Source organism: Calliphora vicina, chromosome 2, assembly GCF_958450345.1.
Source record: "Calliphora vicina chromosome 2, idCalVici1.1, whole genome shotgun sequence".
Taxonomy (NCBI): domain Eukaryota; kingdom Metazoa; phylum Arthropoda; class Insecta; order Diptera; family Calliphoridae; genus Calliphora; species Calliphora vicina.
Window position 1 is genome coordinate 69,226,668 of NC_088781.1, and position 144,179 is coordinate 69,370,846.

Here is a 144,179-nt window from a genome sequence, read left to right on the forward strand (position 1 = left end):
CATGAATTTACATATTTTGGTTTCCCTTATAATAACATTTTATTGAGCCCTTTAAGAAACTTGACTATGTTTGGGCTTTTTCAAAAGGAAAGAAAGGCAAAAAAGATGAATCTTTACAAATGGAGAAGACTAACAATAAACTTCACCAGAGGATGGTTACAAAATCTCATATTGTGGTTGTGCGAGAACCTAAAACCGATCTTTTGGGTCACAGTGGGGGAAATGCAAAATAAAAAGGTGCAAATAAATTTGAAAGTTACAAACCAATAATCCGATTTTAATAAAATTTCTCACGACTATAGAGGAGTTGTTACTGAGCTTAAGTTTTAAATTCGGACTTTCAACACTAAGGCCCCAAATTGGGGTATCTCGGGTATATTCAAAATTAAAAATGATGTCAAATTTTTGTTCTCTATCCGATTTGAAAGATTTGTACACATATATATTACCATAACATTATTTTATCTTTTATAGTTTACGAAATATTCACCATTGAAAATTAAAATTTTATGTTTTTTACCTACCTTGGTCTGTATTTTTGCAAATAGCGGATCCAAATCTCTCCCGATTTTTTTCAAATATATATTTTTAATTAACAACTAATTTATTAGTATTATAAGGCAAAAATTATTTCAAAATCGATACCAAGTCAAAAGTTATGTGCACTTAAATTAAAACAATTTGAAAAAGAATTTTTTTCCCAATTTTTTTTTTTCGAAAAAAAGTACTTACATACATTAATCTTTAGTTATACAGAAAATAAAAACAAAATAAATAATGCGATTATATTTTTCTCAACGGTAAGATTTTGGGAAGTACTATAGAAGAAAATAATTTCAATATTTGTATAAATACGTGGTCAAGAGCTTTCCGATGTAGACCTATTTTTTATCTAAATTTTAAATTTATGCCAAATTTTCTCTATACAAATCGGATAGAGAACAAACATTTTGCATCATTTTTAATTTGTAATATACCCGAGACACCCCAATTTGGGTTCTTGAGACTCCGCCCCACCTTAGTGTTGAAAGTCCAAATTCAAAACATAAGCCTTCTCTATAGTCGTGGAAAATCGTCATTTTCGAGAAAGAAATCGTCAAATTGCTATTTTTGAAACCAAAAATCGTCAAAATGACATTAAATCGTCAAATCTGGCAGCTATGGGTACCAGCGTTGCCAAAAAAATTTTGAAAAACAGAGTTGCATTAGCAAAAACTCGTTGTTTGTTATTAGTTTATCTCAAAAGCTAGTTACAAACCTGTTTTTATTTTGTATGGATAAACAAGTTTCTCAAACTAGTTTATCACCATAAACAACTTATAACAAGTTTATGTAGGTGTAAATGCACTATTCGTTTCAATGTGTTTACTATTGAATGGCATTAAAATTTTTGAAATCGAAGTTAACAAAAAGTTGGACTTTTTGAAATTGAGATATGAGCCACCGTGCGACGCCTACTTTCGAGTAGGCGTGACTTTAAATTTGCAATACTCGAGAAATTCGAATATGATAATGGCCACTGTGTCATCCAAATATTTCACTAACCGATCAAGATCACACAACAAGTGAGAAGGATTAGCTATATTTTCGGACCAGCTGAATCTGCTACCGTCCCTTAGTCTACCAGATTACGGTAGCAAAATTCAAGATGCAGTAAAAGCGGCCGCAAAACAAATTCAATATCAAAGGATATATTTACTGATAGTAAAGCGGTTATTAGACCCCTTTCACATTAAGCAATTTAGTTGCGCAACTCTCGTGTTTTTGTAGATGTTAGAGAAGAAAACTAAACTAAATTGCATAATGTGAAAGGGGTCTTAGATTCCTAGAGAGTGTGTACCTCAAATCGAAAATTGTCTGAGAATGCCGGGTGACTCTGTAAGAGGTAGCGAGACTTTCAGTGGTTACCCGTGTATGAGTTGCAGGACACGGAGACATAGAAATTAATAACACCCAGCAAAAAATAATGGAAGTGCATCTTTACATATGACATTTTAATCACATCTAAAGTTGCAAATGAATCTTTTCTACCACTGAAGATGTGATTTTAAATATGGGTATTTGACACTGAATTATAAATATTTCGTTGATGTAATTGTTTCCTACATTTTTTGAATTTTTTAAAATTTATTAAAACCTGTAAAAATTGGTATACAAACAATTTTTACATTTTTTAATCATTAAAATTAATCAACCATTGTTTCATAAATTTTATAACTACATTAAAATCAATTCATAAATGCTCAATTACATCACTTTTTTTCTATTATTTATATTTCCATCCAACATTAAAATAACACCTTAAAATTTAAATTTAATCGCATCGAAAACATCGAATTTATTAAGTAACAAGTTGTCAAAAATGAACAACATCCCTCCAATGACAAGCTAATGTAAAATTCATAGCTTTTTCACCAAAATTGGAAGTACATCAAGCATGCTATTTGTTGTGAAAATTCTGCATCTTCTTCCTCACTTTTTTTGCTGGGCACAGCCGATGTACGGCACAACCATAAATCCGAACAAACACTAACGTAATATTGGCATTACTCTCTTGAGGGGAAAACACCTGATTTCACACAAACTTAATTTTATTTCCAAATAAAGATGTGAGAAAAAACTAACTTGCCAGCAGACCAGAAAAATCTAGGCCAAAAAGGATGTACAGACGACATGATTTGCGATATATCTGTATAGAATCCATCTAGCGGTCATTACTAACATCTAGGTGAATATGCTCAAAAATTGAGCATTTGGGTATTCGTAGAATTCTAGGCCAAAAAATACTTATTGACAAAATCTGTCTATCCAGAGGTGATTAGAAACATGGACGTATGATGCGATGGGCACAAGATATCACAGCGGGACCTATGATTGGGCCTAAGTGAGCTATGCTTCGGAGGTTGCCAATATCTCAGATACTAAGTTCTGTAGATAGACAGTCTTAAACTGAAGGACGAAAAGGTTTTCTGAAGTATTTCAAAACATAACTGCAGTAAATGAGGTCTTTACTGGGCAAAGCCGGTTATCATATACCCCAGAGGTGAAAACCTTTTCCGTTTTTGTAAGCATTACTAGATAATGGTAGAGTAAAGCCATGATGGTACACAGAAAAAACTATATTTCAATTCAAACATTTATCCCATATTGAACTGGTTTCAATTATTTCATAATTAAATCAAGTATTCATTTGCTCAAAAACAAAAAACGTTATTGGTTGAATTTCAAATACAAAAATTATTGAATAGATAATTTTCGTAATTGAAAACACAAAAAGTAACAAAAATGTGTTTTCAATTACGAAAATTATCTATTCAACAATTTTTGTATTTGAAATTCAACCAATAACGAAAATTGTATATTCAATTGTAAAAATAATCAAATTCAAAACTCAAAATTCAATAGAAAATATCAAGAAATTTTGTTTTTGAGCAAATGAATACTTGATTTAATTATGAAATAATTGAAACCAGTTCAATATGTGACAAATATTTGAATTGAAACGGTTTAAGAAATAGTTTTTTTTTTGTGTAAAAGACGAAATGCGCAAGATAGGATTTGATTTTAGACCTATGGCTTCATGGGGAAAATTTCTTAGAATTTTCAATAGAATGCGAAATAAAGATAGTTTTGACTATGGAATGTCCCATACATGTTTTATCAAAAATATTTTCCGCGGCACCAAACCAAAATGTCAATTTCGTACCTCTGTGCTATCAGTATAAGTTTTGGTTAAAAAATAACTAGATATTGTAAAAATGGGGGTAAGTCTGACCGAAATTACCTTTACCGCTAATCTACAGTTACCGAAATAACAACAAATACTGTTACCGTTTGTGAAATAAGCCAAATAGCGTTACCTTTTAACCATTTAAGAATTCCGCTAACAAAGAAGCGGGTTAAATTCTGGCTTTCCTATATTTAAGAAGTTTTTCAATTAACTCTTTAAAGCTCGCTTCGAAATTTGTGAATTATAACCAACTTCTGGCTAGAAACTTCCAAATTCATTGCAGAGCATTTTATTTACTAATGTTGGATGAAGTGAATGGAACGTATATCCGCCTACAATCATTGCAGGGTAAGAAACATTGTTTTATTTTACTTTTTCTTAATGACAATACAAAACTTTTCATGCTCGTACATACACGCAGATACAAACTGTTTCTGCAAAATATAAAAATACAGGTGGACGGACATGGTTGAGAAAATGTTTTAAATATATTTGCGATAGACCAACAAGCACAAGTTAGTAGTTGCTTTTGCCGTTACTTTTATTGTTGTTGCAATTGTTAGGCCACATTTTATTATTATTTTTTACTCTATTGACTAAAATCTATCAGTTAATTTTCTTCTTTATTTCGTTCAGTCAACAAATTTGCTTTGGAGCAACCAACGTTAGTCTTTAAACACGATTCAACACTCAAAGACGTGGTCGCGTAGTAAAACGAAAAATAGTTAAAACATGTTGTTGGCGTATTTAAATTAAAAAAATAACAAAAAACAACAACAAAAGTCCACTACATAATGTTTTGTAAAAGTTTATAAAAACGTCTATTGAAAACTGGGCAAAAACTTAATTAATCGTTAAATTTATATGAAAAAATAAAAAATACATTTCTTTACACGAATCCAAACTATACGGTGGAGTTTTAACTTTAAAATTATTTGATCGTAATTTAAATTACAGTGATTTGATAATTTGATTACAGTGGTTTCTCTTTTGATGCCGGTCATAAAACAAAAATTTAACTGAAATAGAAATTATTTAAAAAAAAAAAATAAAAACATCATGGCCAATATGAAAACTCAACTATTGCACATGGACAATCCGGTGCGAGCTGTTTTACAATTTCTTTTGGATCTATTAATATTTTCATTGAAATCAATTTTTTATATATTGGAATCATTGTATTACACCATACTACCCGACCGTTTTCGTAAACTTAAGGTAATATAAACAAACACATTCTAAAACTTGAATGTCTGTCTACAGAATATACATAATTTCAAATTGTAATCACGAAATTTAAGAATTTCTGAAAATCTTCAAAAATTTCTAAAATGAATGTGACATAACCCCAAAGTGAATAAATAAAACTAACGTGAAGTGCGCTATTTTAAATACATAATTTTAAAAACATTTATTTGCTAACTCTAAAATTTCTATAACTTCCGTATTAATCAAAATTTTACATTACAATTGTTTCTACAATGTATACATTAGAGTGACAGCCGATTTTATTTTTTTAGATTTCAAAGAGTGCCGGGTGGAATATTGTGACACTAGGCCTAAATGTTAAGTGCTGAAAATTTGAGACAAATCGGGCAACGATTTTTTGCACTAATGGCTTCAATTATGTTGTGTAAAAATTCCAAATTGGATTTTCAATGTGTTTTGATGTTATGGTAGCTTTTCTATAACTACTTAAATTGCTTTAGGTATTTTAGTACATTTTTAATGCGGAATTGAATGCAGATTCTATTCCTCTTTACTATTCATTTCACGCACAGGAAGATACATATGTATTAGAGTGACAATCAGTTGTATGGAAAAATTTTTTTGTTAAAATTTTGAAGAGTGCCGGGTGGAATATTGTGATACTAGGCCTAAAAGTTAAGTGCTGAAAATTTGAGCCAAAACGGTCAAGGATTTCTGGACGCGCATCGAGGTCAAAGTTCAGCTATATGTAAAATTTTACTATTTATATGGAATAAATAGGTGAAACTCGTTAAATTTCTGCATTGTTTTCCAGAAATGTATAGATTTATTTATATTAATGAATATTACATTAAAAAATTTTTTTTTGGAAGTTAACCCTGCATCTCCTTTGGGTCAAAATGACCCAAAAACTGTATTATTGCCAAAATTCGGAAAAAATGCAAATTTTTCAGATATTTTAAAAATGTTGCTACTAAATAAATACTTTTGCAATTGAATGCAAAAGAATCGAAATATGTACGTAATTATCGTTGTAATGAGATATAAATGACAAAATTTGGTTAAAAAATGTTAAAGTTATTACAAATTCGCCAGACCATTAACGTGTTTCAGGCCCCTTGAACAAAAAATTTAGGAAAAAAATTAACATATTTCGAGAAAAATTAAAATAAAAGCTAATTTTTATTTAAAATATATCCGTATTTACTTGTGTATGAGTTTTTGTCTCCGTAGGATACCGTTAACCTATTCGCAGGTATGGCCAAAAAAAATAATTTTTTTTAACGGCTGTTTCAAATTTCCATTTTCAAATTTTTAAAAAGTTTGTTAAACAAATTTCAGAATTTTTTGATCATCACATTTGGATTTATTGAGAACAAAATAGGGAATAAAAATATGAAAAAATTATGTCAATACCTCTTACAGTTTTTCCGTTCCTGCGATTTAAATTTTGCGATTTTCAAGAAAAACAAATTTTTTGCCCATATTTAGGCGAATGAGCCCAATTTCCTTACTATTATAAATTTTAAGTAAAACTTATTCATAATATTATAATCCTGGTAATTTTAATTATGGTCTGAAAGTTTTACTAAAATCGGAAAACGATAACCTTAAAATCGTGAAGGTCAAAGGTCAAATTTTTCAAAATCTGGAATTTCTAATGAAACACGTTAATGGTCTGGCGAATTTGTAATAACTTTAAAATTTTTTAACCAAATTTTGTCATTTATATCTCATTACAACGATAATTACGTACATATTTCGATTCTTTTGCATTCAATTGCAAAAGTATTTATTTAGTAGCAAAATTTTTTCAAAAACTGAAAAATTTGCATTTTTCTCTAATTTTGGCGATAATACAGTTTTTGGGTCATTTTGAACCAAAGGAGATACAGGGTTAATTTCCAAAAAAAATTTTTAATGTAATATTCATTAATATAAATAAATCTACACATTTCTAGAAAACAATGCAGAAAGTTAACGAGTTTCACCTATTTATTCCATATTAACAGTAAAATTTTGCATATATCTGAACTTTGACCTCGATGCGCGTCCAGAAATCGTTGCCCGATTTGGCTCAAATTTTCAGCACTTAACATTTAGGCCTAGTGTCACAATATTCCACCCGCCACTCTTTAAAATTTTAACAAAAATTTTTTTCCATACAACTGATTGTCACTCTAGTATACATATATAATCGGCCATAGAGTAACATAGAGTTGAGACGTCATTGCCAACAACATAACTTTTGCAACAACAAAATACATGTTAGTCAATGTATTTTGTTGTTGTATCAGACATATGATTTGTTGTATTTTTGTTTGACAATATGAAGTGTCACGTCTATATGCATAATTCTCTATGAACACGGCCTTAACCTATTGTAAAAGGAGAAATTTTATTTTTGCTCCAGCTAAAAATCTTACAATTTCAAGCAGTATTTATTTGAATTACATAGTTACATTTCCGTTAATCAAATTATTTGTTGTAGCTATTTTTTGTGATGCAACAACTAGTTTCTATAAAAAAAATAGTTGCAACACACTCCTACTTATGTATGTATGTATGTATGTATGTATATACTCGTACATTACAGCTTCGGTAACAATACACATACTAGGGTGGGTAAATTTGTTTGGTCAAAAGGCGTATAGCAAAAACGTATTCTACGAAAAATTCTAAGAAAATTTTCCCAAGAAACTATGGGTCTAATATTAAAACCTAGCTCCCGCTGAGAGGCTTCAAAATACACAGTTCAGAAATTTGGATTTTAGTCGCTTTTCATTGCTTATTTCGATATGAAAGTTTATAAAAATGTATACCAATGTATAAAGCAAATTAAGTTCTTAACAAAAAATAGTTCTAATTATTTAAATCGGATGAAAATTTTAAAAGTTATTCAACTTTTCATTAACACCTTTTTTAGTATTTTCTACACCAATGCATATGAATAAAAAAAATATATTAGTACAATTTTTTATTTACAAGGTAAATTTTTTCGAACTTTTTTCGAAAAAGTTTAATAGCTTTTGCAAATATAAACCGCTTTTAACAAGTAATGTCTCATTTTTGTCTACATAAAATTGACTTTAAAACACTGTGCAAAAGAAATAGGGTTTCATCTAAAAAAGTGTTATTTTGTCGGCAGGAGCTAGGTTTTAATTTTAGACCCATACTTTCTTTTGGAAATTTTCTTAGAATTTTATGTAGATTCCAATTTTGCTATACGCCTGTTACATTTTTTCTCATCCGAACAAATTGACCCACCCTAATACATACATACATAACATATATTTTTATTTGGCTTGGATTATTCTTTAATATCTAAAACTGGAAAGGATGTCGATTAAAACTTGTAATATTGACGTATAGTTTTATTTTAATTTACACAAGTTTAACAATTTAAATAAATCTTAATAAAAATTTAAGAACACAGCTAATTACACTGTCCAACAGCATTTTTGGAACAGAATGACGACCGTATAATTCTGAAAGGGCATGTTGAATAGATCATCTTTGTAGAATAAACATATAGTCCGGCTGGTCTGATTTTTTTTTACAATGGTTCAAAGTTTTAATTTTTTGATCGAAGGTAGCATTATAATAACTGAACAAATTTTGTAAGTTAACATCTGAGAGAATTCTTATTGTCAGAGTTATATTGTGGAATTTTATGGGGATCATTTTTGTGGAAGATCTTAACCCTCTATCTCCTCTCTTTAGGGGTCAATTTGACCCTTTTTTCATGAAGATCAAAAAAAGAAAATTTCAGTGGAGGTCACCAAAGATACAAAAGTTGTAAATATAGCCCTTTACGTTTAATTAGTATAATTACACGCCATCTCGGGTCTCACATTTTCCAAAAATCCATGTATGATCCGAATGAGCTGAAATTTAAAATATAAATAGTCCTTAAGGAGACCTACAAAAAACATGCATACATATGTAAGTTATCTCTTTTAGTTCAAGAGATATTTAGGTTTATTTATTTATGTTTTTTTAATTCTGCTCGATCTTTTATTCGATTTTTAGATATAGCGGGCCTACGGAGGTCCGAATTTTTTTTTAAAATATCATCCATATTTGCGATACAATTTCGAATATAATAAAAGTAACTTGCTAACAGTTATCTCGTCCATATAAAAAGTTACACGCATCCAAAGTTGGAACATGAAAAAATGGCCGTATTATTTACGTTTTTTCCATAACACATTTTGCATGGAATGTATAAAAAAAATTTAAAATTTTTCAAAAGGGAGCAAGGTTTGTGGAGATCCTGATGTATAAATATTAGCTTTTTGAATAAGTAGTTGGTATTGGTGAAAACTTTAGGAATTGAAGCTTAACAGGTTAGTCAAGTGAAATATTTTTATGAATTTTTCGGACTTCATTTACCATAGAAACTAAAAAATTATAATATAGAGATTTTTCATGAACAAAAATATAAAATTTGAATTAATAGAAAGAAGAATTTTTGATTCTATAATTTTTACATTTAAAAAAATAAAAAATATATCATATTTTATTCAACAAAGGAGCTACCAAATTATTAAATTTTACCATCCGGCATCTCATAAAACAAGAATTTTCCGTAACCAATATGACATATAAACAGTGAGTTAGTTAATTGCAAATAATTTTTATTTGCGAATAGGCTACGTATAAACGTAGTAACTGTGACGTTATTTACATTGCGATAGTAAAATAACTTTGTAAGTATTTAAACATGATATAGGGCTATACAAACAAACGTGGAGCTTTTTTGAGGATCTGTGCTTTGCCTTTGCCTTAGAATTTTTTACTCAAACCTATTTTTTTTTAATTGGCAAAGTTTAGGTTCTCTTTTCGGATCATATACAAATTTTATACGGTCCCTAAGAAATTTTTTTTCTACAAAAGAAAAAATGTAGGGTCTTTTTTAAAAAAAACTTAAAAAATACGGTCAATTTTTTTTTTGATTTTCTCGAAAAAAGCGTCAAATTGACCTCTAAAGACAGGAGATAGAGGGTTAAGATCTTCCACAAAAATGATCCACAATATAACTCTGACAATAAGAATTCTCTTAGACATTAACTTACATTTTTTTCAGTTAGTATACTGCTCCCTTGAATGAAAACTTTGACTCACTGAAAAAAAATTCCGACCAGGTGGACTATAAGTTTATTGTACAAAAATGATCTACTCAACATGCCCTTTCAGAATTATAGGGTCGCTATTCTGTTCCAATCAAAAAGTCTCAATTTATTGGACAGTGTTATTATTTGTTTTTTTATGTTGTACTTTTGACTGTTAAATTTTCAGTATATTTTTTTAAAAATTCATCAAATAGTGTATTCCATAAATCAGGTAGTAGTGTAGTAGTGAGATTAAATCCTCAAAAATCCAATGCATGACCAAAATAACTTATTTTTTTTTTGTATTTAAAAATTTAATGTGCCACAACTAGAGTGTAAAAAAAACCGTCAAATTTAAGAAACCGGTTTTCGGTTTAACCGAAATAGTGCGTTTTTAAAAAAAACGGTGAACTGGTTTCGGTTTTTATTAAAAAAAAGGTTAACCGGTTTATAATAAATCTTTATTTAATATTTTTGGACGCTAATTGGAAAGAAAAAAATAATCAAAACATGGTTCCAAGATTTTTTGTGGAGTGAAGTGGTTAGTTTACTAACCATTTTTTTGAATTTGAATATTTTTGACTAAATTTTCTGACCAAACAACCGAAATATCAAAGTAACACTGAATTCGATGAACAATAATCACTCCGTGCTTTTTTTTAATGAATGAGTGAAAGTCTCTTAAAAAAACTGATTTTTACAATAATTTAAAATTAATATATATGTATTTATCTAACCAGAGCACCCTGATGGCAAAGTTTTGCCAAAAATCATAAACGATGACTTCATAAATATATATTTGTTTAGTAAAATGGCAATAGATGACAATGAATTATATTTTAAAGACTATAGAAAATGTGGTTAGTAAACTAACCACCAAACCGCAAAGAGTTAAAACCGGTTAACCATCTTACAAAAACCGGTTTGTCAAAAAACCGAAAACTTAATAAAACCGAAACCGGTGGAGTTTACAAATATGAAAAAGCCGGTTGACCGGTTTTCGTTTTCGGTTTTGGATATTCTAGCCACAACATATTTTGACATTGTCAGCCATTTGACAATTTAAAAATATTGCCAATGCCGAGACGCTCTAATCTGATTATACGCCTTGATTATAAATATATACTATGTATACTCTTTTTGATTCGCTGCCTTAGAGAGTTTTGCGTTTCACTCTCGCATTGGTTAAGGTTTGGCGTCGCAAACGTTACGAGAAATCGTAACGTTTGCATTGACCACATGCATTTTTGGTTATAATTTATAACCTATGATTTGTCGTGGTGGAGTTCCAAATAAAACTCAATTTGCAAATTGGTGGAGACCATACTTCTTGTATAAAGATATAAGTCGACGATAGTTCTTTGACGGGACTCTTTCTAGGCACAAACCGTAATTAGTAATGGCGTTATGATTATATTGCGACCAAATAATTCATCCTTAGTGGTTTTTTCAAACAGCTATGGGGGTAACTTAAATAAACAAACTTAAAAATCAATAAATCTGTAATTTATAATTTTTAATTGATTTTTGGCATTATTCGATTGACACCAGATTTCAAAACAAAACAAATTTTTGTAGAAATTGTGGATTTTATGATTACAATAAAAAATGTTAGATGCTATCTGGAATATTACTTTTTAATTAATAGAGATCCTGAGGTATATTTTGATCTAACACGATAAAAAATACCATATTTAATATATAGAAATACCCAAAAATTACTTTGAAGTAAGAAAAGTCGCACTTATACCCCTTGTGCTTTAATTTTTTTTAAAAAATTTCTAAATTACCTATAATAATAAATAACATTTTATTAAGAAAATATTTTTGGTTCTTTGTTACATTTTTTAGTCGTCATAATCAGATTCCATGTGAAAAATTAATTGTAATATTTGTTTAGAGCTCAAGGGGTTTAAATGCTCATGTACCCCTTGTGCTCCAAGCAAAACAGGTATTTTAATTACAAGTGCTAGAATGTGTCGCCATATCGCGCGGATGAGAATCCCACAGTCAACTCTTGTGCTATGAACTTCTCTGAACTTCATATACTAACTCCATATGTTACCTCAATTTTAGAAAAAAAAGGCACTTGAACCCCTTGCGATCTAAGCTCCTCATATATGGGATTTCATGTCAAGGAACCAACTTTTGAAATCGATGTCGTCGATCGGGATGAAATTTACAACAAGTTTTGTCCTATTGAATAATAATTCAGACACAATCGGTCAAGAACTCTCTGAGTTACAGAGGGTCAAAAAAGGTTTTGATTATGGAAAAAAAATTTAAAAAATTATTTATTTTTGTTTTGAATTTTTTTTTCGAAAGATTGAAGAAATAGCTGTCTAAAGTATTGGGGACACATTTTGCTAATAATAAGAAAATACCACCTCCTCTAATACAGATAGTTCTTGACCGATCTTGTTGAAAAATTGTCTCTGAATTACTATCCAATTGCAAGACATCGATTTCAAAAGTAGGTTCACTTGACATCAAATCACCTATATACATATTCTGTTCACTTTGCATATGACCAAAATGTGATAAGTGTGTTAAGAAATCTTAAAGAAAAAGCTTTGTTAAAGATGGTCTAACAAAAAACCAATTTTTGACCAATTTTTTTCCTTTAAAATTTGCTTTACCTTATAAGCTCGTTAGTAGAACTTAGGGTTAACGACTTCCTAGTGAGTTGGATAATCTTAATGCTGGAATGCAGGATTATCAACTCAACCCTAGGGGACGATGTGATCAGAAGATCACATCGTCCACAAGGTGGAGTGCTTTCTCCACTTCTGTGGTTACTGGCGGTTAATTCTATTCTTAGGACCTTCGAATCTAAGGGTAGGAAGATGGTCGCCTATGCGGATGACGTTGTGATCCTGATCAAGGGAAAATTTCTCTCAACTATCAGTGACATCATGCAGGAATCGCTTGGCGATCTCACGTCCTGGGCGAAAACTAACGGGCTGGGTGTAAACCCATCAAAGACAGAATTGATGTTATTTACTAGGAAGTACAAAATAGAGAGCTTCAATATGCCGAAATTAGACGGTGTTGAGCTGAGTTTATCAGGGGGAGCCAAGTATTTATGAACCTTTCTTGACAATAAACTGTCATGGAAAATAAATACGCAGGAAAGATTAAAAAATGGCCTCAATGTCTACTATACATACAGGAACTCAATTGTTAGACCTATTATTACGTATGGTTGCACAGTGAGGTGGGAGGCAATGAGGAAACGTAGCTACAGGGCTATACTCAATAAAGCTCAAAGGTGTGCATGTCTGGGCATCACAGGTGCCTTAGGTAGCACCCGACAGGCGGCCTTGGATATAATCCTAAACCTACCACCCATTGAGAACTATGTTTAGAGTGTGGCAGCAAGGAACTTACTCAGACTATCAGAGTCTTCTTTGGTAAAACCCTTGCGGATAGGTCACACTATGATACTGTATGAGGCAGGTCTTATTGGTCAGGACATTATTCCATCTGGAAACTCTGACTATAAGGTCGCGACCTTTAGCTTCGGTGCATCACCTCCAGTAGAGTTCCCCACTAGGGATAAGTGGGTTGGATCCGATCAACTGTTTGATGGGTGCGCAGTTTTCACTGACGGTTCCAAGATGGACTCTGGTACAGGGGCCGGGGTTTATTTGGTGGACTATGATATTAGGCGCTCATATAGACTCTCTAACGAGTGTAGCGTCTTCCAGGCAGAGATCTTTGTGATCTGGAAAGCCACAGAGTTGATAAAGGCACACGTCAATAGAGGGGCTGCAGTGACGATATACGTAGACAGTCAGGCGGCACTAAAGGCTCTGGAGTGTCATCTAATACACTCCAGATTGCAAAGTGTCCAGGGCCATATGGCCAAAACTGAATGCAAACGCGACTGGAACACTGATAGAGTTGGATAGGTATAATCTCAGGATTCTAGTAGGAGTGATAACCGGTCATTGCTCAATTGGAGCCTTTAAGGGTAAATGGGATAATGGCGCACAAGACTTCTGTAGAGCGTGTGGAGATACAGAGGAGCTAGAGACAGTAGAGCACATTATGTGCAACTGCCCTTACAGGGTCACAGACTTAGATGGCTAGGAAATAGATTTCTGGACGAACTTGGTAGTGTTGCTGGCTGCAAACTAAGCAACACACTAGGTTCCATTAAGGGAATAGGGTGGTTATTTAAGGGACGTTATACAGCGATTCCAAATCCGTAAAAAGATCTCTCTTTCTTTTTTTCGCTCTTTCTTTCTCTTTTTAACAGTCGGTACTTTGGTCTCTTCTATTACTCTAAGGCTATCCTCCTTGTCTCAGAACGGCTGGAGCGATTTGGCTTATTTTTTTTATTCGATTCGAAATTTTCAGGAGATGTTTTGTAAAGAAAAAAAATGAAAAAATTCCGGGTAAAACATGGAAATCCTTTTTTTTTGTGAGTCCAGTCAACTGTAATAAAAAATCTCCCTAAAATATGCAGTTCAAATTTAGATATTTTATTTGCAAATAAGTAAGAACAGGCTGATGTGCGTGGGTTGGAGAAACTTGAAGAACTAACATTAGTAAATGCTACCGGGCGAATGCACAAAAAAAATTATCAAAAACTAATTGAAAAGCTTTTTCTTTAAGATTTCTTAACACACTTATTACATTTTGGTCGACCATCGCATTTTCAGAAAATATTAAAGCCTTATTAAGAGCTTCTACAGCTTCCTTTGGGATAATTTTAATTTGAGGCTTGTATATAATTAAGTCTTCATAATCGATCTATAATAAAATTAATTTAGTTAATTTAAATTCTCTAAAAATACTGAAAGCGATAATAAAACAAACCTGATAATTCAGCGACTGAAGAAGTCTAATGGAAGTTTCTTCTTGCTTTCTTATTTCTAGAGGAGAAATCCTCTCTCTTAAAACACATAACGGAATATTTTCATCTGGGTCATCTTGGCCCGAAACTAAATTTAAAATGTTTTTCCAGCATTTGTATAAAATTGTTTGTGAAATAGATATAAATATGTTTGTTTTCCAGCGATTAATGTCAAGAGGCTGTTTCTGTAATGCGATTTTGATATTTTAAAAAAATATTTTGGTACATCGGCTAAATTAAAGACGTGACTTTGGGTGGCATTGCGCAAACGTATCCTTCCTCAGAAATCAGTTGCGATTCAGGGCGATGTGAAGGGCATTGTGTATTAACAGAAGGGATTTTACGGTAGCGTCTTTGTAGTCAAAAATCCAGTAACCTAATGGAAAAAATTATTAATTATTCAGTTTTTAATCAAAAAAATTGTAGATGTCATCCATGCTGACTTCCAGAATTTATAATGCTTCAAGAATTTATAAATTTTGAAGCCTAACTCTTGCAACAACAAAATACATGCTAGTCAATGTCATAGAGAATAGACATAGAGCGGAAACTCTCCTTTCAAAGACCTAACTCAGTTGTCAGAAACCTATTTGGTGAGAATGTATTAGTAGAAAAAACTATGTGAAAACAAAAACAACACTTGTATGTGTGATTATTTTGAGTTAATTTTATGTTTGAGTTTTTTTCTAGTTTCCGCTCTATGTTTCTCTATGGTCAATGTATTTTGTTGTTGTATCAAACATTTGATTTGTTGTATTTTTGTTTGACAAATTGGAGTGTCTCGTCTCTATGTATAATTATCTATGTTTTCATTATTATTCTTATATTGTTGTTCGTTCATGGTTGTGTTCATAAAAAAGTATATAAACTACAGTCCATTTTAACGTATTTAATTATTTAACACATCTAAATGATAGGTTTTTCAAACATTGTAAATGTATGAAAAAACGTGTCAGATGTCAAGACACGCATTAGATCGAAAATACCTTTATCGTATAACCAAAGAAGTGGTAACTTAAAATCGTCACGGATTAAAGAGACCATAACTTTTAAATGAAACAACGTATGTTATCATTTTATACATGAAATTAAAGATAATTTATTAAGCTTTAACAAAATTTTCTGGCTTTTCTTTTTATGCCTCCCATTAATAGCTGCACAACTTTTCTACCAACTTCTACCACTGTTTTCTCTCCAAAATCTGGTTTTTTACTATACCTGCACTCTTTTTCAATTTACGTATATATCTCGATTTGACGAAGATTTGGGCAATTTGTTTAATTGATGTGTTTTGGTATAACATCAATATTATTCTCATTATACCACTTCGTAGTTGTATTTGAGTTATGACAACTTGTCATTGAGTAATGACAACTTGGCTAAAACTTTGTATCAGATGTGTGATATCTTATAAATGACAGCAATCGCTTTTCCAAACTCTCTTTTTATATATAATTCTGAAAGTTCTTAAAAACATGTCTGAAAAGCTTGACTCTTTAAACCGCAGCTGCGGATTGCCTGCAAAATTAATATTTTTGTTCAATTATACGTATTTATGTATATTTAAAGGCCACACAACCTCGAGCTGCCGAGACGTAAAATTTTTGATCTGATATCTGCCGAAAATCCGATTTTGGCTATCTTATAACCCGACAAAATCGGATTTTCTAGATATTTGTGCACAATTTTTTCTCTAGCTTCTTTTTCCATTGTGTCTACACTTTTTAAAACTAAACATGATGACTTGCAATTCATTGTAGAATAACGGTAGATTTGTTGTTAAAGACGTACAGTCAGCGTCAAAAGAAAGTGTACAACTTGTTATACCCTTCAGCTTCGTGAGAAGGGTATATATAAGTTTGTCATTCCGTTTGTAATTTCTACATTTTTCATTTCCGACCCTATAAAGTATATATATTCTGGATCCTTATAGATAGCGGAGTCGATTAAGCCATGTCCGTCTGTCTGTCTGTCTGTCTGTCTGTCTGTCTGTCTGTCTGTCTGTCTGTCTGTCCGTCTGTCTGTCTGTCTGTTGAAATCAATTTTCTGAAGGCCCCAGATATCTCCGGGATCCAAATCTTCAACAATTCTGTCAGACATACTTTCGAGAATTTTGCTATTTAAAATCAGCAAAATCCGTCCATAAATAACGGAGATATGAGCAAAAATCCGAGACAACCTCTGAAAATTTCATCAAAAAACACAATGTATTTCATGCTTTGACAAAAAAACAACAAAACGTATGTTTGGATGTGCAAGTTTTGTGTATTTTGTTTTTTTTTTGTGTTTTGTTTCTTTTGGCATTGTTGTTGTTTTTTATACAACTAAACGTTTGTTTGGTTGTGTGTTGGTTTTTTTTACAAAAAAGCAACAAAGCGTATGCTTGGTTGTGCATGCTTTGCGTATTTTTTTTTTTTTTTGTGTTTTGTTTCTTTTGGCGTTGTTGTTGTTTTTTATACAACTAAACGTTTGTTTGGTTGTGTGTTGGTTTTTTTGACAAAAAGCAACAAATCGTATGTGTGTTTTGTTTCTTTTGGCGTTGTTGTTTTTTATACAATTAAACGTATGTTTGGACGTGTGTTGGTTTCATTGGCTTGCGTATTTTGTTTTTTCTTTTGGTGTTTTGTTTCGTTTGGCGTTGTTGTTGTTTTTTGTGTTCTTGATAAATTTAGGATGCTGTACGCTGAAAGTGGGCAATGTACATACATATATACTAATTATAAAAAATAATAATGCATCCACAACAAAGGTGAAGGGTATATAAGATTCGGCATAGCCGAATATAGCACTCTTACTTGTTTTTACATTTAAAACGTTTTATTTACATATTAAAAAACAATTTTTTCTCCAGTTCTAGTATATTTAACAAAACATTTAATTGTTCTCTTGCAATATATAAACAAAAAACTAAACTATTTCAACTGCAACAAAAACAGTAACAACAAAACCAAAAATACTCCATTTTTAACGCGTCAGAAAAAAGTGTACACATTTAGAATTGCAATACGATTTTTCTAGCTACATAAAAAAATATATTGTTATTCTTTATTTTTGCCTAGATTATAATTTTTTGTGGATCTTGCTGCTAGTCTCATGAGATTTTAAGATAGTAGCTTTTCTTGTTTGATCGCGAGGACTTTAAAACCAAAATGGGAAAACAAACTGCAATTGAAACAAGAAAGTAAGTCATAAAATTTAAAAATGAAGGCAAATCGTCACGTGAAATCTCCTCTATAATAGGAAGAAGCCATAATACTGTAAAAAAAATTATAGACAAACAAAAAAATTTAGAATTTTAGAAGATCAGCAACGTGCCGGAACACCAAAACGCCTTAACAACCTTGAAATACGATCGATTGTGAGAGCAGTGAAGAAAGTATTCACAGTAAGTGCAGTAAAATTATGCGAAGAATTAACAGATTCGTCTGGAGTGAGAGTTAGTAACAGTACGGTTCGCCGAGCGCTACACCCAAATGCTCTATATGGTGAGTTCCGAGAGAATAACCCCACATTTCCAAACGAAATAAAGAGCGACTTCGAGAATTCGCAAACAGGTATAAAAACCAAGAAAATTGTTTTGGAATAATGTGCTGTTTACGGACGAAAGTAAGTTTGAGACTTTCGGATGTAAAAAAAGGAGTAAAATTTGGAGAAGCAAAAATCAAGAGTTCGACCAAAAAATGTACTATCCACCGTAAAGCATGGTGGTGGTTAGGTGATGGTGTGGGGGTGTATGGCGGCAAGTGACATGGGAAAACTCATATTTATTGATAGTTTGATGAGCAAAACCGATTACCTAAACATTCTTATAGAAAATATGGAACCCATCATTAGAAAATTAAATCTAGACCGAACCTGGATCTTCCAACAGGACAACTATCCGAAGCATACTTATTAACTTGTTAAAGAATGGTTGTTGTATCATACACCGAAACAACTGGAACAACCCCCACAGTTACCGAACATTAATCCCATTGAACATCTGTGGTAGCATTTGGACAGACAGATCAGAAAATGAAATATTACCAGCAATGACTCTCTATACGAAATCCTGCAGGAAGAGTGGTTCAACATCCCAACATCGGTGTCATCAAAATTGGTAGAAACAATGCCAAGGAGGCTTGAAACTGTTTTAAAACCCAAAAGATGTCAAATAAAATACTAAACACGTCTTTTCTTCTAATTTCCCTAAACTGTACACTTTCTTTTGACGCGTTAAAAATGGAGTATTTTTGGTTTGTTGTTACTGTTTTTGTTGCAGTTGAACTAGTTTAGTTTTTTGTTTATATGTATATTGCAAGAGAACAATTAAATGTTTTGTTAAATATACTAGAACTGGAGAACAAATAGTTTTTTAATATGTAAATAAAATGTTTTAAATGTAAAAACAAGTTGTACACTTTCTTTAGACGCTGACTGTATGTATGTAGTAAATCTTTTTCCATTTTGATAACAGGGCGTTGTTATGATTACTACAGTGCGTACGGATTTTAAGTGGCCACTTCTTTAAATTACCTTTAAAATAAGACTCATCATATACATATGTATGAATGAACATTTTTATAAAGATTTGCTTTAAATCATTGGTCGGCATAAAGAGAACATGGAACCATCATTTAAATAACATGTTATGCACTTTCTCTATTTGTTGGAATTGATTGTGATTTCTGTTTCTTATTAGACAATTTGTTATAATATTCGTTGACATTCATGTTGTTTACATGTAAATAACCGATTATGTTAGAGCCCCTGGTGGTTATGAGTGCCGACTACTGTTTTAAATACTATTATTTGAGTAACTTATAACTTTGATTTTATATTCTTATATTGCAGGATGTTTCAGGTCAAGTTGTTTTAATCACTGGAGGTGGAGGAGGAGTAGGACGTCTAATAGCCCTAAATTTTGCTAAATTAAATGCCCGCATTGTGATATGGGACATAAATCAAGAAGGTAAATAACAATAAATGATTAAATTCATATTCGAGTGTGTATTTTGCTCTCATAGCTTATGGCAGTATCTACTTATCACCACACAATCCGACTAAAATGTATTTAAATTATGTAAATATTTTAGACAATTAATATTCATACGTTTATACAAACCTATACAAAGAAAGTATTTATGTTATATGAATCAAAATTAAAAGAAATCGAGCCACAAAAAAATAGTTGAACATAAAATTTGTTAAAATTAAAAGTCAATCAACTCATTTAGCCAATTTTATATTTACAGTTTGAATACAATACACTACAATAGGTGTGGAGTGTATTAAGAGTTTATAGAGTTTTTTGTAACTCTAAAAAATAATGGTTACTCACTTTCCACTTAGTATTCCAATGTCCCTGTTACTGTCTGCCTGGTTGTGAACCTGGTGCTTAATGAACAGTAGCCCGTTTCTGTATTTCTCGAATCGAAAAACTTTCCGCATGAAACGATTGAATTGCAACATAAACAGTGTAAAATGAAACAAAATATGTTTTTTCTCGCACAAGTGTTTCTATTCCTACGTTAATACGTAGCCTATTCGCAAATAAAAATAATTTGCAAGTAACTAACTCTCTGTTTATATGTCACTTTGGTTACGGAAAATTCTTATTTTTTAAATGCAAAAATTAAAGAATTAAAAATCCTTGTTTGTCTTGCAATCCAATTAATGCAAAAACGCAATGAAATATTTAAAAAACGAAAGAAAAACTTAAAACGTTTAAAAATATGTCAAATAGTGTCGTTAATCAGGAATTGTTTTCGTGAGTTAGCTATTTGCAAATAAAAAATTAATTCACTGTTTATACGGCTAATTTTTCTACTTTCAATATATTTATTTGCGAATAAGTCGAGCATATAAACGTACGGCCGTATATATAACGACAAATTAGCCACTGTGTATACATCGCACACAACGTTCTGCTAACTAGCAGACCGATTAAGCTTAGAATACAGTTAGCAAAGAGTTTATTTATAATGTACTTTTGTGTGTCAATAATTTATATGAAAAACAACTCTGAAAAGTGTGATGTATTGCCAACTATTTAAAAAAACTTAAAAAAATCCACTCTGATGCCTTTCTTGACATTTCTATTAAACTCTTTTCCCACAAATTTTTAAAAGTTTCAAGAACTACTATTGTAAAAAGATCCGCAAATTGGGGTCAGGATTAAAAAGTAAGTATATTGTAATTTTCTATTAAAGGTTCTATCAAAACGTATTTGTTTTCAGGACATACTTTCAAATCTAGTTTTGAATAAACTAGATATTATCGAAAACGCCAAAATCGATACAAACACAAATAGGACGAAAAAAGAAGCTTGGAACACAATACTCGACCTATTCAACAGAGTATCCAAAACTAACAGAAGTTTGGAGCAAATACAAAATCAGTGGCGCAAAACGAAGTCAACTGCCAAGTCCAAAAATTCAGCTTATAAAAAACAAATGAAGCAGACTGGTGGTGGTCCACCACCTGAACCACTTAATGATATTGAGGAACAGTTGGTCACCAGATTGCCTAGCCATTTCGAAATAGATTCTAATATGTATGACAGCAATTGTGTAGAAATTGTATCTCCCATACGAAATATATCTGACTGTTCAAAAATGAGAAATTCATTGAACAAATCAACCAATGAAAATCCAGCAACCAGTGTTCCCATTAAAATTTCGAAAATTCAAAAAGAATAGAATTTTTGGATATCAGTGTAAAACAAAAGGATTTGGAAATGAAATATGCAAAAGAAGAATTTGAAGAAAAAAAAGGTTTTGGAGCTAAATATCTCACAAATGAAAGAAGAACATCAACTAAAAATGGAAAAATAGAAAATTTGAAGAAAAGTGGTTATTTTAATTAAATAAGCTATTTATATTTTTTGAAAGATTCATTTGAGATCTATCCTTTTGGATTTATAACAAGTGTATTTTAATTTACTAGCTAGTCAACTTTAAGTATTTTGTTTACATAGTACAACAAAAATCCAAAGCATACAGTTTTATCTGTATTTATAAAAATTTTGTTTGTTAATTTATATTTTTTTTATTAATGAAATTAAAAATGGATTGTTTTCTTTAAAAAAATTAAATAAAAATTAATTTTGTTTAAATTATAATTATTTGTTCATATTTTTTAAATCAGTCGTAAAGAACGCGAAACATATTTTTATTTTGTGAAATTCTGCAGGTACATATATTTTAAAAATTTTGTTGAATATATAGTGCACGATGAATATTTTCATCTGGTAAATTATATTCCAAAGTTTCGGATGCATTACTTTCGGGAATTAAACCGTCGAAATGTTCATCAGAAATATCACAGATAAATTGTGTAGAACTGCTAAAGCTACTATTAAAATCTTGGCATTCTTTCTAGAAAGTCGCATTTTTTCCAATAGAATACGAAATCGGCTTTTCCATACACCAAATAGTATTTTCATATCTCTAGGATTTTGTACTGGGGTATATAAGTAGTTTGTACACTTATACCCGCCATCCCCAAGCAATCGACCTATAAAATTGCAATTTTCAAATTTTTCCTTAATTTTGTTTTCATTAAATATTCTCGAATCATGGGTACTTCCTCTCCAGCAAGCAACGAGATCTGTAATTTTTAGAGTTGCATCTAGTTATGTTGGAATTTAAAACAATATTATATTATAGTTTTCAATACATCTTATGCACGTTAAATGAAAAATATCCTTTCCGGTTCACAAATAGTTGCGCATCATCGAATCCTACAGCTTGGATGTGGATATGGGTGCAATCGATTGCTCCTATTACGTTTTTGAATCCAGCAATTTTTTGGAATTTTTCCATGACTAAAACTTGATCCGCGGCAGCTGAAGCCATTTTAATGTATGTACTGGACCTTTTCACAAAAGCCTTTACAACATTCTGACAAATTTTATTCATAGTGGGTTGGCTAAACCCATGAAACTCTCCACAATCTTCCTGAGCCTTGTTATGGCCCCAACACCTAAATGCTGCTAAAACTTGCAGAAATGGCGGGATTTTTCCTCCATTCCTTGTTCCCCTTCCTTTGAGGTTAACATTTTGGTGTTTTCTTTCGTAAATCTGTACTTTTTACTAAACTCTTTGTTGGTATATTCGAAATATGAAGTTTTTCTCTATTTGTCAATTTTTTTTGACCGACGTTGGGTTCAACCTCTTAAGAACTCTCAATTGTCAATTGTTCAAGAGTTTGCATCATTTTTAAATAGTTTATTTAAATTTTTTCCCACACAAAACTTTTACAATGTCTATTTACAAATTTACTTTGACACAAAACAGCTGTTATTTAATAACTAGCCTTTGATCGTTCGTTAACATGCTTTTAGCGAGTGGATAAGAAATAAATAAATCGTATGTTAAATCCATGCTAAATTTTGGTTATAAATACGGCTGGTAGTATATATCTTGAGTATGCGAGAATTATCTGTCATTTAAATAATTTTCCAGCGATTATTGGAAGGATGTGAGAAAAAGTGTTTCTGTAACAATATTTTGCGAAAAGTTTCTCACAAGAACTGTCAAAACAACTCACATTTGAAATTGGTGTGAGAAAAATTAAATTTTAAAAAATATACAAAGATATTTTTATTTACGTATGTATGTATAAATATGGAACCCAAATCAGCCGAAAATGTAAGTAGCACAGAGTTTGAATAAAATAATTATATATACACATTAGAGTTCCTACTTTCCCGGACTTTTTTCTTTCCCGGGAGGAAATTAAAAAATCGTTTTAACACTAAATTAAACCAAAAAAAACCCGAACAAAATTTTCGAATAAATTGACTTATAATTTTACCAGGGTTTTAAAAGAAGTATGAAATCAGTGTATTTGTTTGTTGGTCCAGCCTTTATAAGGGTTTCTGATTTAATAGTGGCATTTGATCGGTATTGTCACAGTCGTAGTTTTAATCAGTATGAAATCAATAAATTCATTGTTTAATTAAAAAACTTAAGAATTTAGTTTAGATTGTAAACTTCTACTTTATAACATGATCATAAAACCGATATGGTGTTATGGCATACAGTTATGGGGCACAGCCTCAGCGTCAAATGTAGAAAAGATCCAAAGACGCCAAAACAAGTTTCTAAGAATGATTACAGTTGTCCCCTGGTATATCAAAAACGCGAATATACACAAAGATCTAAACGTGCCCATTGTAAAAACTGAAAACTCGAAAAATGTACAAAAATATTTAAAAAAAACTTAAAGTTCACCCAAACCCGCTGGCCCGCAACATATTAGATAACCGTGGCCACAATCGATTAAGAAAGAGGGACACAGCAGACCTAATCTAGAAGGAAGAATGCCAATTTAACCAAAACGACCATGAATACAAAATTTTTTCGTCCGGCACTGGCTGGACTAATTAAATAATAATTATTAGATATAAGATTTGAACCACTTATTGTTAGTTCATTAAATAATGAAGATACAATAAATAAATGATAAATGAAAAAAAAAAAAATTTCGACCATGTTAAATCTACAAAACATGCGTAGTTAGTCCCGGTCCACACTGTGAAACATTTGCTGCAAAACATTTTTAAATTCTCTTTTGAAACTGCATTCGTGTCCACACAGTGAAGTTTTTGCTTTTCAGTTTTTGACATTTCTGTACAGTACGAATACGAACGAATAAATGTGGATGACATACTCAACAAAAACTTCATGTACATGAAACAAAGTTCCCTTTTTCATTCCTATTTCCCCTTTCATAAACAAACTCAAATGTTTTGCAGCAAATGTTCCACAGTGTGGACCGGGACTTAGGGACATTTTTCAAATCTGATTGTAGATAAACAAATTTGAACCAATATTATTGTTAATATTTTCTCTAAATATGAATAATGATCATTGAATATCCCTAAAAGATGTAATGTTAGGCATCTTAATAATTCGTTTAAGAGCATAAACTTTAAATTTGATTTATTCTTAATAACAAAATTTTTCTGCTGTGGCTTGAGTTGAGTTAAAAAAATTCGGTTATTTCAATAGTAATACTTCTTTACCAACTAACTGACTATCTTTCTTCTCGCACATCCAGAAACAATGGATTTTTTGTTTCACTCTTCATGTGAGAAATTTTCCGATGCCAGAAATACAGAAACGAGCTATAGGACGCAAGTTTGTAGATAATTTGATCAAATTGGAAATCTCTTTGAAATGTTGACGTCGAAATATTGTTCATGGTCATAAATAAGTTTTGTGACAATTGGCCAATTGACAATTTTAATTTATTTATTTCTTTTTAAAATTTTGAAAATGGTCATACCTGCAAATAGGTTAACGTTATTCTACGATGACAAAAACTCATATTCAAGTAAATATGGATATATTTTAAATAAAAATTGGCTTTTATTTTAATATTTCTCAAAATATTGTTACGTTTTAACCTTTTCAAAACGTTTGTTTATTTCCTTTAAATAAACCGGATACTTTTGATTGCAAATAAAAGCCGTTTAGTAGTTTAAAAATTGTAACAACTCTTTATTTATTTAAAATATACAACAATTACAGAATTGAATAGTCACTCAATGTTTTTTTATACACGTTTATAAATTCGCAGAAATACAGACACACTTTACAATGTACACGAATTCACTTGAAAAGCACAGCAATCAGTTGATGTTTGTTCGAAAAGCGTCTCTGATAAACTCACTCACGACTGCAACCTCTGCCACTATTTATAACACTGCCATCTGCATTCTAGATTGCTCTTTAACTGTCTAGAGCTTTCTAATACATACGCCATCTGTGGTGAACTTTCTACAATGTTCTTTAACTGAATATTCGAATATACGGTCGCAGCAAACAGCGTTGCAAACTTACGATCAATGGTCAACTGAAAGCTTTTATTCAATGTTAATAATGCCCACAGATATGTTACAGTTTGCTATTACAGCATTGTTATTTGAAAGCATTAGGCTACTTTTAAATCAGCCGTTAAAATCGTTATATTTGAATTCAAGTACAATTTCGTAACAATATGTTAATTTTGTTCATACATTTCTTGTTCCAGTGGCTTGAGATACACACGTTAATGGCCTGGGGAATTTTTAACAATTTTTGTCATTTATATCTCATTACAACGACAATTACGTACACTTTTCGATTCTTTTACATTAAATTGCAAAAGTAATTATTTAATGGCAAAACTTAAAAAAAAAAAACTGAAAAAATTGAATTTTTCCCCTTGTAAATGTTCTCACGAACTTTAACCCTCGTGCGGCACGCTAATTTTTAACCGATCGAGCTCAAACTTTTGTCAAAATTTTTTTTATCCTAACCTAACACAAAACTGCCCTTTGTTTTTGAAAAATCGAAAATAAGAAAATGAGGTCCGCCTTAATGAACACTATGCATTGCAGTGTTGCTCTGCAAACTGCGCGCTGCGTTTATGAAGTCAGCCATAATTGGAAATTTCTGAAATATACAGTGAAGGCTCCATTAGTCTTTGCGTTCTGTAACGTTTCTGTTCTGTGTCATTCTGAATGCTGTTATATTGTAGTTAGATTTTCCGTAAGATCGTATCAGCTGTTTTTAAAATAATAACCAAAAAACCATCTTGGTGATTTTGTTACTATTTTTAGTGTTTTTTATATTTAGACCTTCAACATATTATTGTGAACATTTTTATAAATACATACATATATTTTTTGTTAATGATTTAATTTAAACTAATTTTTTTACATACATAGTACATACATTAAAAGAAATTTATATTTATTTTATTAAATTTCCATGTTATATTTTTTATTCTTTTGTTAATAATAAATATTTTCCTTTCAAAAATGTTGGCACCATTGCTTTCACATTGTTAGCATTTTTGTGTGTATATGATATCAACTGTTTTAGCAGTCACTTAACGTTGCGGACAAAATTCAGTTTTCAACAGATTCATCCGCAACAGAACGGCAACGTTACAGAAAAACTAACGACATACACAAATTTCCCTATGCTAAAAACAAAACAGCTGAATCGGAACGGAACGTACAAACTAATTAGGCCTTGAGTCTCATTAATATTCGTTTTTATACCCTTCAGCTTCGTGAGAAGGGTATATATAAGTTTGTCATTCCGTTTGTAATTTCTACATTTTTCATTTCCGACCCTATAAAGTATATATATTCTGGATCCTTATAGATAGCGGAGTCGATTAAGCCATGTCCGTCCGTCTGTCTGTCTGTCTGTCTGTCTGTCTGTCTGTCTGTCTGTCTGTCTGTCTGTCTGTCTGTCTGTCTGTCTGTCTGTCTGTCTGTCTGTCTGTCTGTCTGTCTGTCTGTCTGTCTGTCTGTCTGTCTGTCTGTCTGTCTGTCTGTCTGTCTGTCTGTCTGTCTGTCTGTCTGTCTGTCTGTCTGTCTGTCTGTCTGTCTGTCTGTCTGTCTGTCTGTCTGTCTGTCTGTCTGTCTGTCTGTCTGTCTGTCTGTCTGTCTGTCTGTCTGTCTGTCTGTCTGTCTGTCTGTCTGTCTGTCTGTCTGTCTGTCTGTCTGTCTGTCTGTCTGTCTGTCTGTCTGTCTGTCTGTCTGTCTGTCTGTCTGTCTGTCTGTCTGTCTGTCTGTCTGTCTGTCTGTCTGTCTGTCTGTCCGTCTGTCTGTCTGTCTGTTGAAATCAGTTTTCTGAAGACCCCAGATATCTTCGGGATCCAAATCTTCAATAATTCTGTCAGACATTCTTTCGAGAATTTTGCTATTTAAAATCAGCAAAATCGGTCCACAAATGGCTGAGATATGAGGAAAAAACCAAGACAACCTCGATTTTTGACCAATTTTTTACCTATATCTGGATTACTAAGACATTAATATAGACAATATGGATATCTAATGATAGATATTTCAAAGACATTTGCAACGACGTATATAAGACCATATTAAGTTGAACCTACAATGGGTCAAAATCGGGAAAAAAAAATTTTAACCCGAATTTTTTTTTTTTTCAAAAAAAAAAAATTTAAAAAACCAAAAAAAAATTTTTAAAATTTAAAAAAAAAATTTTAAATTTAAAAAAAAAAAATTTAATTTAAAAAAAAAAAAATTTAAAATAAATTTTTTTCCAAAAAATGAAAAAAAACAACTAAAAAAAATTAAATTTTGTTTACCTAAAAATATTTAAAATTTTGAAGTATAATTTGGTGAAGGGTATATAAGATTCGGCACAGCCGAATATAGCACTCTTACTTGTTTTTATTCGAGTTATTAAAAGTCAACAAAATTAATAGAAAATAATAAAAAAACCGATATTATTTTTTTTCTTATTCATAAGACATATTAAAAGATCAAAAAAATCGTATTTCAGAATTCTGAATATTGAACAAACAACATAAATAAAAACAAAAACAAAAAAAACTTATGTAATTCACACTTGTTTTATGCTTAGGGTCGTTGTCCTGATACAATTCAAAAGTTCTTGCAATTCCCATTTTTTCAGCAGATTGTTTCAAATTATCTCTCAAAATGTTCAATAAACATCCTTGTTCATAATGCCTTCGAACCCCTTTCGTTGATATGCAGCTCCAAACCATTACACTTCCTCCTCCATGCTTAACTACAATAAATACAATTAGAAACTTCTGAAATACCATATCCAATTATGGTGTAGTTCTATTATTGTTATCAAAGAATCGGAAGTGTCTTTCTACAGCTAGTGATTTTGGAACAAGTTCTAAAAATTTTTTCGAGGTTCTAATCAAAAATGTTCTTGTAGCTACATCATTTAACGAAAATTGGTCTGTTCAATAAACAAAAAACTATTACGAATTATTACAAATTTTCACACAAAAAATTTAAATTTGTATTGAAAAACTGGAAAATTTATAAACAATTTGTGATAATTCGTAATAGTTTTTTGTTATTGAATAGGTCAAATGTTTGTTCGCTTTTATTAAACATTCATACATTTTCGAAAGTTTGGTCAGGTGTGCTAAATCTGTACAAATTTAAAATATAATTTCAACTGATAATTGGTTTTGAAAACAAAATTAATATTTTTAAATACATACATATGTACATTTATATATGTACATTAGGGCTCTCCTGATTAATGGAACAAAAACCATTAGTCGATATTCTCAGCCAAAATTAATGTTTACTTCATTTAAAAATAGCATTTTTCAAAGCTCCAGCCAATATTCAACTTTTACTAGAAAACTTTTGTAAATTTTATAGAAACAAATCATACACGTAAAATAGAAGGAGCTATGAGAGGTAAACAATGTGTAATCATAATCGTTCTTTTTACTGATTGGTCGTTTTTGTTCAGAACAAATAAATGAACAAGTTCGTTCTTTTTGTTCAGTTGTTCATTTCTATTCTGTGGTGTTTATTTAACTGCACTAAGTGAAAGAACAATTGCTATCTTAACCCATTCCCAGCCATTGTACCTGCTTGAGTACAGAAAAAAGGTAATATTCAAATATTCATAAATTTTTTAACAAGATAAATTTGATAACTTTTTTTGTGATTTTGCATTCAACACACTGTGCTTTTAAACATCACACATAAAAATTTTAAAAAAATAATACCCTTAGGTATATTTTGTCCTGTTTTTATAACGCTATATCATTTTTTGGAATATTACCGAGGTTAGTAGCAATTGAGCTGCGGAGAGCAAACACAGTTTTACGAAAGGAAGAGTTTTTTATAATTTTGTGAAGTAGAGTGATTATGTGTACATTTTATAAAAATGTATAAGAAAAATAATTTTTTGGGGCAAAGTTGTGAGATTAGGAAAATCGGTGTACCCAATTGGGTACAGTGGCTTGATATGTATTATTTTTTTTAAGATTTTTCTTACGCTAAAATAGAATTTCAGACCATCAAAACGTGAAGTTTTTAATGCAAATGTTTTAAAAACTAGATTTTTTGGAAAAATATGAGCACCACAATTTTGATAGCTATTATTTTATCAGATCCGGATTGTAATATGGATGAAGATGAAAGTGTTGCTGACGACTTTGTTAGAGATCGCATGTACCAAGTGAAATATAAGTATTTTGTGACAGTGATAGCGACGATGATGTTCCACTTGAGATGTTCTGACAGAAAATAATGCCCTCAAGATCAAGCAAAACAAATTCTATTTGGATAATAATACCATGCGATGTTCAAATGTCTCAAACTATTTTTTTGGACAATGAGTTCAATATTATTTCATACTTGAATGGGAAAAGGTTATTAGTTTAACCATTTAGCAGACTTGCATTTATGCATCGCAAGCTAATAAACACAATTTATCCTTTAACACAGAAGATTTGAATATATTCTTGAGTATTTTGCTTTACAGTGGATTTCGCTCTATGCGAAAAGAAGATATGTATTGGGTGCTCGCGAGGATACTCGCACTCCAAAATTTCCGAAATTATATCACGGAACAGATTCAATGAAATAAAACGTTTTGTTAATTTGGCTGATAACACTAATTTAGATGCTACTGACAAGGTGAGACCCATATACAAATTACACTGGCTTCTGGTGTCGCAACTACTCCTGGAAACCAATTTCCTTAAAGGATAAAAAATCCCCTACGATGGGGTGAATGTCATAACAGAATAAGATGGTTGTCTGAACAATGCGATATTGCGTTGTGTTGAAAAAGTAATGTTTTAAAAATGTTCACACATTATAAAAATAGCATACACTTTACGCCATTGTACCCATTCAGGTACAGCCCCAAAAACACGTTTCCTAAAATTTTTTTTAATTTTTTTTTAATTTTCTATGTTCTTTGACCGTATTTTAGTTTAAATAAATAAATGAATTTAAAAATTTTTCATTTTAAATGGTCTTGGTTTTTAATGGGTTAATGTTTTTACAGTGAACAAAACGTACGGGTCATTTCTGATTTTGGAAAAAGAATTTGGCATATTATAACATTTTTTTAATAATAATGAAAAGAAAAAGGAATTATATACATATATAAAATTCAAACAACATAAATCAAAATATACATTAGTTTCGAACATCTACAGTAACGTCAGACGACCAAAAGGATTAAAGTGAATAAAAACAACAATAAAGAACAAGATGATTGAACAACTTCACATTGTTCATATGACTGAATTGTTCAATTGAACTAGTTCGTTCATGAACAACCCAACTCTATTAATTTGGTGACTTCTATTCACAATACCTGTTTAGTTGTTTAAAAATATTGTAACGAAATTGCACTATCAATTTGAATTTAACGGTTTTAACCGATAAATTCTTCTACTTATCACCACTGTGCTGGCAACATTAACTGTTAAAGCTGCTAACATTAACACTGAGGCTGCTGAAGGCTCTAAAAGTAGAACATTCTAGTTTTATCTGTTAAATAATTCATGAAACTTCTAGAAGATGGCACGTGTATATAAACAGTAACGCGGGTAACAGGTAGTCAGTTTATCATAGGAGCTATTAGAATTAACATTAACTGTATTACCAGTGGACATTATAAAGTTTGTAAGATAAGTGTGTGTGAATTAAAAGAGAGTGACTATTTAAATTTTTGTAAAAATTTAAACACATAAAGAGTTGTTCCAAATTTTTAAACTTCTGATCGCCTTTATTTGCAATTAAATGAATACGGTTTATTTAAAATAAATAAACCACCGTTTTTATACCCTTCACCTTCGTGAGAAGGGTATATATAAGTTTGTCATTCCATTTGTAATTTCCACAATACAATTTTCCGACCCTATAAAGTATATATATTCTGGATCCTTATAGATAGCGGAGTCGATTAAGCCTCTGTCCGTCTGTTTGTTGAAATCAATTTTCTGAAGACCCCAGATATCTTCGGGATCCAAATCTTTAATAATTCTGTCAGACATGCTTTCAAGAAGTTTCCTATTTAAAATCAGCAAAATCGATCCACAAATGGCTGAGATATGACCTACATCTGGATTACTAAGTCATTAATATAGACAATATGGATCTAATGATAGATATTTCAAAGACCTTTGCAACGACGTATATATGACCATAGTAAGTTGGACCTATAATGGGTGAAAATCGGAAAAAATATTTTTTAACCCGAATTTTTTTTTTCTCACCAAAAAAAATTAAAAAACAAAAATATTTTTTTTTAAAATTGGAAAAAAATATTTTAAATTTAAAAAAAATTAAAAAATTTATTATTCGAAAAAAATGTTTGCCAAAAAATTAAAAAAACAACTGGAAAAAAAAGTAAATTTTGTTTACCTAAAAATATTTAAAATTTTGCATTTAGTATAATTTGGTGAAGGGTATATAAGATTCGGCACAGCCGAATATAGCTCTCTTAATTGTTAAAAGGTAAAAACGTAACAGCTAAAATTCGCACTAGACCTGTGGGAATCCAAAAAATCTTGATATGATCGGATGCCATTTGATATGCCGTTCAAAGTCTTATAAATTTTAAGAAGTGATATTTTAAAATTAATTAAAATGGCATTTTTGTTTTTTGGAACCACCCTAATATACATATGTATGTACATTAGAGTGCTCCAAAAAAATAAAATTGCGAATTTTGACCGTCCCCCCCTCTAGAATTGTTCTATGTATTGTAGAAACACACTGCTATTAAGGGTTAATTTCCATTTTTGTACTCTTATTGTGAATACTAGACTTCATTTTATACTTTTCTTAAGTTTCATCAAAATCGGCCCAAAAATATATAATATTTCGCTATCTTTCCATGAGAAATTCCAAATATTGAAAAAATTGACCTTTGACCTTCACGATTTAAGGGTTAAAGTTTTCCGATTTTAGTAAAACTTTCAGACTATATTTAAAATTACCTGGACTATATTATTCTGAATAGCTTTTACTTAAAAATCATTACAGTAATGAAATTCTGGTCATTCCCCAAAATATGGCCAAAAAATTAGTTTTTCTCGAAAATCGCAAAATTTATATCGCAGGTACGGAAAAACTATAGGAGGTATTAACATACTTTTTTCACATTTTTATTCCCTATTATGTTGTCAATAAATCCCCATGTGATGATCAAAAAATTCTGAAATTTGTTAAACAAAATTTTTAAAAATTTGAAATTGGAGTTTTGAAACTGCCGTTAAAAAAATTTAATTTTTTTGGTCATACCTGCGAATAGGTTAACGGTATCCTACGAGGACAAAAACTCATATACAAGTAAATATGGATATATTTTAAGTAAAAATAAGCTTTTATTTTAATTTTTCTCAAAATATGTTAATTTCGTTCATAAATTTCTTGTTCTAGTGGCCTGAGAGACGGTAATGGCCTGGCGATTTTTTAATAACTTTAACATTTTTTCACCAATTTTTGTCTTTTATATCTTATTATAACGACAATTACGTACACATTTCGATTCTTTTAAATTAACTTGTAAAAGTCATTATTTAATGGCAAAATTTTTACAAAAACTGAAAAATAGCATTTTTCCCCTTGTAAATGCACCTCAAAACTTCAGCGTCGTTGCGCCACCAGTTAACGTTATCCTATCATCCTAATATTTTACACAACGTGTTTCTACAATACATAGAACAATTCTAGAGGGGGGGACGGCCTGTACCTAGAAAGTTTTTTTCGTCCATACAATCTTGGAGCACTCTAATGTACATATACATATTCGTTATACCGAAACGGTAAACATAATTATCACCTAGGTAGTTTATTTATTTATTTATTTGTTTTTCATTTTACAGTTAGTTTACAGTTATTGCTTAACACATAAACAAATTGATACTGATTGGTAATTTATCTATTTTTCAGCTATAAAAACAACCATCAATCTGTTGGCCCAGAATGGTCATCACAATTGCAAGGGCTATGTTGTTGACATTTCAAATCGTGACGAAGTATACGAGAGGGCAGCTCAAACAGTCAACGAAGTAGGCCACGTCGACATTCTGGTCAATAACGCCGGTATTGTGTGTTGTAAGCCATTTTGGGATCTTCCAGATCGTGTCATTCAAAGTACATACAACATAAATATTATATCACACTATTGGACTGTTAAGGCATTCCTGCCACACATGATGCAACACAATCGTGGCCACATTGTTACCGTTGGCTCGGTGACCGGAATGTTGGGCACCTATGGCTGCTCTGATTATAGTGCAACAAAATATGCCTGCATTGGTTTTCACGAGAGTCTTCTGACTGATCTCAAGACCCATGGTTACGACAGTATCCATATGACATTGATATGTCCGTATTACATAAATACAGGTATGTTTTCGGGTGTGCAACCACGTATGTTTCCCATGCTGGAGCCCCAATATGTGGCTGATCAAATAACGTCAGCCGTCCGTAAGAACGAAACGTGGTGTGTATTGCCAAATTCAATACGTACATTTACACCTCTGAAATGGTAATTATTATTTTACATATTTTTTTTTTGAACAAAAAAAATGGTAATTCTGTCTACATACTTTCCATTGAAATTTCATTTTAGTCTATTACCGGCAAAAATGTGTTGGGAACTGATGTCTCGGGTTATACGTGGACCCGAATCGATGATGATGTTTCAGGGTCGTGGTCGTGTAGCTGCTGGCTAAAAGCTAACTAATTGAAAATATTTCTAGCTTTTAATTACTTATATAGGTACTATATTTAACATAAATTTATTTTTTATGATTACATATTTAATAAATTATTTCGATGCAAAAATTGGAAATTATTCTAAAAACTGATCTGCCATATTTTACTATTCCATTTTAAAAGTTATCAAGTTTGTTTATTGTCTTACAACTTTTTTTTGTGAGAAAATATTGATCTTTTTCGAAAAATACCATTCAAATTACATTAGACTTGCCAACCGTCCAGTTTTCGTAGGGACAGACCAGTTTTAGAGGCGAACGTCCCGTGTCCCGGCGATACTCTGAACGGGACGCCATTTGCCCCGTTTTGAGAAAAAACCTAACTTTTTCCTTAATTACCACAAAAAATATAAAAAAATTGGAAATACCTACAGTGAGTGTCACTCAAAATCGTACAACATATTTTTTTTTTAAATATTATGAAATTATACAGGCAATAATAGGTGATTATATAAAACATTAAAAATCATTTTATTAATTGGAACAAAAAATATGTATTTCAACAAAAAAGTTAACAAAACCTCAATTCGTTAAAAAATATTGATGAAAATTAAAGAACATCACAAAATTCATATTTCACTTAAATTCTTACAATTATATTAAATTATAATTAAATCTTTAAAAATTAAAAAAAATTTTAATATTAAATAATCCTAATACTTTGTAGGGTATCATTTGCTATTTTTTAGTGCCTTTACGATTTTAAATGAAGCGTTGATATTCTGGGCACTGACAGTCTTACCCAATTTTTTTATTTGTGGATAAGGGCAATTAAAATTATACCCAATTTTCTGATAGGTAATAGCACACACAATATAAAAATAGCATTTTAAAATATTTCCAAAACGTCAACTTTCTAAAACTAATGAATAAAATTTGACTACGATGGTGTACGATTTTAAGTGACATTCACTGTATATCAAGGATGCATTATTTTCTGAAATATAGTATTTTCTCACTTAATGCATTAACTTCCATGAGTCCGAAAAATCTCATTCAATTATATATCAAAAATTTTTTGAACTGTAAACATTTTTTAACGTTCATGAAAAATAAATGGCACCATACTCGCTCTAGGTCCACTTCAATTTCAGCTTAAGATGTGCTGAGTTTGTTGAATTTATTACTTCAAATAAAGCTTTAATAAAAGCTGATGAAAGTGATTAAAAATATAAATTTAAAATTAAGAAGGTTACACTAATATTAACCTGCTCATTTTGAAACAAATTAGGAAAAATTATAAAAAATAAATTTTCAGACAAAGTTTGAGAATCTCGCAATCTTAATTATATGTACTTTGTATGGAAAGTACCAGACCCACTGTTAAGATCTAGACCATTTTTAGCTAAACTCCGTACAGTGATAAGAATTTGATTCATACATTACAATTATAGTTCTCCAGATATTCGAAATTAACTATATACTTTGTATGGGAGGTGCCACGTCCACTAATCCAATCCCGATCATTTTCAGCCAAACTATGTGAAATGATAAGAGAATTATTCGGACAAATTTTGAAGAATATTGCAATTATAGTTCTGACGATATTTATTTTACTTTGTGTGGTAGGTGACTCACCCCCTGTTCCGATCCTTCCCATATTTTGTTATACTTCATGCCGTGATATGAAATTGATTCATATAAAGTTTGAAGAATTTCACAATTATAGTACTCTAGATATTTGAAAATAACTATTTACTTTCGAAAAATCCAATCCCGCCCATTTTCAGCCAAATTCATTCATAAAAAGTTTAAATAATTTTACGATTATAGTTCTTTAGATATTCGAAATTAAAAAGTTTACATTGTATGAGAGGTGCCACGCCCAATAACACAATGCCATTTTCAACCAAACTATAAATAGTAAGGGTGATATTAGAGCAAAATTCGAATATCTCCAGATATTCGAAAATAACTATTTACTCTCTATGGAAGGTGCCACACCCCCTATTCCGATCAGTCCCAATTTTGGTCAGCTAAGAAATTGGCTCGTATAAAGTTCGAAGACTTTCACAGTGATAGTTCTCCAAATATTCGAAAATAACTACTTTGTATATCGACCCCTTTGCGAGAAATTATCGAATGTTAAATTTTTACATAGTAAAATAGAACGAAATTCGCTTTATTTATGGAAATATTACTAAGATAATTTTATCGTATATGAAATTTAATTTACTAAATCGGTTGTTGTATCGAATTTACCAGCCAATGCACTATAGGTTAAATGACAACTTTTTCTGTGCGAAATTAATAACTACTACTAAATCATGGTATTCAAACCAGAACCTTAAAGAATTTCACAATTAAGAACAATTCTATTAAAAAAAATGGAATTTAACCCACTAACGACCAAAAATTAACCCTTTTGCAATCATTAATACATACTTAATACATTAATTTATTTTAATTATACTTAAACTTTTAGTAATTCATTCATTCATTTCATAATTCATTTTGTAAATTTAAATCAAAAAGGTCCTCTTAACTTTCATTAATTTCATCGTCTTGGTGGGTATAGTGAATTACTTCAGGTGGAAGTGTGGAACTTTTCCGCTTTTGTAAGCGCCTATATAAAAATGATGGGGAAATTAATGGATCCGAGGTACATCTTAATATTAATATTAAATCGGAGCTTAAAAAATCTGTCTTCTTCGCTTCCATTACAGCGTCTTTTTGCATCTTTCAGCAATATACAGTAAAATAGATTGCAACGAAACTTTGGTAAGAGTCTCATTGCTTTTATAATTTTTCTTTTAAAATTTCAATAATTTATATTCGTGAGTGATTTTCGGAAGTGGGTTATATGGGAGCTATGACCAATTATGGGCCGATCGTCATGAAATTAGGTCGTTTGATTAATTTCTTTATGAGAGTTGAATTTTATGTGTATACCAACAATTTTAAGAGATTTATGCACGTCACCATAAAATTAGGTGAAATGAATTCCGTATATATAAAACTTATTTGCAAATTTGTGTAGATACCTAAATAAATTAAACATTTATGACCGATAAAGTCCAATTACGGGAGGACATTTGTATGGGGGCTAGGTGATATAATGGACCGATTTCAGACAGTTTCAATAGGCTTCGTCCTTGGGCCGAAAAAATTATATGTACCATATTAAGGTGGGTCTTAGACTAATATTCTTGGACATTACAAACATCTGCACAAACGCGTAATACCCTCACCACTATGGTGGTGTAGGATATAAAAAATGCATTGTTTGCGTTATATGCTTCTCCACTTCATGTGAAAATATGCTAACTTCAATTTTGTCCACTACATGTTTGAAAACGATATAAAACTTACCTTTTTTTGAATTTTCGTTAAGCCAAATTTCAAACAATAACCTAAAAAATATAGTATTATTCGAAAACGGCTAAAAATGGCTATTGAATGTAAATGAAAATTGGTTCATAACATTTCAATATATTCATTTCTGTTTGCATTTAATCTGCCGAACTTTGCCGAAATTTTAAAAGCTTCCACGAAGTTACATTTTGAAAACAGTCGAAGCACTTTTAAGGTTATGTTAAAAAAGTGGCTTTATTTCAAGCAAGTTAAACATTTTTATCACATTTTTTAACAAAAAACCTTACTCACTTACTTAATTTATTGTTCCCCATTTTCAGTTTCTTCTTTATAACTCGCGAAATTATTTATATATGCAATTGAAAGTTTGAAAGCAATACAGGCTTTTCAACAAAATTTATTAAGTGATTACAATGCAATGTCTTTGACTGAAATTTTGTCAAACGGAATTTAATATTTACCAAAAACAAAAAGCTGACTTAGTTAATTTGGAGTATTGGTTACAAAATGACATTAAAAAAGTGCAATATTTGCATTTGAAAAATTGGACTTTAGCACAGCTTTGGTAGTCGTTTAACCTATAGTGCAATGCAAAGAAATTTAATAATAATAACGCTCTCCTGTAAAATTTGGTTTTTATAACATACAATAATTTCGCGCAAAGGGGTCTATAAGTCACGTCCATTTTTAGCCAAGATGAGCACAATGATACCGAAGTCAATTTTGCGAAGTTTTACGGCTTTCACAGTTATAGTTCACCAGATATTCCATATGAAATTTCAAAATAGCATATTTGTCCTTTCAGCAGTGTTTTATTCTGCTATAAGTCACAAACAAATATTCCTATTTTATTAATGTGTTAGTTGATTTTAAAAAATAAAATAGTATAAAAACGAATGTTTGAGTTTTTCTCGGACCATTTAGCGGTGTCTCGTTTTGGAAATTTCAAAAGGTGGCAAGTCTAAATCTATATATATAAAATACAAAAAATGTTTCTACCTGAGACCATCAAACCGATTATCATTGGAAAGGAAATTTGCTGAATATGGTTTTGGACACCTAAAATACTACATTAGGTCCATTCGGTGATTTCGTAAAGAAGATTTTCGAATTTTCTCATGCAAACATTGTTCATCTAAATATATAAAAATGGATGTATGTTCCGAATGAACTCAAAAACGGTTGGACCGATTTTAATAAAATTTTCAGGGAATCTTCAGATTCAGAAAATCAGATTTTTGATTTTCGGTCTGTGGGCGGAGGGGTGTGGCAAAATCAAATTTTTACATTATACCGCTAATGACATCTATATATATAAAACCGCTGGACCGATTTTGATGAAATTTTCAGGGAATTTTCAGAATAGCCCAGCGGGCAACACTGTATAGTCAGATTTTTAGCGGTATAATGTAAAAATCCAATTTTTACATTATACCGCTAATGCCCTATATTCTTCTATATATGTATATGTATATAAATGGATGTTTGTATGTGGGTATGTATGTATGTTCCGAATGAACTCAAAAACGGCTGGATCGATTTTGATGAAATTTTCAGGGAATCTTCAGAATAGTACAGCGGGTAACACTGTATAGTCAGATGTATTGTATTCGGTCAGTGTGAGGGGGGGCGTGTAAAAATCCAATTTTTACATTATACCGCTACTGCCCTATATTTCATAAAAATGGATGTGTGTATGTATGTTCCGTATGGACTCAAAAATGGCTGGACCGATTTTGATGAAATTTTCACGGACTCTTCAGAAAAGCATTTTGGGTAACAGTGTAAGGTCAGATTTTTGATTTTCGGTCTGTGATAAACAATTTTGTTTACTCTTGCATATTAGGTGCATGAATAAGAAATTTCCATATGAAATCTACTTTTAATCAAAAAATTATGATGTTAACAAGCTCGATGACCAAATACAATTGAAAGTGTCTGGCGAAACAATAAAATACAAATAGATTGGCACAGTAATGAACGAAGAACAAGTCGTCAATTGTCCTACTGAATTTTTGAATTCATTGGAACCAGCCGAAATGCCACTACATGTATTAACATTGAAGGTTGGATTACCGACTTTTTCCGACATTGTATATTAAAATCGAGATCGAGATGCAAAATAAAACAGATGTTTTCTAAAGGCCAGCAACGCGGACCGGGTTCAGCTAGTTACATATATGTATATAACATTTTTTTTCATGTTCGCCGATTTGGATAATTTATTGGTATTTTGTTGTCAGACATCGGAATATTATGATTCCGTAATATTAGGCTGATATATTTATTATTTGTTTGGACAGACACGCTCGAAGTTCATACATATATGTTAGCTTGTTTATAATGGCATTCAAATTTACTGTATATTCAATCTTTTGGTACAATCACAGTAAACTTATCATTTGAATTCGTTGTATATTTTCGTAAATGCCAACTTTCATAGATGAGATTTGCATTAAAAAAAGTTGAAAAAAGTGCCATATAAAAAATTTCGTGGAACAAAATATAAACAACATCAAAATTTCAATGTTCATCAACTTCAGTGGACTGCTTCTTTTCAGCGCTGTCGAGCGCTGTTTAACGAAAGATGTAAAATTATAGCTTGAAGTCTCAGCTAATAGCTAAAAAAAATTCAGCTGCTCCTACTAAAGGCCCTTATTCAATGACTTCATTTTTATTTTTTACACATTAATTGATTATTTGTATCAGGTATTGTGTCCGAGAAAGCTCAGGAAGCGAGGAATAAAGACTATAGAGCCTATAGATTACATTATTCGCGAAGAATTGGACGTGTAGCAACTAATGAAGACGCAATGCATAATCTTTTATTGTCTTCAGACCCATTTATAAATAGATTTCGATCAATGCTGCAAATCAAAAAATTGGATTACGATAATAGGTGTGTTCGCGTACTTTCCAGTAAAAAATATCCAGTAACATTATTTTAGAGAGTAAAAATAAATTACTCTCAATCTGAAAAGTAACAAAAAAAGTACGCGAACAACAATTTGTAAAAATAAGTTGTATTTTATTATAAATTAATTTAAAACGTTTGTTTTGGGCTATTTTACTTCTTTTCTTTGCAAAACTTGTAAATTGTATTAATTTTCATCTTTTTAGTTTGCATTTGCAACCATATGTTTTAAACGTTTTTTATGTTGATATTTTTTACTGGACAAAAAATGTCCAGTAAAAAATATCATGTTCTCTATCTACGAACTGTCAGTTTTAACACTCTCTTGCTCTCTCGTTACAAGTTTTTAAAAGTAAACGAACGAATTTGTACAAATTATTACAAATTATCAAGTACGCGAACACAACTAATGATGTTAAAAAATTATTTACGCCCATCTCTCATAGAAAAAACACGAATAAGTAATTTAAACACAGTCTTTTAAAAAATGCCTATGTGCCTTCGACAACTTCTTCTATTTTTAGCCGCTCGTTCTATGAACTTCAACCAATGTGCGCCATCACTCGCACGAATTAAAACATTCTGCGCATGTTGGAAATCTGACGTCACCCAACCTGTGTTCCAATTGGCTAATAGTCAATTACTTTAATTCTATGAACTACTGGAAAAAAAATTGTGTCGGTTGAGATATAATTTTCTGCAATTTAATTTTCGATTCACTACTCAAGCTCTTGAGACTTCATCTTTCTTAAGGTATTTATAGACTGCAATGCTGAGTATTAATATTTGTCAAAAACTGAAGTATAATAATACAATTTAATCGTTGCACAGACCTTATTAATAGACCTTGTCTATACGTATATATAAAAATGGTGTAAAAAATGTATAGTAATTCATAAAATGAGAAGGGCTGGGCCGATTTCTGTAAATTTTTTTGTCAGTTGTTCGTATTTTCGAGGAAATTGCAAAAATCGAAAATCGAGTTTTTGTAGACAAAATATAGTAGACAAAAAAAGACACGTGTATCGGCGTTTTGAAAGTTTCATTTGAGGGGAGGTTAAAGTTTCCCAACTCTGGCATATTCTTAAGGCTCCATTAGTCTTTGCGTTCTGTAACGTTTCTGTTCTGTGCCGTTCTGAATGCTGTTATATTGTAGTTAGTTTTTCCGTAAGATCGTATCAGCTGTTTTTAAAATAATAACCAAAAAACCATCTTGGTGATTTTGTTACTATTTTTAGTGTTTTTTATATTTAGACCTTCAACATATTATTGTGAACATTTTTATAAATACATACATATATTTTTTGTTAATGATTTAATTTAAACTATTTTTTTACATACATAGTACATACATTAAAAGAAATTTATATTTATTTTATTAAATTTCCAGGTTTTTTTTAAAATATATTTTTTATTCTTTTGTTAATAATAAATATTTCCCTTTCAAAAATGTTGGCACCACTGCTTTCATATTGGTGGCATTTTTGTGTATATATGATATCAGCTGTTTTAGCTGTCACTTAACGTTGCGGACACAATTCAGTTTTCAACAGATTGATCCGCAACAGAACGGCAACGTTACAGAAAAACTAACGACATACACAACTTTCCCTATGCTAAAAACAAAACAGCTGATTCGGAACGGAACGTACAAACTAACTAGGCCTTTATTGTTAATCGGCATAAGAAACCATGTGATCTTTACATTTTAGGTATAAACTGTCTATTCTCTATGACTATAACTATTAGTTAGCACCTAACCAGACTTCGTTTTAATGGGGGTAAATGTTTTTTCGAAACGATTTTTTGACATACCGAATGATTTCAATAATATTTTAAATTTAAAAAGTGTTAAGACTCAGTATTGCCGTCTATAAATACCTTTAGACATATTAAAATAATGTTATAGTTTATCAATTATTAGACTTGGGTAGTTCATGAACGAATTCATTATTGAACGATTCCATTATTTGAACTAAATGAACTAGTTCAAATCGTTTGGTCACTTAGTTAAGTATTGAACTATGAACTAAAATGTTTCAAATGTGCTCTCTTAGCTAAATGCGTGTTTTTGTTGTTTTTCCTACTTCTTTTTATACGAATTTTGACATAATGCCGAAAAAATAAGGGTCACAATGGATAGAATCTGTTCTCAGAATTATACGGCAACTGACAGCAAACTAAAAACCCGAGGAGCATTATGGCTCCAGTATCATATCTGTTGTTTTAGTTCAGAACAGAGAGACAAATTTTATATTAGAAATATATCACTCGTTTCTGTGTTTACAAATATGTAGTTCAAAATTCAAAGAGCGATTGAACTAGAAGAGCTACCTAGTTAATTTTTGAACTATGAACTAAAATGAGCGGTCATTGAAATGAACTATTAAGCACAAGTTTTTTTTCAGTTTTTTTATTAAGAAATTTTAGCTTAAGCGACACTTAAGATAAAATTGTTTTTGTTATAAATTCATAACGATACACAGTGTGACCGTCAAATTTTTATAGATGATGCCATGAATTCATTTATTAAAAAAGGCTTAACTTAACTTAATTTATACAATTCTTAAATTTACAAAATTAGATAATACCGAAAACCGGTTTTTAGAAATAAACCGGTTTTTTGTAGACATATTTCGAATATTTGATAACTCTAGTACCAACCTTATAACAATAATACAAATTGGTAATACGGACATTGTAACTTCGTCCAACTATCGATACCATAAATAAAAAACAAATAATTTATGTACATATACGAATTCATTGTATTTTATTCATATTATATAAAACTTTTTAAAATAACTCGCCATGTTTGGTTTTTGAAAGGCACTATAGTAAAAATGCCATGTAAATATAAACTTAAGCGGATCATAAATCCATACATAATAGTTTCAGCGTCATAAACTGCAAGTAAAAAATAAAAAATGTATTAGTTCATCTGCCATTAATTAAATAATTTTACAAGTCTTGTAATACGTATCAGTAATTATTGGAAACAATTGATAAATCATTCATTATAATTCAGATGTCCCTATCAAAAACTATCATCATATAAAATTTGTTCTAAGCATATAAAACCCAGCAGACACTTACCAATTTGTTCAAGTTTTAGATGAGATTCCAATATAAATTTTCAAAATTCTAAAATATAAAATAAAAAAAAATTAATTATTAAATTGTTTCAACAAGGACTTTATAAAAAATCTGAATATTTTTTCAGCAATTTTGGAAACATTTGATAAATCTTTCATTATAGTTCAGATGTCCCTATCAAATTTTTCATCATAAAACTGCAATCTTAACATATTAATTAGAAAATACTTGCCATTTTAGCTAATCACTTCTCTCCGACTAAATCCATAATAACATTGTGCCAATCTACATCTGGAAATAAAAAATACAGAAGTTATAATCTCATAATCTTTATAAATGAAATATTAAAATTTTTAACGAAAATCAGGATTTTTGGAAACATTTGATAAATCAGTCATTTTAATTCAGATGTCCCTATCAAAGTTATCATCATATTGAAAACTACTATATAAAAAAAGATATCATAAAATGGGTACTTACTTGCCTTTGCGTATAACACTATCGTTAATGGTTTACAGGCCGCAGTGTGTTGAGCCTAAATATAAAAAAAATAATAATTAATATATTTGTGAGTAAATTTAGTTATTAAAGATTATCAAAAACCAAATTCAGTTATTATGAAAACATTTGATAAATCAATCATTTCTTTTTCAGATGTCCCTATCAATAGAATCATCAATAAAACATTTTTAATTGCTATATACTATATTTATATGAAAATTACTTACATTTCAATTTATTATGAATATATTCACATTCCGAAAATGGCCTTAAAAATAAAAGAAAATTATATTACTGTTCATTCATATACTATTTTTAATTAAATTAAATATTTTTACATACAATATCAGTATTTTTGGAAACAATTGATAAATCATTCATTATAATTCAGATGTCCCTATCAAATTTATCATCATATAAAATTATGTTTTTAACGTAGGAAAAACAATAGACACTTACCAATTTTGTTAAGTTTTATGTAGGAACTACATACATATTCCAATAAAAGTTAGCAAAAATCTAAAATAAAAAATACAAAATATTAGCAAATTGTTTAAACAAGGAGGACTTATAGAAAATGTCAGTATTTGTTCAGCAATTTTGAAAACATTTGATAAATCATTCATTATAGTTCAGATGTCCCTATCAAAGTTATCATCATAAAACTCTAATGGAACAAATCTAGTTTATGGGCGCCAAGGAAAAGGTCCCTATTTCCCGAGTAATGGGCCTCTGAAGTTGAAACAGAAATCTTTGATAATTGTTATCGGATTGAAACATTTTGCATGTCATTTGATAGCTTTTTGAATTAACTTTAAAATGAGATAGGTATTAAGCATCCCAATTTATTAAAACATTTGAAACCAATCCTGCATTTTAGAATTTTGAACTGGTTTTTTTTAAATGTATGTTTTAAAAGTAAGTATTATAGACTAAATTGAAGCCAATATTCATAGTTTTTTCTTAAGCTATTATGTAAAAGCATAAATTTAAAAAAAAACTTAGTTTTATTGTCTCGTAAAATAGTTTTCTTTGCGGAAGGCTTTTGGTACGTCGAATAGTTTTCTGATTGCACGCCTACGGCTTCGCATAAAATATATAGATTGATATATATCTGTATATTATGAAAAGTGTCATTTAAAAATATGTACATTAGAAAATAGATTTGCTTTGGATGGGCCTTATTTTGTTCATTGGTAGCTAAAACTTATACTGTAAAATTTAAGGCAATCGGATAACTAGAAGGTAAAAAACAATAATTTCGAATGAAAAATAGCAAAGTTATACAAGTTTTCTCTGACCATATATTGAGCAAAAAGTACTAGTTTACGCATATTTTACTCGCATTTATGTGTAGAACATAGTTGTTTACATTACTATTGCATGCAAAACAGTGAGTAAATAATACAAAAATGTCCTTTTTCTTGAAAATTTTATTTAAATAGGGATATTTTTAAGATACCGAAAGAAGTACCATTATTTACCTAATTTTACAACTTTCTATCGACTTCCAGCACGGGTTATATTTATCCGATTGCACTTAAATTTTGCAGTATAAGTTTTAGATACTAATGAACAAAATAAGTCCCATCCATAGAAAATATATTTTTAAAGTGTACATATGGGCAATTCCACGAGAATCGCTACCACGACTGAAAACACAAAAACCCTTGAAACTTTTTTTCAAGATAATTTGAATAGAAGAAAATAATAAAATGTTACTATGTGAAAGTATTTAGATTATATTACATTTTAAAGACAAAAATAATAGCTTAAACTGATTATATTTAATTTTTTAATGTTTTAGGCTAAAATTAGCTTATAGTATGAAATGAATTTGACTCTGATTGTTTTTTTTGCTATTGTCAAATTGTTGATTGAAACCGAATGTATATTTTCTATTCACTTTTTTAGTTTTTGTATACATATACTTACAGAATATAGTTTTATTATAAGAGAAAAATCTGTTACGTACGGTATGTCACGTACGATATTAAATTTTATTTATTATAAAATCATCCAAAGATTGTTTTAATTTAAATATGACGGTTTGTAAAGTAAAATATTTCGTTTAGTGTAAGAAATTAAAAGAAAACATAATGCCTCTCACGATTCGAATATTTTCGCCTATTTCTACATCTACCTCAAAATGAGTTCCGATTTATGTCACGTACGATATACCCTTATTTCGCTCAATATTTTGGACAATATTTCGAAAGAACTTTTTTTTATTTTAAAATATAGTACCCCTCTGAATGGAACATAAGACCAAATTCTTTTTCAGATACGTACAAATGTCTCGTACGATATTAAAGTAAATATGGTCGTATGATACTTTAATATTATGAAAACATACATACATATTTTGAGTAAACAGAAATTGTTACCGGACTAAAAACACAAACATTTTTAGATTTATATCTCACATGAGAGTTACAATACCTCTCATATGAGATAGCTATCTAATGACGTAAATTGGATTAAAACAACAAAAATACAACATATCCAATATTTAAACTTTGAAGGCCCATATCTCAGGAAAAAAACTATAACGTCATATTCAATATAAAAATATATAACCCGTTGTGGTGCACATAAACTAGAATTTATTCACTCTAATTTTAACATATTAATAAGAAAATACTTGCCATTTCACAGAATTCCAAAAAGAAACCAGATCTAGCTAATAACCTCCATCTGCCTAAAACCATAAAAGTATTATATCAACCAACATCTGGAAATAATAAATATATACATTATAATCGAATCATCTTTTTAAATGAAATATTAAAATTTTTCACAAAATCAGTATTTTTGGAAACATTAGATAAATCAGTCATTTTAATTCAGATGTCCCTATCATGATTATCATCATGAAATTATGTACCCAAGTTAATACGTTTTGAAAATAATATGCTTACCTTAGTTTGTAATCACATCAAATTTGTTAAAATTTAATGAAATAAGAAATTTATTTAATATATAAAATGTAGCGCTCCATTTTGACTGTGTGTAATTGAAAAGTTTTCAATCAAGAATTTTAAAAAAAATAATTCCACGTGCAATACGAGCTACTAGTGATGATAAAGTGTTGAGTTTTTGGGTATTGAATACTCATTCTATGAGTATTCACAGCGTTGTCAATTTAGCGCTTTTCTATGGCCCAAAAGTCGCATTTTTGCCACATTGACGCGTTCTCATTAACCCTATGTCATATGTAGCAATCCATTTATTTCAGTTACAGTTTTTCATAGAACTTCTGGCGTTTTCTCGTTTTACGCTCATTTTGTAAATGTTAGAGAAGAAGAATGATGTCTTAAAAAATCCGCCAACATAAGAAAATTACAGCTAATTTGATAAATAAACCTTTTATATATCAGCATTTTTTATTTTTAAACCTCTTTGCAAAGAATAATAATAAGAAGTGAAACGCTGTCAAAAAAAAACCTAAGTCGGTTGTCAAAAAAAAACCTAACTATTAGAATGTATTGGTATCATTTTATTTATATGTATTGGTTTTCAAACCACTTTCACCACACTCCTCAAACACACAGAGTTGTAAAAAAGCGACCTTAAAAATTATAACAAAATTTTATTACAAAAATTCAAACGATTTTCACATTATTTGAATGATATTTAATCTGGAGAGGTTTTATAAAAAGATTTTTCCGCTTTTTATTCCATAATTTCTGCAAAAATTAAGTTTATTTAAATTTAGTTATTAATTTCCAATACGAAATTTTACAAATGTGTTTATTTTAGTTTTTATTTCAACCAAAGTATACCAAGTAGTCCAACTCTCTATTTTATAAATTTACTCTCTCACATATACGGGTACTGTGTAAATTCAACACCCTTGTGAGAGAATTATACACATCAAAAGTCTCGAAATTTTAACTATAAATTGTCCAATAAATATAGTTTGATACGCGTAAATTCACTAACACACATTATTTTATAATTTTTTTCAACACATTTAGCACTTTTTCTTTTCCGAAGCAAGTCCATTTCGCACAAACTAAAAAATATTTTTTTTATTAATTTTGACGTTTTATTTTGTTTGTGGTAGGTTTTAAAATATAGAACAGAGTTTCAATTTTTGGTATTGAAAATAGAACAAAATTTAAATAAATTAAAATTTAAAAATTTTTTTAGAACTCTGTGTGTATGGTGAAAATTCAAAAGGAACCAACACATATACATTTTTGTAACTAACACATATTTAGACTTAGGTACTTTTTCACTAACACATGTATAGAGTTAGGTACTGCTGTCAAAGAGTTGGACTACTTGTTATACTTTGATTTCAACCCCCAAAAAATTAATGTCAAAAAAATTAAAAAAATATTTTTTTCGTTTGTGCAAAATATACGCGTTTCGGTTATTTAAATGGTTCAAATGTGTGGAAAAAAATAATAAAAATATTATTTGATGGTGAAAGTGTGTGTTAGAATTGCAATTTTCAAGAAAAAGTTTTGAAGTTAAATCTCTCTCTCAAGTGTGTTGAATTTACATACTACAAGGCAAATTTACTTACAGGTATACCCAATTCTACAACAAATACAACTTTACCAAAAACAACATGTACTTTGTTTTTGTAAAATTATTTGCTAACTGTCAAACAGCTAAACAACAGCAGACTGCAAAAATCAAAAACAGGGGTGAAAATAAATAAATACGTGAAATTTACTTTCAATAAGTACTCCATTCACTTTTATATTATGAATTATTCACTTTTCTTCTATTTTATATTTTTTATTAAAAGAAACAAAAACGTTAATTTAAATTAATAACGAAATGTAAACAAACTTTGACAGATAGAAGTGAAAAAACATATCGAGCAAAAAATAGTCAGCTGGCTTTTCGACGTCACCTTATTAGATACGCCTTGACATACTACTTGTATGCGAGAAGAGAGAGAAGTTGTTGTTGTAGAAAAAATGAGAGGCTTCCCTTCTTGTTATTCATTGCCGCCAATGTAAATTAATCAGGGCACACTTAGAAAGGTGACTGCATCACTACAACAATACAAAAACAAGGCACTTTGTTTTTGTTAAAAAGTAGGTGAACTGTCATAGTTGCCTGTTGTTGTTTTTGCTTTTGGGTTTGTTGTATTTTTCGCCACAACAACCACAAGTGAATTGACAATTCAAACTGAATAAAAAAAATAAGTAGCTGTTTCATCGCAGTAACCAAAGTAAATTAATAAAGTAGCGACAGTACTACAACAAATACAACATTTACAAAAACCACATGCAATTTTGTTTTTGGTTTAAGGTCTGAGCTGTCAAAGTTGCCTGTTGTTGTTTTTGCTTTTGGGCTTGTTGTATTTTTCGCCACAACAACCAGAAGTGAATTGACAGATTAGACCAAAGTAAAAAAAATAGTCAGCCGTTCTACTGAGTCTACTTTATTAATTTACTTTGGCAGTAACCTTTCTGTGCCCTGTAAATTAATAAAGTAGACTCAGTAGAACAGCTGACTATTTTTTTTACTTTGGTCTGAACTGTCAATTCACTTGTGGTTGTTGTGGCGAAAAATACAACAAGCCCAAAAGCAAAAACAACAACAGGCAACTTTGACAGCTCAGACCTTAAACAAAAAACAAAATTGCTTGTGGTTTTTGTAAATTTTGTATTTGTTGTAGTACTGTCGCTACTTTATTAATTTACTTTGATTGCCTCTTTGTGGCATGAAACCAATTTTTATTATTTTTAATAATAATAATAAAGTGTTACCATGATCTTCAAATACAAACATTTCTGGGGAAAATGTTAGTGTTAATAATTGCTATAGTTATTAGTAACAATTTTATTTATAAAAACTAATGAAATTGGTATTTTTACGAAAACGATAAGCATTAGTGGGCATTTGTACTATTGTCTTTTACAAAAATACATAAAATAAGCTAAAAATATAATTATTATTTTACAGCCACCTATTAAATTTTTCTAAAACTATTTATTGGCAACTCTGTTTGTCTTCACTTGTATGAAAGCGTGGAAAATCATGATTTCATAGCATTTTCAATCGTCGAAGAGTCCACTGGGAATCTCATGAAGTGCGTTTTTGATAGTCGACGAGCGCATTTTTTAATCACAGAAGATCCTTGCACGGGGGTAACTGTTTCAGCAGCTGATTCTTCCGCAACACAGCGAAAGACGCTAACATTAATCGTAGAGAGATTTGTGGAGAGATTATCTAAAGAGTCTTTAATAAAGCAAGTCCAGAATCATATCTGTGGACATTTGACAAAACGACTTCTCTCGAGATAAGACAATTTTACAGGATTTTTGTAGTAAATATAAAATTTGAATGCGCTTCTTTTGGTCTTATCGCCGTCTTTATATGACTTTTAGAACATAAGATACGCAGTCGAAAAAACCTCTTTCAGGTTTTTCCCCAATTTCAATTTGACAAAACAACTTCTCTCATAGAATTCAAATCATTGCCTTTTGACAAAACAGCCTATCTCTATTTAGTTTTAGCACATTATTAACAATTATTTTTTGATAAAACAGCTTCTTTCGAAAGAAGTCGTTTTGTCGAAAGCAAAGATTGAAAAACCTACCACTTGTCTGAGACAAGTAGATTTTTAAATCAGTTGATCGCGAGTTTTCGTTTTGACAAAACGTCTTGTATCGACAGAGGTTCTTTTACAAAAACGAAAATTTAAAAAAGTTAAGTCTTATCTTAACATAAGTGCTTTTAAAAATGGAAAACAGAAGAAAATAAGCTGTTTTGCTACTTAATACTAGAATAAATAAAAATAAATTAAAATTCGTATAAATGAATGAAGTAAAAAACTTGAGGCTATGGCCAATAATGTGAAAAAAAGAACACGTAAATACAGTGGTGGCCAGGAATTTAAGACAAAAATTGTTTGCTAAATTCCACGTGATTGTCAATTATTTTTTCAAATATTTCCACAAATATGTATGCATGAGGACTGTTTTAACACACAAGTGTGTTTTATTCGACTGTGTCAATTCATACATATTCACCACGAACACATAAAATTTTTCTACAACTTGACCAAAAAATTTTTTTTTTTAAATAAACATATTTTCTCACATTTATATCATTATATTTTTATTATTATAAAATATTCGGACCAAATTTCGTATTTTAAGTTCCATTAGTTTCGGTCATATCATGTTATTAACAGCGGGTGTTCGCTGAGGTGGGTCAACGTATTTCCACATATCTTTGTCCATATATGTTTTACCGATTTTTCCAAACATTTTTCAGAAACTAGAAACATTAATAATAAATTTCACACCCTTAGAGGTCTTTTTATTTTGGCTCTATCGCACTTAAAATTCAGTTGATGAAAAAAATTCAAGTATTTGTCTTAAATTGGTGGCCACCACTGTATGTCTTTGTTTTCGACCAAAGACCATAAACTAGAAAAATCTTTGGCTAAATATATGGTTCAAGTAATGAAAATACTTTGATTGCCAAAAATTTCGATGATGTGAATGGATTGACTATACATTTCTAGTTGTGTTGCATCTTGAGTTTGATACAGTGCATGACCAAATTTAAAAAAAATTAAGAAAAATTCATCCTTTTCAATATACCATACACACGACTGGGTAAATTTAATAACGGCTACAAATCGTTCATGAATTAAACAAAAACAATTTTTTAGATTTTATTGGTCTGATGAAAGATAGATACACATGGAGGAAATGCAACATTTCAGGTATTTATAAAAATAATTTTATTTATAGGCTACATTATATATTAACTTTTTATTACTTACATACATATATCTTTTTCAGGTAAAAAATTTGAGTGAAAATAGGTTCGATGAATGCAGTACGAGTAAAGTAAAGTTTTGCAGTACAAATCATCACTAGACCCAGGATAGGCTTTTAAGCTGCTAGACATCAACTCTCGTCGTCTAAAGAAGCCGATTCCACAATTGGTCGAAGTTACATGTCTCCATTAGTCGTATCACATAACAAAAAATGCGATTTGATGGATATGCTGCCACTGATAAATATCCATCTACACATTTTTTAAAGCATAAAGATCGTTTAAAATCTATCTGGATTTTGACGAAGAAGAAGCCACTACGGCAGAACCGAACGCCCCCATTCGCAAAGAACCATCCAGGAGGGCTTTCGTGCAAAGGCGTGCCGCCATGCGCATTATCGACCGGCTTGGATCCAAGTCGGCCGATGCGCTTAACATCGACGAATTGTCGAAACTAAGTTGGGCTAAGGCTCAACTGGCTGAGCTGGACAGCTCAAACACTCCTCCAAGCGCAGATGCAGCGAACCAAGGCGCATCTGCTGGGCCCAAACGGCAACGCTCAGAGGAGGAGCTGCTCCAGCAGCAGAACACACAGCCGAAGACTAAACGTCCGAAGCAAGAGGCTCGTGTGATAAGAAGGCCTTACAGTGAAGTTGCTCGCAATCCACTTGTAAGGGCTATTATCGACAGGAGTGTTGATGACGGAGCTATCTCCCAGGAGAAATGGCTGAAAATCCGTCAGGGTATGCTGGGGGTATACTGGAAGATTCTCAAGGAGAATCCCGGTCCATCCCCGCAAAACGACGATGCTGGCTGGTATCAAGGCCATGTAAAACTGCTAGCGTGTACCAATGACCGCTCAGCTCTACTGCTAAAATTAGCAATTGCGTCCCTAGGGGAATTGTGGCCTGGCGCGAAACTGGACGTGATCCCGGTAAACGAGATACCTCGTAGACCGAGATCAGTCACAGTTATTCCGGCGGAGCCACATGAACCTGAGGAGATTCTGGCATACATTCAGAGCGGTAATCCCGATCTACCAACCCATAACTGGAAGGTGGTTAAGGTTTCCGCTCCTGAAGGTGCGCATAGAAAGGTGGTCGTAGTCCTTAACAAGGAATCCTTGGCGCCACTACGTGAGAGGCAAAGCAAGATTTACTATGGTTTCGATAGTATCAAGCTGCGCATCTACCGTGGTGACGACAAGCTCGACCCCGAAACTTCTGGTGTTAAACTGGAAGCTCCGCAGGATATGGACTGCAAAATTAAACTGGACGACCCCGCAAGCTCTGAGGACAAAATGGAGACCCAATCACACTCCAGTATGGTTGGGGACCTATTCTGCGCTCTGGGTGATGTGGAGGATGAAGATGTTCTTCTGGAATCAGACCCAGAAGACATCGACGTTACGGTCATATATGATCCAGACCATGGTGAAGGCGATCCAAGTGAACCTTCACCACTCTAAGGCAGCTTCGGCTGCCCTGCTCCTCCACATTGCTAAATATGGGGAGGACATTGCGTTGGTCCAGGAGCCGTGGATACACAATGGCGAAATTCGTGGACTCAACGCCAAAAAGTACAAACTTTTGTACATAAGACGCACAGGTAAAATAAGATCTTGCATTTTGGTTAAGAACCATCTTAATATCTTCATTCTTCCTGATTACAGCGATGAAGATACAGTAGCTGCTGCTTGGGAGACAGGTGCAGGTAAGGTGTGGCTGCTCTCGAGCTATATGGCGCACGACCAGGTTGAACCACCACCGAATAACCTGGTATCTAATATGATGCGTGCCGCAAATAGGGCCAGAACTCCTGTAATTATCGGAGCTGATGCAAATGCTCACCACACAATCTGGGGTAGCTCAGATAGAAACGAACGAGGTGAGTACATTCTAGACTTCATATTAGACTTTAATCTGGTAGTTGTCAATCGAGGTTCAGAACCTACTTTTGTGGTAGCAAATAGGCAAGAAGTTCTGGACATTACGCTTGTCAGTGCAAGCCACTCGCAACTCATAAGGAATTGGAAGGTTTCAGATGATTGCTCTCTGTCTGATCACAGGTATCTGACATTCTTAATAGAATTGGAAGTTGAGAAGGAAAAGCCTTTTCTAAATAGGAGGAAAACCAATTGGGATGATCACAGGCGGATCCTTGATGGTTTACTTCCCTCACCCCCTCTCATAGGTGACACTAGGGACATTGAAAGCGCTGTGGAAAAGCTCACACTTTCTCTCAGTGAGGCCACAAGACGTACATGCACTCCCTCTGCTCGCAGAGGAAAGGTAAGACCTCCATGGTGGTCTTTAGACATAGCGAACACTAGGCGTAATTGTCGTAAACTATTCAACGAGGCGAAAAGATCAGGCAACTGGTCAATGTATAAGTCTATGTTGAACAAATTTAAGAATATGGTCAGGAGCGCGAAACGTAAGTCCTGGAGGAATTTCTGCAGCGGCGTCGAAAGTTCCTCTGAGACAAATCGTCTGCGCAAGATCTTATCGAAAACACCAACTGTTCAAGGTTATATTCAGAAACAGGATGGTAGGTGGACTACTGATGGACGTGAGACACTAGAAGTACTCATGGACACTCATTTTCCGGGGAACTTGCCTCCGGATATTGCTAGTGCATCCCAACCGAACAATCGGACAACTTCGTCAATTATACTTGACGAACATTTAATAAAATGGGCCATACGGAGTTTTGACTCTTACAAGTCTCCGGGCCCAGATGGTATAATACCCGCTGATCTACAGAATAATATAGATCTAGTCACTCCTTGGCTGATAACTATCTATCATGCCTGTCTTGCATGGTCCTACATACCAAAACGGTGGACCGAATGCACTGTGACATTCATCCCGAAAGGGGGGAAAGCGTCACACACCAAAGCAAAAGATTTCAGACCGATAAGTCTATCATCATTCTTGCTGAAAACCCTTGAAAGAATCATCGACATCCACATACGAGTGTCTTTGAAACAAGGATCAGTATCTCCCTCTCAACACGCCTACATGAAAGGCAAATCCGTTGAGACAGCACTTCACTCCTTAGTGGGATATATTGAGAAATCCCTTGAATTTGGTAATTTCTCGTTAGTGGCCTTTCTGGATATAGAAGGAGCCTTCAATAACGTAGAATCTGCAACTATCGTTTCAGCTCTACAGGATCTTGGTTTAGACCAATCAACTGTAAGGTTCATCACAAACCTTCTACGATACAGGATCATTCGCTCCGAAAAGGGAACGGCAGTGATCACGAGAATGGCCACTAGGGGTACACCTCAGGGAGGTGTCTTATCGCCACTTCTGTGGAATTTGGCCATAAATTGTCTGCTCAGGAAATTGGATCTCTTAGGTTATAAAACTGTCGCCTACGCGGATGACGTCGCGGTGGCAGTCTCTGGGATCCACTTGGACACGATATCACAACGCCTGGAACATGCACTCAGTATACTGAGTCGGTGGAGTACGGACAGTGGATTGAGTGTAAAAGTTACATATGTATATATATTTATATGTATGTATAAGTATATTAATTTATCCAGTATAAATACCCCCACTATATTGTTAGTACGTAAGTCTATATAATATTCATACTCACTTAAATATATATACATACGTACATACATATATAAAATAAGTACTCATGATTCTGCATGCCCAATTTTGTTTTGTTTTCTTGTTACTAGCTGATGCAATAATAGATCAAACATGCACAATCTTGCCTACCTATTTATATACACATAATGCGTATATTAAATAAGTAATCATGATTCTGCATGCTCAATTTTATTTTGTTCTCTTCTATAATTAACTGATATACATATATCACTACTTACTTACATACGCACAGCATATCTAAAATTAAGTAAACATGATCGTGCATGTTCATTCTTGGTTTGCATATATGTCTACTTACTTACATATGCACAGCATATATAATTTTAAGTAAACATGATTGTGCATGCTCATTATTGTTTTGCCTATTTGTCTATGCAATATTTTTGTTACTATGCACTTGTTTATCACTAAAGAAATAATTAAACATGCATGATCATGATCGGTATTTATTACCGTTTTCTATTCTTGTAAAAGCTTATTATAAAACACTTAATTATAAGAATTGATGTGTAGTTGGATTTGAGGATTGATCTTGAACACATCTTTAACACAAATTTAAAATAAAAATATAAATTAATAAAATAATAAAATAAATAACTTTGTTTTTTTATATAATATAAAAATCCTACGATAAAACTGGCGCAGTCGGTAGGATTGCCCAAATAATCCTTGCTATAAGTGCAAATTATATGCAAAGGATATTTGACATTTTAATGTCCTTGTGGGCAATCATAAAAAAATTTTAATTGAAAACTAAAAAAAAAATATTCTTACATAAGTGCAAATTATGTTTGTGTAATAAAACATTAAAAAACTATAAACATAAAAAATAGTATATTTTTAGTGAGAATTTCGAAAAATAGTAAACTTAAACAACAAAATTAAAAAAAAAAAAAAAATATTTTTATAAACTATAAATTTTATTTTTGTAATCTCTAATTTTTTGAAAATATCGTATCAAAAGAAAATTTACTGTAAAAAAAAAAAATAATAAATAAACTTAAAAATAAAATATTTTGAAGTTCAAAAGAAAAAACTTTACGCAACAAAAAACAACATAAGTGCAAATTATGTTGGTATAATAAAACATTAAAAAAAATAATAAACATAAAAACAGTATATTTTTTTAGTGAGAATTTTTTCAAGTAAATGTTGAAAAATAATAAACTTAAACATTAAAAATAAAATTAAAAAAAAAATAAATTTTTGTTGTAATCTCTAATTTTTTATGAAAATTGACCGTTATAAAAAAAAATAAATAAATTAAATTCATAAATAAACTTAAAAATAAAACATTTTGAAATTGAAAAAAAAAATTTACGCAACAAAAAAAAATAAACAACATAATAAATTATACAAATTCAGAAGCTGCATAATACTACCAAGAAACCGTATACAGATTTAAATTGTACAGTAAAATAAAGGCCATCGTTGCAGAAGAAATATCATCATTTAAAATTGTTTATTGTTAAGTATTGTATTATATTGTATATTTCGTATATATGTATGTATATTATTAAAGTCTTAAAATAATTATTGAAAAAAAATTTTTTCTTTTTACCAAATTTGTAATTTCAAATAATTCGTAAAACTTAAATATAATTAAGTTCAATATATAGTATATAATAATACAGTTTCTTCCTAAAAATATATATTTTTTTTATTATATACAAAATGGCTCAGGAAAACGTTGCATTTGTTCCAATTACCCTTAACCCTCTTACATTAATTGAACGATTACCGGAATTTTCAGGCGAAAAACAAGATTTGTACACATTTATTTCTCTCGTTGATAGAATCAACCCGCTTTTCCTTCAATATGATAATCCTTCTCAATTATTATTCATAGATTTAATTAAAAGCAAATTCAGAGGTAAAGCCAAAGAGGCTCTTGAGATAAATTTTCATGCTCAATCGTGGTCTGAAATTAAAACAGTTTTAATTAATTACTTCGGTGAACATCAGAGTGTGGAAATACTGTACGATAAGCTTCGATCCACAATTTTCAGAACAAATACTGTGGATTTTTATAACGAAATTAAAGACAGGCTTCGAAGCCTTAATAATAAAACTGTATCGGATTTGGGAATAAATTTGAATAGCGAGCAAATTGCTTGCAATAATATGAGAACTGCTCTCAATATTTTTAGACAAAAAATTCCAGAACCGATGAGAACAATATTGGCGTGTAGAAATCCCCAGACTCTAGAGGAGGCCATGAATATTATTTTTGCATCAGGATACGGTAATTATAGGGTTGCTAATGAACCTCGTAATTTAGAAAATAGGAATATAAATCGGTCTAATACGGATAATAGGGGCAAACGCGCTAATCCAAATTCTAGCTTTTATAGGAATGAAATCCGTTATGATAATGGTCCACATAACAGGAATAATTTTACCAGATCTAATGATAGTTACGGCTTCAAACCCCGGAATACTAATTTTGATTATAATAACCGAAATGGCTTCGGCAATAATAATAATAATGGTCAAATCTATGGCAACAATTTTTCTAACCCTAATAACAATGGGCAGAACTTTTCGAAACCTTTTCAGGACAGGAATTCATACTTTCGACAACAGATCCCTGAACCAATGGATATTAATATGGTTCATAATTTTAACCCTTTAGTTAATACACCACAGTTTTGTCCCAATTTTTCAAATCCAATTTCTAAAGACCGTTATTGCGAACGTCCTTTAGAGAATTTAAGACAATCTGGTGGAATTCAAAGTTCTTGGAATAATGCATCTTTGATGCCACGGGAAACCCTGAATTTTTCAGGCCAATTTCATAACACAGAACAACTAAATTCAAACTTAAATACGGATGAGAACCATACGGCACAAAATTTTCATTTTCCGGCCTCTCCGGAGAGCTACCGTATATAATACTGAAGAATAAACTTAAATTTTTAGTGGACACAGGAGCCTCTCACTCAATTGTGAATCCTGGGCTATGTGATCCAAAATGGAAAATAAGGTCAAAGACCTTAACACTAAGGACCTTGCAGAATACGATATTGTCGGACACCATATATCGAGTACCGTTGTTCTCGGAATTGGGAGATAGTACTGAGAGAATGTGTTTGATAGAGTGCAAATTTCATGAGGAGTATGACGGAATTATAGGTAACGACATTTTACGGACTTACAACGCAATTGTAGATTATGATAAAAATCTATTGATAATAAACAATAGAATAGTACCTTTGATATTTCCAAAATTTAACCACGTAAAACTCGTTACTCATGTTGAGTGCGGATTAATACACATTAAGCAACATTGCAACAGTGCTGGGGAAGTTATTGCAAACGAGGGTGTTTATAATGCGCAAAATTTTAAGGTCGATATAAAGACACTTGCCAAATGCCCGGATATAATCTACCTAACTAAGGAAAATTCTTGGCCAGTTACTCCCGACAATTATTATTTAGTGAACGACAATGTAATGCAAGAAGATAATCGTGAAATTCCATTATTTGACAAAATTAAAACGGATCATTTAAATTTCGAAGAAAAGCATAATTTGAGAAATATTTTAAATAATTTTAGCGAACTGTTTTATGAACCTAATTCGAATTTATCATTCACGAATGCTATTAAACACCGGATTATTACCAAGGACGAACTACCAGTTTTTTCGAGAGCTTATAGATACCCTTATATACACAAGGATGAGGTGAAAAGACAAATTCAGGAGATGTTAGAATCCGGAATAATAAGATCTTCAAAATCCCCGTATTCCGCTCCTATATGGATTGTGCCAAAAAAGGATGACGCCAGTGGCTTGAAAAAATGGCGATTAGTAGTGGATTACAGGAAACTAAATGAGAACACTGTGGATGATCGTTTCCCTATTCCAAACATAGAGGAAATTTTAGACAAACTTGGTAGATGTATGTACTTTACGACTTTAGATCTAGCTAAGGGTTTTCACCAAGTAGAAATCGATGAAAGGGATGTCCACAAGACCGCGTTCTCAGTTGAAGGGGGCCACTATGAATTCCTCAGAATGCCTTTCGGACTTAAAACTGCACCGGCTACATTTCAGAGGCTTATGAATAGCATTTTAGGTGATCTTGTAAATAAGGTTTGTCTGGTTTACCTGGATGACATAATCGTCTATTCCACGTCCCTTCAGGAACATATTAATGCACTACGACAAGTACTTGGAAGACTTAAGGAAGCAAATTTGAAAATTCAGATAGATAAGTGCGAGTTTTTAAAGCAAGAGACTGAATTTCTAGGTCACGTTGTCACCCGAAATGGTATAAAACCGAACCCTAAGAAGGTCGAGTGTGTAGTAAATTATCCATTACCTAAAACACAGAAGCAAATTAAACAATTTTTAGGACTCAGTGGGTATTATCGGAAATTTATAAAGGATTACTCTAAGATAGCAAGGCCAATGACAAAATATTTAAAGAAGGATGCTAAAATTAATTTAGATGATACAGAGTACGTGGAATGCTTTAGAACTTTGAAAATGCTTTTGGTTAACGACCCCATATTAGCACATCCCGATTTTAAAAAACAATTTGTTTTAAACACGGATGCAAGTAATTTTGCGCTGGGTGCCGTACTCTCACAAGACAACCACCCCATATGTTATGCAAGCAGAACGCTCAATCAACACGAAATAAATTATAGCACAGTCGAAAAGGAACTGCTAGCAGTAGTATGGGCCGTAACGTATTTTCGGCCTTATCTTTTTGGGAGGAAATTTCTTATCAAGACAGATCATCAACCTCTGCAATGGCTAGTTTCAATTAAGGAACCCAACTCTAAATTAATAAGATGGCGACTTAAATTGGAAGAATACGATTACGAAATTGTATACAAACGTGGCATAAATAATGGTAATGCAGACGCATTATCACGCATAGAACATCAGATAAACTTAATTCAACAACCACAACAAAGCATAATATCAACAAGCAATTCTCCACTAAATGTATATAAAAACCAAATTATTATTGAAAAGTCAAATAACGGTTCGTTAAAAATAATAAACAAGTCAATATTTAAGAACTCGAGAAAAATTATAACCGCAAGTAGTTTCAACGAGAGTGATATGATAGCTATAATTAAGAACTATTTTCACCCCACAGGAGTTAATGCTGTTTTTATCAGTGATAGTTCTCTGTATGAAATTTTTAGGGAAACCTTTTTAAAATATTTTTCAGGAAACCCCCATCTTAAAATTGTGAAATGCGACAATTTCCTTAACGATGTTGTAGATGAAAATAATCTTTATGAGTATATTAAAAGCGAACATGAAAGAAATAATCATAGAGGTATAAGTGAAAACTTTGAGCAACTACGGCGTAAGATATATAATCCAAATTTAAAGGTCAGAATTCAACAGTTTATTAACAGTTGTCACATCTGTAATATAGAAAAATATGACCGCAACCCTATAAAACAACATTATAAAATAACTGAAACACCTGACAGGCCTGGCCAAATTGTACATATAGATGTATTTTATAGTTTGGGAAAAACGCTATTTTTGACCATTATAGATAAATTTTCTAAATTCGCACAGGCAATAAGAATTCAAAACAGGACGTGGGTTGAATTTAAAAGGGCACTTATTCAATATCTTAGTATCGTAGGCAATATTGGGAAAATTATAACCGATAATGAATTGGGATTTAAAGCATTGCCACTTTTAGAATTTTTGAGACAAAGAAATATTGAAATACATTTTACTTCTAATAATAACCACACCTCTAATGCAGACGTAGAACGTCTTCATAATACGATAAACGAACATATTCGCCTACTAAGACACGACCCTGAAAGGGACATTGACACTGTCGAGGAAAAGATTAATAAGGTAATTATGTTTTACAATAGCACAATACACTCTACAATAGGATGTAAACCTATCGATTTCCAAAACGGTCTAATAAAGGCTGAAGATTTTCCAAAAATTAAGGAGAAAATTGAAGGAAAAGTCGATTGCTAATTTAAATTCTAATCGGGAAGAATGCGATGTTCAAACTGGTGATGTTTATCTTAAATGTGAAAGAGGTGGTAAAAACCATGCAAAATTTCGAAAGATTAAAGTAGATCAATTAGACAGTGACCATGTTATAACTCAAACAGGTCACAAGTATTACAAATCACATATTAAAAGGAAGAAAACACGCTAGAACTTAAAATTATTTAATACACTCATTATATACATAAGCCTTGTAATTATTTACTAAGTTATTTTAAGTTATAAAGAGCAAAAATATATGTATGATTATTTTTAATTACTTTTCTAAAGATTGTTTAATACTTAATAAATAATATTTAAATATCCTTGTTGCTAATTTACATTTTATTTTGCAAAACAAAAAAAATATATGTATGTACATATATAAAAAAAAAATAATAATAATAATTCTAAATGTAAAAATAATAATATTAAATGTAATGTAAGTAATTAATTATGTATGTCTTCATGTACGTAGTACATATGCTGTAATATTGTTATTTCTAAATTGTTTTCCTCGGAGCGTCAATCAAACGTTGGGGGAGTTACATATGTATATATATTTATATGTATGTATAAGTATATTAATTTATCCAGTATAAATACCCCCACTATATTGTTAGTACGTAAGTCTATATAATATTCATACTCACTTAAATATATATACATACGTACATACATATATAAAATAAGTACTCATGATTCTGCATGCCCAATTTTGTTTTGTTTTCTTGTTACTAGCTGATGCAATAATAGATCAAACATGCACAATCTTGCCTACCTATTTATATACACATAATGCGTATATTAAATAAGTAATCATGATTCTGCATGCTCAATTTTATTTTGTTCTCTTCTATAATTAACTGATATACATATATCACTACTTACTTACATACGCACAGCATATCTAAAATTAAGTAAACATGATCGTGCATGTTCATTCTTGGTTTGCATATATGTCTACTTACTTACATATGCACAGCATATATAATTTTAAGTAAACATGATTGTGCATGCTCATTATTGTTTTGCCTATTTGTCTATGCAATATTTTTGTTACTATGCACTTGTTTATCACTAAAGAAATAATTAAACATGCATGATCATGATCGGTATTTATTACCGTTTTCTATTCTTGTAAAAGCTTATTATAAAACACTTAATTATAAGAATTGATGTGTAGTTGGATTTGAGGATTGATCTTGAACACATCTTTAACACAAATTTAAAATAAAAATATAAATTAATAAAATAATAAAATAAATAACTTTGTTTTTTTATATAATATAAAAATCCTACGATAAAACTTGTAAACCCAGGCAAAACTGAACTTGTACTGTTCACAAGGAGGTACAAGATTCCTCATTTCTCGCTTCCCCGATTAAATGGTGTTGAACTAACACTATCGGACAATGCGAAATACTTAGGAGTTATTCTGGATAGTAAACTATCCTGGAAACCCAATACCCTTTCAAGGACGTCAAAAGCCTTGACGGCTATGTATGTCTGTAAGAGGGCGATAGGTACGCAATGGGGTATTAGACCCCAGTTTGTCAACTGGCTATGTGATGCGGTTATTAAGCCGACACTATTTTATGGAGTTTCTGTCTGGTGGAAGGCACTAGACAGTGGCTCGACGTGTATGCTATTCGAGAGAGTGTTAAGGAGAATGGCAATCCTGATAACAGGAGCTTTAAGAACGACCGCAACAAAGTCGCTCTTTACTATATTGAACTGGATCCCTGTGGATCTTATGGCAAGAAAAATGGCATTTACTTCTGCCTTTAGGCTAAACGCGATTGGTGCGTGGAAACACGCTCCATATGGTCACGCCAGCATAATAGGTAGTATTCAGACTCTTCCGGAGAATATCGATTACTGCATTTCTAGGCCCTTCTTAGCGAGGAATTTCGATTTCTCAATTCCGTGTGGTACGGAAGCAATGAACGGGCCCTTACATGACACAACGGGTCTCTCAGTCTATACGGACGGTTCTGTGAAGGGAGATCGAGTTGGCGTAGGTGTCTATATTCGGGAACTCGATATTAGGTTATCTTTCAGACTTCCGAATGAATGTAGCATTATTCAGGCTGAATTATCGGCCATCAAAAGGGCGGCTAACTGGCTTAGTTATAACAAGATATCTGACAGGGATATTTGTATATATACTGACAGTCAGGCAGCTATAAAATCCCTGACAGGTGTATACACAACATCTAACTTAGTCCAGGAATGCCGGGCATCCTTAAACAGGATGGCGAGACATTCAATAGTCGTACTCAAGTGGGTACGGGGACACGGGGATATTACTATTACGGGCAACTGTGTTGCCGATGATCTGGCGAGAAAAGGCGCCATGTTACCTGACGGAGACATAGATTTCCTATGTGGGATTCCGTTATCCAAATGCAAGCTACAAATTAGTAACTTCTACTATGAGCTCGCTCAGGCAAGATGGGACTGTGAACCCACATGCACTATGACCAGGACGATATGGCCCCGACTAAATCGGGGACGGACAATTCATCTTCTTGGCTTTACACGCTCACAATTGAGTGGTGTAGTGGCGGTCATAACTGGACACTGCACCTTTGGTAATCACGCTAGGAGACTTGGTTTGCCGTACCACGACTTCTGCAGAAGTTGTCAAAATGAGGAGGAGGATGAAACTATTTTTCATCTTCTTTGTCATTGTCCGGCATTAGGAGATCTACGCCTAAGGTTTCTGGGGCATCGTTCCCTTGATAGTCTCTCTGAGCTCTCGAATATGAGGCTTGAGGGCATTAGTGCCTTTATAGGTAGAAGTAATTGGTTGAAAAGACCAGACACGGGGATCACTTTAGAGTGACCCAATGATCGCCGACTCATTGGCACGTAAATTCTCCAAGATCTCCTCCCTCCTCCCTCTCTTTTTCTTCTTACATCTCCTCCTTAACTTCTTCAATCTTCTTCTTCTCCCTTTTCACTTATATCTGTCCCTCCTTCTTCTTCTCTCTTCTACTTTCAGGTAACACAAAAGGACCACTGATGGACCCATGTGAGCTGCTCTTTCTATCTTCCTTATTTCGTGGCTGCCTGGAAAACCTAACCTAACCTAACTCAATAAAGTTTCACAAAGTAAATCGCAAAATATGATTTTTTACTGTTTTCTTCTTATAATAAGATAATAGTATTATTTTATTTAAAAGTTAATTTTTATATTAAAATTCAAATTTTAAAGAAACATTTTTATATTTGATAAATTATTTGGCTATTGTAACGAAAAAATTGAATAATTTTTTTTAATAATACCGAAATATGTTTGTCAAATCAACTTCTTTCGACTTTTTTTTTATATTTCAATTTCACAAAACAACTTGTTTTTACATAAGCCGACTCTAATTTAATTAAAACAATTTTGACAAAACGACTTATATGATACAAGCTAATTTGTTTGCTAAAAATACATTTGACAAAAAAGCTTAAAATTTGTTGTTGCTGTTTTAAAGAAAACTATTGCTCTTTCAAACAAAAGAAAAAGCGCAATTTGTTTATTGGATATTTGTCTATAATGTTTTTATATAACATTTCTTTGATTTTCTACACAAGAACTTTTGTTAGTAGTTTTTACAGTTTTTTCGCTCTCCTGAAAAGTTGACGTTTTAGAAAGAAGCCGTTTTGTCAAATGTCCACAGATATGAGACTCATGTAGGGGTTATCTTACCACTCGTGAAATGCTCAGCCCTATAATTCTTATATTGTTCATACATACTACGTTTATACGCAAGGCTTATTCGCAAATAAAAATATTGTAATTAGAAAAATTTGCCGAATAAACAGTGAATTATTTTTTTATTTGCAAATAAGATTTTAAACATTGCCATATTTTTTAACGTTTTTAATTTTTCTTTCGTTTTTTAAGACAAACAAGAATTTTTAATTCTTTAATTTTTGCATTTAAAATAATAAGAATTTTCCGTAACCAAAGTGACATAGGTATAAACAGAGAGTTAGTTAATTGCAAATAATTTTTATTTGCGAATAGGCTACGTATAAAGTATTAGATGTAGTAACAGACAATCGCAAACGGCTTATTTGATGATGGTTTGACAAATCGTATAATGATCGGTAGACTTTTTATTTTGTGATTTATACACAGTGAAAAATATTTTCGTAAATTTTTGTTGATTATTTCTATATAAACACTTACATATTTCGAAACATGTTTTTATATTGATAATACCAACAAAATTTTCAACTACAATTCATACAAGATTTAGAAAATAGGGTAATTAATAACAATTAATATTTTTTTTTAAAATAGGAACATATGTTTCTGTTTATTTATTTAATTAAAAAAATTATTTAATTTGAAATTATTATAGATGAGATTCTATCCGGTATTTACCCGATGTATTGGTAAATACTGGGTAAATACCTGGTATATTTCTTTTTTTAATCTTTTTTTTGTATTTATAAAATGATTTTAGTATAAGATATTTTCAAAAACTGAATGTCAATCAAACCTAAAAATATTTTTATTCATATTCACACATTCAAAAAGGCGAATAAAATTTGTAATTCCGCGAGAAGGTATGGTTTATTGAGCTATTAGTTGTAAAATGCAACAAATTTACATAAATAGTTTTAAAGTTTTAACATGGGAAGACCAAGAAATGAAAAATATGGAAACATTTTTCTACAAGTGCCAGTGATTCAAAGTCTGTGATTTGTAAGTATTGTGAGACAATTTATAAATGGCCAAATATAAATAAAATGTCCAAACATTTAATAAATTGTCTAAAATGTCCTAGTATGGCCAAAAGGGAAATTGGTAAAACAACCGAAAAAGTTTTAACTGAGAAATCATGCCTTTCAATTTCTGCATTGTAAAAGGGATCTTAACGGTTTACTCGCTACAATCTAGTAAAAAACTTCCAGCAAAGTTGCATAAAAAAATGAAGCAACAATAGATTCGAACGTTGTTAAAAATAGTATAATACTGTTACGAAAGCTTGTTACCATTTTCAAACTACTAAACGGCTTTTATTTGCAATCAAAAGTATCCGGTTTATTTAAAGGAAATAAACCAACGTTTTGAAAAGGTTAAAACGTAACAATACGTTTAATGTAGTTATTACAAAAAGGATGCGACCTAAACAAAACGCAATAGGTTAACTGCCGATAATGCTGAAAGTCTGTTTTATATCACATAATTGGAATCTCTTCAATAAAGATACAAAGCCGAAGTGTTCTTCTTGTATCAACATTTTTCCAGATGAGGACGATATCAGTTCTTACGAATCATTTGATGATATACCATCCACTTCTACTGGAATAATCCATTCTTCACCGACACCTCATACTATTTTTGATTATTTCCCAAGTGAAACTAATATTGAAAGTTTCAGCGACAGTGAATAACAAGTCTTCAGGCCTTTATTTTACAACTAATATGTACAATTTTTTCTTTTTCTTAATACAATTAAATAAAAAAAATCATTCTCTTGAACCATCCAATGTTTTTCTGCTCCACATAATCTTCAAGATAGTTTTTACTAGGGTATTCAATTAATCGGGTTTCTGGTTTAATCGGTTAATCGAGCAAATAATTAATCGAGGTTTAGATTTATTCGGTTAATAATCGGTTAATTTAAAATTATTCGATTAACAGAATAATTTGTACAAAAACATTAAAAAAACAGCAAATAAGGTATTTGAGATCATTTTTGTAAACATATCGCCTATTTGCTGCAACAACGTCCTACTTAAAATCCGTGTTTTATGAACTGAGTAATACAAAGTTCATTAATCTTTAATATAGTATCATCTGTTTTCAAAAAGGTCAATTATTTTTGGTGTGAAATTGTTTTTTTGTTGTAAACATCAAAATTAAAATTCATGTTTTCTCGTATATTTGATAAGTAAAAATTTGGGTTAAATACAGATTAGGAAGATATTAACATCTATTTATATTTCTGAAATCGCATGATTTGTTCAAAATTTATTTAAGAAATAGTAAAATGTCATAAAATATTCAAAGACGTTTTTCTCGAAACGACTTTTTTTGAATTATGACGTTGTTGCAGCAAATGAGCGATGTGTGAGTTTTTTTAGGGTTTTGTGAGATCTTCTGAAATAATATTTTATAAAAATAATATAATTTAAACGATTTTTTTCTTTAGATTTAATAAAACTTTTCTTGGAAAAAAACTCTCTCGCTGATTGTATATGTTGGAGAAATCAAAAGCATGATAAAGAATATTCCTTTTTGGATTATTTTAGATTTTGATTAATTTAATAGTTTCGTTTAGTTATGATAAAAGACTAATTTCAAAAAAAAAATTTCGTCTATACATGTAAATACAAACAAACTTTCAAAGACATGTAAATTAAATATGTCAGTTGTTATACATACTCACTAATCATGTTTATTGGATGTTCAAAAATATTTAATTTGAAATTTGTATTTGAATTGTATTATTGAAATTTAAAGTTCAAAAAAAGGAATTTCGGTTAATCGGTTAATCGACACAAATTAATCGGTTTATTTGTTATTTGAAAATCGGCAATTTTAAATTATTCGAACAGTTAACCGTCCAAAATTAATCGGTTAACCGATTAACGGTTAATCGAGTGAATACCCTAGTTTTTACCCACATTTTTAGTAAACAGTTTTTACCCAATGTACCCATTTTACCGGGTATTTACCAATTGGGTTTTTACCCATTTTCCATCTATAGAAATTATAAAAAAATAATTCATTGTAAAAACTAAAAGGACCTTTAAGAGAAAATGTAGTGACACCAGATTGGTCCTTTTTATGGCTTCTTCACCTTCACCTTCGTGAGAAGGGTATATATAAGTTTATCATTCCGTTTGTAATTTCTACATTTTTCATATCCGACCCTAAAAAGTATATATATATTCATGATCCTTATAGATAGCGGAGTCGATTAAACCATGTCCGTCTGTCTGTCTGTTGAAATCAATTTTCTAAAGACTCCAGATATCTTCGAGATCCAAGTCTTCAATAATTCTGTCAGACATGTTTCGAGAAGTTTGCTATTTAAAATCAGCAAAATCGGTCCACAAATGGCTGAGATATGAGGAATCAAAAAAATTAAAAATTTAAAAAAAAATTATAAATTTAAAAAAAAAATATAAATTTAAAATAACATTTTTAACAAAAAATTAAAAAAAACAACTTCGGAAATTTGGTGAAGGGTATATAAGATTCGGTACAGCCGAATATAGCTCTCTTACTTGTTAATTATAATTTTTTTATGCAATTTTAGCAAATCACCAACATGGAATTCCATATGTATAGAATGCATGTCCCAATATATAAGGAATACATTCCGTGTGACCCCCCTTTTAGCTATAGGCTATGTCAGGGCACACTTAGAAAGGTGACTGCATCACTACAACAATACAAAAACAACAGGTACTTTGTTAAAAAATAGGTGAACAATCAAAGTTGATTGTTGTTGTTTTTGCTTTTGGGTTTGTTGTATTTTTCGCCACAACAACCACAAGTGAATTGACAATTCAAACTGAGTAAAAAAATAATCAGCTATTTCATCGTAGTCACCTTTCTAAGTGTGCCCTGGGCTATGTCAAGGCGAATTCATACAAGGTGGTGTCAGTTTTACAAAAAAAACGGTTGGTCTTAACAAATGTCAAAAAACCAAAATGAAAAATTAAACAAATAAGTATAAACTTAATATAGTGTAGATAATTGAATAGTGAGGGCTTTAATTATTTATGTAAACAATAAATTTTTTGTTAATAAGCCTAAAATATGTAGATATTTAAATATAAAAACAAGCTTTGTCAGTTGTTAGAAACAAAAATCGAAAAAAAAATTATCAGCTATTTGACTGACTCCACCTTGTATAAATTCGCCTTGAGTTATGTGTTTCAATACTCAATAGCAGGGCACACTTAGAAAGGTGACTGCGATGAAACAGCTGATTATTTTTTTTATTCAGTTTGAATTGTCAATTCACTTGTGGTTGTTGTGGCGAAAAATACAACAAACCCAAAAGCAAAAACAACAACAGGCAACTATGACAGTTCACCTACTTTTTAACAAAAACAAAGTGCCTGTTGTTTTTGTATTGTTGTAGTGATGCAGTCACCTTACTAAGTGTGCCCTGACTCAATAGCAAGCAAGGTGCATTTAATAAGGTGCCATCGGCAGCACAGCTGATTATAGAAATAGCACGCACAAATGTCAAACTACATATATAAAAAATATTAGCCCGTACGTCCGTATGTCAAACTCTATATATAAAAAATAAATGAATTCGCCTGTATTTATTTCAATTCGCCACTGCTGTCATCTTGTTAAATACGCCTTGATAGCAAGGTATCTAAGTAAATTAATAAAGTAGCGACAGTACTACAACAAATACAACATGTTCTTTGTTTTTGTTAAATGGTAAGTGAACTGTCAAAGTTGCCTGTTGTTGTTTTTGCTTTTGGGTTTGTTGTATTTTTCGCCACAACAACCACAAGCAAGGTGCATTTAATAAGGTGCAATCGGCAGCACAGCTGATTGTAGAAATAATACGCACAAATGTCAAACTTCATATATAAAAAGTATTCGCCTGTACGCCCGTATGTCAAACTCTATATATAAAAAATAAGTGAATTCGCCTGTATTTATTTCAATTCGCCACTGCTGTCACCTTGTTAAATACGCCTTGACCACAATTGAATTGAATAAAAAAAATAGTCAGATGTTCTACTGAGTATACCAAGGCGTATTTAACAAGGTGACAGCAGTGGCGAATTGAAATCAATACAGGCGAATTCACTTTTTTTTATATATAGGACGTACGGGCTAATATTTTTTATATATGTAGTTTGACATTTGTGCGTGATATTTCTATAATCAGCTGTGCTGCCGATGGCACCTTATTAAATGCACCTTGTGCTTGCACTTGAAGGCTAATTGGCTGTCAGGGAAAATGTCAAAAACAGCTGACAAATAAATTAAAGCGAATTTTTGTTAAACAAAAAATATTTATAAATTTGAATCTGTTTGTAATTTAATTAGATGTTTTTAAAAATAAAACTAATTTCGTGTAGTAATATTATTGGTTTTAAAACATAAACGAATTTAACAGCAAAACTTTGCCTTTAAATAACGTTGAAAGCAAACAAACAAAGCAAAATGTTTCAGCAAAAATTATATAAATGAACTGCCACCAATTATTGTCATTTATATAAAATTATAAAAATAAGTGGTCAATGCATATCTTTGCATTGTTTTTCAATTCCATTTGGAACAGATCCATCCACTTTTGCCTTTTCGCGGGATCTTTTGGAACATTAATAAATGTTCCCCCACCTACCTCCACTTTTTTTCTGCACATTCTACAGTACCGCATTCTTAATATTATTTTAAAACTTTTAAAGATTAGAAACTCAAAAATATACCGTTATCACACAATTTCACTTTAATCACAAATTTCACATATACAAAATGAAACCAAAGTTTGACATTAACAAAATGAAAACAAAGTTTGACATTTACAAAATGTAAACAAAGTTTGACATTTACAAAATGTAAACAAAGTTTGACATTTATTCTACACCACGGCGAAAAATGAACATAGTACCAAAAAATATCAGCTGTTCTGATAACACTACCTTATAATTAATATATATCTATAATCGTGCTCCCGATTATATGCACCAAGGCGTATTTAACAAGGTGACAGCAGTGGCGAATTGAAATAAATACAGGCGAATTCACTTATTTTTTATATATAGAGTTTGACATACGGACGTACGGGCGAATATTTTTTATATATGTAGTTTGACATTTGTGCGAGCTATTTCTATAATCAGCTGTGCTGCCGATGGCACCTTATTAAATGCACCTTGATATGCACCTTGGTCAAAACCAAGGCGTATTTAACAAGGTGACAGCAGTGGCGAATTGAAATAAATACAGGCGAATTCAATTATTTTTTATATATAGAGTTTGACATACGGACGTACGGGCGAATATTTTTTATATATGTAGTTTGACATTTGTGCGTGCTATTTCTATAATCAGCTGTGCTGCAGATGGCACCTTATTAAATGCACCTTGGTCAAAACAATGAAAATGGTAGTTTATAAAAAAAGAGACAAATAGAAAACGAGATTATTTTCTGTCTCGTGACACTTCTGCTTACTTTGCGATTTTGATGTGATTAGAGCTTAATAACGTTTGAGATGATTAGCTCAACAAATGTAAAGATGGTATGAGAGGGTTCAAATGTAAGGTTTGTAGGGTTAAATGTTATTTTTGTCCCAATCCCTTGATGACGCTATTCTAAAAGTGATGTGGCAACTTGACGGTAAAATGAACACGTCACAACTGTCATATTGTTAGTAAAAATATTTTGACATTTCATAATTTTCTTCAACTCGCCGTATAAATTTGTGATTTTCAGTATTTATGAATTTTCCTGATAATTTGTCGGAAAATTGAGAAAAACTATTTCCAAAAATAAATGACGAACAAAAGTCGATGCAATTGCGAATAAAATGAGTGGTAGCAAAGAAGAAAAAGATGTCAAAAATAAATTAATTTTGCAAAAACAAACCTTAGATTCGGGAAATGCAATAAATTCCAAAAACAAAGGTGCGAGCATTGCTGGCACAAGTTATGGCATTGATGATTTAGTGCAATATGTAACACTATACCTACGGAACCCCATAGCTTTAAGTGGTGTCGTGCTGCCTTTCATACCTTTGTATCTGGGAGCATTTTATTTGTGGATTGCGGTCTATGGCGTTGAAGAATATTACGAAGCCGGTCTTGTTACAATTGCTGCTATAGCATTTGTTCATGTATTGACATTGCTGTGTTGCTATTGGAGTGTTCATGTTTTGGCGTTTTTAAACTGCCGGAAGGTCAAAGTACCGAAAGTGGGAGTACTCGCCAAAGTAGTTCCGACTGAAAATAATGGATCATCTGAAATGGTATCTATCAGAAGAACCACATTGGAGGATGGCCGAGAACTGTATTATTTTCTGTTCCAAAAAACCAAATACATTTGGGATGAAGAGAAAGCCACCTTCAGAGACATCGAGTTTCCCGTCAATGAACTTTTGCAGAATTATTCAAAGTCACGTGGTCTTGAGACGGAGGCTGCCATTACATTGGCAGAAAAGACGTATGGTAACAATCAAATGGAGATGGTTGTCCCAGAATTTTCTGAATTGTTCATTGAGAGGGCTACTGCGCCGTTTTTCGTATTTCAAATATTTTCTGTTGGTCTTTGGTGTCTAGACGAATATTGGTATTATTCTTTATTCACACTGTGTATGCTAATTGTTTTCGAATGTACTTTAGTGCAACAGCAATTGCGCAATATGTCCGAAATTCGTAAAATGGGAAACAAGCCTTATTTAATAAACGTTTTTCGTCAAAATAAATGGAGACAAATGTTATCAGATCAGTTGTTACCCGGTGATTTAGTCTCAATAACTAGATCTCAAGATGACAATATTGTTCCTTGCGATTTGGTATTGCTACGTGGAAGTTGTATAGTGGATGAGAGCATGTTAACAGGTAAGAAAAACATATTGTATGAAATTTGTTTTATCTAACTTAAATATTATATTTGTCGAATTACGATTAATTTTAAATTCGTTTCGAGAAAAACGACTTTCCCCCGTTAACACGAAGTCTGGTTATGCCTTAACTAATAGTTATACTGTCGGTTAAAATAATTTTTGTATGAAAACTGTCAGTATAACTATTAGTTAAAACATAACCAGACTTCGTGTTACTGGGGATTATTCGAATTATCCGCTCTATTTGAACAAAAAAATTTAGTAATAAATAAAATTTTAATGTAATGATTCGGTCATGGTTAGGGAGAATTCAATTAATTGTGTGATAAAGTTCTAGATTATTTTGAAACTCAGACTCGAGTTAACACAATATGTACGTATGTCTATAGAATATGGTAATTTCCACGACCTTTAATACAAAATTAAAGGTGGAAAAAGCTACAAATTGATTATTGGTACTTTTTTTTGGTTCCATTGGTCTAAATAGATAAAAATTGTGTTATAGTTTAGAAGAGTCACGTAAATATGTATTTGAAAAGTACTTTTTCCATAACAACGACATTTTTTGTTTTAAACAAATGAACGAACTACTGACTTAAAATTGTAAATATAAATATTTTTAAGTACATACAAAATTTTACAAACAATTCACATTTGAAGGCGAAAGGGTAAAAATTAATAGTTTGGTTGGTACTTTTTTATATTTTATTCTGAAGTGTTATAGTTTACTGAATTAAAAAAAAAAAATTATTAGAAAAATTTATTTTCAATAGCCGACAGGGTTAAAAATGGTTATATACTTTAAAGCCATCAAACCAGACTTGCGCCGATCAAATTTCACGTCGGCTCGATGCCGGCTGTCAGTCGACTAAAGAAAAATTACTCAAATTGTAAAAAAATAAAAATTTAAAAACTGAAATTCCGAAAATTGTTTAAAATTTATAAGGAACTTTTATCTAAAATGGTGGCTCAGCCATCTTACAGCCGTTCGGCAGGTCTCTGCATCAAACTGGTTAAAAAGGTACAACAAAATGTAGGTACTTTTTTGGTACTCTTTGTATCCTTTGTTCTAAAGCAGTGGTGCCCGAACACATACCATCAAAGCTTTGGTTGTGTTGGTAAAACAGCGGAGAATTTGATTTGATTTTGTTCTCTGAGATAAAAACAAAGCAACAAACACATGATCATTATAAGAAAACGCACAAGTAAGCTTATAGTGTATGTGTATCAAAGTAACGCCAGCAGAATTTTCTTGCCCTATTACGCGTGCTAGCGAATTGTGATTTCGGGCACCACTGTTCTAAAGCAATATAATTTGAGTTGTAGATTTTTACAATCACAAAAAAATGTAACAACGTGTAAAAAATGGAATTTTATGTGTCTTTTATGAATAAAAATTCTCCGGTAGTTTTTTCCTTTTTTATTTTTAACACTGATTATGAATAGGAAATATAGGAAAAGGGAAAAAAACTCCCGAGTAATTTTTATTAGATATATAATTAGTTAAAAAATTAATTTTTCGATGTCAGTCTTAAAAATTTCTTTACAGAATTAACTACAACTAATTTCATATCGCAAAATTTTTGCAGAAAACGTTTATAATTATTCAGGTATTCCTATAATATAACAGCGGTCCTGAATAACATATAATGAAAACCCGTGTAACGCTGGGTACAAAAAGCTATTAGTATATAAAATAAATGAATATCCACTTTTCAAATAAAATTATATCACTAACACTCAAATTTAAAAAGGAAAGGGAAGTGTAAAAATTCGAATTGGTTGTAAAATTTATATTTTACTAGCTAATCCGGCAAACGTTGTTCTGCCATACAAATTATTTCTTGTGAATATTTTGGTTGTTAAATAAAAAATAGCGAATGTATTCTATGTGAAGTTGGCATTATAGGTATTTTTGATGCCAAATGAAGAGAAATACAAACATAATTTTTTGGCGAAAAATATTTAAAAAAATGGATAGGGACATCCTAATGTCCTAGCGGTATGATATATAATATTCTCGTACCTACCAAAAATATATACAAAATTTCATAAAAATAGTTAAATATTGATATTTGGATATTGCTCATACAAAGTACTAAAATCTCGGCTAAAAAACGGGTGGGTGAGGGTCGGTTGATGAAAATTTGGGGTTATAGGAATTTTATAATGCCAAATAAATAAAATGCGAAAAAAAAGCTTTTAGCCAAAAAATGGTAAAAATAAATTCTGGATAGCGGTATGAAATATTCTTTACGACCTATTCTCATAGCTACCAAACATACACACAAAATTTCATAAAAATCGGTTGAGCCGTTTCGGAGGAGTTCAAACACTAACATTGTGACACTAGATTTTTATATATTCCTTCTAGTTCCAAAATATCAGTTAAAAGAGAAATACATATGTACATATTTTGCATTAATTTTTTTTTAATTTCTGGCGGGAATCGAACCCGCAACCCTCAGATTAATAGTCCAGCAGACTATCGACAAGTCTATCAGGGCACCCTATTTTTATTTAGACTCCATCCATAAGACCTTTTACAGGAAACCGATGACTATAGAAAGGTCTATCAGATATAATATCACCGAAACTTCAGGAAAAAAATTTTATTCGAATGAATAACAAATATTGTCGACTAATCAAATAAATATATTAAAAATAGTTTATATAAATAAAAATATTGATTATCAAACTGAACTAAAACAAGAAAACCGTTTTAATGATAACATCAACTTATCGCATATTAAAGTTCTCACTGAATTTCGATAGATTGCTAATGAATACGTTAAATACACTAGAATCATGATAAAATTTGCCATAAATTTGTTGTTAATATCTCATGATTATATTGTTATTGGTCCATATAAAGCATACTCCTGAAATAATTATCGAGATAAAATTCCATTCAATAAGTTTCATATGAAGATATGACGACCAAAATAAATATGATGATTGGTTAAACATTTAGGGCATTGTTAACCAAACTCTCACAGCAATAGATTTTCTTCGTATTCTAGTGTTACGATGTGTGTACACTAGGGTATTCAATTAATCGGGTTTCTGGATTAATCGGTTAATCGAGCAAATAATTAATCGGGGTTTAGATTTAATCGGTTAATAATCGGTTAATATTAGATTATTCGATTAACCGAATAATTTCTATTTTAATTTTAAATTGAAAAGAAAACACGAATTTTGTATACTTATATAAGCATTTTCTTACTAAAAAGAACAAAAACATAAAAAACAAACAAAACATAATAATTCAACAAAACAATAAATAAAAATATACACATGTGAGTTCCTTTTTTAGATTTTAAGGAGATCGTCTAAAATAATCTTTTAAAAAAAGAATGTAATTTAAATGCTTAAATTTTAAACGATTTTTTTTAGTTTTAATTAAACTTGACTTGTAAAAACTACCTCACTGATTGTAGATTTGGAAAAATAGAAAATAAGGCACGATAAAAAGTATCCAATTTCTCAGTTCTTTTTTTAGTTTTTTCTAAGCATATTTTATTAGATTTTGAATACTTTAATAGTATCGTTAAGTTCTCATTAAAGACTCGTTTCAGTAATATCTTTAGTTTCGTCTATTACCATTTCGTCCTTCAACTCATTATCACAAAGTTCATCATAGAATATTCTAGAAAAAATGTCATTTCCAAATTCCTTAGTTTCAGTTTCCGTACTATACTTCAAATTACTATTGCTAGAAGGGAATGTTCACGAGTTAAGAAATTAAATTTTAAAAAATAATTCTGTATAAAGTGCAAAAAAGAGACATTTCGGTTAATCGACACAATCGACACAAATTAATCGGTTTATTCGTTATTTGAAAATCGTCAATTTTAAATTATTCGAACAGTTAACCGACAAAAATTAATCAGTTAACCGATTAACGGTTAATCGATTGAATACCCTAGTGTACACTGAACCAAATTTCTTATGAAAATATCCTTCACTGGCAGCACTTGTAAAATAACTCATGTTCGTTTTTTTAATTTCGGTTTCACATATATAAGAAACTCACACATAGACGGTGCCCGCGGGCGTACTGCTGGACACCAATGATTTAGGGCCTTATTCCTAATCAATTTTTAATTAATTTTTAGATTGTAGATATACAGTAGCCCAATAAAGTCTACATACAGTAATTCTAATTAAATTTCTTAAAAGTAATGAAATATGTTTGTTAAAATGATAAATTCATACTAAAAAAATTAAAATAACATCACTTAGTCGGGCTTAGCAAGATTACCTATCAAGTCCAAAACGTTATTAGAATTATTGATTCTAATTCAAATAACGTTTTATTTTTTTTTATTTTTTGGGCTTTAAAGTTCAAAATATTATGAAACTTAAAAGCCCCGCCCACAAAAATGTAGGCGTGACCTAAACAATAAACTCAAAACAATACCTTTTTGTTGATACAAGGTAGTCACTAATTATCACAAAAATGGTCTCAAGTGTGGTTTTCGAGATGAAAGAGTAATCGGAATACGTTGAAATTTTTACAGTAGATAGATATTGGTGTTGTTAGTTGACTTCTTGCAAAAAGTGAATTTTTAAAAATTTTGAGTTAATACTGTATTGTTGAACGAGTGCGATATGTATTTCAGTAAAAAAAAATAAAAAAACTACTTTAAACTAAAGTAACACAATTGATTTTACTATATGTAGACTTTATTGGGCTACTGTATGTGGGTATATGTATGAAAATGGTTGATGTAGGGCATATTTCGGCATGTCCGACTGTACTTTTTTTACGTATGTCAAGTGGCAAGTAATTCCAACAACGAACAATTATAAAAATAAATGAACGTTCAAAATGCGAACACCTAATTCTAGGAATTACAATTTGGGGGTTTCTCCTAGAGTGAGAAAAAGAAAATTCTGAGCAAATTAAAAAAGGCAAACCAAATTTAATAACCATAAAGAAAAAACAGGTTACGATAAGAAATAAACTTAAATAAAACTACATACATCCCAAAAATCGTTTCACATATTCAGAAATATGCATCCATCTACGAATACCATAAGAATAACGCACGATAGAGTTTACAATACGATTAAGCCTAGTATGATTAAAAGCTGTAGTGCCAGAAAAAAACTTTCAATGCAAAAAGAATATGTGGCATCAAGAGAGCATCAGCTAATTTGTATGTATTTAATCTGTACTGGTAAATAAATGTTATTTGAATATATTGTACACAATACCCAAAACTCTGCCATGTAAATGATCCTATGTGCCTTTCAAACGAAAGGCGATGATCAACATACACACCTAAGTTGATCCACAAAACGGTATTCTATTATCACCAATGAAAATATTAATACAGTGACGGACATTACAATAGAATCACTACCAATATTTCATTTAAAACTATGATTAATATATAATATATTAAACTCTATTTTTATTTTGACTTTGAATTTTGTCTATGTGGTTAACTCTTACAATTACAACTTATTACAATATTAATAACATTGTTACTTTTCAAATTAAATGATATGAAACGTAAATTTTGTTGAATACATTGCGACAATAAATAGAATCACATTTAAAAAATTAAATTAAAAGTTGGCTTTGACTTTTCATTTTTGGATTTTTTTGTCAATGAGAAAATATTTTAATAGTAATTATTAAATATTAGATATCGGTAATAAAATATTTATCAAAAAATGGGTCGCGCAAAACATTGCACTGAAGAAGAAAGGAAAATTATTAAAAATTTAAGTTGTTCCGGCCGATCTCAACGTGAAATTGCTAAATTAGTAGGACGATCCCAGAAATTTGTTTTCAATGCGTTATCCATCCGCAAGCCGCCACGTTCCATGGGAAAACCACGAAAAACTAGTCATCATGAAGATAATTTAATTGTTATAATATCCAAACGAGATCCATTTAAGTCCGCTGACGCAATCCGGAAGGAGGTTGGTTGTGAACTATCCACAAGAACTGTTCAAAGAAGATTGGTGGATCCAGCATCCATGGCAGAACTTCAAGAAAAGTTCCTATGCTCACTAAAAAGCATGTGGCAGCAAGAAAGAAATTTGCCAAAGAACATTAGGATTGGTGTGGCCCGGAAAAAAAAAGTGGCGAAATGTGTTGTGGACGGATGAAACAAAAATTAATTTGATTGGTAGCGATGGTAAAACATGGGTCAGACGTCCAAAAAATGCTGAATTAGATCCTCGGTATACAACAAAAACGTTCAAACATGGTGGTGGAAATATTATGATATGGGGATGCTTCTCTTGGTATGGCGTTGGCCCAATTTACTGGATTAAGGAAAATATGGATAAGCACCTGTACGTGAATATTTTGGAAAATGCTATGAAGCCACATGCAGAATGGAGTATGCCCTTAAAATGGGTATTCCAACAAGATAACGACCCAAAGCACACTTCATGTCTTCCGAAAATGTGGTTTTCAGATAACAAAATTGATATTATGGAGTGGCCCTATGGAAAATAGTCAAAGATAAACTTGGACCTGAAAAAGTGAAAAACAAGGAAGAATTATGGCAAAAAATTCAGGAAATCTGGTACGATATTCCTCGTTCTACATACGAACGATTGGTAAATTCAATGCTAAAAAGATGTGATGCTGTTATCAAAAATAATGGTTATGCAACAAAATATTAGGAAAACAATGCGTTTTTAAGATGTTCTTTAATTTTTATAAGTATTAGACTGATTGATTCTATTTTAATGTCGCGTATCTCATTTAGTTTTTTTATATTTGTCATAATTTTTAATATAAGAATGTGTTCATTTTTTATTTTAGTTTTATTTATTTTTTGTGTACACCATAGACATTAATACATACTGAAATAATTTAAATTTTTGAACTAAATTCTGTAGTTTTAATAATTTACTTAAATTTATATGTAGTGATTCTATTGTATTGTCCGTCACTGTATGTATCAAAAATATAATTATCATGTGTGCTTTATTAACCCCCATTTTCACAATGAATAGTTATTTTTTAAACTAAAGCTATACTTACAGTTTACAAACTAAAATATAAAAAAATAAATTAAACTTTAATTCGAACAAAATTAAAAATTTGTGTTAATATGGGGGTTTATGTTTATACGAGTATGTATTATTATATATTTGTAAGTTATTTTGTAATGTGAGTGAATTGCTTTATATTTATGTTATTATTCATTATTTAATTAACCCTTTGATATCAGAATTAAAGTTGTCGTGATTAAAAATATTTTGAACTAGCTTACCCGGTGCGCTTCGCCACCCCAATTAGAAGAGTGAAATAGTACTATTAAGTCTCCCTTTGTGAATCTGATTGTAAATGTCTAATTTCATATTTCTGGGTCCATTATTATAGAAAATGCAAAAGAAAGTTACCACTAAAGACACCCTTTGTGAATTCAAATTCATTCAGAATCATGTGTGCCTAATTTTAAATTTTTAGGTTTATTATTATAAAATATTCAAAAAGTACCATTGCAATAAACAAATAGTACCATTGATTATCACTTTTGAAGTCGCACTCACTAAACCATAACCCGTCAAGTTTGAATTTTAAATTTGTATAGCCTTTCCTATATTATCAACTAATTTTGTTTCTATAACAATTAATATTTAAAAATTATCACAAAACCGAAAAAAATCGAAACCATGGTTTTGAAATTTTTCGGTTTTTTGGAAACTTTAGGTCCATTATTATAGTAAAATCAAAAAAGTACCTATGAGAACAAAAAAAAGTACCAAGAAGTATGGCCTTGAATTTTCACTCACTTGGGACCATAGACGCCTAATTTCATATTTCTATGTCCATTATTGCAGAAAATTCAAAAAGTACCATTAGAATATATAAAAAGTACCAAAAAGCCCCCACTTGTGGTTTCCCACTCACTCCCACTCACTCCCATATAAGCTTAATTTCATGGTTTTAGGTTAATTGGTGAAGAAATTACAAAAAGTCGAATAAAGAAAAAGTACCAAAAAGTCTATCTCTAGAATTCTCACTCACTTAGGACCATATACACTGAATCAATTAAGTCTCCGTACAGACATACTCATAATATAAACTACCAATTTATGGTCACTTTTCAATACATATTTAATATTTTTTAATTCATTTTATAAAAAATCTTATAAACTAAAAATCAACATAAAAAAACTACAAACATTTTCATTAAAAACATAAAAATTTGCATAAATTCAATAATTGTATGAAAAGTATCACCAAAAAGTCTCCGTACAGTTAACTATTTTAAGGCAAGGAATCCCAATATTAAACTTAATTGCATTTAATATGTGGTAGGTCCTCCTTTCTGAGCAATTGCTTCATTTTAATGGCTGTGCATGGAATGGACCAGCTTTGTTGTTGGAATATAAATAAGCAAATTTTAATAGATAGAAAGAAAATTATTATTAACTTGCAAAATGAAGGAAAAAATCTAACTGAAATCAAGTATATTGTAAAAAGACCACGCTCTTCCATTCAGTACGTTATTCAACAGTTCAGAAAAACCGGAACAATGGCAAATAAACAAAGAACTGACCATCCAAGAAAAATAGACCACCACTTAGAGAGAAGAATTGTACGATTTGTAGAAGGTAATCCAAACTAGTGATGAATTAACGGTAAACCCCCAAACTGTAAGTAACGCTCTTAAACTAAATGGATACAATGGTCGAGTAAGCCGTAAGAAGCCCCTTGTTCAAAAAGTGAACATGAAAAAGAGATTGGATTACGCAATCGAGCATATTGATAAAGATTTTTTATTTTGGGATCGAGTTATTTTTAGCGATGAAAGTAAATTGTATGTTTTTGGTTCTGTTGGAAGAGAAATGTTATGGAGAAAGCCAAATACTGAAATGAATCCGAAGCATTTGACGCTAACCGTAAAGCATGGAGGAGATAACGTTATTGTTTGGGGGCATGGCTTCATCTGGGGTGAGAAATCTTATTTTTGTTTAAAACACGATGGATAAATATGCATATCTTAATATATTAAAAGAAAACTTAAAACAAAGTTCTGAAAAATTAGGCTTGGGACCTTTGTATTGCTTCCAACAAGACAACGATCCCAAAGACACCTTTAGATTAGTAAAGGAATGTCTTATTTATAATGTTCCTAAGTACTTAAATCGCTCAGCTCAGTCACCTGATCTCAACCCGATTGAGCATCTATGGGATCACTTGGAAAGAAAGATTCGGCAGCACAATATAACGAGTAAAGATCAGCTAAAAGCCATTATAATGGAAGAGTGGTATAAAATAGATTCACTGACAACAACAAAGCTGGTCCATTCCATGCACAGCCATTAAAATGCTGCAATTGCTCAGAAAGGATGACCTACCACATATTAAATTCAATTAAGATTAATATTGGGATTCCTTGCCTTAAAACGGTTAACTGTACGGAGACTTTTTTGGTGATACTTTTCGTAATATCAATGAATTTATGTAAATTTTTATGTTTTTATTGAATATGTTTGTAGTTTTTTTATGTTGATTTCTAGTTTATAAGATTTTTTATAAAATGACTTAAAAAAAGGTTTAAATATGTATTTAAAAGTGACCATAAATAGCTAGTTTATATTATGAGTAAGTCTGTACGGAGACTTAATTGATTCAGTGTATGCTAAATATCATGTTTCTAAGTTCATTGTTATAGAAAATTCAAAAAAGTACCATTAGAATAAAGAAAAAGTACCAAAAAGTCTCCCCCTAGAATTCTCACTCACTTTAGAACATATATCATATTTGTATGTCCATTATTACAGAAAATTCAAAAAAGTACCAATATAATATATAAAAAGTATCAAAAATCAGGCACTTGTGGATTCCCACCCACTCTGGCCCATGTAAGCTTTATTTCATGTTTCTAGGTCCATTGGTGAAGAAATTACAAAAAGTACCATTCGATTATAGAAAAAGTACCAAAAAGTCTACCCGGGAAGGGAGGAACCTTGGGAAGGGAGGAACCCACAGTTAAAATTTCGTGATTCTAGCTTCAGCCGTTTGGGCTGTGCGATGATGAATCAGTCAGTCAGTAACGTTACTCTTTTATATATGTATATAGATACATTAGGTCATTGGTTGAGCCTTGAGTATAATCTGATATTAATTTCAAGCCTCTACAACTTATGGTTTTACCGTTATTAGATGTTGCTTATAAGCAACTTTGCGCCATTGTGGTACATTTTAAAACACAAACAAATAGTGATATGTCATGTTATTTTTATTAATTTTAAATACATTTCATGTGTGATATGAAACAAAACAATTTTATGTGGCTAGCAACATAAGTGTACCATACATTTTGAACATTTTGATTTTGGAATACTGGTGTGTAATAATCTACACCTTCCTTTTGCTCGCCATTTAACCCAATGACATGGATTTTGGAGGTTCTGTACGTATGATCGTTTTGTTGACGACGATGAACTTTGTGAAGAAACGTTTGAAATGTTAGATGGTGCATGCTTGAAAGGATTGCCGATAGACGAGCTCATTTCCGTTGGTTTATTGGCGTAATGTCAGATGCGTATAGAAGCTCGTTTGCTATCATGAATTGAAAATTCAACAATGATATATGTTTCGTTTTTCTGTCTTGATCGAGGTATATTCATATACTTCTTTTGTTTACGACATCAGCGTTTGCATTCTGAAACTGGATTTTCAGCTACCTGATCAATTGTTGATTGATCAATTACTCTCACCAAATTATAACTTTTCTTCTTCTTCACCTTCTGCATCATCAGAATTTTCCAATCGAAATCGATTATCTGTTTTAATTCTGATTCTGTGAGACCTTTTGGGTGCATTTAAAAAAAATAATTACTACTATGGACAAATGTTGCTTATAAGCAACATTGAGTTCATGAAATTCCTGACATTAAATACATTTTTTTTTTAAGTTTTGCAAACTTTATTTTATTTTATCTGTTTCTGTTGTATAGTAAAATTCACTTTTTATAAAAAAATTCAAGGGTGATTAGTTTTTATTTGAATTTTTGTAGAACAACTTATTCCGCTGAACACCACTTCAACTAGCTCGCAAATGAACACTTGTAAAGCTTTTAAAAATATACTTTCATAAATGAATGCTCACACATATTAATTTCATTTGGAAAAAAACCGCCAGCAAAAATAACAGAAACTATAGGAACTATGACCGAAAATATACAATGTTGCCTATAAGCAACATTTGACATCAAAGGGTTAAGAAAACAATTAAATAATTTAGTTCAAAACAAATTTAAATGCTTTTTATAAATTCAATAAAAAGTGGATATAAAAATAATTGTAAAAATAAACTTCAATAAAATTAATGAAACATTGTTTTCTTTAATTTTTAGTTAAAGTGATACTTTTTAATTAATTAATTAAAGGGTTTTTGTTTTTAATTTTAAATGCGATATAAATATTTTTAAAATCACTGCTTTAATATCACTTCCTAAATGTAAAATTAGTATGAAAGTTTCCCCAACGTATGTCATTCAAATACATACATTTTCCCAATAAACCAAACGATATTAAAACGATATCATCTAGATGATATAAACCATAGACATCAACTAGATAGGTAACTAAGAGCCAAAAACCTAAGTCTGTTGTCAAAAACCTAATTCATGAGAATGTATTGCATGTATTTTGTTATTGTATCACCTGTATGTGTGAAAAGAGAGTAATTTTTCCATATATATTACTCTCTCCTTCCGTTCTATGTGTTTATTCTATGATATAAACTATCATGTCGTTTGCGGGTCATAAACGATAAAAGTTTACAGTTTTAATTATGCAACTAAATAAATATTAGTTTTTGTTATTTTTTTAGAGATATAGGTACGTGGACTGTAAATAGAAGCGAAAAAAACAATTTGTTTGGTACATCCGTTTATGTTTAGAGCACATTTATATCAGACAAACTCTTGCCCGATTTTGCGTTTGAGTCACTGTACATATTTTCATCTCATTCACAATACATAGGCATAATTTTGCAAATATTTGAATGTTTTAAATATTGCATACATTTCAAATCAGCATAAAATTTAAGAAAATATTCGCGTGCTTATTACCTACCCACAGTTTTAATCAAATAATAATGTTTTATATGAGTTCATATTTATTTTGTTTTCATCTTGCGTATTTTGATTGAACATTTTTAATTTAAATTATTTTTCAGTTTAAAGTTTTTATCAAATGTTTATAATTTTTTATTTATTTTATTGGAATGAAAACTATATTATAACTAGCTGTCCCGACAAACTAGCTGTCCCACACAAAGTTTGAAGACTCCCACTATATAATCAAGGAAGGTTCCTAGATACTTGGAACGCTCTGATAATCGCCCATGTTCTGAAAAGCGCATATCGCTTAAAATTTGCGTTTTCGATTTGAAAACGCCATACTGGTTTTATGACAAACGAAAACGCTAAAAAATTTGGCGTCAAACCCTAGTATGTATACTGAAACCAATAGCAAATTGCGTGGTTTTCAGAACATGGCGAAATGCCTTTTGCGTTTTTCAAACCGTAAGATCACCTAGCGCCTACTGCATGATTTCGCAGATAGTTGAAAAAACAAAAAAAACCATATATATTTGTAGTTTTCCCAAACCAATAGCTTTCTGTGAATGTATTTTCTTTGAGGTGATTTTTAAAATACCTACATATTTTTTCATTACAGGCGAATCAGTACCACAAATGAAGGAGTCCTTAGAATCTCTCGATAACCTCAATACTGAACTCGATGTGGATGGCGAGGGAAAACTGTTTGTTTTGTTTGGTGGCACCAAAGTGGTGCAACATACGCCACCTACTAAAGACGCAATGCGGGCACCGGATGGCGGTTGCATTGGTTATGTCATTCGTACTGGATTCAATACATCTCAAGGCAAATTATTGCGTACAATTTTGTTTGGAGTCAAACGTGTAACAGAAAACAATTTGGAAACGTTTGCCTTCATTGTATTCCTAATGATATTCGCTGTTGCAGCGGCTTCTTATGTTTGGATTAAGGGTAGTGAAGATCCTGAACGTAATCGCTACAAACTGTTTTTGGAATGCACATTAATTCTTACATCTATCATTCCCCCCGATCTACCAATTGAATTGACATTGGCCGTCAATACCTCGCTAATGCAACTGTCAAAGTTGTATGTGTTTTGTACGGAACCTTTCCGTATTCCTTTTGCTGGCAAAGTACAAATCTGTTGTTTCGATAAAACAGGCACCTTGACTTCAGACAATTTGATGGTAGAAGGTGTGGCCGGACTAACAAACGATGGCGCCATCATACCGATGGAGAAAGCAGAGGACAGTACCGTCCAAGTTTTGGCCACTTGCCATTCATTGGTTATGCTTGAAGACGGTTTAGTCGGAGATCCCCTGGAAAAAGCAACACTCACAGCTGTTGACTGGAATCTTACAAAGCAGGAAAGTGTTATACCAAAACGTGGAAAATTGAAACCATTGCGTATCTATCAACGTTTCTATTTTTCATCTGCACTAAAACGCATGTCCGTTTTGGCTGGCTATTTGTCGCCTTTCGGTAACGAAGTTAGTTACATTGGCACAGTTAAGGGAGCGCCAGAAATTTTAATGAAAATGTTGAAAAATGTACCGGAAAATTATGAAAAGGTAGGTGTCACTCGCTTTTAATATCAACTTTTGTAAGTAGTCTCGTTAAACCACAACAATATTTTGTACCGTAGACATTCTTAGAATATTCCCGCCGAGGCGCACGTGTATTAGCTTTAGGCATTAAAGAGTTCGGCACTATGAGCAATCAACAAGTCCGTGAACTTAAACGTGAAGATGTTGAGTGTGATCTTACCTTTGCTGGATTTGTTATAATTTCGTGCCCAATGAAACCAGATTCCAAAAGCGTCATCAAAGAGCTTATTCAAGCTTCTCATAAGGTGGTAATGATAACTGGTGACAATCCTTTGACCGCTTGTCATGTTGCCAAAGAATTGCGTTTTACACGAAAGAAGTTGCTTGTCCTCTCTGCCTCTCCCAAGATCGCAGGCGAATGGCAGTGGGTTTCTATTGATGGTGAAAGTGCTTTTAGTCTGGACTTGGACTCTTTGAATGATTTCGATCTATGTATAACCGGCGAAGGTCTGCAATATCTTAAGGAAAATCAGCATAAATACATGTTGCAAATCCTACCGCGCATTACAGTCTGCGCCCGCTTTGCACCCAAGCAGAAGGAATATGTAATAACGACGCTTAAGTATCTCGGCTACTGTACTCTTATGTGTGGTGATGGTACAAACGATGTGGGTGCTTTGAAACATGCTAATGTGGGAGTATCGTTGCTCTCTAATGTACCATCGAAACGAAACACCAACACTGCCCTGGCGGCTACTGGTACTGTTGAAAATGCTGCTACCCCAACTAATGTTGCAGCTACTGCCAATCAACGGTTAGGTGGTCGCAACGCTCCAGCAGCTCTGGCTAATCGTCCACAAAACCATGCATTGTCACCACGTGAGCGTGCACTTCAACAGAGACGGGAACAACTTTCCCAAACACAAGCACGATTGCAAACAGTGTTACGAGAAATAGACGAAGAACAGGTGTCGGTTGTAAAATTGGGTGATGCTAGTATTGCAGCACCATTTACTAGCAAATCGTCATCGATTATGTGCGGTAAGTTCTATTAGCAATTTATTCGGTTGAATGCAAACACACAATCAAGTAAGTTGCGATGTTATTATTTATGTTTTTTATTCCATAGTTAATCATATCATAAAACAAGGACGCTGTACTTTAGTCACCACATTGCAAATGTTTAAAATTTTGGCTTTAAATGCTCTCATATCAGCCTATTGTCAATCTGTGCTCTATATTGATGGTGTAAAGTTCAGTGACACGCAGGCCACATTGCAGGGTCTCTTCATTGCAGCATGTTTCCTTTTCATTACACGCTCAAAAGTAAGTATACATATTATGTATTCATAAGGCTAGCATTTTTGATTTTTAGAATTGAAAAATTTTTTTCTCGTCATTTAAACGAACAAAAAATGGCAATTTATTTCCCGGGAAAGTCCTAGAAAAAGCATGTGATTTGGAAGCTTATAGTTGGTACTTAGTTGTTTTACTAGTTACCATGATACCTTGCCAGGAAAAGATTATCTAATTTATCAAAGTGACAAATTAATTTTAATTTTAAAATTTCCTCGATTATTCGAACGAAAATCGAGTAAAAAATTACCAGACATATTTCCATAATTTCTTTATTAACAATGAATGAAAATACTAAATTTGTTGGTTTAAATACATTTATTAAACTGGAAACGATCTTACAATGTTAAGTTGTTAGTTCAAAGATAAACAGAGTTGCAAAACAGAGGAATATATTAAGTAGAATATACAATTATTTGAAATAACCGGTTAAGCTGGACACACACGGATGATTTGTGAGTCCGATTTGTTCGTGTTCGACGTCTTGTTACTTGTTAATGGGGCTGAGCGCGAACAAAATCACAAGTAATTGAAAATTTTCAATCACAAATCATTCCGCGTGTGGTCAGCTTTATGGCCAATAGGCTAGGTTGTTGAAAATAAATAAATAAAAAATAAAATAAATTGCAGGAGAAATACAGTGTATCCTTACAAATATTCGTTCATTCTCAACAAAATTAATAACAAATATGTATATGTAAATAGTGATATTAATAAATTATATAATTTTAATTATATAAAGTCTCGTTAAAAGTTTATGAAATAATTGTAGACTGAAAAACTTACCTCAGTATTCATATTCAAATTTTAAAACAAAACCTCTTATAATTTTAAATTCGTATAAGGCGACATTTACATGTTGATTTAAAGTCATGGCTTTTTTTTTGTTTCTCTTTTAAAAACCTTAAAAACGAAAATCCCCTTGCATTTATACGATGCCTTTTTTTCAACCATGTTTGCATTTTTATGGTAACATAATCGTTATCTTCATCATCAGCAACCAATCAGAAAAGAGCTAAAAGCTGAATTTTAAAAAAAGTCATGAAAAACAGAAATCGTGCCTTTTTGTTTGCCGTCACAATTTGCCAGTACAAATAATACCCATGGCTTTAATTCTTGACTTTCACTAAATTCTTAAGGTGTTTGATTAAAATAGATTTCAATTATATCCATATTGTTTATTATAATTTGGTAAATTATTCTAACACTATTGCAGATAGTTTAACCTTATGAATGAATTTAAAAAATCGTTTCTAATAAAATTTCCAATGCAACCACTTGGAATAATATTATAAACTACTAGTCGTCATTTTTATTTGTTTAATTTTAACTTTAAATTTATTTGAGTATTCGATTATTCGGCAATAATTGATCGAATAATTTTTTATTCTAAATAGAAAAATATTTATTCGAATAAAAAAATTTATTTTTTCTCGATTATTCGAATAATTTTTATTCGGATGACAAATGTCATAAGAAAAACGTTTGATGAATGAAAATATTGTTATGATCGATTGATAAAGTATATCATGATGGTTTAATATACAAATTGAGATGTAATTTATCCACAAATACACATGGGCTATTGGAAATCTATTTTAATTATTAATGAAAATCTTCGAATTTATTTATTTACGGAACAATTAATTATTTTATTTTTGTAGGTGCCTTACTTTACATTGTGTTTTTACACTTGTTTTTTTACATTGTGTTTTTACAGGACGCATAGGCATTTTGCAATAAATTATAAGTATGTTATTTAAAAAATCAAATTTGTTTCTCTATTAAAATTTCATAATATATCGCTCATTTGCTGCAACAACGTCATAACTCAAGATCCAGGTGTTTTGAACTGAGTAATATAAAATATGCTCCGTTCTTTAGTCTTTCACATAGTTTTATCAAGTCAATTATTTTTTGTGTTTTTTGTTGTAAACGTCAAAATGAAAATTCATGTTTTCTCGTATATTTGAGATGTAAACATTTGGGTTAAATACAGATTAGAAAGATATTAATTAGTATCTACTATTTAAATCAGGTTTTATTTCTGAAATCGCATGATTTGTTGGTATCGGATTAGGCCAAGGTATACATTTCGAAAGTTGTCTTACATGGATTTACCATATAAATGTAAAGTTGACTCAAATAAAACTAAAAACAATTCAAATTAACTGGCACATTGGCAGAAACTCTTAGATTTTTTTTAAACCGACATCAAAGAACATGTTCACCAGTCCGCAAAATTTTAAATAATAATGGCCACATTCGAATAAGAAGTAGGAAGGCAGAACACATTTTTCTTCCGGCACTAATTGGACTAAATAAATAATTTTTTATATATGATTTGCATGTTTTTCTTCATTAAATAATGAAGATACAATGATATAAACGAACAAGATTATGAATGATTTTTTTTAAATAATATCTCTGATAAATTATATAATTTAAAAATAAACTAACCTTTTAAATGTTTTAACTTTTTACAGCCTTTAAAAACCCTCTCTAAAACAGCACCCCTGCCAAATATTTTTAATTTTTATACGGTCACTACAATACTGTGCCAATTTGCTGTTCATTTCACAGCATTGTTTTATTTAACCCAAGAGGCAACGGCCAGGGCTCCACCAAGGTAAATTCACTTCATTTACTAGAAATTTTTATAGATTTAGCTCATAATCAATTATTTTTACTTGAGTAGAGAAGGCAAAGTTAAATTGTACATTGACATGGATGCTGAAGAAAAACAAAAGTTTGAACCGAATATTATTAACAGCACAGTGTACATAATTTGTTTGGCATTACAAGTATCCACTTTTGCTGTAAACTACAAGGTAATTAATCATAATTAATATTTCAATTGCAACATTGTTACATAGAATATTTTTTTTTTGTTATGTTTGTTCTCATCTATAGGGGCATCCGTTTATGGAAAGTTTGCGTGAAAATCGTTTACTTTTGTATTCAATTCTTGTGTCTACTGGTTTGGTGGTTATGTTGGCTTTAGGTCTATCGTCAGATTTGACAAACACCTTTGAAATTGTCGATTTTCCTAGTGATGTAAGTGTTCAGCTTACTGCTGATGGCAAATATGTTAATTGATACATTTCTCATTTCATTTTAATTCTTTTTAGTTCCGCCAAATACTGATCTACGTTTTGTTGGCCGATACCATTGCAGCCTTTGTGGTTGATAGAGTATGTTCATTCCTTTTCGGTGAAACCAGACGAAAATCTAAAGCACTGAATTCTTAAAATCATTCTATCGTATTAATTTTCTTTATCTCTATCAATTCATCGGTTTTTGAATTACATATTTATTTAAATTATGGAATTTCTTACTCTTTAAGATTTTTAGTATAATTATTTCGCTTATGCTTTTGTAAAGCTATCAAAATATGTTCTTTTCTTTTTTCCCCTTGTTTGGAATTTCAATCAGTTTATAAATAATTGTCTTTTAGTAAATGGTGTATTGTTTTTTCCATTTTTTTGTTATAATTTAGAGCTTTGGCTCATCATCGTATCTAATTTACATTACTAATTTACTGTAATGTCGTAAAAACTCGAGTTAATTTATTTAAAAATATTTAACTATTTTTGTTATTTTACGAGTGTTTTCCTTTTTATACCAAATGTATATGATTTTTAATTTTTTAAAATAAAAACTGAAATGAAAAAAAAAAATATTTAAAATTATAAGAGGACACACAGCTTACTTACAAAACACACATTTAAACATACATACCCGATTGTATACATTCATACATACATATAGATATTATGTATTTATACTATATGATGCATTTGTTGTAAAACAAACATACATATTTACATATGTATGGATACATTACATACATCATATGTAGGTAGATATTCAATACATTTAAAACCAGAAAATTTATGTAAAGATTAAATAAAATCAGTGTTTTATTATTAATTATATATAGTATACATTAATAAATACATACATATATGTAAGTGTACATAAATAGATCAATTTATATTATTTCTCTCTTTAAACTGGTAGAATAAAAAAAATAATAATTTGAAAAGAAAAAAGATTAAAAATATATTCTTTTGTCGTGCTAAATTCTTAAATTGTTTCATTTGATTTTGCTGTTGTTGCAATAAATGTAATTGCCGTAGGTTCTACCATTTTCGAATCCTCCAATTGTTTAAATTGTATTAAAATAACCAGATACGTTGTAACAGCCGAAAATATCTTGAAAATAGAAAAATAAGAATTAGTGGTATACATTTGCAACGTACTTTACTTGCAAGCAAATTAGAGTCAGTCAGGAATGTGATGAAAATCGATTTCAATAACAAATACGGATTTACTGTTTGTCAGTTGTTTAAAATCTTAAGTTGTGTAATATTTTTTGCTAAATTCTTTGAAAGTCTGCTTTTACACAGGGCAAGTTTACTTGAAGCAAGTCTCGTCGATTCCCTTTTAAACTTGCTCGTCTGTTTACACACAGCAAGTCTGTTAGCAATTTTGTATGGCAAAACCTAATAGACGCCATATTGAAAATGAGAAAACAAAATAAATTTGAAGAGACTTGCCAGTACAAGCAAGTGTGTACCCCTCTTCTTTCTTCTTGCATTTCTCTCCTATAAACTCTAGACTTGCGCAAGAAAAATTGCCCTGTGTAAAAGCAGACAAATTATTTCAAATAAATAACACATTTTAACATCGACAGATTTTCATCACATAAAATGGTTATAAAAATCGAACAATTTTTTTTTTTTTAAAAATATCCTTTCAATCCGCTAAAATAATATAAAATATCGTTACCGTTACTCTATATAATATATTTATGTTTCCTTTAAATAAACCTAATTATTTTGATTGCAAATAAAAACAGTTTAGAAGTTTAAAATAGAAACAACTCTTTATTCAAATATACACAGCAGTTTAAATAGTCATTCCGTGTTTATAAACAAATGCACGTTTATAATTCACAGGAATACACAATCTTAATTTACACACTTTATAATGTACAAGAATACACTGGTAATGCAGTTTATGTTTATTCTAACAGCGCCTATGATAAACTAACTACTGACTGCAACCGCTGCCACTATTTATACACACCGCCATCTTCCAGTAGCTTCATGAATTATCTTACTTACAAACAATGCTAATAACTCTTTTTCTTTCTGTATTCTGTACACCACGTCGTTTGGGTGACAGTCCATTCTAAATCGCCAGACAATTTCTGCTCAGTTCCAAAGACAATTTTTGCAGTTGTTCGAGAGGTGGAGTTATGAAAAGCTGATCTGTAAGTTAACAGAATTTTTGGTATGTGTTCATCACAGTCCTTTTGATGTGTACTGACCACTTTTCTTAAATATTCTTCCAGAGTCAGTATGGGATCACTTCAGACCAATCTTCACAGGACTCTCAACAAGTTCCTTTTCCTCGGATTTTTTTACAATGCTTGCATCCCACCTTGCAGTGATGTCTTGAGAGTGCGTCCGCATTGCCATGTTTCAAATCTTTCCAGTGCTCGACGCTAAACTCATAACTTTGAAGCCGCTCTATCCAACGATCCAGTTGCCCTTCAGGTTGTTTAAATTAAAGCAACCACCTGAGGGCAGAATGATTTTACAATAAGAATTTAAATCTTATAACTAAAATTAAAACTATTTGCTCTTCAACAAGAGAGCCTTCATGGTTAACTGGCACTCATCTTAGCGGGGTGGTAGATCTGCTCTACGGAGCCTGGATCAGGTTTGGATCTGCTCAAGTTGTCTTGCAAGCGTATTGGGATGGGTTCGCAGCTTTACAAAATATTTCTCACGGACTTTCTTGAACTCTTCCTTTACCAATGTCACTTTAAGTCCCTGTGGATGTTTTCATTTCTTATATACCATGGTGCTCCCGTCATGGTCCTAAGAATTTTAGATTGGGCCCTTTGTATGAGATCAATACTGGTGTTGCTAGCCATTCCCCATAATTGTATTCCATATGTCCAAATTGGTTTTAAAACGGTCTTATACAGGATGACTTTATATGCAAGGCTTAATTTTGATTGGTCACTGATTAACCAATGAAAGCTAGTGGCTTTTAACTTCATGTGAAGTCTCTTGGTTTCTATGCGTCGGCGCCAAGTAAGCCGTCTATCTAGATGAATACCAAGGTAGGTGACATAATCAGACTGCGGTATATTAACGTTGTTGAGTGTGACAGGTGGGCAATTTCCTCTCCTTAGAGCGAACGTAACATGTTTACTTTTCAGCTCATTTACCTTTATTCGCCAGTTTTTCAACCATGACTCCACGCGTACGAGATAATTTTGTAGTTGACTAGATGCTATGAGTGGGGTTTCGTGTGAGCTAATAATGGCGGTATCATCAGCAAATGTTTAGTTAGTTTATCGCACGTAGGCAGGTCGGAGGTGTAAATCAAATATAGCGTAGGTCCTAGTACACTTCAATGTGGAACGCCAGCTCTAATCTTGTATTCTCTCGTCTCATAATCTTTGTACTTAACTCTGAAGTCTATGCGATAAATAAGACTCCAGCAATTTATGAGTACATAGTGATAGTAAACATTTGATTTTATGTACTAGACCTTTATGCCATACCTTGTCAAAAGCCTGAGCAACGTCTAAAAAGACAGCAGAACAATATTTCTTTAATTGAAAAGATTTCATAATCTGTCCAGTTAAACACATTTGGTAGGTTTTTAATCATTGATGGCGTTATTAAATCATATCCCAGTGATTTTTTCAAGTTTAAATTATTTTTAATTACTCTATTAACATTCTCAGGACTAATATCGCTGCATTAGCCATTGTTGAAGCTGGCAATTCTTCTAGATCAAACTCATTTGCCGTGGAATTGGGTTGAAATACTTCACTTAAATGTTCAGCATATGCTGAGGCTTTTTCTATAGCACTTCGAGTCCAAGTTCCGTCAGCTTTTCTTAAAGCGTTTTGTGCCTCTACCTCTACCGGTGGCTTAATGTTCCTCGTTGCCTTCCAAAGAGAGGAATTTGTGTATTTTGTACTCGTGAAACTTTTAATATAATTTTCGTTTATGCGATCCTCTTCTAAATGAAGGGCTCTTTTAAGTTTTCGTACTGCTGCGGACAGCCTCTGCTTTGCAATAGGTGATCTATTATGTTGCCATTGGGCCTTTTCGGAAATGCATCACTGCGCTGCATCTGATGCGCAGTACGTTCTAACATGCCAAAGTTGGCAACACCGCCAATGTTGAGTTCTAAAAAGCAACAGAAAAACAGATGATGCGCAAAAAACCATCAAACAAGCATCACTAAAATGGCTGATGCATTGTCTGCGCAACAGCATCAGCTGACTTGCATCAGCATCGCAAACTAATCACAGATGCGCATCAAATACGAAAAGGCCCATTCTCTTCTGCGCAATTCGTGAAGATTTTTCGGACGAGGCCAGTCCTTGACAGCTCATATTTTATTTTCAACTATTGACATGTCGTTTGTTGTTACGCGAGGCCCTAAATACTTAACATCTTTCTGAAACAAATGGCATCACATTAAACTGCCACAACCCATCACTCGCGATAAAGGCGGTTTTCTCCTTGTCTGAAATCTCTACCTGCCAATAACCACTTTGCAAGTCCAATGTGGAGAACCATTTTGTTCCAGCTAGTATGTCCAGGGTGTCGCCAATTCTTGGTAGCGGGTAGCTAGCTATCTTTTTTGGTGACATCGTTCAGCTTTCTATAATCGACGCAAAATCTAGTGCTGTGGTCTTAACTAAAACAACAGGCGAGCTCCAAGGAGCTCACTCTTCACTTCGTTTTGTTCGAGGAATTCTTCTGCGCGCCTGTTTTATTGGCGTGGCTTCGCCAGTATTTATTTGATGCTTTACAATTGCCTTTCTACCTTGGTACCTTGGCTTTGATTTTTTAAAGCCTCACATGATTGACGCTAATATTGGCAATGGTTAATTCAATCTGATCAGACCATCACAGCGAACCTGTACCGAACGCAACTGATTCGTTTAAAGCATGAATTGGCTGAAAAACTCCCAGAATAAAACCGTAATATTCCATCATAACAACGCTAGGCCACATGTTGCAATACCTGTATTCAGAATGAAGTGGTTGGGATGTTTAACCTCACCCGCTTTATAGTCCATACCGTGAATCGTCCGACTAATATTTGATTTGACCATCCAACCGATTAGCTCCAAACTGGTATCATTGGAAAGGAAATTTTCTGAATATGGTTTTAGACACCAAAAATACTACATTAGGTCCATTCGGTGCTTTCGTAAAGAAGATTTTCCAATTTTCTCATAAAAACATTTTTCGTTCATATACACTGAATCAATTAAGTCTCCGTACAGACATACTCATAATATAAACTAGCAATTTATGGTCACTTTTCAATACATATTTAAAACTTTTTTAATTCATTTTATAAAAAATCTTATAAACTAGAGATCAACATAAAAAAAATAAAAACATTTTCCTTAAAATCATACAAATTTACATAAATTCAATACACTAAAATAAATTCGTACAGTTAACTATTTTAAGGCAAGGAATCCAAATATTAAACTAATTTAATATGTGGTAGGTCCTCCTTTCTGAGCAATTTCAGCATTTTAATGGTTGTGCATGGAATGGACTTTAAAGGATAGAAAGAAAATTATTATTAACTTGCAAAATGAAGGAAAAAATCTAACCGAAATCAAGGATATTGTAAAAGACCACGATATTCCATTCAGTATGTTATTCAACAGTTCAAAAAAACCGGAACAATGACAAATAAACCAAGAACTGACCGTCCAAGAAAAATAAACCACCATTTAGAGAAGAATTGCACGATTTGCAGAAGGTAATCCAAAAATTAGCGCATGTGTAATTGCGGGAAACATGAAAACTAGTAATGAATTAACGATAAACCCCCAAACGCTCTTAAACTAAATGGATACAATGGTCGAGTAAGCCGTAAGAAGCCCCTTGTTCGAAAAGTGAACATGAAAAAGAGATTGGATTATGCTATCGAGCATATTGATAAAGATTTTTTATTTTGGGATCAAGTTATTTTTAGCGATGAAAGTAAATTGAATGTTTTTGGTTCTGATGGAAGAGAAATGTTATGGAGAAAGCCAAATACTGAAATGAATCCGAAGCATTTGACGCTAACCGTAAAGCATGGAGGAGGTAACATTATTGTTTGGGGTAGCATGGCTTCATCTGGGGTGGGAAATCCTATTTTTGTTGAAAACACGATGGATAAATATGCATACCTCAATATATTATAAGAAAACTTAAAATAAAGTTCTGAAAAATTAGACTTGGGACGTTTGTATTGCTTCCAACAAGACAACGGTCCCAAACACACCTCTAGATTAGTAAAGGAATGTCTTATTTATAATGTTCCTAAGCACTTAAATCGCTCAGCTCAGTCAGCTGATCTCAACCCGATTGAGCATCCATGGGTTCACTTGGAAAGAAAGATTCGGCAGCACAATATAACGAGTAAAGATCAGCTAAAAGCCGTTATAAAGGAAGAGTGGTATTTTATTTAGATTCCCTGACAACAACAAAGCTAGTCCATTCCATGCACAACCATTAAAATGCTGCAATTGCTCAGAAAGGAGGACCTACCACATATTAAATTCAATTAAAATTAATATTGGGATTCCTTGCCTTAAAACGGTTAACTGTACGGAGACTTTTTTGGTGATACATTTCGTACAATTATTGAATTTATGTAAATTTTTATGTTTTTAATGAAAATGTTTGTAATTTTTTTATGTTGATTTCTAGTTTATAAGATTTTTTATAAAATGAATTAAAAAAAGGTTTAAATATGTATTGAAAAGTGACCATAAATAGCTAGTTTATATTATGAGTATGTCTGTATGGAGACTTAATTGATTCAGTGTATATAAAAATGGATGTATGTTCCAAATGAACTCAAAAAAGGCTGGACCGATTTTAATGAAATTTTCAGAGAATCTTCAAAATAGCCTAGCGGGTAACACTCTAAAGTCAGATTTTTGATTTTCGGTCTGTGGGCGGAGGGGTGCGGCAAAATCAAATTTATTATTTATACCACATGCCATCTATATATATACAAAAAAACCGCTGGACCGATTTTGATGAAATTTTCGGGGAATCTTCAGAATAGCCCAGCGGGTAACACTATATAGTCAGATTTTTAATATTCGGTCTGTGGGCGGATGGGCGTGTAAAAATCCAAATTTTACATTATACCGCTAATGCCATATCTTATATATAAAAAGAAATGTACATTTTGATGTCACCACTAACTGCGAAAACGGGTCGACCGATTTCAACCAAAATTTCAGGGTACGTTGGGGATGGTCTGTATTTTCAGTAAATCTTCAGATTTTTGATTTTCGGTCTGTGGGCGGAGGGGCGTGGTAAAATCAAATTTTTACACTATACCGCTAATGACACTATACCTAATGATTTCAAGGTCAGTAATTGTGGCCAAACTTTTGCAAATAAAAAAAAAGTTAAAAAAATCAAAAAAAAAAAAAAATTGTCAAAAAATTATTTTTATTTTTTCATTCGAGAAATAACAACTTTGTCAAATGACCACCACAGTGTTTCGGGTGCGATGTCAGGTCGGGGGAGTCCGTGCTTTTTTTGTCCGACACTATATATTCAAATCGAGATGCAATATAAAACAGAATTATTGTAAGGGCCAGCAACGCGGACCGGGTTCAGCTAGTATACATATGTATATAATTCTTCTGTACGTGTGTTAGTAACTGAACTCCTCCTTAACGGCTGGGCCGATTTCGATGAAATTTGTTGTGTGTGTTTGAGTGGGTCCCTGAATGGTTTAGATTAACAATTGACCTATATAAGTACAATGTGCATGGCACCTCCCATATAAAGTAAAAAATTATTATTGCATATCTGGAGTACTATTATAGAGGGAGTCTTCAAACTTTGTGTGTGCTATGGCAGAACAACGTTTGCCGGGACAGCTAGTATTTCATAAAAATGGATGTGTGTATGTATGTTCGGTATGGACTCAAAAATGGCTGGACCGATTTTGATAAAATTTTCACGGAATCTTCAGAAAAGCCTTTTGGGTAACAGTATAGTCAGATTTTTGATTTTCGGTCTGTGATAAACAATTTTGTTTACTCTTGCATATTAAGTGTATGAATAAGAAATTTCCATATGAAATCTACTTTTAATCAAAAAATTATGATGTTTACAAGCTCGATGACCAAATACAATTGAAAGTGTCTGGCGAAACAATAAAATACAAATCGATTGATACAGTAATGAACGAAGAACAAGTCGTCAATTGTCCTACTGAATTTTTTAATTCATTGGAACCAGCCGAAATGCCACCACATGTGTTAACATTGAAGGATGGATTACCGACTTTTTCCGACACTGTATATTAAAATTGAGATCGAGATGCAATATAAAACATATGTTTTCTAAAGGACAGCAACGCGGACCGGGATTCAAAATTAAAAAAAATCACGCATTTTTAGGCCAATATGAAATTGGTTTTCGTCATTGATTTAATTTTAAATGTATCCCTATTAAACTATTATTACAGATGGAAGTTATTAGGACAAAAAGAAAGGATCAATGGAAAGTACAAAAATATGGGCCTGTGTTACTTTTTTCTTAGTTTTTCAATGACTTCTGTTAAAATTATCATATAATTTTCCGCACTTTGACCTATTTATAGCAACGAAAACAGTATTTTACAGAATACAGTATTGTTTTCATTAAATCAAGTTTTCCAGAAAAAGAAAACTTAAAATTTTTTAAAAATATACAGAAACTGAATTTTGTATAATAGAAATAATAAACCGGGTTCGAATACGGTTTTAGCTGAAAAACGGTTAATCGGTTTTTCATTATATGCAGCATTATTTCAGTTTTTCTTTATTTTTACTAGAAAAAATAGAATTGCAAATATATTTTTACAAATGCATTGCGAATACAAAAAGTTAGAAACATTTTTTCTATAATAATAAAATGTTGGGGACAAAATTTGGGATTTCAATTATGAAATGGGGATTTTTTGGGGACATCTATTATCAGATTGGGGACATGAAGTAAAATTTTTCTGTAACTTTTCTATAAGGACTAGATAACTGTGTGGAAAAAACTTTCCTCTATTTTATTAAAATTTTATTAGAAATATAACAGTTATTTTTAAAATATTTTCGTACCTGAGATAGGTCAAAAAACAAAGAAAAAAGTCGGCCATAAAATAAATAAAAAATGTTGAACCTAAATAACTCTTGAACTGAAAGAGATTACCAAACATGTAAGCGTATTTCTAAGTACTATCTAAATAAAAATTTCTTGACATTCGGATAATAAATTAATTAGTCGGTTTGTTATTTCTACATTTTTCATTTGAGATCCCATAAAGTATATATATTCTGGATCGTTATAGATAGCGAAGTCGATATAGCCATTTCCGTTGAAATCATTACATACACGATTCATACATCAATATACCGGCTCGGTTGCTATTTAAAATTGACAAAATAGGTCCATAAATGGCTGAGTTATAAGGAAAAAACCGGGATATCCTCAATTTTTGGCCTATTTTTTATCTATATCTGGATTACTAAGTCATCAATATAGATATCCAATGATAGATATTTCAAAGTCCATTGCAACGATGTATAAAAAAAATATTTTTTCACCAAAACTATTTTTTTTCATAAATATTTTTTTTTTCAAAAAATTAAAAAAAAATTTAAAAAACTTTTTTAAAATAAATTAAAAAACAATTTCAAAAATTAAAAACAATTTAGAAAAAAAAAATTAAATTTTGTTCACCTAAAAATATTTAAAAATTTTATTTTAAAGTATAATTTGGTGAAGGGTATATAAGATTCGGCACAGCCGAATATAGCTCTCTTACTTGTTAACAAATACATAGTCAATATGAAGTAATATTTTGTGTCTACCCACAATGTTTAGAACGTATGAAAAATTATTCATTCCTGATTTACAAAAAAAGCAAGGTGCATATTTTTTGATTTAATAGGAAACACATGGCAAATATTTGATCAAAAAATAGTAACCACTTTTTTAGGCACAAATTTTTTTGACGTGTTTGCTCTTACAAGTGTTTTGTAAGATCAAATATCATTAAATAAAATAAGACTAAATTTTTTGTTTTGAATCATCCTAAGTAAAATAAGTTTTAGAAATAAATAAGAGAATTCAAATGTATTTTATTTAGTGGTTACGTCTTTTTCGTCAAATATTTGTCATGTGTGACCCTACCTTAAGATAAAATTCTTATTTTACCTTAAAAAGTGTTGAATTGTCAATAACAAAGAATCCATAAGCAGTGAACTGTACTTCTTGTTTAATACTTTTTGTTAAGAATTTATCAACCTGCAATAGAAATTAAATTGTAGTAAATTAAATTTTTCGTAGCTATGTATTAGGGCCATCATCTTAATATCTGACCAAAGTTCTAATTAACTAACTGAACCGAACTCGTGATTGTCAGAACGGTTAGCATTAAACGAACTATGAAATATGTGTAAAAATACTTAAAATTATTATCAGACATGGAGATAATGGGCCTTATTGTAGTAAATATAATTTTATTTAATGTACATACGATATTCTGATACTCCTTGCTTTTGCCATACACACGTGCTAGTATCTGTGATGTTTCATTTGCCTGTAATGTAAATAGAAATAGTTAAGAGTTACTTTAGAGGATATATCGCACTGGTTCCTCTAAAGAGCGTCAACTCAAAATATTTCAAATTTCACTGTAAAAATTTGCTATGATTTTCTCTACTCTTTCGCCAAAAAATACAGTTGTATCCGAACAGTTGTTTCATTGTAATGTATTGAAAAAAATGTTTTTTTGCTTCTACTGAACATTTTAAAATTTTCAGTTGATGCTCTTTAGAGGAACCAGTGCGATATGTATATCATAATTTTTTCTAAATTTTTACCGATTATATTATAATATAACCATGATAATATTAACCACGAATAACTGGCCATACATTATGAATATTAACCGCATTATGAAGGCCCAAACCCGCCTAAATTTGTTTATATCGCTTTTTGATGTTTAAGACAGTAGTTGACAAAACAATGGAAACTTTTCCAAATATTTCATTAGTGGCCTAAAATCTGAAATAATTTTTTAAAAAATTTTAACATTTTTGTAGTATTTTATTTGTATACTTTTATTAACTTAATTTAACAAAAAACAAAGGACATAATTAATTAAATTCTAAAAATGAGAAAACAAAATTAAAAGACTTCTTTATTACGGCATTGACAAAACAATGGAAACTTAGGTATTATTTTAACAAATATGGTCTAAACTTTGCAATAACACAATATTTTGTTGGGTATCCCTTATTTTTTATAACTGCTACACATCGACGATGCATTGAACCAATTAAAGAGTCAATGGTCTCCTTTGAAATATTTTGCCATTCCCTTATAACCGCCTCCGATAAATCTTCCTTCCTGGTGTAATTTTAGGTCCTTATTTTACGATCTACAATTTCCCATAGATTTTCTATGGGATTGAGATCTGGCGATTGGGCAAGCCACTTCAAAACACTTACCTCGTTGGATTGTAACCACTCGGTTACAACCCTAGATGTGTGTTTCGGGTCCTTGTCGTGTTGGAATCTCCAAACTAGGGGCATATTTTCCTCCGCGTATGGATACATAACATCGTTTAATATGGTTCTGTATCCTATATTGGGCCCATATTTGCCCTGAAAAACCTCCCCATACCATAATATTGCCACCGCCAAACTTTACAGTCTTATTTGTGTACTTTGGATGTAATCTTTTTCTCTTTGGTCGCCTTGCAAACTGCCTCTTAAATTGTATTTGGATTCGTCGGATAAGAGGACAGTATTCCATTTCTGTATCGATCAGTTTAAATGATCCCTGGCAAATTATAGACGAGCAGAACGGTTCTTTTTAGAAATGAGTGTTTTTTTACAGGACGATAGCAACCAAGACCAGCCTCATTTGCCCTGCGACTGTTCGGGTACTTATTTCTAATTTTAGGCTATTAACAACCTCTCGAGGAGTTATTTTTGGGAATTTCTTGAACTCTCTCGCTATTAAATTATCTTGTCTAGGAGTAGTCTTACGAGGTCTTCCACCTAAATGTTGAGTTTTTACAGAACCGGTCTCACGAAATTTCTTTATAACTTTTGAAACTGCTGATTTATTTATTGAATATTTGTCACAGATACTTTTTTGTTTTAAACCCGCTTCACAAATCTTAACTTTAGCCATTTTCGTTAACTTTGAAAAAAAGCAATTATGCGAAAAACTTAGAAAAAGAAATTGTGAAAAATTACCAGAATTTAAAAATAAAATAAAATAATTGTAAACAGGATGCTTTTTACATGGTTCTTTTAAATATTATTTTCGTTTTACACTTCTTTCTTGCAGAAGTTTAAAAGTTTCCATGTTTTGTCAGTAGCGAAATAGTGAATATTTTTAATTTTGTTCCCTTTTTTCAGAATATAATTAATTATGTTGTTTGTTTTTCAGTTAATTTATATAAATAAAACCATAGAGAATTATACATAGAGACGAGACACTACGATTTTTCAAACAAAAATACAACAAAAAATATGTTTGATACAACAACAAAATACATTGACTAGTATGTATTTTGTTGTTGCGAGAGATAGGTTTTTGACAACAGACTTAGGTTTTTGACAATTACGTCTCGTCTCTATGTTACCCTATGAATAAAACTATACAAGTAAAATACTAAAAAAAAAAAAAAATTTTAAAAAAATATTTTAAATTTTGGGCTACATATGGAATATTTGGAAAAGTTTCCATTGTTTTGTCAACCACTGTATGTATATTTTTGATAATTTTGAAGAAAATATAAAAACTTAAAACTTTGATCATCTCATTCACCACATTTTTAATCATTTGAATCTTATTTTGTAACAGATTTTAATAACATTTGTGATTCTTATAACCGAGCGCATACACGATGTAGCTGGCGTTGCTGACAATAATTATTTTGAAATTGTCACTATTCTTTGGAATAATTCTAGAAATAGTTTTTAAAGCAATGATTGTTGTTTGAAATAATCTCCTAGCATTAAGAAAGTGCTACAGATCAAATAAAAATAAGGTTTTTACAGTTATTAGGAGCTATTTGAAACCCCGATTTAAAACCAAATATTCGGTCGAATATCTCCCGTTTCATCACATACATATGTGGTAAAAGTGGTTCTTCTTGTTAAAATGATATTCTTAAATATTCAGAGATAATTCTAACTGTGCTAGTTCGAGAATTAGAGATTTTACAAATAAATTAATGTCACTCATTAACACCATTTCTGGTTATATGTTAACTAATTTTAACCGACTAAGTTAACACAAAACCAGACTTCGTGTTAATGGGGGCGGGATGAGTAAGTATTAGGGTATTCATTCGACTAATGATCGTTCTATTAATCGAATAATTTCTAACGAATAATTATTCGAACAACTTAAAAATGCCCATTTTCGAATAACGAATAATTCGAACAAATTTTATGTAGCATAATCGAATAAAACGAATTTTTCATAATTTCAAATTTAAATAAGTAATAATGACTCACAAAAATTGTATTGTTTCTGAAATTCGACAAATAACTAAAGACAAAAGGGCTTTCGATCACTGTAGATGAGTGTTCTGATAGCTCCTTCTATAAATATATAAATATTACTGCAAGAAGTTACAATTCTAAAAACAAATCTTTCAAAATTTGTAACTTAGGACTTGAACCAATGAAAATAAAAGGTACGGAATAATATATTTGTTATTTAGCTGGCGAAATATTAGAAGAAATGCAATTAATAATCAAAATTTTAACTTAGATTAAAGTGGAGTTGAATGTGATGGAGAATGTGATTTTGAAACGGTCGTCGAAAGTGATATTGAAGATGTCATTTATAATGATTACATTGAAATAGATGAAGGCCATGATCTTAAAATATATGTATATTAGTGATGTTATTAACAGCGTACGTAAGTGTTGCAAAATATTTAATAAATCGAATGATAAACTCAAATATTGCAAACTAACGTTTTGTTGCAAGAAAAGCATGGAGTTCGTCTTATACATGATTTTGAACATCGTTGAACATCTTTGTCTAACATGGTAATAAACTTTTTGCGTATTTGTAAATGCGTCAATCATGCTCTGCCTGACTTCAAATTAAAAGATTCGGCAACGTTGATAGAGCTTGCGGGTATAATACAATTTGTTATAAATAATTTAGAAATAGTGAATAATTAATTTACTAAAGAATTAGTTACTCAATTTAAAACCCGAATTAATGAACGACATAAAAAAGTTCTTAATACGTTTATATTGTATTTGAATTCAGGATCATGTCCAACTAGCTTAAAATTTTTTAAAGTATAGCTCCAAAACGGAAACTAAAGGATTTGCTAGTCAATTGTTTTGTAGATTGTATCAATACTTGAATTGTTAACTTTAACGTTAAAAAATATTAAAAAACCGACATCAAAACTTCATTCTTTACTTTTTTTAAAAAAATTTTAATTATTCGAATAATTCGTTAATTTTAAACGTGTGATCGAATTATTCGAACAAGTTAAATCTCTTATTTGAACAAGAGAAAAATCGAATAATTCGAATACCCTAGTAAGTATACCATTTTATCATAAAGAAATAAACACAGATGGAAGGCATGGCTCTCTTAAAAAAATTCACTTAAGCTCAGTGACGTCAACAGTGACCCAAACGGATTGTATTATATGAAAATTGTATGTGATTTATAATGGAAAAGTCAATAATTATGTTTAAAACTTATTTATGTTTAATAAAATCAAATGTATTTTACCCAATAAGCATTTTTACTGGAATTCAAGTTGAAAGCAAGTGTAATTCAAGCCTTGAATTATAGTCAAGCAATTGAATTACAGTTGTATTACACTTTATTTCAATAGCTTTCTCCAGTAAAAAGGAAACATAAATTCAAGCCATATGTTTTTTGTTTGAAAAATAAATAAATTTTCAAATATTTTTCATGTTTAAAGTATAATTACATTTGCATTCAAGTCAAATTCCAACAAAATGTTCAAGTGCTTGAATTTTTGGGGCTTTGGTGCTTACTGGGTATGTTTTATGTTATTAGACAACTTTTGTTGTTTTTGTATAAATTTATGCTTAATTCAATGAACTTTCAAACCTTAAAAATAGTTTTAAAAATTAGATGCAAATTTTAAAGATAAACTTCATAATATATAAATACCTAAGAAATTCATCAGTCAAAAAAATAGCACCAAGATAGAAATCGATTAAAATAAACAAAAATTAACCAGGACAAAATTTAATTTAGTAACAATTATTATGGTTTGTAACGTTCTTAACACATTATTATTAAGAGTAAAATATTGTTGTCTTTTGTTTTCGTATTTTTTGGCAAAAAAGAGACCGTCCACCTCCTACCCATAAAGATTCTAAAATTTTAAAAATTTTGTATCGAACTTGTATGCCAAATATATTTTTTCATTCCCCAAAATAAATTCTTAAATATTTTTGGTTTCCTTTTACCCTTTTTGTGACTTTTGGCCATCTATTTTTAATAAAATTGTGTTTGGAGATATCGCATGCTGTCCCACGACATTGACATTTTAGCTTGAAACCCAAATTTATATCAGTTTATCATTCCATAGACCATTCCTATGGTCATAATTTCTTTGATTTATATCTGAGTATGACTTTATCAAGCATTTGATCATATAAGATTGAATTATTTATTCCACATATTCAATATATTCTTCGAATGTTATAATAGAAAAACCACAATCAAACTATAATTTTAAAATCTGTGTGTTTGTAAGATAAGATGAATATATTATCTTAAATTTTGGTTGAAATTGGATTCGGAGGACTTTCTATAGAAGTCTGATATCAAACAATATAATTTGTTTAATTATTTGACCAAGAGTGTTTTGGAACTTGAATGTTGAAAAATGGTAATGCGACTTCGGAAATTTTACCTTTAATAGAGGATGTTATATTGTTATTGGTGAAACTTTTCTAGAATTTAAATAATTTAAATTTTGTTATTGTAATGGTCAGCGAATAACTGCAACACTAGTCGTCACTTTTGACCACCGTGCAGAACATAAATGCCTGATTTTCGAAACGGTGGGCGGTTGCGCAACCTAAAATTTATATTTTTATTTCAACGCAATGTTTTTTTAAAACCATTTCTAAATATCTATAAATAGTTTTATTCTGAATTAAGCTAATTTGTATGTTCAGAAATCAAAATTTTTTAAACTTTTGATTTCTTTTTGTTACTAAAAAAATTAGAAAAGTAAAATTAATTTTTTTGTTTTTAATTTTATTCATTTCGATATAAATAGATTCAAATTATAATTTAATGGCGATTTTTTAAAACAAAAACATGAATATTCTATATTTTTTCGTCAATTTCTTACGATGGTGCTATTATTTTGACTACACAAAATCTGGGTATTTTTAAAAAATACCATAAAAATAAGTTTTCTTAAAGAAAACTTTACTCATAGAAGAAATAGAGATTAATTAACCATCTTATAATATATTTAATTAAAATTACTATGGAAATAAAAATATTTCCCATGTTAATTGCTTTAAGGTTCTGTGGTGATATTATTTTGACCGGCACTGTATATGGTTTAAAAGGTTATTTTCTCTAGATTTGCAGAATATAATTAAAATTAAAAAGCGTTATAAAGTGGTCGAAATTCGACCACCGGGCGATCCAAGTTATTATTATTATTATTATTATTATTATTATTATTATTATTATTATTATTATTATTATTATTATTATTATTATTATTATTATTATTATTATTATTATTATTATTATTATTATTATTATTATTATTATTATTATTATTATTATTATTATTATTATTATTATTATTATTATTATTATTATTATTATTATTATTATTATTATTATTATTATTATTATTATTATTATTATTATTATTATTATTATTATTATTATTATTATTATTATTATTATTATTATTATTATTATTATTATTATTATTATTATTATTATTATTATTATTATTATTATTATTATTATTATTATTATTATTATTATTATTATTATTATTATTATTATTATTATTATTATTATTATTATTATTATTATTATTATTATTATTATTATTATTATTATTATTATTATTATTATTATTATTATTATTATTGCAATTTTTGACTGCACAATTTTTAATTAATTTTTTTTATTTATTTTTCACTATTTGTTTTGAAATTTGATACAAAAAGTAAGTATTTTACATTTAAAACATAAGAAAAGGGTCACTGTTGACGTCACGAAAAAAGAGTAAAAGAGTACACTAAAATAACGGAATTGTCGATGGTGTAATCTTGTTTATTTCATTCATGCTAATTTATAAGACCAACATTGTTTTTGTCATAACTCAAAAACTCTCATTGCCATAGGTTAACATAGAATTCGCATAGTCTCTATGTTACCCTATGGCAATGAGAGTTTTTGAGTTTGTCAAAAACCTAAGTCTGTTGTCAAAAACCTAACTCTTGCAACAACAAAATACATACATGCTAGTCAATGTATTTTGTTGTTGTATCAGACATATGATTTGTTTTATTTGTGTTTGACAAATCGGAGTGTCTCGTCTCTATGTATAATTCTCTATGCTCATTGCAATCACAATATATTTTTTTTGAATGTATATTAGTTAAACTAAAACATTTTTTTCTTTTAGTAGAACACCAGCTGAGAACTGTTCCAATCGAATTAAGATTTTAAAAATTACAGTCAAATAAAAATAGGTATTCCACATTACCCGAACTTACTCTATACAGTTGCATTAACTAAAATTAAAAAAAATAAAAAATTTATAAAATATTCCAAAGAATTAACAGTTAATGTTGGCAGCAGTGAGCTGATAAGTAGAAGTATCCACTTATGACAATGTATTCAAAAGATGGTAGATGTTGAAAAACACGTTAAAATCAAATTGGTAGTGCAATTTCGTAACAATATATTCCTTCGCATAATTACCAAATTTTCTAGCATCAATTTGTTTATTGCACACAAGTACATTGATAATTCTTGCTGTGTTCTCATCATTCGTATTGCCTGATAATTTTTTTAGATATCTGGACAGTAAGTCCGCCCTTTATCCAGTTTTTATTTTTCAAGCCCAATTGTATTTTGATGCTGCATGAATATAAGTATTTTCATTCAAATGGAAAGAGTGTTCAGACATGTACAAAAGTATATATTTTGGGTTAAAGAGGAATCTTTCGCCTTTTCGGTAGTAAAATTTGTTTAACCCCTTTTGACCATTAAAAGTTCTATTACACTACTAAGGGTACTCATTTAATCGCTTAAGTTTCCCATTTGTGCAAATGTGGAAATTTGCGCGACGTGTTTCATGAACACACCTTTTCTTAAAGAAAACTTTACTCATAGAAGAAATAGAGATTAATTAACCATCTTATAATATATTTAATTAAAATTACTATGGAAATAAAAATATTTCCCATGTTAATTGCTTTAAGGTTCTGTGGTGATATTATTTTGACCGGCACTGTATATGGTTTAAAAGGTTATTTTCTCTAGATTTGCAGAATATAATTAAAATTAAAAAGCGTTATAAAGTGGTCGAAATTCGACCACCGGGCGATCCAAGTTATTATTATTATTATTATTATTATTATTATTATTATTATTATTATTATTATTATTATTATTATTATTATTATTATTATTATTATTATTATTATTATTATTATTATTATTATTATTATTATTATTATTATTATTATTATTATTATTATTATTATTATTATTATTATTATTATTATTATTATTATTATTATTATTATTATTATTATTATTATTATTATTATTATTATTATTATTATTATTATTATTATTATTATTATTATTATTATTATTATTATTATTATTATTATTATTATTATTATTATTATTATTATTATTATTATTATTATTATTATTATTATTATTATTGCAATTTTTGACTGCACAATTTTTAATTAATTTTTTTTATTTATTTTTCACTATTTGTTTTGAAATTTGATACAAAAAGTAAGTATTTTACATTTAAAACATAAGAAAAGGGTCACTGTTGACGTCACGAAAAAAGAGTAAAAGAGTACACTAAAATAACGGAATTGTCGATGGTGTAATCTTGTTTATTTCATTCATGCTAATTTATAAGACCAACATTGTTTTTGTCATAACTCAAAAACTCTCATTGCCATAGGTTAACATAGAATTCGCATAGTCTCTATGTTACCCTATGGCAATGAGAGTTTTTGAGTTTGTCAAAAACCTAAGTCTGTTGTCAAAAACCTAACTCTTGCAACAACAAAATACATACATGCTAGTCAATGTATTTTGTTGTTGTATCAGACATATGATTTGTTTTATTTGTGTTTGACAAATCGGAGTGTCTCGTCTCTATGTATAATTCTCTATGCTCATTGCAATCACAATATATTTTTTTTGAATGTATATTAGTTAAACTAAAACATTTTTTTCTTTTAGTAGAACACCAGCTGAGAACTGTTCCAATCGAATTAAGATTTTAAAAATTACAGTCAAATAAAAATAGGTATTCCACATTACCCGAACTTACTCTATACAGTTGCATTAACTAAAATTAAAAAAAATAAAAAATTTATAAAATATTCCAAAGAATTAACAGTTAATGTTGGCAGCAGTGAGCTGATAAGTAGAAGTATCCACTTATGACAATGTATTCAAAAGATGGTAGATGTTGAAAAACACGTTAAAATCAAATTGGTAGTGCAATTTCGTAACAATATATTCCTTCGCATAATTACCAAATTTTCTAGCATCAATTTGTTTATTGCACACAAGTACATTGATAATTCTTGCTGTGTTCTCATCATTCGTATTGCCTGATAATTTTTTTAGATATCTGGACAGTAAGTCCGCCCTTTATCCAGTTTTTATTTTTCAAGCCCAATTGTATTTTGATGCTGCATGAATATAAGTATTTTCATTCAAATGGAAAGAGTGTTCAGACATGTACAAAAGTATATATTTTGGGTTAAAGAGGAATCTTTCGCCTTTTCGGTAGTAAAATTTGTTTAACCCCTTTTGACCATTAAAAGTTCTATTACACTACTAAGGGTACTCATTTAATCGCTTAAGTTTCCCATTTGTGCAAATGTGGAAATTTGCGCGACGTGTTTCATGAACACACCTTTTCAATTTGTGCAAGTTTATACAGAAAATTTATATTTGATAAAATGTCAAATAAAAATAAATTCAACACAAGCTTTAACAATTTTTTTTTTTAAATTTTATAAATTTTAATTCTAAAATTGTTGAATGAAAGTTAGGTCTTTGGAACAAACGATGGTACACAATATTTTGGAAGATTTTGTTTATGTTCTAGCTATTGGTTAATGTTTTCATACACAATGTCATTCAATCCAATAATTGTGTTCTAAAATTACACAATTTTCACATGCACAAAATATTTGATTTTTATTTCTTATAAATAAAAGTAAACAAAAGCAGCTGATTCAGTCTAAATTGTCGCGGAAACTTATTGGAGTTGTGCAAACAATTTTCCATAAATTTTTTGACAGTTCATTTGCGAGAGTGTAAAAATGCACAGATTGCATAGTTTACGAGGCAGTTAAGCGTTTACATGAGGACCCTTGCTAAAATTCAAATTTTACTAAAACATTGAATAACACAGCAGGTATAAACGATCATACCATTTCATAAAGACTATTATCCTACCAACATAACAAAAATTGTCGAAAATAGTTTGAGAGTAATAATAATTTACTTCTGATCAAATTTACAAAAATCAATTTTTTTTTATAAAATAACATAAAATATTTGTCTTTAACAGCATCCACGCCAACAATTACGAATATTTTTATTTAATTGTCTATTTTCAATATGTCTGCTTTTACACAGGGCAAGTTTTCTTGCGCAAGTCTTGAGTTTATAGGAGAGAGAGGTTTTGACATACAAAATTGAACACAGACTCGCTGTGAGTAAACAGTCGAGCAAGTTTAAAAAGGAATCGAAGAGACTTGCTTCAAGTAAACTTGCTGTGTGTAAAAGCAGACTATGTTTACTATTGAAAGTCATTAAAATTTTGGAAAACGGTGTCAACATAAAATTGGACTTTTGGCCAATGAAATTAATTTCTGAGCCAATTCGAATGGGCACAAATTGGGAAAAATATTATTTAATCATAACCAAAAAATGTTTTTTACCATAACATTTTTTAAACTACATTTTTTTCACCAAAAAGTATTTTTAATCTTTATCTTAACCCTTTCGGGACAGAGTTTTATTTTGAGAACGAAAATATAGTATATTGTAGACATTTTTGTATATTCTAAAAGATGAGGAAAAATTATTATGCATACTTAGAAAACCAGAAATCGTCCTTTTATCCTGGGACATATAATCCCAATAAGCCTTTTTAGTGGGACATATAATCCCAATCAGTGATCTTGATGGGTGATTCGAAATTAAAAAATTAATAAAACATCAGAATATTATTAAATTTAGATGAAAATACACATTTATTTGCTTATTTATAGCATTTTATAAGTGTTATTAGGGATTTAATTTGTGGAATGTTCCAAAACACTTGTAACACAAAGCGTTGTTGCAGTCTGAGCTTTTACCCAAAGTGACCTACTTTGGGATCCCCTGGCCGTGCCCCTGGTGGGTCCATAACGTTCAAACTCAATACTTGAACTCGTCAAGACTTCCTCTTAGCTTAGTCCAATTTGAATGAAATTTGACATGCGCAAAGAGGAATTCTTACAAGCGTTTAGAAGTTACAGATTTATTTCCCTCTATATTTTGTTTATACTACTGCGCAGCCAATTTCCAAACTGCTCAAAATTCAACAATGTTTTGAAATTCATTTTCAAGCTGCATGAATACGTTTTTATTCAAATATTATATTAATTTAAATTTTAAATATAAAGGTTTAAAGAATCCTTTGTGAAGGGTATAAGATTCGGCACAGCCAATAACAACCCCTAGACAATACTCATAGAAAATATTATTTTCGGTAAATCGTATTATGTAATTCCCGTTTGTCATTTTACACAGACGGAAACAATTTAAGACAAAAATATACATATTTTATTAAATATATAAATGTGTGTTGATTTCAATATAAACGCTAAAAATAAATTATATAGAGCGACAACAAAATATAAAAGTAAGTGATTGAATTGTATCCCTACTAATTGTACAATGTATGTACATTAGGCAGGGTAGATTTGTATGGACGATCAAAAAGTAAAAAATCGTATAGCAGAAACGCAATCAACGGAAAATTCTAAGAAAGTTTCCTCAAGAAACCATAGGTCTAAAATCAAATCCTATCTTGCGCATTTCTACTTTTATCCAATAAAAAAACTATTAAAAAAAATATATGTATTGAAATTTCATTGGGGAAATTTGCGTTTCTGCTATACGAGTTTTCGTGAAAAAAATCGACCCGCCCTAATGTACATCTGTATGTATGTATATTACTTACTTTAATGAATTTAACCCTTAAAAACATTTTGTTGCCAATTGTCAACATTCCACTTAAATTTAGACGAAAATAAGCTTGATACTAGGGTTCTATAGCTGAAACAAAAAGTCGACTTTTCGACTTTTCCGTTTTTTCAAAAGTCGACTTTTGAACTTTCGACTTTTTTCGTTTTTTAAAAGGTCGACTTTTCGACTTTTGGTAATTTATAAAAGTCGACTTTTCGAACTTTCGACTTTTTAGTTAAATCGACTTTTTTAGGCTATTTTCGACTTTTTTAGACTATTTTCGACTTTCCGACTTTTTTCAACTTTTTACCATTTCTTGTAACAAATACATAGTTTCTACATTTATTGATGCACCTTTTGTAATGTTTAGCAATAAAAATGAAATTTATCAAGGCGATAATAGTTAGAAGAATGTTGTGTAGAAAAAAGCTTTAATTTATAAACATTTATTTATTATTTATATTAGCATACACTACAAAAAATGCAAGTGTACCAAATTGTAATAGTTTTAGTATAATGTTGCAATTAAATATTTTTTTAACAATCTAAAAAGTCGACTTTTATCGACTATTCGACTTTTATCGACTATTTTCAACTTTTATCGACTATTCGACTTTTGAGATGACATTAACGATTGTTCGACTTTTTTCCGACCAAAAAGTCGATTTCGACTTTTCGACTTTTTTCAGCAAAACCTATAGAACCCTACTTGATACTAATTCAGATTCTTCTTCAGCAAAATAAAATTTTGTACGAATTCTAAATAAAAATCAAATAAATATTTGATACTTTATAGAAAAAAAAGTAAAAATAATGCAATTAAGGGTTATAGGCAACTTTACTAAGTAGTTTTAAATAACACTGTGTGACAAAAAATATCTAGGAAGTGATATTAAAATCAGTTGTAACACTGTGTAATTTAATTTTGAAACAGAAAATGAAACACAGTATTCAGATTAGGTTTTTAATTCTGGATATATTTGGAGGACTATAACTTTCATTAAACAATGTCTGTGGTCACAAGCAATAACCGCCTAATTCAAAAAACATGTTTTTGAGAAAAAGCTATTTATAGTTATAAAATCGTTTCTGAAAAAAATAAAAGAGTGCATTAGATAAAGTAGAATGCAGAATCAAAGATTTTTAGCCCCACAATGCTAAAATGAAAAATTATAACAAAAGCTTTATCTATTAGAGAATTATTTAATAAAAACAAATATCAACGCTTAATGCAACTCAGAAATACTAAATTGAAAGTGCTAATGTCTTGAAATTAAGTGTTGATTGTTGCTTGGCATATCGAGCCCTTGCGCCAAATTATCGTAAGTGACATTTTCTAAATTTTTTTTTTATTGCAAAAATTAAAATTTTATGGAGCGACTGATGTTTTAGCGTTCTAAGAATATCAAAATTGTTAATAACTTCAAAATTATAGGGGGTAAAATTTTATCTTAAGTCAATGTTTGCAATTTATAGTAAACGAATTTTATCGTATCGTATAGAAAAAAAAGAAGGAAATAAATCTGTAACTTCTAAATGGTTAGATTGGTTTGAATGAAATTTCACATACGCAAAGAAGAATTGCTGTCGAGTTTAAGTTCTGAATGTGAACCTCATGGGCCAACCAGGGGCGCGACCAAGGGTCCTCAAAGTAGGACACCTCGGGTATATTTCATTTTTAAAACGATGCTATATCTTCGTTTGTGTTCCGATTTCAAAAAAAATTTCACATATAAAATCTTTCGAGCGCTACAAAAGACCTGGTCATAGCTATCAATTACCTCTTATAGCTTAGGAGATATTCGCATTTGAAAATTAAATTTTCAATATTTTGACCCAACCTACTCCAATTTTTTGATAACAGCGTATCCAAATATTTTCCGATTTTCTCCAGTTTTTCTTAATTGAATTAACAACATATGTATGTTGAACTGTTTAAAAATAATGACTAAGTCCAAAGTTATATGCATTTGAATTTAAAAAATTTTAAAATGCCGATTTTTCGCTAATTTTTTGGGAAAAAAGAACTGTTTTTCTTTTTAATTTATCACAAAAAATTTCTAAGAGAATGTATAAGGAATTTATACTTTCTGAAAGCTAAGTTTTCATAAAATATTTTAAATGAAAAAAAAATTAAAAATTTTTGGGATTTTTCAACACTTTTTTTGGGAATTGTGGGATTGCTGATAATAAATTTCAAAATTCGTTTTTATTTCTCCATTTTGAATAGAAAATTTTACATAACTGTGAAATTTCATTAAAAACTATTCATAAATAACAATTTTATTTCTATTCAAAAAATTTGTATCTATGCAAAAATTCAATAAAAAACATTTTTTTCATATTTTTCCATTAAGTATTCCATGAATTTTTAATTGTCAAAAGTTATAAATATTTTTGAAAAATAGCTTGAACGAAATTATATTATATCGCATCATAACATTTTTAATTCTATGTATAAATTTCAAAATAATCGAAAAAATCTTCTCCTGTAAAATTGGTGTGTTTGGCGCTAAGGGCTCGATATGTTGAGTTAAGCTGTTATTACATATTTATAAATTGACATGTCAAGTAATTAAGCAAATTTGCAATAATCGCTTATCGTTAGTAATAACAGCAATCTTATTTATGAAAATTTATTTCGTGAAAAATAACAATAACAACTAAAGTCATTATAAGCTATTTAAACAAAATAAAATATAATTGACTGTTTTCTTAAATATATTTTGGCGATTTTGTAAATGCAATAGTCTTTCTTATGACTTAAGCCAATATGTTTCTAATTAATAACTTTTTAAATAAGAAAGTTAAGAAGGTAGGGATTTCACGTATACATACAGTTCTATGAACAGAATAATATAACTCAATATATGTATAACTCAAATCTTTCTTTAGTCCACTTTGGTTATTGCTTATGACCACAGATATATTAAAATATTTGGGATCCTAATTCAATCCGTAATTTTTTTTATAACTTTTGTATTATTTACATTAATCACACTCAAATATATTCATACCTGATCCGTAGCTTGTCCAGAACATCGTGATAATAGGGCCAGCATAGTGGTATGCAGAAACAGCAGAACAAAACAGATTTGCAGGACATTTATTGACATGTCGCGTTGTGTTGTTATTTGAACGAATAAATTATATGTAGTTGTGGTAATCGAATAGAAGGCATAGCCCATATAAACGACCAATATTAGACTGCAACTTTCATTGATGGCTTTGTAAAGGCGCAACAATTTATTGTACATGCGAAAGGCAAATAGTGAATCATCTGGAAAGTTTTCCATGGGTGGTGGTTGCGAGGGAATACTACCGGGTGAACGAATATTGTCTAAACGTCTAATACGTTGCCTCACTTTGCCCTTCTGTTCCCGGTAGGTATAGCCATTAATAACGGAGTTCAAGTATTCGAAACGTACCGTTACAATGCGCAACAGAATCGAAGCAAACACAATGAATATTGACGACAAACCATTTTGCAATGAATAAAACCCGATCAGAATGTATGAAGGCACTGTTAAGGGTTCATTAATGCCCAAAATTTTTAAAATAATTATGTAACATTGAAAAATTACTATTAGTATAATGAACTTGACGGCAAATCCACAATTGTTAACAATATTGACTGACGATTTTCGACTTATTTCCTCATCCACCTTGAGAATATCATTCAAAATTTTCAAAAACGATTTCGAGTTTTTCGAACATATAAACACGGTCGTTGTATAAGTCACAATGCACAATAGAATGTCAATCCAGTAGTTTATGTTGTCAGTTTCGCGATACGAATAGAATAATTGTGTGGAACCATCCGAAAATAGATTGTACAGATTGTAAATGGTCATCGAATGAACTAGAGCATGAGCAATCATGGAATAGACACGTCGAATACCATTTGGCGGACCCAGTTCATAGTTAGATATCATTCGATAGATGGGTAAGAGCCCTGTTGCCTTCAGTATGAATAGAATGCTTGGTATATCATTTAAAAACGTATTTGACTCGTTATTATTTGGATCGTTCATAAATGCAGGATTTCTAGGTCTTTGACGCACGGGCGAAGATTTCACTTTTTCTCCACTCATATTCACCATCCAAGGTCCAGGACACATTTTATATAGTTCTCAATAAGTTTATTAAATTTAGTAATTTGTTCTTTTTTACCAGCTCTTCAAATGTTTGATTATTACTTTGTCAACGGAATACGTATTTGTTCCAGTGACTCCTTGTTATTGAAACAAGTAACTACGTGTATTGTAAACTATGTATATGACTCGGTGACTGAGTACATGTACTACACATAAATGTAATTGCTTTTACGGTAAATTAATTTTTTATCTTTAAATCTTATCGCATAAATAATAATGTTATGATATACATACATACAGACTTACCAACAACGCCTTAAACAACGATGATACAGCACTTAACGTATGAAAAATATGCATGTCCGGCTAATAATTAAAAAAAAATAATAATAATAACGACGATTGCCAATTATGAACTATACGAGTATATACAACAAAAAAAAATAATTGTTAACACTTTTTTCATAAAAGTCCACCGAGTTTTATCAGGGATGATTGTACAATTGTACTTTTTTTTACAATTCACACTTCAAAAGTACAGCAATATTCCAATGACAATAAGTACAATTAATAATTGACTTAAAATTTTTTTTTCGCATTTCTTGGATGACTTTATCCAAAATCTGCATATTATTATTGCCAGTCCTTAAATTACGTTCACATTGTTGAAATTCCAAGCCCTTAGCGAAAAATTATCGTAAGCGACATTTTCTAATTTTTTTTATTACAGTAATTAAAATTTTATGGACCGACTGATGATGTTTTAGCGTTCTCAGAATATCAAAATTGTTAATAACTTAAAATTAGATTGGTTTGAATGAAATTTCACATTCGCAAAGAAGAATTGTTGTCGAGTTTAAGTTTTGACCGTGTACCTCATGGGCCCACCATGGGCGCGATCAAGGATCTTTAAAGTAGGACACCTCGGGTATGTTACATTTTTAAAATGATCACATTTCTTCGTTTGTGTTCCGATTTCAAAAATTACCCATATAGAATCTTCTCATCGAGCACTACAAAATAGCTTAGGAGATATTCGCATTTGAAAATAAAATTTTCAACATTTTTACCCACCCTACTCCAGTTTTTTGCGTATCCAGCGTATCCAGATATTCCCGATTTTCTCCAGTTTTCCTTTATTGGACTAACAGCATATGTATGTATGTTTCAAATAGAAAAAGAATTGTTAAAAATAATGAAAAGTCCAAAGTTAAATGTATTTGAATTTAAAAAATTTTAAAAATGCTAATTTTTTGGGAAAAAATTACTTTTTTTCTTTTTAAGTTATCGCAAAAAATTTCTAAGAGGATGTATAAGGAAATTATACTTTCTGAAAGCTAAGTTTTTGTAAAATATTTTAAATGAAAAACAAATAAAAAATTGTTGTTACCGATGGGACTAGGTCCATTCAGGGCACACTTAGAAAGGTGACTGCGATGAAACAGCTGATTATTTTTTTTATTCAGTTTGAATTGTCAGTTCACTTGTGGTTGTTGTGGCAAAAAATACAACAAACCCAAAAGCAAAAACAAGGCGTATTTAACAAGGTGACAGCAGTGGCGAATTGAAATAAATACAGGCGAATTCACTTATTTTTTATATATAGAGTTTGACTACGGGCGTACGGGCGAATATTTTTTATATGTGGAGTTTGACATTTGTGCGTGCTATTTCTGTAATCAGCTGTGCTGCCGATGGCACCTTATTAAATACACCTTGAGCAAAAACAACAACAGGCAACTATTTTTTTTTTTTTTAAAAAGTACCTGTTGTTTTTGTACTGTTGTAGTGATGCATTCACCTTTCTAAGTGTGCCCTGGGTCCATTCAAAAAAAAAAACTATTTTTTATGTAAAATTAAACTTTAAGGAAAAAATTCTCAAATCGTATATTCGATATCAAAATATAGTAACCGATTTTAGGTGGCCAATATGTTTCTAATTATCTTGTAAAGGGTTCCGATAATCCCGATCCTAGTATGTATATTATAGCCAAAAAACTACAAATTCCCATTTCACACTTTTTTTGGCAATTGCGGGATTGCTGATAATAAATTTCAAACTTGGTTTTTATTTTTCCATTTTAAATAGAAAAATCTACATAAAAGTGAAATTTCATTAAAAACTATTCATAAATAAATAATTAATTTCAATTCGAAAAATTTTTATCTATGCAAAAATTCAATAAAAAAATTTTTTGGCCATATTTTCAATAAAGTATTCCATGAATATAAATATTTTTGAAAAATAGAAAAATAGCTTGAACGAAATTATATTATATCGCATCATAACATTTTTAATTCGAATAAAAATTTTTCGAATTGAAATTAATTTTTTATTTATGAATAGTTTTTAATGAAATTTCACTTTTATGTACATTTTTCTATTTAAAATATAAAAAATAAATTTATTATCAGCAATCCCGCAATTGCCAAAAAAAGTGTGAAATGGGAATTTGTAGTTTTTTGGCTATAATATACATACTAGGATCGGGGTTATCGGAACCCTTTACAAGATAATTAGAAACATATATATTTTTTTTTTTTTTTATTTCATATTTTATTTTTTGTATCTTCACAAAATAATGTGAACTATCAATAATTTGTTCAAATCTTAAATCTAAATATTATTTTTTATTTACGTCCCACCACAGTTGGACGAAAAATTTTGTTTAATTTATAGATCCTATCATTAGCGCAGGTCTGTTGGATTCCTTCTTCTTATTCGGATGTAGCCATTACTTCTCATTAATGTTCGTGCAAGTGGGTTTGGGTGAACTTCTAACTTTTTAAAATATGACTCCGCTTGTTTTTTTATTTCATTTTTCACCAGGGAGACACCTAGGTCCTTATGAATGTTAATATTTCTCACATACCAAGGCGCTGCTGTTATCATTCGTAATATTTTATTTTGGAATCTTTGAATTTTTTCAATATTAGAAGCTGAGGCCGTGCCCCATAATTGAATTCCATAGCACCATATGGGTTTTATTATTGAGCTGTACAGCAAAAGTTTGCAATCTAAACTCAATCTCGAGTTTTTACCAATTAACCAGTAAATTTATAGTAATTTTAACTTCATTTGAGTCAATTTCGTATCTATATGCTTTTTCCAGGTAAGATGTCGGTCTAGATGCAGACCTAGATATTTAACTTCAGTTTGTTGAGGTATTTTATGATTATTTATTAGGATTGGAGGGCACGATTCTCTACGCAATGTGAATGTAAGATGTATACATTTTTGCTCGTTTACTTTTATTCTCCATTGTTTTAACCACCTTTCTATGTCGAGTATATGGTCTTGTAACAGTACAGATGCTTCTTGGGGGTTTTCATGAATGGCTAGTATAGCTGTGTCATCAGCAAAAGTAGATATGTGGGTTCGACTGTTTGTAGGCATATCACAAGTATATAGCAAATATAGGAAGGGACCCAGTATACTTCCTTGGGGTACGCCTGCTTCAATAGGCTGTGGTGAACTTATGAAGTCTCCCTCTTTAAGAACGAACTTTCGATGACTTAAATAACTTTCTAGAAGCTGTGTGTGTTCACTGGTAAATATTGTTTTATTTTTATCGATAATCCTTCATGCCATACTTTGTCGAAGGCTTGCGAAACGACGATATGTCTTGGATATGATTTCTACCAACCTGTGAGTTTGTTCTATGGTGTTATGTTTTTCTCGAAATCCGAATTGATGAGTTGGAATACAATCAAAATGATTCACTATCGGCTTTAACTTGTGCATTAACAGTATTTCGAATAGCTTTGATATATTTGACAATAGGCTAATGGGTCTATATGATTCTACTTTACTGTGATCTTTTCCCGGCTTAGGTATCATTGTAACTAAAGAAACCTTCCATTCTGGTGGATAATATTCAAGGCGTAATATAGCATTAAAAATAAATAGGATTATTCTTAATGCAATTTGGGGTAGCTCGAGGAGCATTTTATCAATACCAGGTGATTTTTTGGAGTTTAAATCAACAATAGCCTTGACAATCTCTGAAATCTCAAAACGAAGTGGTTCAGCTGCAGTACTATGGGGTAAAGTAGGTGGTAACTCTATTATGTCGTTTGACTCGTTTGGGGAAAATACATTCTTTAGATGACTAACAAACAGGTTTCCTTTTTCAGTATCGTTTCTCGCCCAGCCTCCACTAGAATTACGTAGAGGAGGTCTGCTCATAACAGGTCTTTTTATTTTTTTTGTAGCTCGCCATAGAGAGTAGTTTGAGTACTGGGTGGCATCTAAGTTCTCCAGATATTTATTAATCGATTCAGTTTTGCGTTTGTGAAGAAGCATACTGAGGCGTTTGCGACATTTTCTAAGCTCCGTTTTAAGTTGAGGGGATCTATAGAGTTGCCACTCTCGACGAACTCTTCTTTTTTCAGCTAATAACTGTTCAATGTCTGCAGAATAGAGTCTATTGTATCTTATTTGTTGGGTTATTTGAGTGGCGTGTTCAACAGCAAGTTTTAAGTTTTGTTCAAAATTTTTGAGTGAGATATCGATATGTTCTGGTGTTCTTAGAGATATATTTTCTGTACTGTGTGTGCTAATATGTTTTCTATATTTCAACCAATTTATTTTCGTGCTTGATATTGCAGAGTAACCAGTCGGGGATACTATTTCTAGGGGGTTCAATAGAGTAACGAAGGTGGGTGAGTGATCCGAGGATAATTCTAATGAAGATTTAACCTGCATTAGTTCCATTGGTAAATTTTTTGTAACTGCAAAATCAATGACATCGGATATTTTGCTTGGGTCAGTAGGCCAGTATGTTGGTTCTCCGCTCGACAGCACATTCAAATTCAATTTAGAAACATATTGGGCCACCTAAAATCGGTTACTATATTTTGATTTCGAATATACGATTTGAGAATTTTTTCCTTAAAGTTAATTTTACATAAAAAATAGTTTTTTTTTGGAATGGACCCAGGACACACTTAGAAAGGTGACTGCATCACTACAACAATACAAAAACAACAGGTACTTAGTTTTTGTTAAAAATTAGGTGAACTGTCAAAGTTGCCTGTTGTTGTTTTTGCTTTTGGGTTTGTTGTATTTTTCACCACAACAACCACAAGTGAATTGACAATTCAAACTGAATAAAAAAAATAATCAGCTGTTTCATCGCTGATTACATATATGTATAAATTTCAAAATAATAAAAAAAAACTTCTGCTGTAAAATTTGTGTTTTGTCGCTTACGATAATTTGACGCTAAGGGCTCGATATTTCATAAATAGATTTATTAACTTAAACAAATATTTAGAATAAACAAAAAGTATCGCAAATTCACCTTTTAGTCAGAATCATATCTTGAATTTTTAAAATATTCCAATTTGCAAAACTTTCTGTGACACAGATATTGTGTTTTAAATAATTAACAAACCGTTTTCCGGAATTTGGAATGTAGTGTTATTTAGTTCCAAGTAACACCAAGTTAGTTAATGTTTGTGGGTCTTGAGAAACCAATGTTTCTAATTTTATCGAAAATAAATCAATAATTCCATACAATTTACACTCCTTACCAAATTTAAATTAAAATCTAAAAATTCGAATTTCCAAAAATGACGGTTTACCAAAACTGACGAAATTGTTTACCAAAACTATTGAAATATTTTTAATTTAATTCTTTGCAACTGCACTTTATTGTGATGACCACGTACAAGTTCTATAAACTATTTTATATTTTGCATTTCCAATCGTACAGACGAAATTACCAGTAATTTTGCCCCAAACGAAAAAGCGGTAAAAAATTCATCAGAATTACTTACCGGCAAGATTGATACCAATATATAAATCCATGTAAAACTTATATTTTGGTTCAGTAATTAATAAGTAGTCTATAGTACATTAATAGTTTTAGGAAAAGTAAAAATAAATAAAGGATTCGCGGAATAAATGATAAAACTTGTGTTCGTTTTAACGATTTATCGCGGATATCCTTGTTGAAAAACTGTTTAACTTATTTAATAAACTAAAAATTGTAATGAACAGCTCTGAGTTAATACTTACCTTTTTTTTAATAACATATTTCCAGTATCTTACAAGGAACATTTATATAGATACATGTTTCCCATGATACAATAATTGTAGAAGGTAGAATCACTAGGGAGAGTTTTCAATATTTAGCCCTATAACGTCAAACTTTGATTTTGATTTTTTTCATATTTTTTTATATTTTCTTTTGTTTGACGTTACAAGAATTGTATAATTGAGAATTTATTTTCTACTGGGTGTACCCATGATAAAAATATAGAAGGTAGTTTCAATCAACATTTTTTTTCTCAAATAAGGTTTTTTGAAGTTTCCTTATTTTGTGAGCATTATAAAAAGCGTTGCCACATTCCTAAAAATTATTTTTATTTTAGAGAAATTTTTTACAAAAAATGTGTAATTTATAATTTAGTATTTAAATAAAAATGTATTAAGTATGTTGTGTTGGAAGTTAATGTATTAACTGAAATATTGCTTTTAAGGAAATGGTCGGAGCACACCATTGGCTCTTTTGGCAAATCTTCTTCGCAAGTTTTACATACATCCAGCCACTGTTGTCGTTTGTTAGGTAATGTAGAGACTTTAAATATTTTTGCAAAAATATTTGGTATTTTCGCAGTTGGGGAAAATGCAACTCATGTTTGTTAAATCTTAAAATAATGTTCACAAATTAGCTTTGAAATATTTGAAAATGAAAATCTTACCTTTGATCCCAATTTGATAGTAAATATTTTTTATATTTTTTTAATATTTTTCAAATTAATGAAAATTATGTATTAATTTTTTCACAAACTCCAAAGAATATATGGGAAAATTTTTAATTAATATGGTATTACTATTTTAACGAAAACGTCAAAATCCTTAAGCATGTCAGACGTAGAATTTTAAAAAATAAAGAGAGAATGAAACTACCTTCTATTTTTCTACTATGGGGTGTACCTAATGTTGTTGTATCATGCATGTTTCCTAAATTATATTCTCATTTACATAACGTAGCAATTTGACTTTTATAAATGTAACTATAGTTCAATGTTAACTGAGGTTCTGTTCGGCGTGTGGTAAAGTTTTGTATCTTTCAGCTGATAATGCTAATTTTGACAATAAAACAAGTAAGAAATAATATACCATATAATAACCTACACTAATGTGCTGTTTTTCTATAGCGAACGAGTACTTTGAGTGGAAATTTAACATGTGTTTTGTTATTGTAACAAAAACAAAATACATGTAAAACGTCTACTCAAAGCGCTCACTCGCTATAGAAAAACAGCACATAAGTAAAAGAGCAAAAATATTTTTCTTTTAAAATTTCAATAATTTTTATTTTTGAGTGATTTTCGGAAGTAGGCTTTATATGGGAGCTATGACCAATTATGGACCGATCACCATGAAATTAAGTCATGTGATTTAAGTCTATATGAAAGTTAACTATGTTGAATTTTGTGTGATCGTAACAAAATTTGGTGACATGAATTTTGTATATATAAAACTTATTTGGAGCGAAATTTGTGTAGATACATATATTAATTAAACATTTATGACCGATAAAGTCCAATTTCGAGAGGACATTTGTATGGGGGCTAGGTGAAATAATGGACCGATTTTAGCCAGTTTCAATATCTTCAAAATTGCGACCTGTACTCTGCGCACAAGGCTTACATGGGCAGCCAGCCAACCAGCCAGACGGACATCGTTTAATCAACTCAGAAAGTGATTCTAAGTCGATCGGTATACTTTAAGGTGGGTGTTAGACCAATATTTGGGCGTTACAAACATCTGCACAAACGCATTATTCACTCCCCACTATGGTGGTGTAGGGTATAATTCACGAAACCTTATAGACATGATTTTCATAACCTCGTGTCACCTCATAAAAGGAAACACCACTTTCTTTCCTATTTGTTCTTTTGAAGACTAAAGATCTACTACAAGCCCTTGAAGGATTACATACGGTAATGTATTTAAAGAATCCATATTCAAATAGATTTATGTCATATTCATCTTTAATTATTCATAGATTTTGATGTTATTACTCCATCAACATTCCTACATATTGTTACGTTTTAACCTTTTTAAAACGCTGGTTTATTTCCTTTAAATAAACCGGATACTTTTGATTGCAAATAAAAGCCGTTTAGTAGTTTAAAAATTGTAACAACTCTTTATTTATTCAAAATGTACAACAACCACAGAATTAAATAGCCACTCAATGTTTTTTTATATACATTTATAAATTCTCAGAAATACAGACACAATTTATAATGTACACGAATTTACTTGGAAAACACAACACACTTTAAGGCACTAAGTTGATGTTTATTCGAAAAGCGTCTCTGATAAACTCACTCACGACTGCAACCTCTGCCACTATTTATAACACTGCCATCTGCATTCTAGATTGCTCTTTAACTGTCAAAATTCGTATATTCTAGATCTTACTAATACATACGCCATCTGTGGTGTACCTTCTACAATGTTCTTTAACTGAATATTCGAATACAGCGTTGCCAACATACGATCAACTGAAAACTTTTATTTAATAATGCCCACAGATATGTTACAGTTTGCTATTACAGCACTGTTATTTGAAAGCATTATGCTACTTTTAAATCAGCCCTTAAAATCGTTATATTTGAATTCAAGTACAATTTCGTAACAATATGTATGTGCTAAACAGCAGGAATTTAAATTTACATTGCATATTTTATCTCTCAACTTGAACGTGTTTATTCCTGAAGGAAGTTTGTGATGAAATTGGAAATAAATAAAAATGGATCATTGGGATATGTGTTCTGCAATGTTGAGTCGGTTTCTAGGATTTTAATTAAAAGGGAAATTAACTTGAGTGAGAAAAATAATTGTAAGTATCTAAAATAGGCAGGAATATCTCTGTGGCAGTTGCTTTACATTTTTAGCAGATTGTGGAATTTACATTTGTCTTCTTTTACTTACTACTAGGCTGTTTAATTACTCTCAGAGAGAAAGATCCATTTCATTAATTCCGATATTCAGCCACTATAGTCAGCGCAGACGACTTTAAACAGGCCAAAGAAGGAACATACAAGACAAAGACAATTTACTTAATTATTCAGTAATGTGCGTTTATATTATAAAAATCGACGGAACGTGAAATTATAAAAAATATATACTATTGTTACGAAATTGTACTTGAATTCAAATATAACGATTTTAAGGGCTGATTTAAAAGTAGCATAATGCTTTCAAATAACAGTGCTGTAATAGCAAACTGTAACATATCTGTGGGCATTATTAAATAAAAGCTTTCAGTTGACCATTGATCGTAAGCTGGCAACGCTGTATTTGAATATTCAGTTAAAGAACATTGTAGAAAGTACACCACAGATAGCGTATGTATTAGTAAGATCTAGAATATTCGAATTTTGACAGTTAAAGAGCAATCTAGAATGCAGATGGCAGTGTTATAAATAGTGGCAGAGGTTGCAGTCGTGAGTGAGTTTATCAGAGACACTTTTCGAATAAACATCAACTGAGTGCCTTAAAGTGTGTTGTGTTTTTCAAGTAAATTCGTGTACATTATAAATTGTGTCTGTATTTCTGAGAATTTATAAACGTGTATAAAAAAAAACATTGAGTGACTATTTAATTCTGTTGTTGTACATTTTAAAATAAATAAAGAGTTGTTACAATTTTCAAACTACTGAACGGCTTATATTTGCAATCAAAAGTATCCGGTTTATTTAAAGGAAATAAACTAGCGTTTCGAAAAGGTTAAAACGTAACACTATGGCCCTAATTTTGTAAATCACGTCTTTAATTTTTGTGCGTTTGTTTGGTTCAGAATTTGTACACAAAACAAAAACAAATTTTTAAAATGTGTGAAATGTTGTTTTTGCTTTGCACATAAATATCACTTTGGTGACGTGATTTATAAAATTAGGGCCTATGTAATTAGAGTGGCTGTATGGAAAAAATGTTTGTTAAATTTTTTGAAGAGTGCCGGGTGGAATATTGTGACACTAGGCCTAAAAGTTAAGTGCTGAAAATTTGAGCCAAATCGGACAACGATTTCTGGATGCGCATCGAGGTTAAAGTTCAGATATATGCAAAATTTTACTATTTATATGAAATAAATAGGTGAAACTCGTTAACTTTCTGCATTGTTTTCTAGAAATATGTAGATTTATTTATATTATTGAATATTACATTAAAATTTTGTTTTTGGAAATTAACCCTGTATCTCCTTTGGGTCAAAATGACCCAAAAACTGTATTATCGCCAAAATTCGGAAAAAATTCAAATTTTTCAGTTTTTGTAAAAATTTTGATACTAAATAAATACTTTTGCAATTGAATGCAAAAGAATCGAAATGTGTACGTAATTATCGTTGTAATGAGATATAAATGACAAAATTTGGTTAAAAAATTTTAATGTTATTACAAATTTGCCTGACCATTAACGTGTGGCCACTTGAACAAGAAATTTTGGAAACAAAATTAACATATTTCGAGAAAAATTAAAATAAAAGCTAATTTTTATTTAAAATATATTCGTATTTACTTGTGTATGAGTTTTTGTCTTCGAAGGATACCTTTAACCTATTCCCAGTTACGACCAAAAAAAATAATTTTTTTTAATGGCAGTTTCAAAACTCCATTTTTAAACATTTTGTTAAACAAATTTCAGAATTTTTTGATCGTCACATTGGGATTTATTAAGATCATAATAGGAAATAAAAATATGAAGAAATTATGTCAATATCTCTAGTTTTTCCGTACCTGCGATATAAATTTTGCGACTTTCAAGAAAAACAAATTTTTTGTCCATATTTTGGCGAATGAGCCCAATTTCGTTACTATTATACATTTTAAGTAAAACCTATTCATAATATTATAGTCCTGGTAATTCTAAATATGGTCTGAAAGTTTTACTAAAATCGGAACCTTTAACTCGTGAAGGTCAAAGGTCAACTTTTTCAATATTTTGAATTTCTAATGAAAAGATAATGTTATAAATTTTTGTGCCGATTTTAATGAAACTTGAGGAAAATATAACATAAAGTCCAGAATTTAAAATAACAGCATAAAAATGGAAATTAACCATTAATAGCACTTGGGGTCAAAATGACCCTCAACTTTTAAAATCAAGAAAACACAGTCATTTTGACTCCAAGTGCTCTTAAAGGTTAAAATCCATTTTGGCACTGTTGTTGTAAATGTTAGACCCCAATGTATGTATATTTTCCTCAAGTTTCGTCAAAATCGGCCCAAAAATATATGACATTACGCTATCTTTCCATTAGAAATTCCAAATATTGAAAAATTTTACCTTTGACCTTAACGATTTAAGGGTTAATATTTTCCGATTTTAGGAAAATTTTCAGACTATATTTAAAATTACCTGGACTATAATATTCTGAACAGATTTTACTTCAAATTAATAACAGTAAGGAAATTGGGCTCATTCGCCAACATATGGACAAAAGCTTTGTTTTTCTTGAAAATCGCAAAATTTAAATCGCAGCTACAGAAAAACTGTAAGAGGTATTGACATGATTTTTTCATATTTTTATTCCCTATTATTATCTTAATAAATCCCAATGTGATGATCAAAAAATTCTAAAATTTGTTTAACAAAATTTTTAAAAATTTTAAAATAGTTTTGAAACTGCCATTAAAAAAAATATTTTTTTTTGGTCGTAACTGCGAATAGGTTAACGGTATCCTACGAATACTAAACCTCATACACTGCAACCTCTGCACTGTTATTTGAAAGCATTATGCTACTTTTAAATCAGCCCTTAAAATCGTTATATTTGAATTCAAGTACAATTTCGTAACACTGCCCCCCGCTTAAGCCTGTTCGTCCCGAATAGGCATAGATTCACTTCTTCCATAGGCAGCTAGTCGTTTCAGATGTTCAATTTTAATCGATCTTCCGCATTTCCGTATTCTATAAACCATGTCGTCCAATTTCTTAACTACCCTATGTAGTCCTTTGCAGTGATTCCTTAATTTGGATGACAAACCCTTATTACGTTGTGAGCTATATCTGGTTTTCATTTGGTCATTTGTCATTTTAATTCGTCTCCGAACGAGTTCATGCATTTCTTTTTCTGCTGAAGCACCTTCACCCATCTTGGAACCCGGCCTGATGATCTTTTCTCTGCGGGACAGACCTAGCACTCCAACAGGAACCATTCTGTCGTTGCACTGTTCAACGAGGGCCTCCATTGTTACATGGCCATTTCTCACATCCGCTGGTTCCAACACCAAGAAACCATTGTCTATACAATCCTCTACTTCCTCACGGGACCATACCAAATCCTCTGCCTCAGTGCTAGCTCTTTTTAAAGATGGTTCTTGTAATGCTTCTTGATACGACTGCTGGTTGTTTCTTAGCGGTGAAACATATCTGGTTCGCTCTCTTGGTGCTCTACAGTTTCGCTGAATATGACCAATTTTACCACAGTTATAACATTGTTTCTCATTTAAAGCCTCTACAACTGCCACTTCTTGACATTGAACGTTATTCAAGTCCGACACCTTTTTATCAATGCCATCCACTCTGTTGTTAATAACATCAGACACTTTCTGAATTTTCTTATCTGTGGCTCTTGAAGATTCTTGAAGTTCTGTTAGAAGTTTATCGTTGTTTACTCTGAAAGTATCTTTAACTTCAGCTAACATCTTCTCGTTGTTTACTCGAATTCGTAAGTACCGATGTCAATATCACGCCGCTTGAATTCATCTATTAGCCTTTTTTGCAATTCTGCCTTGTTACCTGCTGTTGGTAGCTCCAACTTACTCAGTTCTTCCTTGAGTTGTTCAACTTTTAGTTCTTCAAACTTCATGCTTATTATTTTGCAATCCCACTGACACCAATTGTTACGTTTTAACCTTTTCAAAACGCTGGTTTATTTCCTTTAAATAAACCGGATACTTTTGATTGCAAATAAAAGCCGTTTAGTAGTTTGAAAATTGTAACAACTCTTTATTTCTTTACAATGTACAACAACAACAGAATTAAATAGCCACTCAATGTTTTTTATACACGTTTATAAATTCTCAGAATTACAGACACAATTTATAATGTACACTAATTTACTTGAAAAACACAACACACTTTAAGGCACTTAGATGATGTTTATTCGAAAAGCGTCTCTGATAAACTCACTCACGACTGCAACCTCTGCCACTATTTATAACACTGCATTACCATCTAGAAAGCTCTTTAACTGTCAAAGTTCGAATATTCTAGATCATACGCCATCTGTGGTGTACTTTCTACAATGTTCTTTAACTGAATATTCGAATACAGCGTTGCCAACTTACGATCAAATCAACTGAAAGCTTTTATTTAACAATCCCCACAGATATGTTACAGTCTGCCATTACAGCACTGTTATTTGAAAGCATTATGCTACTTTTAAATCAGCCCTTAAAATCGTTATATTTGAATTCAAGTACAATTTCGTAACAATATGTAAAGATTCTCCAAATCCGACTCCAGTTAAACATACATAATAATATTAATAAAAGTTCAAAATTTAATATTGGTCAAAAAGTATACGTAAGAAATTTGTCAGTAAATAAACACTTACAAGGAGTAATAAATAGACATCAAAATTAAATGAAAAATAGACTGGATGTAACAAACTACAATCAACAATAATAATAATTTTTTTTTGGCCATACCTGCGAATAGGTCAACGGTATCCGACGAAAACAAAAACTCATACACAAGTAAATACGGATATATTTTAAATAAAAATTAGCTTTTATTTTAATTTTTCTCGAAATATGTTAATTTTTTTCCCTAAATTTCTTGTTCAAGTGGCCTGAGACACGTTAATGGTCTGGCGAATTTGTAATAACATTAAAATTTTTTAACCAAATTTTGTCATTTATATCTCATTACAACGATAATTACGTACACAATTCGATTCTTTTGCATTCAATTGTAAAAGTATTTATTTAGTAGCAAAATTTTTACAAAAACTGAAAAATTTTTATTTTTCCCGAATTTTGGCAATAATAGAGTTTTTGGATACAGGGTCAATTTGAAAAAAAAAAATTTAATGTAATATTCATTAATATAAATAAATCTATATATTTCTAAAAAACAATGCAGAAAGTAAACGATTTTCACCTATTTATTCCATATAAATAGTAAAATTTTGCATATATCTGAACTTTGACCTCGATGCGCGTCCAGAAATCGTTGTCCGATTTGGCTCAAATTTTCAGCACTTAACTTTAAGGCCTAGAGTCACAATATTCCACCCGGCACTCTTCAAAATTTTTTTTCCATACAACTGATTGTCACTCTAATGTAGATGTGTAATACACATTGTGTATATTCACCAATTCTATTTTGTCTCTTTGTAAATCTTATTCTATAACAAAATAGAGAGAGTTGTTTATGAGTTCTCATATGAGTAGAGTGGTCAACCCGGTTTTCGAATTATTCGCCTTGTTATACAGTATGCAGAAAAACTTTTTAATAGAGTTTTTGAAAATTTTAAACAGTCAGAACTAAATGAAAGTTCATCTGATTTGGAATATGTTGAAAGTGACTCGCAAAATTTAGAAGCTCAGTTTAACATTAAGATGTTTAAAATCCACATAAAAGAAGTTTAATAATATTGTAACAACTAGCTACTTAAAAAAAGATTTTGATTATTTGGAAAAATTTTCAAAAAGTTAAAATAAATTAAATCTTTATACAATACAATTTTAACAGTTAATCCCACTTAAACTGAACGTGTTATTTCTGTTTATTTTTTAATCAAAAATAAATTTAAAGTTATGTTAAATAAATTAAGGTTATGTTAAATTAATTTTTAAAAGACTGAATGAACGATTTTTTAATTAGTTTTAATAAATAAAGGTATTTAAGCTTAATTTATACCTGTATTCATAAATTGAAAAAACCGGTTATACACTATACCGGTAATGACACTATACCTAAGGATTTCAAGGTCAGTAATTGTGGCCAAACTTTTGCAAATAAAAAAAAGTTAAAAAATGTTGTAAATAGAATAACCATTTGGTTTTAGCATCACTATTAAAGTAACGGTTGTTTCAGTATAATGTAGTAGCAAGTAAGATGAGAGAATAAATAAGATTTTTCAGTTCTTTTGTAACACTCAACATAGACACACGCGTTTTACTCTGACAACAGGTTATGGGCCTTTGTACACAGTGAAAGTAAAGAAGAAAAGGAATTTTTTTTATAGAACATTTAAATAAATGAACAATTGAAATATTTTTAATAAAAAGTGTGAAACGATTAAAAAATGGCAACGAGTTTATCATTTCCATTTGAGAAATTGCGTGGTCGCGAAAATTTTGATATTTGGAAGCGTCATGCTAAATCGTACTTAGTATTGAAAAATTGTTGGAAAATTGTTGAAGCGGGTTTAAATGAAGGTTCCAGTGTGGTTGACGTTGATATGAATGAACGTGCATTCGCAGAATTAACGTTGATGATAGAGCCGAATAATTTTGCACATATAGCAAATTCGACAACGGCAAAGGAAGCTTGGCAAGCTTTGATGTGTGCATTTGAGGATACTGGTCTGTCTAGAAAAGTTGAACTATTGAAGCAGTTGGTACAACTTAAATTGGCTGATTTTGACTCAATGGAAGAGTACGTCAACATAATGGTTATGACTTCCTTAAAGGTTAAAAATACCGGACTGAATATTGATGATGAGCTGGTTGCATCCTTGATGTTGGCAGGTCTGCCGGAGGATTTCCGTTCACTTGTTTTGGCTGTTGAGAATTCTAAAACGAAATTAACTGTGGACATGGTGAAGAATTTGCTTTTACAAGATGCAAAATTCGATAACCCTATAAAAAGGGAGGAGAATGCATTAGTTTCATATAGAAAATATCAAAAGCCAAAAAAGTTCAAGTGTCATGGTTGTAAAAAGGAAGGTCACTTTATAAAAAATTGTCCAAACGTTCAAAATGCAAACTCAAATAGTAACGGATCAAAGCAGCAGAAAAAAAAGTCGAGCGAGAGAATTCTGTTAGCGTCACTGTTTACGTCAAGTGACGTCGACGCAGATGAATGGTACATCGATTCAGGCGCAACAACACATATGTCGAGAACAAAGACAATACTTGACAACGAGAGAGCATCTCATGGTAAAGAAGTAATTGTGGCTAACAACAACAAACTGTCGGTTGAATGTGTTGGTGATGCAAGCGTATTTTTGTCTACTGATGGAGGGGAAATAAGAACCGTTATAAAAGACGTTGAGTATGTTCCGCAGCTTTGTGCAAATTTGTTGTCAGTCAGGCAATTAACAGCAAACGGAAAACGAGTAATTTTTGAGCAGAATCATTGTGAAATTTTCGATGGTGACAATGTACTCATGGCAACAGCAAGTTTGTGTAACAACTTGTACAAATTAAATTACGTTTCCCAGAAAAAAACACAGCAAGCTTTAATCGTTAAAAATGATGCTCAGCTATGGCATCGTCGTTTTGGTCATATTTGCGATGAAATTCTAAGGAAGATAAAAAATGATCATGAATTTAATTTTCAAACGAATTTAGATCAGTGTGAAGTTTGTATTCTAGGCAAACAAGTGAGAAATTCATTTAAGGAAGATGGTCATCGTGCAAAGGAGGTTTTGGAAATTGTACATTCAGATGTAATTGGACCATTTAAAACCAAATCGTTTTCTGGTGCACGATTTATTGTGATATTTGTGGACGATTACTCTCGTAAAGTGTTTTTATCGCCGATAAAAAGAAAATCTGAAGTTTTCGATGAATTTAAGAAATTTAAAACTATGGCTGAAAACCAGTGCTCAAATAAAATTAAAATTTTTCGATCAGACAATGGCACTGAGTATATAAACAACTCATTCCAGAAGTTATTTAATGATTGCGGGATTATTCATCAAAAGACGGCACCATATACCCCAGAACAGAATGGCGTTTCAGAACGCCTTAACCGTACTATCATCGACCGAGTTAGATGTATGTTAATAGATTCTGGTCTTGACGTGAAATTTTGGGCTGAAGCATCTGTGACTGCAGCATATTTGTTGAATAGAATACCATGCAGAAAACACTCAGTTTGTCCAGAGGAGCTATGGTCTGGTAGGAAGCCAAGCCTTAACCATATTCGTGTTTTTGGATGCAAGGCATTTGTACATACTCCTAAGGTGAAGCGTTCCAAATTAGAGCCGAAGTCCATACCATGTATTTTCGTTGGTTATGGTATGGAGGCCAAGGCATACAGATTGTACGATCCAGCTACGAGAAAGATAATGGTCAGCCGTGATGTTGTTTTCATGGAAGATCAGGTATGTAGTAATGATGTAGACTTTACTAATAATGTTCCGAATATTGTAGTCGAAAGCGTAAAGGATAATGCCAATTCAGCGGAGGAATTGATTGTTGAATTGCCATCCAGTAACGTAAATGAATTGCCATCCAGTATTGAGAATGAATTGCCGACTGAGATCAAAGATGTTCAAGCAGTTGATGAGATGGGCAATGTATCAACTGACAGTCTTAAAGTGGAATATGATGTTAACTCGGAAGATAGCCTAAATTTTGAGGATGCGATTGAAGAGCATTGTGTTGAGAACCTGTCTTCCGAAAATGTTAGAGTCCGCCGCTCTGAACGAATAGCAGCAAAATCTGGTGAAGAATACAATTTTTGTGCAACTAGTTTTGTGTCAGGTGATCCTGTTACAGTCGAAGAAGCCTTGAAATCTAAAGAAGCTAAACAGTGGCGTGCAGCAATGGATGATGAAATGAATTCACTAGCCTTAAATAAGACGTGGACATTAGCTAATCCTTCTTCTGAAAGGAGGCCAATAAAATGCAAGTGGATATTCAAGACAAAGTATGATGCCAGTGGTAACAAAATCCGTCATAAAGCGAGACTTGTTGTACAAGGCTGTAGTCAACAAAAGGGCATTGATTATTATGAGACTTTTGCTCCAGTAGTTCGCTATTCATCAATAAGATTTCTAATTGCATTGTCTGTTAAATTTGGTTTACACGTCCATCAACTTGACGCAGTAACTGCATTTCTGAATGGGGATCTTGATCAGGATATTTGTATGGAACAACCTGATGGTTACAAGGATGGAAGTAACCGTGTTTGTCATTTGAAGAAGGCCCTATATGGATTGAAACAATCCAGCCGTGTTTGGAACACAACTCTAAATAGTATACTACTTGAATTTGGCCTAAAAAGAAGCGAAACCGATCAGTGTGTATACTTCAATACTGATAATGATAATATTTTATATGTGGCCATTTATGTGGATGACGTGTTAGTATTTTCCAACAATATCAACATGACGAACAAACTTAAGGATAAGCTGTCCAAACATTTTCGGATGAAAGATTTAGGAGAAGCTTCTTCAGTCCTGGGAATGAGAATTACGAAGTCCGGTGGTACGATGAAAATAGATCAATCCAAATATATTGAAGACGTGTTAAGAAGATTTTCAATGTATGACTGTAATCCAGTATGTTCACCAGTGGATGTAAACCAAAAGCTGTCTGTTGAAATGTGTCCGAAATCTGAGAAGGAGAAAGAGGAAATGAGAAATGTTCCTTATATGGAAGCTGTTGGTTGCTTACTATACGCAGCTCAAAATACAAGACCAGATATTTGCTATATCGTGAACATGCTCAGTCGTTTTAACAACAATCCAGGGAGGGCACATTGGTCGGCAGTAAAGCGTGTAATGAGGTACCTAAAGGGCACCATTGATAAAGGCCTAGTCTACAACAACAAATCCGAAGGACTTACTGGTTACTGTGATGCCGATTGGGCTGGAAGCATTGATGATAGACGCTCTACTACTGGTTATATCTTCACTATGCATGGCGCAGCAGTATCCTGGGGTTCTAAAAGACAACGTACGGTGGCACTCTCTTCAACTGAGGCTGAGTTTATGGCGATAGTATCAGCGATTCAGGAATGTATATGGCTTCGACGACTTGAACGGGATTTAGTTAAAAATCCTTCAGAATCAATGAATTTATATAGTGACAACAAAAGTGCTATTCAAATTGCACAGAACAACTCATATTCATCAAGAACAAAGCATGTTGACATCCGAATAAAGTTTATACGCGAGAAATTGGACAATGGAGAAGTCAGACTCGATTATTTGGATACTAGGAGAATGCTAGCTGACATCTTTACAAAAGGCGTTCCAGCTGATGTATATGGAAATTTTACAATCCAATTTGGACTTATATAATAATTTTTATTTTATGTTTTTGCAACTTTTGATTTATGTATAATTTTGATTGATTTCTATATTTTTGAATTGATTTATTTTAATATTGGTTAAGTGAAATGTTTATTCAGGAAGGGTGTTGTAAATAGAATAACCATTTGGTTTTAGCATCACTATTAAAGTAACGGTTGTTTCAGTATAATGTAGTAGCAAGTAAGATGAGAGAATAAATAAGATTTTTCAGTTCTTTTGTAACACTCAACATAGACACACGCGTTTTACTCTGACAACAAAAAATAATCCAAAAAAAAAAATTGCCAAAAAATGATTTTTATTTTTTAAATGCTTTTTTTCATTCCCAACGATCAAACAATTTCATTGCTTAACATCATTCTAAAAATTTTAATTCACAGTGGTGTACTCTGAAGCGAATGATTTGGTGTAACATGTCCGGTACATACCAAATTTTCATATCGTTCGATAAAACAAGTAGGCCGCTGTTAACATTGTACTATATACTTTTATATTATCAACCGATGATAAACAAAATTTCCGAAAGTACAACTAATATAGTAAACAACGTCGACAAATCAGATTTCGTTCCCGCCGAACTTCTGCCAAATGCAAATGAATATTCAATCCGTTGTCGACCAAGTCTTACAACCAACTACAAAAATTCGGATTGGCTGTGGGAACGTGTAATTTTGGTACCAAAAAATGATGATGTCAACAAGCTCAATGAGCGAATTAATTGAAACTGACTGGCGAAACAATGCAATACAAATCGATTGACACAGTAATGAACGAAGAACAAGCCTCAATTATGCTACTGAAACATTGAAGGTTGGATCACAGATAATGTTTCTCCGCAACATAAACGCGCCAAAATTATGCAACGGAACACGACTGACCATCAAAAATTGTTCACCAAATTTAATTGAGGCAATAATCATCGGTGGCAGATTAAAATGCGAAGACGTAATGATTTCACGCATACCAAAGAATTCCAACGACAAAGCATAAGGCCAATCGTTGACTATTGCTGGTTTACATTTGGAAAATTTATGTTTTGTATGAGGTTTGCTCCCGAGTAAATAAAAAAAAGAAACGTATAAATATTATATTCCATTTGCCTTAAATACATCCGTTTCTTTTTTTTAAGGCCATATCATGCCACTGTACTTATAGATATCTGCTACAACTTTGTCAAATGACCACCTCAGTGTTTCGGGTGCGATGTCAGGTCGGGGAAGTCCGTGTTTTTTTTTTGTCAAATCGAGAGGCAATATAAAACAGAATTATTGTAAGGGCCAGCAACGCGGACCGGGTTCAGCTAGTTTATTTTATTTTTTGCCACTATACCAGTGTTCGAGTCTGGTTGTTACTTGGTGAAATTATATATACTAGTATCGTCCCGTGGCCGAAATTCGACCACTTTTAAAACGCTTCTTAACAATATTATTGAAAGAATTTTTAAAAAAAATGTTATATTGTGCATATCTAGAAAAAATAACCAATTAAATCATATATGTTTCATCAATATTGGTGGACAATAACATACTTAAAAGTGTACCACAAAAAAATGTGTGGCCTATTTATATATAAGATAAGATATGTATTTTATTGTGCGGACAAATCGGTCTTGTAAAGTATTCTGTTTTTATACCTTGAACACTTAGAATCATAGAAACATGTTTTTTTTACAAAATATGGTCATAAAGGTCTTGACAGGTACGTTGATTAAAAAAATTACAATATAATCAGTTATATTAAAATATCTAAGATGGAGGCGTGTAATAAGTTTAATTGCTTTTGTTATGTGTGTGGGAAATATACAATTATGCCAAGTCGCCGTAAAATCACTGTTGAAACAATTAACTTGTATGAAACATATTTTTCTTTAAGTGTTATATGTGGTAAAAGTTGGACACCATCAATAGTGTATACATCGTGTATTAGCCATTTAAATAAGTGGATAAAAAGGGAGACGCTATGCCATTTTGTGTTCCACTGATTTGGAGAGATCCCATACTCCATATTCTATATCTTACACTGAAACAACTATGCTCAATTTCCGCTGCCACATTCTAATGAAATTCTTGTTCCGGATAACCAAATACCAACAGATGATATTACATCAATACTTCAATCCGTTCAAACCTTTGGAGCAGTTGCATCAATGTATCAACCGTCAAACATCACGATTCCATGCAGTCATAATGAAATCACGCAAAACCGTCTGGATATAATGGTACGGCGCCTAAAATTGTCTCAAAGACAGAGCATTATCATGACAAAAGAGTTAAAACAAGCTAATATTTTAGCACAAGATGTACAAATATTCGGGGCAATCAATCGCCATCGTCGATTTACTACTTTTTTTAGATCTATTGAAAATAATTCTCTCGCGTATTGTACTGACATCCGCGGCTTGGTTTTAACAATGCAAAATGAATATAATCCTGGAGATTGGCGCTTATTCATTGATTCGTCCAAAAGTAGCTTAAAAGCTGTTTTGTTACATGTCACTAATTTAAAAACCCTATTCCGATAGCTCTAAGCCAATGATGTTCATTTCATTGTGCTTTCGCGCTGAGTAACAACACACATATTCTTGTTCTCTTTAAAAGAGCGTAACAAATGTCTCATTTTTTCAGAAATTCATTAAACATTGTTGTTGGTTGGTTTTTGGACGAAGCAAAGCAAACACACGCGTTTCAATTACAAATGAACACAAAACAACAAAGTCAGAAATAAATAAAAAATTTTAGAGAATTTCGGTCGTATAATGTGTATTCTTTTATTTCCTTAAAATTTAAATTACATTCATTTAATAAATCGGTTATATCTGGCAAAAATTCTAAATCTAAACATTCTTTATTTTGTTCTTATTTTAAGTGTTTGACATTATGTTTGCTGGGTAGCTCTCTCACCAATACATCTTCATTTATATTTTTGAACATCACTGCTCTAAGCCCATGGTAGGCGTTCATATTGTTCAGGTTACGATGATTTTCGTCAAACAACCTGAATGTGAACAAAAGAGCGTAATAGAGCGTAAAAATACACACAATTCATTCAGTTTCTTGATGTTGTTGTGGATATTTTATTTTTTACCCAAAAGAGCACACGAATTAAATGCCTCTTTTTTCCTACCAATGCTCTAAGCACAAATACTAAAGAGACATACTCATCAATGAAAAAAATAATACAGTTAATTAAATATGAAGACCACAAGTGGAAAATATGCGCAGATTTAAAAGTGGCGGCTCTTTTAGAGGCATGCAATTGGGACATACTAAAAATATGTGCTTCATGTGCTTATGGAATACGCGTTTTAATATCGACCAGTACAATACACGGGATTGGGCTTTATTTACCACTGGATTGGATTGAATTACCACTTGTGCCGATGGAAAAAATTTTGCTTCCCTCACATCAAACTGGGTATTGTAAAAAATTTTATAAAAGCATTGAACCCAGATGGGATTGCTTTTACCGAATTGCGCCGAATTTTTCCACGATAAAGCGGTATGAAAATAAAAGAATGTATGAACTCTAACTACTTTATTAAATTAGATTTAAATTTAATATCATAATGTTTCTATTTTACAGGAATTCTTAATGGACCGGACATCCGTCGTCTAATGAAGAACCAACAATTTGAAGTTGCATTGAATGAAATCCTGCTATTGGCCTGGAATTGTGTGAAATCGGTAATAGAAAATATTTTAGGAAATCTTCGGTCTGAAAATTGGCGAATTTTAATTGAAAATATGCTAACCGCATTTAAAAACTTAAACGTCAGAATCAATGCGAATTCATACAAGGTGCTATCAGTTCTACAAATACAACAATTGGTCTTAACAAATGTCAAAAAACAAAAATGAAAAATTAAACAAATACAGGTAGGCCTCCATTTACGCGGTTTGTTGGGCCCAAAAAAATAGCGTGTAAATCAAATTCGCGTAAAACGAGGTTCTAATTTGGAACGAAATGCTTTTGTGGGGCCAATAACAAAATAGAAATTGGGACCTAAAAATCGCGTAATTAAAGCTGATGTAACTACACAAAAATTCAAAATCGAAGAAAAAAAAAACTCAACTAATAAAATAATTTCTTATCGAAAATTATGGAAAAAATGTCAATTAAAAAAAACAAAATATTCTAATAAAAGAGATCAAAACATAACAAAAAATTCATAAAAATTAACGAAGTTTTCAAAAAAGAAGTCGGTGTTATATAAAAATCGTGTAAAAAAAGTCGCGTATTTGAAAAAATGGTTCCTAATTTGAGTTCGCGTTATATCGAATTCGCGTAAATAAAGTACCGCGTAAATGGGGGCTTACCTGTATGTATTAAAACTTAATGTAGTGTAGATAATTAAATAGTGAGGGCTTTACTTATTTATGTAAAAAATAAATATTTTGTTAATACGATTAGAATATGTAGATCACAGATTATTACAGATAAGAGAGCATTGACAGCTGTCAAATAAGTAATTTCGAACCGTATGGTTTTGTTTACATTTTTTTTAATTTTTTTTAGAGCGAGAGAAAAAATAAAATGTAGTAAAAAATCGATGAGTGTGTGAGACGAGATATAGAAAGATAATTTTATATGTTTGTCCCTCTTTTAAATCTACCGTGGTTTATTATACATTTTCTTTTGTTAATTTTTCGTAAATTTTTTTTGTTTGCCTCCGCCATGTTGCTAAAAACAGCTGATTCGGGTCTATGTTAGTCTATGATGTAGATATTTAAATATAAAAACAAGCTTTGACAACTGTTAGAACCAAAAAGCGAAAAAAAAAGTTATCAGCTGTTTGACTGACTCCACCTTGTATAAATTCGCCTTGGTCAGAATGTCATTGAAAATACATTTTTTGCATTGTCATGCAGAAAAATTTAATGAACAATCACCAGCCGAGTCTGATGAACATAGCGATAGGTTTCACCAAGTAACAGCCAGACTCGAACACTGGTATAGTGGCAAAAAAATTGATTCGCTTTTAGGGGATATTTGCTGAAATCTGCAGGAGGAAGAAGAATCTATATACGTTTTAAATAGGTTTTTGCAAATTTCTCTCCTTCACTTCAAATAATAAAACATTCTGTACATACATATATACATACATATACATTTGCGGTAAATCCATCTGCTCTAGAGCCGACTTCAAAATACACATGAAATTTGTCTGAAGTTGCTATTGCCGGCAGTTCTTTCCTAATGATATTATCTGTTATTGGCTTCATGCTGCAGAAAGTTCTTCCCAGCAGAAATTGCTAATTGAATTTTTGTCTGTTTCTTCAAAAATATTTTGCATTTCAACTTTTAAGCTTTAAACATAAATTTTGTTTTTCAAAAATTAATATTTTTTATTTTTTGACAAAAGAATTTGAAATATTGAACATAAATAAATAGTTACGTATTTTGAAAAGAGGGACAAACAAACATTATTATATATTTGTCCCTCTTTTCAAATCACCACCATTTTGACATTTATTTATAGGTTGTATTTTGGTTGCCATATTCATAAAAATAGCTGATTCTTATCTGTAATAATCTGTGGTTATGGCTATGGCGTTATGGTATGTCGCCAATAATCAAATACAGTGTGGCCCATAAGTTTGGTTCGAACAGCTGTTTTATATGGTTATGGCACGTCTAATTGAACCTTAAAATATATTATATTTCAAAATAATTGAAAATATTGAAAGAAAAACTTTGTTGCGTTTGGTGCGTAAACTTTTTTAACAACGGCGAAAAATAATACCGTGATTTTACATATTTTTTAATGCTGAATTTGACTATGCTATGCCAATTTGCTTATGTATTTGGAAAAAATTTTAATAGTTATGTCCCTAATATACATATTTTTATTATTCTACAGTATGCCAACAGCTGTTTCTTATCACTACTTAATGTTGTTAATCACACAAACATACACACACACACATACTCTTAAATGATTTAGTAACAAAGTAAATTTAGTCAGTATTCAATAGTCGCAGTTGTTAAGTAAATTAAAAACAATGGCCGGTTCTTTGATGATTCTAATGGGAGCACTAACTCTCTCATCTCTGCATCGATTTAATTACACCTGTGATACTACGTATTACAAATTTCCGAAGTTTTGGACAAATACTGGTTTATGTCCCGCCGGTAGAATCATACATGACGATATTAGAGACTCACTTCTCTCAGACGCCATGCAAATGAATCTGTTGTATATAGCAGCACTTCCTAGAGGTGCCATAACACATATACGCATACATTGGTTATTGGAACTGCTACAGTTTGAACAGTTCTCACAGTCCGGAGTACCTATTTACGATTTTAGTGTTTTGGATAAATTCCTAATGGATTTGGATGAAATGAATATAAAACCAGTTATTGAGTTTATGGCAAATTTATCGGATGTCTTTATTAAAAACCCAACTCAGAATGGTTTATATTGGGACAACTTAAGCTACCAAGTCGCCAGACATTATTTAAGTAAGTATGTAAAAAGGAATATTATAGAACTGTGAAAGTTTTCGCCACAAAGTATACAGAGGCGACACGGAAAAAAAAAGTATATTTATCTCTTTCGCTCGAAACAATTTCAACTGGTTTGGTTTTGTGCTTATTTATATAGTTGTTTGTTTTAACGCACTGTCTGTATTAAACCGCAAATTTGTTTTCTATTTCTATCGAAACAATTTCAAAAAAGGTGATTTTAGTGTTTTTGAACTGTCAAATTTGACACCTCTGTATACTTTGTGCTTTTCGCGTCAATTTAGACTCGTAAACTTGAACAGAATTATTGTGCATTTGATGAATCAGCTGTTTTTGTTTACTTTAAGTTGTAAGAACTAAAAACACTGTCCACGAATTTGACACTTTTTCTGTCAAACGGGGCACCCGGCGGGTTTACCTAATTCGGGTACGCTCAATCCAGTGGTGCTAACCGTTTTTATACCCTACACCACCATAGTGGGGAGGGTATTATGCGTTTGTGCAGATGTTTGTAACGCCCAAAAATATTAGTCTAA

At 31.0% G+C, this 144,179-nt stretch overlaps 5 protein-coding genes and 1 long non-coding RNA gene across 6 annotated transcripts in view; 4 read left to right on the plus strand and 2 right to left on the minus strand.

Annotated features, from left to right (window-relative positions):
* The first annotated feature begins 4,751 nt into the window (after positions 1 to 4,751).
* LOC135950199 (short-chain dehydrogenase/reductase family 16C member 6) lies at positions 4,752 to 34,552 on the plus strand. Its single transcript, XM_065499730.1, has 4 exons — positions 4,752 to 4,948; positions 19,751 to 19,868; positions 33,630 to 34,230; positions 34,315 to 34,552. The coding sequence occupies exons 1-4, from the start codon at positions 4,790 to 4,792 to the stop codon at positions 34,415 to 34,417; spliced, it is 981 nt and encodes a 326-aa protein (XP_065355802.1). The 5' UTR covers positions 4,752 to 4,789; the 3' UTR covers positions 34,418 to 34,552.
* An 8,880-nt stretch (positions 34,553 to 43,432) lies between these two features.
* LOC135951988 (uncharacterized) lies at positions 43,433 to 47,333 on the minus strand. Its single transcript, XR_010576007.1, has 8 exons — positions 47,207 to 47,333; positions 46,934 to 47,019; positions 44,745 to 44,804; positions 44,513 to 44,553; positions 44,265 to 44,319; positions 44,017 to 44,075; positions 43,785 to 43,832; positions 43,433 to 43,595 (listed from the first exon to the last, which is right to left on the minus strand). It is a non-coding gene; the product is annotated as an uncharacterized LOC135951988 (long non-coding RNA).
* A 5,098-nt stretch (positions 47,334 to 52,431) lies between these two features.
* On the plus strand, positions 52,432 to 53,932 carry LOC135951672 (uncharacterized). The gene is made up of 2 exons (XM_065501356.1): positions 52,432 to 53,657; positions 53,722 to 53,932. The coding sequence occupies exon 1, from the start codon at positions 52,438 to 52,440 to the stop codon at positions 53,515 to 53,517; it is 1,080 nt and encodes a 359-aa protein (XP_065357428.1). The 5' UTR covers positions 52,432 to 52,437; the 3' UTR covers positions 53,518 to 53,657; positions 53,722 to 53,932.
* Positions 53,933 to 72,095: 18,163 nt separating this feature from the next.
* LOC135952313 (endoplasmic reticulum transmembrane helix translocase) lies at positions 72,096 to 92,298 on the plus strand. Its single transcript, XM_065502194.1, has 8 exons — positions 72,096 to 73,240; positions 85,928 to 86,880; positions 86,955 to 87,897; positions 87,986 to 88,182; positions 90,699 to 90,841; positions 90,911 to 91,043; positions 91,126 to 91,269; positions 91,344 to 92,298. The coding sequence occupies exons 1-8, from the start codon at positions 72,211 to 72,213 to the stop codon at positions 91,461 to 91,463; spliced, it is 3,663 nt and encodes a 1,220-aa protein (XP_065358266.1). The 5' UTR covers positions 72,096 to 72,210; the 3' UTR covers positions 91,464 to 92,298.
* On the minus strand, positions 92,294 to 117,946 carry Gr32a (Gustatory receptor 32a). Its single transcript, XM_065502195.1, has 4 exons — positions 116,843 to 117,946; positions 101,818 to 101,880; positions 101,496 to 101,585; positions 92,294 to 92,430 (listed from the first exon to the last, which is right to left on the minus strand). Exons 1-4 carry the CDS (start codon positions 117,944 to 117,946, stop codon positions 92,302 to 92,304), a joined length of 1,386 nt encoding a protein of 461 aa, XP_065358267.1. The 3' UTR covers positions 92,294 to 92,301.
* Positions 117,947 to 143,147: 25,201 nt separating this feature from the next.
* Positions 143,148 to 144,179, plus strand: part of Idua (alpha-L-iduronidase) — a 61,409-nt gene continuing 60,377 nt past the window's right edge. The window contains exon 1 of the mRNA XM_065499250.1: positions 143,148 to 143,640. Coding sequence (XP_065355322.1) covers positions 143,178 to 143,640 — 463 coding nt within the window. The 5' untranslated portion in view covers positions 143,148 to 143,177. The remainder of the gene's footprint in view (positions 143,641 to 144,179) is intronic.

Bases quoted from the DNA above. Each gene is read 5' to 3' on its own strand.
- LOC135950199 (XM_065499730.1), top strand. From the start codon at position 4,790: ATGGCCAATATGAAAACTCAACTATTGCACATGGACAATCCGGTGCGA. The intron at 19,869-33,629 runs GTAAATAACAAT...TCTATTTTTCAG, and splicing joins ATGGGACATAAATCAAGAAG to CTATAAAAACAACCATCAAT. The intron at 34,231-34,314 runs GTAATTATTATT...ATTTCATTTTAG, and splicing joins ACATTTACACCTCTGAAATG to TCTATTACCGGCAAAAATGT.
- LOC135951672 (XM_065501356.1), top strand. From the start codon at position 52,438: ATGCGCATTATCGACCGGCTTGGATCCAAGTCGGCCGATGCGCTTAAC.
- LOC135952313 (XM_065502194.1), top strand. From the start codon at position 72,211: ATGAGTGGTAGCAAAGAAGAAAAAGATGTCAAAAATAAATTAATTTTG. The intron at 73,241-85,927 runs GTAAGAAAAACA...TTTTCATTACAG, and splicing joins GGATGAGAGCATGTTAACAG to GCGAATCAGTACCACAAATG. The intron at 91,270-91,343 runs GTAAGTGTTCAG...AATTCTTTTTAG, and splicing joins TTGTCGATTTTCCTAGTGAT to TTCCGCCAAATACTGATCTA.
- Gr32a (XM_065502195.1), bottom strand. From the start codon at position 117,946: ATGTGTCCTGGACCTTGGATGGTGAATATGAGTGGAGAAAAAGTGAAA. The intron at 101,881-116,842 runs GTATGAATATAT...TTTACATTACAG, and splicing joins CTGGACAAGCTACGGATCAG to GCAAATGAAACATCACAGAT. The intron at 101,586-101,817 runs GTATGTACATTA...TTTCTATTGCAG, and splicing joins GCAAGGAGTATCAGAATATC to GTTGATAAATTCTTAACAAA.